Genomic DNA, 129,572 nt, shown 5'->3' on the forward strand with positions numbered 1-129,572 from the left:
AGAAGGTGGGCTTGCTCAAGGTTACTCAGCTAGCGATAGATTGGTTAAGGCATTGAGATGATAAAGTCACTTGAGATCTCATAAGAGATCCTTTCTAAAATATAAATTTTCCAGGAAAGGGATATCTTAGGCCAGTGCCACAGAACAGACCAAGTTATCTAATGAAAGGACAAGGAAAGAAAGATGGTGGAGGTGACTCTGGAAGAAGAGGTGAGATGGTAGGACAACCAGATCTCCTGATTGCATTGCCTGGTCTTCCCAGGTGAGGCAGGCCTGGTATTTGGATATCATAGCCTTTGCTCTACCTGGCTAGCCAGTATGTGACACCCACAGGGGACATAATTTGGGGCCTGATAGAATGAAGGCCTGGACTTATCTCCAGTTTTATTCAGGACTCACCTTGATTTCTCTCTAACCTGTAGCAAGGCTTTGGTGGAACCCAGACATTCCAGGTTTGAGCTCCATGGGACTTTCCCTTGGCCCTTAACTGAGGCTCTCCCAGGTCCTAGAATCTCCCTGCTCCCACCAAAGCAGCTTCCTTGGGACTAAGTCCAAGAAAAGGGGGAAAAGTGGAAAAGGAATGAAGAGAAACCCATTTCCCTGTCACTAAAAGCAAAATTCATATGGAACTCATATGGGAAAAAAAAATTGAGGGAATTTTTCCAGAATGGAGTGCATATGGATTAAAAGAGTTACTGTTGCTATCACTTGTGAGCTGGATGTGGGTCTCAAGCACCATATTGCTGATTTTTGGGCAGCGAGTGGGAGTTTTCCTGCTCAATTAGACCTTTGGGAAGGTTCTCAAAATCCTATGGAATCCTCCGACTCCCAACAGGAAAACACTGATTGGTGTTAATTTTTATCCTTTCCTGTCTGATGCTGCAGTAGACTGAGACACTTACTTCCTGCTTTTCTATTATGTTCTTTTTCTTTCCACCTTTCCCCCACCCTAGATAGAGACAGCGTTTCCAAATGCGAGGGCTAGTTTGGAAAATTAAGGAATAGAGTCTTGTTACAGACTGATGTCTAAGGATACCAATTGGGAAATGTAAATGAGCTGCCAGGGCAGATCTGGATGTGTTGATTAATAGTGGCGGCAGGATTTAAATACTCTTGGTGTAGCTTGAAACTGGAATTTTGTTGCTCTATATACAATTTTAGCTAAGCAGTAGCAAAATAAACAAGTGTTTAGGCTGAACTCAGAGTTCATTAAAGCAGCCTAATTATAGAGTATTTGAATCTATAGTTGTATTTGATTTGAAATGACATAAAATGTTTGATATGCCGGATTCAAGTTAGAGACATAGAAAAGAGTATGTAACCAATCATTTTAATTTCTTTTTTGTTAATACTATAGAGAGCTAAAAACAATATAGTTTAGTGTGTTTATGGTACTCAAATCTATGTTTTATTCTAAAGCTGAACGTTCACTTGACCTAGTTTAATGACTTTTAATTTTAGGTCTATTAACCTCCTTTCACCTCAAGTCTTTGTTATTATCAACGCAGAACTTAGGTTTGAAACAAAAGTCACCAAGTCTGAAACTCTTGGTATTTTATTTACTTGTTCAGAGATTATGAGCTCCATAAAGTTAAATCGAAACTGCTAGAACAACTGGTGGGAATGGCATTCCGTTCTCTCTGGACACTCTGCAACCTGATAGCTGCAAGAAAAGTGCAGGTCCCAGGTCCCGGGGGAGGGATGCAGGGCTGATTGTTCTTTCTCTGTCTGTGCTGTGTGCTCCTCAGCTGCTTCAGCACTTGCCAGTACTAAAACTCAACACTTTCTGTGGGTATTACCGCCTATGACAATACAGCTTCAAATCTTTGGAAATAGGATTTAACAGTGTCTGTGTTTCTCCTTTTATTAGAAAAGTGGAATCAACTTCTGCAAGTATGGTTTAAAGTAGGTGAGGTTTTGGATCTTTATCCAATTGACAGAGATCTTTGAGTTAGAGACTCAGCAAAAGAAAGACACATATCAGTTTTCCTGTGGCAGAATGACTTAATTAGGGGACCCGAATGATCAAAAGAATTCAATAAGTAAGGCAGCACTTCTTTAATGAAAAAAAGTTTGAGACTTCACTACCTGAATCGTCTGATGGAAACCTGGTATGTTCAGGGTGATAACTACATTACTGTGGTGTGAAGAAACCAGACCAAATGGACTTGAGTGGAAGACAAGATCATCAGCAGCCTGGATAATTTCGTTAACTGATGACTTTGCAGTGAGGTAATGTCATAGATAAGAATGCTAAGCTCCAACTGTAGGATATTTCCCAGGCAGCAATTTGCAGAATCTTTTGGAATCTCTCAAGTTAAAAGATAACAAATGAGACATACATGAGACAATTTATATGTGAAAAGAATCAAATGATTAAAAATGTTTTGAAAACAACAGTAACAACAAGAAGCCATATTGTGGGGGAAAAATGATCATCAAGAGAAGGACCCTAGAGAAAATGTAGGATATTGGAGTAACTTGCATTTTTTTTTTTTCTTTCATTCTGGAAAGCATTGCTTTGAACTGGGGAAGGGGCTGGGTCTTTTGCTATTCCTGTATTTATATAAAAATTTATAATAATAGTGACTAATCCAAAAATGCTTCATCTCTAGTTCTCAAATAAAATAATAAATTGTAGACTGGTTTAAAATGTTGGTATCACATCTATCCTCAAAACTTCTTGTCTGAATTTTTAGGGCACTTTCCTCTGATTGAAGAAGAAACTGCTCCCCCGCTCAGAAATTCACGTGATGACTTGATCTATGAAAGCCACTGGGCATTCCTTCTGACCCCTTTGTGCCTATTTTGGTAGATGCTTTACCGATCCTTACTATGTATTTCATCGATTGAATAAATGACCTAAATGTGCAAGGAGGCCCAAGTTCAGAAAAAACGAAGGATGAGGGAGAGAATTCTAGGACACCTGGGTCCATGCATCAGCTCTTCTATACTTATGCAGTTCCTTGTTATGTACAAGGAATTGCAGTTCAAGGTATAGAGCAGAAGAGTTCTGCTGCATAGAGGCGGTGTGGTATCATGTGCATATACAAGGTAACTTTGTAACTACGATTATAGTTAGCAGAGAGGAAAAATAGGCAAATTATAAATGATTGTTTTGGACATACTTTAATTTCTAAAGCTATTTACCTAAAACTCTGCCTTTATTATATGCCAGTAGTGATTTTCTATGTTCTCAAGTTTGCATTTCAGATATGAAGTCAGGCCTCCCTAAAAACTTTCACATGCCAACAGCTGTAATTAAGGTAGAAGGTCTTATTTAAATAATAATTAGCCTGCAGGACTTGAAGTGTAAACAGAATGCTAATTCATTTAGGTAGTTAATTGGTCTTCCTGGTTAGAGATTTTAGCATGGCCTTCCTCTTTAGCTATGCTGGATTATGTTCTGAGGGTAGACAGTGTGTCGATTTAGTGGGATAAAATCCTGAATTTTTGTTTTTAACTCTTCAGTAAAGACTAATGTAAATGAATTCAAAAACAGTTTGAAAGCATCAACACTTGGCGAAAGCATCCGACTATGGCAAAATCACCCACACTTGAGTTTTTTTTTTTTTCCCCCATAATTACAGGGATATTATGGACTAGTTCATCTTATTCCAACCTAATTATCAATAATTCATGCTCAGGAATATTTTGATTTGGAGATAAGGTATGTGGTCACCCTAATCATAATCTCAGGTGACACAGCATATAGTGGTTGCTGGAAAGAAAGGCATGGATGAGATTGGTCACATCTTCCAGTGAACAAATGTCCAGTTGCTTCTTCCTACTTAACTGCCATAAAGACAGTTAATGATGGTTTCAAAGATCATTTTTTAAGGACAACTACTCTATCAGAAAATTTATCACTGGCTTTGCCAAGTTTCCTGGTCTGTCCATCACTTTTGCACAAAAAAACCAACCCCACTGTGTTTGATAGCTGCATATTCCTCAGTCCTATAGATAACATTGCATGGGATGGAGTCTGGTGTTTTCCATCTTTAATGTGTCTTCTGCTTGATTTATCTAGCTCATCGCACTGTACAACAGATGCCTAGGTGCTAGCCATCTTTCCCCATGTGCTAAATTGTACCTATGATCCCAATTCAACAAATAGTGAATTAATGCAGTGGCTGGCACAGGCAAGCATTCAGATATTTACTGAATGAATAAATACTAGCAATTCCCTTGTACTAGATGCTAGGAACTAGTTGGTTGGAAGAGGGAGAGGAGAAAGAGCTCTCTATAATGTCAAGCAGGTGCTCCCCTTGTGAGGTTACAATTGCCAAGGCAAGATGTAAATCAATAACTGTAATTTAAAGTAAGAATCACTAAGGGCCAAAAAATCTTCTATGCATATTTGGAGGGAAAAGAAGGGAGGGCCTGAAGGAGAGATAGGAGGTGGCATTTACGATTTTCCCCTAGTTTAATGTTAACTCTGGTCCCGGATTGAGTGCGTATGAATGTGAAAGGGCTCTTCCCTCAGTCATTGAAACTATGCACACACTTTTTTTTTTCTTGGCTGACTAACAATTTTCCCCTCAAGGTTAATGACTAATCTAAATGAGCCTTAGCTCACTTTGCAAATATGAATACTATAATATGGCAAAGTACAATGCCAAGAGCTGCCAGTCTGCTGTGATTAATTTGAGAAATTGAAATATTGCCACAGCAATAGCGTTGAGTTACACTCTCATTCTGTCATGCAAAACATAAATCATTCTACTTTGAGACACTTAGTACGAGGACGGCGGAATGGCCAAGCAATATTGTGATACAAACATTTTAAACGAACAGAACTCGTAGATCCTTTTTTTTTTTTTTTTTAATGTACTGTTGTTCACCCTGAGATAGACTGCTCTGCTCCCAATAGGACCAGGGCCTCACGCGAGCCAACCGGCTCTCCAGGATGCACGCAGGAGCTACAGCCCGCCCCTTGAAAAGGAAAGTGGGGCCGGGGACGCTCAGGGTGTGCGCTTCCAGGGCTTTACGAGGGAAAGTAACCGGAGTCGGACCCTCCCCCTCCCAGGAGTGTCTCCCGGGCCTTTGGCCCCGCCCCCTCTTTTATTCGGGCAGCGACCGCGGGAGCTGAAACTTTGTAATCCGAGCGCGCACGCTCTGCGCTCCTCCCTGCCAGGGCGGCCCCCGAGCGCGGCGCAGGAGGTGGGGCCCGCGGGCGGGAAGGCTCGGGCGCCAGCGCACGCGGAGCGGGGACCCAGCGGAGCACACGGGCGCACCGGGGGAGCCGCGGGGGAACCGGGCGTGCGTTCCGGGAGCCGAGGAAGCGGTCCCAGGCGGGGAGAGTCCCGGGCCGAACTGAGGCCAGGAGTCTGGGGTCGCAGCCCTGCTCGCCGCAGCTGCCGTCGCCCAGGAGCCGCAGCTGTGTCCGGGGTCCCGGCGGCGGCCTCGGGGAAAGGAGGAAAGCTGCAGCTGGACTGTGGCAGCTGGAGGAGGAGCCGCTCAGCTGTCCCCTGTGCTGGCAACCGGACCGCTCTCCCCTGGCTGAGCCGCGCCGGGATGACCCGCTGACCGCTGCCATGCAGCCTTGACGGGGCGCTCTGGAGCGCAGGGACCGAGCCGCGGCGCAGGCAGCAGCACTTTACCGCTGACCCCCGCTAACCCGGCGGGCAGCGAATCCTGTACCATGGAGCCCGTGACCAAGTGGAGCCCCAAACAAGTGGTCGACTGGACGAGAGGTGAGCGGGCCTGGGGGACCCCGGCGTCCTGCAGCCCTGGAGCGGGGCGGCTGGAGCTGGGGAGGGGGGTGCCCAGCCCCTCCTGCAGGCGAGACACAGAGAGAGCGCAGCGCGGTGACAATGCAAACTTCTGCCGAGTGGCCTTTGCGCCCCTTCCGTGTGTGCCCGCCCTGAGCTGTTTCTTTCGGGGGTGCGGATTGTGGCAAGCCTAAGGAAGCCCCATCTTTAAACCAGGGACTAGGGGTAGCCTTTCTCCGGGGGATGGGGACTGGGGATTCGGGGCTTGGAGCGGGGGGCGCCCTCCCTGCATGCCCAAGTGTGGTGCCCGGGGACCTGGCTGCCAGTCCGCGAGCGCAGAGGCACAAGGCGCCTTTGTGTGGGTGACTCTCGCTGGACCTTGTAAATGCTGCCTGCCCAGGGCAGTCGGCAGGCACGACGGGGCGGTTGGACAGGTAAAGGGAGACCGCGGCGCTGGCCCAGCCTTTCTGTTTTGGTTGGAGAGGCCATCGAGCCGGCAGCACCGAGCCAGCACTGTGGCGTCTGCGCCGAAAGAAACCTAGAGCCAAGACTCCCTGGGAGGCGCCAGTACCCCCGGTGGCGCAGCATTTTCAGGCCACATTTCAAGCCACATTTCTCCTGGGAAGGAGAAATCTGTTTTGAACCACTGTCTCCAGTTGTGCGAGGATACGCAGTGGGTGATGGGCGGCGAAGCGGGGCTCAGGGTTTACTCCTCGCTGTCTCTACTTTTTAGCGCCTCCCAAGATTCCCAGGAAAAGGTGCTAGAGGCTTCTCAACCCTCTTTGTACTCTTCCAAGGGAACAAAGTCCACCAACGACCAGCGGATTTTCAGGGGTTCCCCCTCCCCACTTCAGCACCTCTGTTTCAAGTTACTGTCTTTTTCTTTTCTTTTTTTTCTATCTGCTCTTTCAGGTGAGGAATGGTGCCCTTTCTCAATAATAATAAGTAGAATTGTGTAGCGCTTCACAGTTTCTTAAGAGCTCTATGTTATTGCCCTTGGTCGTCCCAGTAGGCCTGTGAGGTAGGTGATGCTGGTAAGATCAGCTCATCTTCAACGTCTCACTCATGGCTGCGGCATCATGGAAACCCATCATCTCATTTCTCATGCCTGTGCCTGTCATAGACCCCTGCAATGGGCTCTCAGGTGTGTGGGATGTGCCAGGGGGGTGTCTGACCATTTCCCACTCCTCTCCGGAAAGGGAAAGAAAACACCCTCCTTGAGAAGGGTGACCAGGTTTTCCTGAACTCTTGGGTGAAACAAGGATGAAAACAACAAAAACTTGGATACTGTGACTCCATTTGCCTGGAAAAATGGTAAATAGCATTGCCAGTGCAGGATAGACTTAAAGCTATATACTTGCCCATGTCCTAGTTGGAAATGAAGTGTATTTTTCCATTCAAGATGCTACCAAATCCCTGCCTAGCAACTGCAGAGACTAAGTTGGTGATCCATTTCACCTGTATGTCCATCCTCAAGGACAGCATGAGAAACTGATGATTTCAGCAACTTACCTCTAGAACCTCTGCTCAGTGTGGTAGCCAGTAGCAAGGTTAACTTTTGGGTCCTTGAAATGTGGCTATTCTGAATTATGAAGTGCTCTAAGTAAAAAATACATGTGACTTTTGAAGACTAGGTATGTAAAAAGAATGTCAAAGATGTTAATAATTGGGGCTGTGATTGTGGCTCAGGGGTGGAGTGCTTATCTAGCATGCATGAGGCACTGGGTTTGATCTTCAGTGCCACATAAAAATGAATAAAATAAAGGCATTGTGTCCATCTACAACTAAAAAATTTAAAAAAAGATGTTAATCATTTTTATACTTATTACATGTTGGTAGTATTTACATTTATTTCATATTGATAGTAACCCAATAGATTTATATTGGGCTAAATTTATTATTAAAATTAGTATAACCTTTTTATTTTTACCTTCTTAAATGTGGCTCCTAAAAATTCACAGTTATACATGGATCATGTTCATGGCTTACATTATATTTCTATTGGGCAATAGTGCTCTAGAGGCGAGAAAAGATTACATCTTGACTTTTCTGAGTCTCTGCCAGCCTATTTGATAATGTACAACAACAAAAAATGGTAACGGGCACATAGGAAGATTATGGAGTGACATCTTCGCACCCTTAAGATTTGTCATTGGTTTTTAATTTATTTTTTTCTTTTGACCCCTCTTGGGATTGGGAGAGAAGAAGTGTAAATTCACAGGCTGTTATATTTGTTTAGCATTTAAAAGGAAGAGCTGATTAAAATGTGTTTTTGGTATCCAATTGCCTTGACGTTGTGACTGAGCTAGGGTTGCTTTCATCTAGAAAGAGTTTTCTCTTGACCTGAAAGAGCCAGTGTGGGTGACTGAATGCCTTTGATACTTACTAGGTTACATACCTGTGGCTAGCACTTGGCAACTTCATACAAAATACTTGTGCCCTTTTGGACCCGTAAGTACAACCTCATAGAAAGACCTGGATATTTTCTTTGTTCGAATCTAAAAAAAGATGAAAGGAGCCAATGTATGACTGAGGTAGATGACAAGAGGCCACATTCTTCCAGACTGCATGACATAGGAACGTTTTTCATAACAATGATGTTCAGGGATTGACTTTTTAATAAGCTGTTGACTTATGCAAACTTTGCTTGTAGGACTATTTTTAGTGGTCTCTGCTAATCTCTGTCCCCAACCCTCATTTTATAAATATATCCCCTGATAAATAGCTCTTCATGTAGACTTTGCCACTCTTGGTATTTTGTGAAGGAGCCCTGGAGAAGTCTGAGGTTTAAAACTAAACCTGGCCACATCTGCAGCTGAGCTCATGTTGATATTGCAAGCCAGATCCATGCCTTAGAAAAGAAGTTGCTGTCTGCAGAATGAATTAATTCATCTGGTTTTTATTTTCCCATAATATTAATAAATGCCCAGTAAATATTAGCAATGTCGAAGGCATTGGTCTAAAGGTTGTATGAATGTCAACTCATTTAATATGCACAACCAACCTTTGAGGTAGGAACTGTTATTTTCATCTTGGAGTTGAGAAAACCAGGACACAGAGGTTAAGTACCTCGACTCGTGTCACCCAGCTGGAAGGTAACAGAGCAGCATTTGACCCCAGGTGATTGGATTCCACCTCGTTCCGTTTCTTTCAAAGGCCATGCCTAGACACACTGAGAACCTTCAGCTTTGCCATCAGTAGGTCTTGAGGATACTCTTGATGGAAGTTAGTAAGATTATATGTTGGTGGAGGAGGATCCTCCTTCATGTGTATGTTTCTTTCTGTATATTCTGTGTATATGAATATGCCAGGAAGTAATTTATAAATCAAATTAATTCATAGCTCATGGCACCTTGCCAGCCCAATAACTCAGTAAAGACTTTTGCAAAACAAATGATCTTTTACAACATGGAGAGTCAGCTGCACGTAACAGAAGAGCCAGTGGATTAGCCAAATGAGGGCTTTGTTTTTCTCTGCTGAGAGTCTGGGATCATTGGCCAGGCAGGACTGAATGGGGGCTCCTGGTGCCGCCTGGAGCCCAGGCTCCTGTTGTCTTTGCTGCCATCCCCAGCGCATGGCACAGAGGTGGCACAGCGGGCCGTGTCCATTTTCATGCTTAGTACCTCAGTGCAAGGTGGCTGCCCTACCCCAGCACTGTGCTCCTGTTCCAGGGAGGAGCAAGGAGGACCCACAGAGGCCATGCCTGGTGGCTGCCGAGTCTTCCTCTCAAAGAGTTCTCTAAGAGTCGGTCCAGGGCCCCTGCCTCCATTTTCGTTGCAGAACTGTCCTGTGGGCACCCCATGCTGTCGGGGAGGCTGGTCACTGGAACGTTTCTTGTTGAAGTTTGGTATACTGTTGCCTTGAAAAAAAATAAGTGGAGTCGGTAGGGAAGAGGGGAGAATAGATGGTGGTGGGCAACCCTGGCCTCTGCCACACAGGAGCTCACACACACGCTAGTGGTCACAGATGAGCTTGCAGAGTCGGTGATCACCACCCGTTCCTACTTTGATCCAGCCCAGGGGCCAGCTCGGTTTTAGAAATACTGTTGAGACTTCTTCCTGGTTATTGGTCTCAGGTCAAAACCTTGACTTATCTGAGGTCTTTGTTTCCAAGCTTGATTTAAATGTTAGGAGTTTTGTAAAATGCAGATAACTGCAAGTAGTCTTTGTTTTCAGGCCATTGGGGAGTGTGCTCAGCAAGGAGGAAGGGGAACTGGTTTGTCCCTTGGCCATGATCAGTCCAGGCTGGGCAGCTCAAGTGGTGTGTTGCTGAGCTAGCACATCAGGGAAACCCAGTTCTCATTCTAGAACAGTCGTCTGCCTGGTTGAAGGGTCTGCACCTTTCCCACCTCCATCCAAGAGTGCAGGGTCTCCCCCTGGAAGACTGAGCCTGTGGGATTGCAGGTCTGCCCCGTGCACTTACCTGGCCACAGGCCCTGCTCTTTCTTTGTAATGTCTCCTAGTAGACGGCAGCCAGCACTCTTAACGTGCATCACGTAGGGGCTGGATTTCCATGTCATCTCTAGAGGGCTGGCCCACTGGGGGTCCACCTCAGTGTGCCACCTCCCCCTGTTTCACCCTTCCCGCCACCACCCATGTGGAGGCCAGCTCTGTTTGTAACCCTGGTTCCAGTTCAGGGTATAACTTCTTTCAGCTTCTGTGGTCACTGGAATGGAGAGGACTTTTCTTTTTACAGCAGCTGAAGGTCTGCCTTTTGTCCACAGGTTAAAATACTACTTTTTCTTCCACTGTGGTTCTGTTCTATCTTCTGGACTCCAATGATAGGTTTTCTTGATCATAATATTGGAAAAGTATTGATTGAAGCATTTATTACGTGGCAGTTGCTGTTCTACGAGCCTGATTTCTATTCCCTCATTTAACTCTCAGGAAACCCAATGAGATGTGGGGGCTCTGTGAGCACATGAGAAGGAAACTGAGGCAGAGAGGGTTTGCTTAGGGTCACATGTTCCTGAGCGGTGGTGCACAAGCTCTCCCCTGGGTGTCCTGCACCAGGCAGTGAGGTTTGGTGGTTGGGAGCGTGGGCTCAGGAGGCAGGCTCCATTTGCATCCCAGTTCCGCCTCTGTAAATGACTACTCCTTGTTTTTATTGTTTCCTCTTTTCTTTTATCCTGTAGCTCCAGGACATAAACTCTTCTCTCTGAGCACTCGGTCAGTCATAAGGTGAATTCTGACCATCCAGGTTCATCAGTCTGTGCTAATGAAATTTCTCTGCTGTTTGCCAACAAGTCAGAGGATCAGGGCAGTAGTTGCAGCTGATCAAGAAGGTTCTTGGATAGCTGAGTGACAGATGTCTCTTGCCCATGTCATGGTCCTTTTTGGGCCAAGCAATTCAAACCAGAGTTCAACATTTAAAGAAAATTTAAATGGCAACTGGACTTCAGTCAGGATGGCATTAGGATGGCACTCACTGTCCACTGCTGGCCCCCATCTGACATCTGGTCCGTCACCAGTGGCATCGGCCTCTCCTGGGGGCTTTTCAGAGATGCAAAACCACAGGCCTGTTAAAGCACAGTTTGTTTTAACAAGGTCCCCTGGGATCCATGAACCCATCACAGGTTGAGAAGACCAGTTCTAGCACATAGCTGCAAAATGTTTTTGAACTTTACTGATAGGACTTGCGACTATGTCGTTGGGTTATCTGATTGGATATGTGCTCAGTCTGTTTTATTTAAGTTCTGGAGTAATGACACTTAATTTGAGGATTTTTGACTTGGCCACTCATTAAATCAGAAAGGCAGTCCTAGGGCGTGTGCTTATATTTTTAAGCACCACCTAGCAACAGCATCAGGTAATTCTTAGCAAATGCAATGAGACATTTCCCCTGAGATTTCTTACCCATCCCTCAGCACTTGAAGAGTTCCCGCAAGGTCCTTTTTTATTTTTTATTCTTTACCGCAATTAGGCGGGAGGGGTTTTGGGGTAGTTGGTGGTCGCCATGGCTGCTGCTTGTTCTCAAGATCCTCAGCTGGACTTGGAGGGCAGTATGGGCTTTTGGCTTGTCACATTGTCCTGTAGCCTGTGACTGCTTGGGGTTCTTCATATTTACCTGATTTCGAGGGGAGATTTCACTGCTGACGGTAAATGATGCTGAATGTCACTTTAGGAATAAATAACCAGCACAGTTCCCAAAGTTTGGAAGGTCGCATTGTGCTGAGTGCTGAGTGTCTCAGTCCTGTGTCCATGTGGAGGGGAAGGGGACCTCTTCCTGCCTGTTCTCGCCCATCAGACTTGCTTTTTGCATCTCGCTGGGTTAACTGCGAATGCCTCTCATGTCTACCTCACCACGCCAGTGCCCCTACCTTTCCCATGGCTGTCCCTAGCCCGTTGCGTGTGGGGACATTCCTGTCCTCACCTCGCTCTCCCTTTCCACTTTCAATCCTGCTCTTCCTGGAGTGCATCCCTGGCTTGGCCACTGCCTAGGCTTTAAATGAAAGTATTGAGTCTTACTTCTGTGAGATCAGCAGGGCACCTCCATCCACAGGTTGGTTCTGTCAGCTCTTTTCTCTGGCCTGGAGATGCCCGGGGCAGGCCCATCTCCATTGCCCATGAGCAGAATTGAGGCTTTTGGAAGTTAAATGAGTTGTCCAAGGTCTAAGGTGAGGCTCCAGGACCAGATTTCACAGGCTTCTGTTCTGTGCTTCTGTCTGGTCCCTGGTTCCTTCTGTCATCAAGGTGGGCACCTCCTAGTTCCTTCCTGATCACCAGGTATGAGGAGGGGCAGCTTCAAGAACGCTTTCCTGGGCTGGGGTTGTGGCTCAGTGGTGGAGTGCTTGCCTGGCATGTGTGAGGCCCTGGGTTCCATCCTCAGCACTGCATATAGATAAATAAATAAAATAAACATCCGTCAACAACTAAAAAAAAAAAAAAAAAAAAAGTAACCTTTCCTGATTGTTTCTTTAGGATTTATAATCATGAGACTTGTTCCTTTTCTTTTCTTGTTTTTAGTATACAGCTTATGGAGGATCCCAGAGTTTTTGAACTTGACCTTTTGGCAGCTGGGACATTACTGGCAGTTACTTATGTTGTTGAAGTTTGTTGATGGTTTCAGAAGGCAGCTCAGTAAGGGAACGAATGATTCTCTTAATCCAGCTTTTATTTCTGAGTGTCACCTTGCACATTTATTATCTGTATGAACAACTGGCATGTGGTAAGAATTTCGCACGTACATTAAACTTTCTTAAATGACACTTGCAATTTTTATGGCCCCATTTTTCCTGCTCACCTTTGATTCCTCAAAACTTACTCATTTGGCTGCTTTGGGAGGGAAGGTTGGGCTGGCTCGTGAATGATACCCAGGCTTCGGAACCAGAGAGGACTGGATTCAGTTCTGTCTGACACTGCGGGGTCTGATCTTCTCTAGGCCCCCTGGCAGTTTCCTCATCTGTAGGATGGCCCTGGCGGTAGCCAACTGGCAGGGCTTCAGTTAGGGTTACCAGAGGCAGCGCAGAGAGGGCACTTGGCGAGGTGTGTGGCACATCAGCGTCCACGTGCTTTTCATTAATGATAATTCATAATCCCTCCAAGAAAGCTGGTGGCAGCATTGGATCACATTTATTTACATATTTAACCTGGTCGTGACTGATGTCACTGTTCACTTGCCTCGCTGTAATTTACTGCGGTCCTACCCTCTTTCCTTGGTGCTTGTGGTGTAAGTTAGAGCCTCTCCATTTCCTGTCTCTTGGCCACTTTCCCCTCCTTCTTTTGAGGACCTCATAGGTCCTAGAGGACTGTGGGGTCCTCTAAAGTCTAGTGGTGGCTCTGTTGGAAAAGCCTTAGCAGCAGCACTGGCCTTGGTGACAAACTCTGTCACGTGGTCAAAAGGGAGATTCATTTATTGAACAAGTCCGTCATGTTTTGGGATCTGTTGGGGTTGATTTCAGGACCCCTCTTGGGTACCCAAATCCTTAGAGACTCAGCCTCTTAGGTAAACTGACCTCGCATTTGCACATGACCTGCCCGTGTCCTACGTTTTAAGTCATTGCCAGATTCCTTCGACTGTCCTAATGCAAGGTAATGCGGTGTGCATCATATTAGTGGTTATGCCGTATCATCTAGGGCGTGATGACAGGAATAAAAAGTCTGTACACATTCACTGTGGGCATTTTTTTTCTCCCAAATATTTTCAGTCTGCAGTTTGTTGAATCTGCTGATGGGGAAACCGTAGATATGGACCCCTGACTGGGCTTCCGGAGGACCGACTCACTTCCAGGTCTCGTTGTAGGGCCAGGGCCCCGGGTGGTCCCTGCTTTAGTGTGGTAGACGTGGGAGATGACGACAAAACAGGATCGAGAAAATAGAACCGATGAGTGTAAAAGGGAAAGTGAAGCAGAGATGTGGAGGAGAGCGAAGGGGTAAAGGCTCCTTCCGGTGGAATGATCAGGGGAGCCTTTCTGAGCAGGCGACGTGTAGGTGTGAATGGCAGGGGGAACCAGCCATGAAAAAGCCAGGGAGGAGGGCATTGTAGGAGAGGGAATAAAATGGCTGTGCAAAGGCCCAGTGGTACGAATGAGCTTGGAGGGTTTGTGGAATGGAAGGTAGTGGAGTCCTGAAGAGTGAGGCTAATGGGGTGGTAGGTGGAGAGGCGGTGAGGGACACAAAGAGGCCACATCTTGTAGGGTCTTGTATGTCACAGTCAGGTGCTTGCAGTTTTTTTCTGATGGAAAGCAGAGGAATGAGGTTATCTGATCTGTGTTTGGAGAGATCCTCCTGGCTTCCTGGGACAGCAGTGAATTCAGGGAGCCCAACTGGAAGGCCTTGCACTATCGTGGAGACGATGGTGTATTGGACTCCGGTGTTGATGGTTCCAGCTTCTCTGAAGCCAAGATCGGTACAACCATAGCTTCACGCGTGGGGAATTTAAATTTTATATTTGAAATTGGGACTCTGTTTGTTGCCCTCCTCCCAGGCCTGGGTGAAATCCTGCCCTCCGCTGTCCTGATTGCTCTCTTGCGGTGAAGATGGTCATTTAAAATAGAGGCACACTCCTCTCCCTGCCTTCGCGTGCTTTTTCACATCATTGTTCTTTTCCGGCACATTTTGCTGGAGCTACAGTCTCTGAACTGCTTCTTCATCTATGAATAGGGTTTTTGTGAAAGTGGACTTAGCCTAGTTTGTTTTCTTTGACGTCGCCTGGCTAATTGAACAGTTTCTAACCTGGGACCAGAGGGGCAAACACAGTTGTGTTTATTAGGACAAAGAATCTCCTTAGGTTACAGATCAATAGGTGGTAAAAATTAGAAAGCTTTCTGCATGAAAACTTCTGGAGCTTTGTATTTGAGTAATGGAACTGGCAGATCTGACTTAAAATATTTTGCTCTGCCGATGGACTGTCCTAATTTTTACTTTAGAGAGAGGATAGCCATTCTGGTTGAATAGATGCTATTTTGGGAAATTATCAGCAAGTAAGAATTGGACACTTTTTTTCTTTTTAACACTTGATGCATCAATTCTCAATAGGGAATTGAAAGAAGTGGGACAGGGGATTGAAGACATGTAGCAGAGTAACCTGGAAGCTTTATCCGCTGCACGTACCCGCCTCCTGGGCCACCTCTAGGGAGACCATCTGTCCGAGCTCTTGGAGGAAGACCGCTATGTGTTGTCAGAAAAGGCAGGATTATCACAATCTCAACCATGCTTCCCGAGGAAAATGTTTTAGTGAAAGGAAGCATTCTATTTCCTATTTTCAGAGATAGAAAGAGAAGGGTAATTCAGTGCAGTGTGTGTGTGTGTGTGTGTGTGTGTATGTGTGCATTTCCAAATGTACTTAAATATGTGCTAATGGAACCATCTTGCATGTTCTCAGAGTAGCTTCAGATCACAATGTCTTCACGAGAATCAGGGCAACATACCAGCTGGAACGTGATCTGTGAAATAGCAGAAAGCGTAGTGTGCAGGGCGGACCCGGCTGTGTGGCACCTGTTGGAAGTGGCAGCACCATCCTAGCAGGGATCTGACTGGAGAAGTCACTAACCATGAGCAGATGACAGGTCTGTGAGCAGCGTTCTGAAGACGGCTCTGTCTACACAGAAGCTTAAAATAGGCACTAATAAGTATTTAAAAAAACCCCACAATTCTTCCTTGCTCGTGAGACATCTGAGACAGACGGAAGAAGTGGTTTGATTCTTAGCACCCCAGGCCAACGGGAAGAAATTTCTGTGGCGCTGAGCTGCAGAGTGGCTTTTCTTAGAGCTCGTCTTCGTTCTTGTTCGGAGCCTCACAGAGATCAGCTCTCCCAGTGGCAGAGGGAGATGCGATCAGCATCTGTAAATATGTGGCTGTTGTGAAGGATCCCTGAAGCTTTTTTTAAATTTCTTTTTTCTTTACTTGTTCTAATTAGTTAGCTTTCAAACTGAGCTTTTCGGGACACCTAGCCACATAAGCATGGCGCCTCCCAATGACCTCTCACCACTCTCCTTGAACTTGTTTCCTCAGCAGCAGCAGCAGCACCTGGGAACAGGGACGTTCACGTTCGCAGCCAGCCACACAGAAACTCCCGGTGGGACCCAGGCACGGCTGTGTGTCAACAGGTCCCTCAGGCGATGCTGGTGGAGGCTGAGAATTGGAGAACCTCTGGTCTCTAGCACTCATGGGGGACACAGAGAAGTAAATGGCGAGAGCCAGACTGTCCCCATAGTTCCTGCTGATGGTTGCCTTTGAGCTGTCACATGCTGTTGATCAGGAAGGAGGCCTTTCCAGTAGGAATGGTCGTGACATCTGTAAGTGGTGAGTTTAACATGCCGGGCTGGTAAGTCTCCTTTGCACAGAAGAGGCAGGGAGGAGTTAAAGCTGTGGTTCCCGGGCTCCTGGCCAGCTGCTCAGTCCCAGGCCCAGGGCATCCTATTGTGTGCCTCTGTGAGAACTCAGCCCAGTAAAACCCAGGAGGCCAGTGGTGTTTCACAGATCTGAAGGGACCCATTGAGGTTTCGTGTGAAATTTCCAGACGTTCCTAAAATCGAGGAGCAGAATGTAACACTCCCCCCATCTGTTTTTTAAAAATTGTTTGTTTTCTTTGGGTAAACATGACAGCAGGATGCAGTTTGATTCATTGTTCACAAAAGGAGTACAACTTTTCATTTCTCTGGTTGTACACAAGGTAGTCACACCGTTTGTGAAATCATGCGTGTATGTAGGGTGATGATGTTTGTCTCATTACACCATCTTTCCTTCTTCCTGCCCCCTCCCCCCCCTATTTCCCTCTATGCAATCCATCATTCCTCCATTCTTCCTTAACCCCCATGTTATCAGCATTCACTTAGCAGAGAAAACATGTGGCCTTTGGTTGTTTGGAATTGACTTATCTCACTTAGCACGATAGTCTCCAACTCCATCCGTTTACCTGCAAATGCCATAATTTCATTCTTCTTTAAGGCTGAGTACTATTCCACTGTGTATATATACCACAGTTTCTTTATCCATTCATCTCTTGAAGGGCACCTAAGTTGGTTCCACAATCTAGCTATTGTGAATTGAGCTGCTATGAACATTGATGTGGCTGCATCACTGTAGTATGCTGATTGTAAGTCTTTTCCTTAGAAAACCTGGAATGGAACCGCCATTTAACCCAGCCATCCCACTCTTTGGCTATTCCCCCATCCATTTTGAGGAGAGAATGGATAGTTGTTCCTTCCCACTTAGCTCTAAGATTTTGGCTTTTTATAAAGCATGGAGATGCAAAGAGAAGTGAGGGAAAGAAAAAAGCAGAAAAGAGAAGTACTTGGAGTGAACACTACCTTGCACTTCAAGGTCAAGAGCTCTTTTATCTTCAGTCGGTGGATGTTGAGTCAGTGCAGATGGAGTGAAAGTCCTACAGCCGTGAGCAGGGAGAGGACACTGCAGCAGTGAACGCTGGAGCCCAGGAGTGGTAGCAGCAGGATTGGCAAACGCGGACGCCTCCAGGGGTCAGTCGGGCAGTACCAGAGGTGGAAGTGTGGACGTGGGAGACGATACGACGTGGTGGAGACTGAGACCCACAGATTCAGGTATTGTTCATTTTCTGTTGATCGTGGACCTAAAGTTTCCAGACCTTTGGATCTTTTTGTTGTTCTGTTTTCAAATGATCTGGGAATTGACTTCTTTGTAACATTTCCCAGGTTTTAGAAAAGCATCTATGGCTTTTTTGACATAGACCAAATAAAAACATATCTGGGCCAGTTTGTAATTCTCTTTGTGGACAGCACACATCAGGCATTGTCTGTGTTGGCTGGGTTTTTGTCCCTGTAACCAAAATATCCGACAGGAACAACTTAAAGGAGGAAGGTTTATTTTGGCTCACCGTTTTTGGGGTTTAGTCCATGGTGGGCCAAGTCCATTGCTCTGGGCTCAAGGTGAGGCCGAATGTCATGGCGGAAAGACCTGGTGGAGGAGCACTGCTCTGTTATTCCTGGAGGCCAGGAAGCAGAGAGGGAGGAAGGGGCTGCAGGAAAGTGCCCCCCTCCAGGGCAGCGCCAGGACCCCCTCCTCCAGCCACACCCCTCCTGCCTCCAGTTACCTCTCAGTTTGTTCAAACTAGGGTTATTTCATCTCCGAATATCCCTGTATCAACCCAGCAGCTCTCGGGGGGCACCTCACATTGTCCTAAGGAGAAATATTCCTATAAGATGTGGATAAAATGGGCTACATAATAATTCACCATTTAGCAAGTGATTTCATTGTGTGTTTACCCAGTTCCATTATTTCTAAAATCACAATGCACAATTCCATGCACTTGTTGTTAAGTCAGAAATATTGATGTCCCGATGGCCCCAGACTGTTGGGTCGTTACTCTTCATTGTCAGCACTGGAATTGGCATTTCTTGGTTGAGTCCATCTCTGTTGGATTGGCTCTGTAGTACTGGCCCCTGACAAGAGCTGTTGCTGTTAGTGCAGTCAAATTTCATGTATAACTTAAAATAGAATATATGTCCAAATTTTGGTGTGGGTCTGTGGGATCCTGTTTGAGTTACTGTCTTGTCAATTGGCTTAAAGATTTTTTTTAAGTTCTTTTATCTCACAGTGCTATGAATTGGCAAACTGTTCACCAAAAATTATGGTTTATTTTAACCTTTCAGTCTGCCTTATAGGCTATGCATATATGTAAGTATATATATATACATATACACATAGACACAGACACAGACACATACATATACATGTATATTCAGAATAAATGATGTTTTGTTAAATCTTCATTAGGTTTTTATTTCAACCATTAATTCCTTTTTAAAAGCTTTTGAAAAACAGGTATAGATTTCCTTTTTTGTACCAATTCCTGGGCTTTATGCTAGGGTGGTTTAGTTGGAGCCTGTCTCTGGGAAGCCTGTGGTTTTGTAGATTTATTGAGATTCTAGCAAGCCAGGTCTTTGGTAAGGCTTTTCATGACTTAGCTCATTTAATCCTCACAATGTGTATTTGATGCTGGAACTTTTATCGTCTTTATTTTAGAGTTAAGGAAACCAAGCTTCCATGTATCTGAGGTCACATAGTAAGTGGGGTTTGCATCAAAAAATGTTAGAGTCTGGAATCAGATGTCTCCCCTTGCTGCTCTTTGATAGGGACTCATTTAAGTTTGGCCTGTTAAGAAGTTTCCAGAACAAGGGGAAACATGTACATTATTAACAGTGTGTCTGGAATTGACCTACTTCAATTTAACCATTGAATAAGTAATTTACCAGTGAATAAGAAATTCTAGAGAATACCATGTTTATTCCTTTTCTCTTAAACATTTGACCGGACTGTGATAAATGGGAAAAAAGATTTAAATATATTTATCAGGGATTGAGTAACTTCGGGTAGTCACTTAATACTTTAGGTTCTAGTGTGTGCAGAGGTCCAGATTCTGAGATTACATGACTGTATGTTTAAAAAGGACTGAAAGGGAAGACCCCGAGATGCCCACACGGGTCACCTGGAGGTGCTGGAGTCAATAGACATGTCATTCTCTTGCTTGTACATTTGGGCACTCAGGTGACTTTTCTCCTGTACTCACTCAAGAGTCCAGGCTGTTTGGAATCCGTAACAGCCTTCAGGGAAATGTGACTCACTTCATGTGGTCTCTCCAGGGTGGTGGCCCTGGCCCTGGCTGCTGTGGCAGCACCTCCTAACTGCTCACCCTTATTTTTAACCTCTTCTGTAGTTTGGCCTGGGTTGGTTTGATGCGCGTTAATCTGTCCCCGTCAGATGTGTCAATGTTGTCTGATGACAGGGTTTAGGATGTTGGTGTTCAGTTTACTGGTCAGAATCAGGTGGTTGCTGGCCTTAACTCCCAGAGATTCTGGAATCGTCCTCCTTGTGTGATGAGGCCCGGGGACTGTATGTTTTGCAGGTGACCCGGTGAGTTTTTGTAGATGATCTGTGACCCATTATGACCCACCAAGTTTTAGAAAGTGTGTCCTCAGTTCACTGGGTAGTGGGGAAATCATACAGAGATTTGAAAGGTGGTGTTTTGGCGACAGAACTTAACTGTGGGAGCGAGGAGGACTGTGGGGGTGCATGGTTAGAGGCTGCTACACAGCCCGAGGCTCCGTGGTCGTGGCAGTGGCCCGAGCTAGCGCAGTGTCTCGGTAGAGAGAGGGCCCCCCCCCCCACCCCCCCCCCCGGGATCACTCTCTAAGCCTCAGTGGGTCTGAACACGGGAGCGGTGAGTGGGAACTTTGAAGATCAGGTCCGGTGCCTCAGTGACTTGGTGTGGCCATATCATTGAATGTGTGCTGGATTCTGGGGAGGAGCTGCTTCGTTGCCCTGGGGCGGCACCTCATGGACACCCACCTCAGCAGCTGCTCTGGTGCTTAGATGGTGCGTCTTGCCGAGTTCTAACGTTTCAGGAACAAAGGGCCCTTCCTCTCTTACTGCAGCGCTCTGATCGTCTCCTGTTTTAATGAGGTGCAAATATCATGCAGCTTCTCAGACAGAATGTGTTAAAGTGGGGTAGCGTTAGTTGAAATTCAGGTCCTTGAACTTGAGTGTGAAGTGATGCAATATACATGACTGTGTCACCCTGGATTATTCCTGCACAGCACGCCCTAAGTCACAGACCATGAAATACAACAGGGCGCAGAGACCTGCGGGATGGCTGCAGTGGAGGGGTCAAGGCAGTGCTGATCGGTGTGACAGGGACCTTGGCCTGTCCCTGCAGTCCTGTACGGTGCTCAGTGACGTGACGGTCCTGGTCAACCCAGCTGGCTGCAGTTGCCGTGTGGGTGGGCCAGCCAGCTCCCTGACATCACTGGTTACTCAGGAGTTGCTAGAGCAAGTGGACCAGTAGAAGATAGGACAGGGGAGAACCAAGGGTGTGCTGGGCCCCTCAGGGCCTGCCACTGAAGGAAGGGGTGGCAGGTCCTTCCCCAGTGGGGGTACGTGGCCTGTTTCCTATTCGTCATTGGCCCAGCCAGTCCTTAGGAGCAGACGTTATTTCTTCTGTGATTTCTCTCAGGGAAAGCGAACAAACCCTTTACTTTTAGCTACAAAACGATAGCTTTTTTTTTTTATTGTGTGCTTGTCTGGTTTAATATTTCCATTAAAACTTGCTAATTTCTCATCTCTGATTTTTAAATGAAAACATACCTCAGTTACCTGAAAAAGAAACTTTGAAGGTGGATGTGTGAAGCCATCGATCCTAATCTCCTCTCCACTGTCTGTAATTAGTGTTAACCTGCACCTCCACCAAATCTCGAGATGGTTGATGTTCATTGTGGAAACATTGAGTGCCTACTGTTTGCCAGGCACTGTCCTGAGAGCTGAAAATACAGCAGTGAACAATGGTTCCTATTTCCGGGAGCTGATATTATAGCGGGGGTTGACAGAGAATCAGTGAATTCGGAGCATGCAGGGGTAATGTGTGCTATGAGGAAGGACACGGGTGGACAGGACATAGGCATTCAGTTTTAACTTGAGTACTTGGGAAAGTTGTCAGCAAGAAGTGTGGCCCCCAGGTGGAAGAATGTTCTTAGCAGAGGGAACACCCGCCATGATGAAGAGACCCGGAAACCAGGGTGGCCCAGGTAGAGGGAGTGAGGAAGGAAGGACAGCAGGAGTCGAGATGCAGGAGGAAAGGGAGGCCAGGTGGGGTGGAGGCTGGTGATGTGATAAGTGCTTTGGCTTACGGTCAGTATTTGGGAGAGCCATCGGAGGGTTTTGAGCCAAGGAGTGACATCGGATTTACATTTTAAGATAACAGTGAGGGTGGAATCAGGGAACCAGGTGAGGGACGGTGGCAGTGATCACGTGCAAGATGATGCGTGGACCAGCTGGTCGCTGTGGCCACCGTGAGAGGTGCTCATTCTCTGAGTATTCTGCAAAGCCAGTGGAATTTACCGAGGGGTGGGATGTGGATGTGAAAAGGTACTCCTCAAATGTTTGGCTTGAGGAATTGAAGACTAGAGTGACCACCTACTAAGAGAGGTGCAAGAATGTGGGAGAAGGAGGGAAGGGAAGCTCCGGGGTTGAAGGTTGCAATTCCTGTTAGCCCACCAAGAAAGCAGGCAGCCGGCTACAGAGTCTGGGTGAAAGTGGGGCGGGGAGGTGTTGATACTGGAGAGGGCGAGGTGGTGGCCGTCAGCGTATAGGTGGTATTGGAGACCGAATGAGTGGGCAGCCATGGAGGAGAGGAGGGGTGTGGCAGACGTTGTGTGGGGGCCTGTGGGAGAGTGACCAGCAGAGACTGCTGTGCACTTGTTGCCAGTAGGTGGGAGGAAAACGGGGAGCCGGTGTGTCCCCAGGCAAGGAAAGAAGATGTTCCCTGGAGGAGGGAAGTGGTAGCTGGGCAAGTATGCTGCGGGGTCAGCGAGAGCAGGACTGCGACCCAGCCATTGTGTGCGGCTGTGGCAGGTGGACAGGGTAGTGTTGGAGCACCGGTAAGGGGCAGGCGTCTGATTAGAGCAGATTCGAGAACAGGTGCGAGGAGAGGAGCCCATGTCCTGAGAAAGCACCCCCTGAACGAACTTGGCTTTGCTGTGTTCTTAGGATGATTTAAGTACTGAATGCATTTTATTTTAGTTCCTTTTAAACCCAACTTCTGTAATAGATAACTATTTGGTAACTAGATATTTGATAAAGTGGGACACGTCATGCCCTCCCTGGCCTGCAAAACAGGACACAGAAGATGATGCAGTCTCTTTAATACTCACAAAGCCATCATTTAGTGAGCGGCTCTGTACTGGTGGCTTCTACAGAGAAGTGTTATTCAGCAGAAATTCTCTCTCCATTTTTTTTTTTTTCCACATTGTTTTGGAAATGAAAATTGGGAAATGAGGTTGAACAGTCTGTATTTGGGTTCTGTATTATTTCATAGCTCACCCAGTTATGTAGAAAAGATGGACAATGGACAGATCCAAAGCCTTAGAAGAATTCCTCATGGCTGTTGAGTTACCTCCATATCTCATAGGATTTATCTAAAGCATCCAGAATGCCATGGAATCATGTAAATAATGCATGTTGTAGGCCATGGGTGGAAGCCATTTGTTAGCAGGAAAATTGGTACAACTAGAGAAAACCAATCAACTTTAGAGAGAACTCATCAAACATTTACTGAGCACCTGTCATCAGTAATGTTCTCTGCTAAGTGCAGTCAACAAGACAGGGTCCCTGTTTCTTTGATACCTTTGGCCCTGTGGGGTGGGGTACAGATAGTCAACAGGCATTTCAGCTGAGACCATCTCAGGAGCAGAGGAGGGGTGTCTCACTCAGATTTGAACTAGGGCTGTAAGAGAAGACCTCCTGGAGGAAGAGACATCCAGATTGAGACCTTACGGGTGAACACGAGCTAGCCAAGCCTCACGTAGGAGAAAGAATGGTCTTGGCTAAAAACTGTGAGGCAAGCGACAGCATGGCATTTGCTAGGGACCGAAAGAACTCTCTTGTGTGGGTCTTTTGTGTGGTGGTGAGTGGGAAGAGATGAGGCTGGAGAGGTGGGGCAGAGGGTGCTAGGTCACCAGGGCCCTGGGTATGCCTGTGCTAGCTGAAGCCAATGGTGAACTCTGTCGTCTGTAGGATTTCCAGACGCGCAGTACAACACGTCACGTGTGTATCTGTTCAGTGTTCACACATACATCTGAATGTGCATAGGTGTGCATTTGTTTACTTAAAGGCTTCTACTCTTACTGTTTGATTCAGAATGCTATCAGATAAACGCGGCTCTCTTTCTTGGAGCATGGCGCCACACTGGGCTTTTGACCTGGAGAAGACTGATCACCCTATTATGGGGAGGCCCTGGATCTTAGGGGGAAACATCACTTAAGGGCTCTGTGAAAAAAGAGCCTTGACTTTGTGGGTATTTATTTCCTTTGATCTGTGAAATGTAACACTGATCCGACTTTAAGTCAGGAACCATAAAAAGTCTTTGTTAAAAAAAAAGAAGGATCTACTAAATACTGATTTGAACTGAAAGAAAAGACAGGAGTTCTGGCTGACGGGATGAGAGAGAAAAGGAAGCCAGTGTGGAATGGAGAGGAGGAAAGGTGGGGCTGAGCAGAGGCCAGGCGCCTGGCTACCTAGGTTCTGAGGGCGTGTATCCTGGAGGTCACACCTGGGCTGTGGGTGTTTTGTGTTATCACCCATGATCTGCTGCTCCTTGCTGATTAATGATTAATAATGCTTTGTGTATAATGCAGTCTTTGTATGTTCAGAGACTTCAGTCTGGTGGAGTCAGCCAAAGCAGGGCAGTCTTGAAATTGACTCTCTAAAAGTGGACAGGCATCATCTAAGGGCTGGAGAGGACCCCCAGTACCAAGAGAGGGGTGCTTGGGCACATGTGTACTCCAGTATTTCCAGCCCTGCCTCTCTCCCCCACCGTTTCTGCTTGGTAAACCTCATGCTTAATCCCTTTACCCATGGACCTGCCAGCATAGAATGACTTTCTACCTGAGTCCTGCAGATAGCTCCTATGAACACTTCAGACCCAGCCCCGGGAGTCCTGCCCTTGGCATAGCAGATGCAGAAGCAGCCACGTGGGTCTTCATTTCTGACTTCCTGGACTCTGTAAGAACACACAGTTTATACTTAAAACTAATGGGACTTGATTATGGCAGGATGAAAGGAAAACATAAGAACCACCCCTGAAGGGCGTGTCTGCCCGCTCGCTCTCTCTGCATTGTTTTCTGGATGGTTATGGTGGTTGACATTGTCACTTCTTTCCCAGGGTTAAACATATCCTCAGTTCTGGGAAGGCTTCCATTTTCAACAGTCCAAAGTTATAATTCAGTGGAATGTGGTTTTCAAATAATTTAACCAAGTAGATTTTTAGTTTTTAATAGTCACTGTTTAAAAAAACAACCCCAATTTTTCTGCTCCTGTCTCCTTTAGACCTCCCCCTCACATGATTTCTGAACGTATGGCCCCTTGGAGGACATATATGGCTCTTATTTTATCTTTCAATCTAGCATCTTTATTTGCATGTTTTAACAATTTGAAATGGATTTGTGAGTTCTTTTTGTATCTTTAGGTTTATTTTCACATTCTGAGGTTTTTATTTTTTTTATTTTTTTGGTACTGGCTAATGACTCATCATCAAAAGATCTCAAGTTTATGGCTTAAGGTAGATCATTATCATCTTGGTGGTAACTATATAACCCAACGTTATAAGCGCATTGTAAGACTGTGGCATTTTTCTTATAAAAGCAGATGGTGTAGTAGAGCTCTTGTTGCAGATCCAAGGTTCCAGTGCCAGTGACACATCATGGCAGTGCCACGCCGTGGGTCGGTTGCATTTGTTTCCTGTTCCACACCGTGAGCATCCTTTCTTTGAACTACCTTTGTTTCCCTCTAAAATCCAAATGTTAGCGTTAGCATTCCTTCTGGAGATGGTCAAGGGTGGACTCTGTCATCTACTCAAATGAAGGCCTGGACGCCGAGGTCTTTGGTAAACACTTGATGGGGAGGAAGGAGAAACCCGAAAGTCTCCAACAAGGTTGGAATTAGCTTTAGAAATCATAGCTCTCGCCGGAAGGTGTCAGTTTGGGGTGAAGGTAAGAGCACAGGCCTCTAGTTAATTGCCTGCAATAGTGGGATGATTGTGTTACTCTCAGGGATTTTGCCTGGAGAGAGAACGCATTCCTGTACTCATTCAGCACTTCTCTCTGGTGTGGCAGCATAAATTCGTGTATTTGTGGGCCATTCCTCATTCTAAAGCCTTTGTGACTGTTGCAGTATGGCACAGTGGATATGAGCCAGCATTACGGAGTGACTGCTGAAGTTTGGGTCCTTGTCCCTTACTACGTGTGTGATGACGGGTGGGTTAGGTCCACTCCTTAGTCAACTAGCTTATCTTCAAGTTTGGGATGCTATGATAGAACTTCCAGGGCTTGTGGGGAGAGTCAAGGGAGATGAAGCAGGGGAAGCTGCTATCACGACGCCTGCCATATTGCAAGCGCTCAATGGAATGCAAACTGCTGTTTTTGGTGCACGGACTGCAGGTGTATCCTGAAAAATGCTCATCTCCAACAGGATAGTTTCAAGTTTACATTAAGCAAGGCCACTGTGCTGTTTAAAAATACTGAGTTACATATCAGCGAGAGGCATGGTAAGGAAAAAATTGGATCACATGTCCTTCCCAGGGTAAGTGGGCATAAGATGGCCCTGCTATGCCTCTTCACCATGGGGAGTGGTAACGGTGATTTTTCAAACTTCTTTCCTTGGTTATTCCCCCAGCTTAGTGTTTTGGGCCATGACAGTTGCCACTGGTGATATGTGTGAGTCACTAAATGACAGAGGGGAGCAGCCACCAAGGGCGCCTTTGAGGCCGTATTCCTTGCTGTATCATGGTCGGTTCCCAGGACTTACTGCATTTCCTGCTTTACTGTGGCTTTTGATAACCGGTGGGTGTGGCAGTAATAGATGGGTGTGTCCGCAGTGTAGTGTGTACACCACTGAGTAATTGTCCCAGCAGAGCAGCCTGTGTGGAAGGTGCTCTGTCTCACCAAGCCCAGTTAAGGAAGCCAGCCCGGTTTCTTCTTGGGAGCCAAGAAATCATTTCGTAAGATCTGCTCCTGTAAGCACTGTGGGAATAGCTGTCAGAGGGGCGATGGCCACTCTTCCTGGTCACTGAGTGACTTCTCTCAGTTTCCTAATCACAGAAAATCACTTCTCGAAGGACGTTTAGGTTGCAAGTGTGAAGAGGGAAAGAGTGATCTCCACGGGGGCTGGAGAGGCACCTTTGCTGGTTGGGACCAGAAGCGTGGAGGGTGATCTGGGCTTACGCTGAGCAAGACTCAGACCTGGTGTTTGCTGGGGAGGCCTGGGGTGTTAGAACGCTCGGGATTGGTGTGTGTTACCTATGTGGAGATGAAGTGGACTCGATGGGTAAGGCCTTTTAGAGCCAAGAAAAAGATGGCTTTTTAAAAAATTTTAGTTAGTTTGTGGCTGCTTCCAGAGCATGATTCCAGCAGAGACGAATGTAGAAAAGTCTAGAAACTGGAAAAGTCTGTGTGAGCCAAGGAAGGTCCTTTCCAACCCTTGAGAAACTGCCATATAATCTCTCTTGGATTAGTTTCCAATCGACTATATTTAGTTAATTTTTTTAGTTGTAGATGGACACAATATTTATTTATTTATTTTATTTATTTTATGTGGTGCTGAGGATCAAACCAAGTACCTCACACACATGCTAGGCAAGCACTCTGCCACTGAGCCATGACCCAGCCCATTGTTAATATTTTTATGTTAAATAATACTCTTAAAAATTTGTTGGTAAGATATCTGTACTCACCTTCCTCCCCCTATATTATAGCTGTAGAACTCCGCTGGGTAGGGAGATGTAAGCCATAATTAATAGGTTCATGAGCAGCATCTTTTAGAGATTGTCCTTTTAATTTTAAAGTTGAAAAATATTCACACAAAACACCCCAAAGAGAACTGAAACTCAAACTGATTGGTAGCTCTGCCTTCAATGGAACTGGCTCTGGGTAAGGAGCCCAAAGAAGATCCTCTATCTCCAAAGCCCTGGGACAGGGGCAGCGCTGGCCTGCATGGCTGATAGGCATCTGTGTGCTGGCCTTTGGACCTGGGCCTGGGTGTTCCTGTGCAGGTTACATGTGCCAAGAGGCCTCGCCATCAACTAAGGTGGTAGCAGCTGCTTTTTATTTTCCAATATGTATCTATTTTATTTGGGGCAGCTGGGGACCCTTACGGTGAAGGGGCATTAGCATCAGCTTTGTGAATGAGAGGATACCCTGTGTAGTAGGTGCATTTGGGAATTTCTTGACTTCTGGTAATGTAAGAGAGGGAGTTTTTCTTGGACTGTGATTTCAGCATTATGATTTTCTTGTTTTTTTTTTTTTTTTCCCCCAATCACTGACTATAATTTTGAGGGTTGACCATGACCTTAGATCCTCCAGGCCAAAGGCATGTTCTTTTGAGTGACTACATCGTTCGATGGTATACTTAAGAACTGCGGTGGCTGAGATGTAGTGGGAAACCTGGAACCTAGGTTAGAACTGATTTCTCCAATCTCCCGTTAGAGTGGTTCTGATTTTACTGTTTCCTCCAACCTTGCCCCATGACTTCCCCGGTCCATGAACCCATGGCCTTGGAGGCCCCGCCCACCAGGGGTGGTGAGGGACATCGTCTCTTCCCCTGTTCTGTAGAACAGTCTGATCCGTAACCACCTCCGATGTGCTTGGGCCAGTGTCTGGTTTGGGGATGCAGTGCTGGGGGGCGTTCAGTCCAGCAGGGAGGAGAGATGCCAGTGCAGTCTGATACGTCCAGTAATGTAATGATGTGCTTTCATGGCTACGAGCTGTTCAGAGGAGCACAAAATAGTGTGTGTGGTTTAGTACGGTTATACAAAGATGGTTTTAAAGGATAAAGGTGACTTTGCCAGCCAGATCTGGGATAGGGACAGGGGCCTTCGCAGGCAAAGCAACTTGGAACCCTGAGTCCGGTACTGGTGGTGCCCTAGGGCACAGCGTGTAGTGCATAATTACAGGTCACAGAAAGCAACAGGTTGGACTCAACCTTCTCCAGCCTGTTTCATAAGAAAAGAGGTGGCTGAAAGTTCATGGGTGAAGCTCTACTTGCTTTCGTGCTGAAGAGCAGTGACTGTCTCTGAATGTGGTGGCAGGTGTGACCGTGTAAAGGTCACTTGCATGCATGGTCAGGTGCCACGAGGCTCCGTGGCTGGGGTGTGATCCTGGAGGCAGGTTCAGGAGTAACGCTTTGCCTCAAACTCAGGAGCAGATGGCAGCCCCTGTCGGGAACCTTCCTGGGCTTCGTCCAAGATGCCATTGGGGTGAAGGTGTGGATGCTACTTTGCCTGTTCAGTTTCTGGAACCAGATAGAACTGCCTTTCAGTTTCCATGGCCTTGGAGGAAACGGAGGATGAATGATAGGAAACAGCTGCTGCTGGTGTGGCCGGCAGCAGTCGCAGCCTCCAGGAGCAGCTCAGAGATCGCAGGAATACTAATGGGAAATCCTCCCGGTGAGACGTGGCGCTGTGGAATGCGGTTTGTTTCGTAGGCTCACCCACCCCACGGCATCTTTCTGTTGCCTGAAGATTTTATTTTTACATGTTGAAAATACAGAAATACTTTCCTGTAAATAGTTGAAACAATGTAACTTCAGATCCATTGGAAAAGATGGCCCCACGCCCCTCCCTGCTAAGCCCTCCGACTCAGAGCTGGGTGTCAGCGCCTTGAAGCGCCCTCCCTGGGCGCACATGCCTATTCATACATCAGGATTCTTTCACATCATGGATTCACACAGAGCTTGAATCTGATGTGTACTTTCTATTTATGTTGAATACTATTTTACAGATCTTTCCACATTTCTGTATTTCTTTACTCATTTGTTTTTCTTTTGTGGTGTTGGGGATTAAACCCAGGGTCTCTCCCATGCAATGCAAATGCTCTACCACTGAGCTATATCTCTAAACCCTCCCCCTTTAAAAATAATACAAACTAGTGTATCAGTAGTAGTGTGAGTCAATTTCTCAAGCCCTTAAAGAACACAATTGCTTTACTATTTACTTATTTTTTGTGGCACTGGGGTTTGAACCCAGGGGTGCTCTACTACTGAGCTACATCCACATCCTTTTTTATTTTTTATTTTGAGGCAGTCTCCCTAAGTTACAGAGGCTAGCCTCGATTTTCTTGCAGAGGTGAGCCTCTTGCCTCATCCTCCTGAGTTGCTGGGATTATAGGAGTGCATCTCCTTTACTATATTTAGATGGGCCTAACACTTTTTAGAAATAATTTTTATATAAGCAAAGTTAACTTCATTCATAGTTTAGGAATGACTAGGTGCAATTTTGGGTTAGCCTCTTAGGAGGAGGAGGGTGCCATGGCCCACCCACAGGGGGCCGGACAGCAGATTTAGAATATTTTATGGCAGGCTGGCTAGCAGCTGGCTAAGTATCTTGGATCAGCCTGTCAAGGGCGAACCAGTCTCCTGCTCTGAGAGTTTATTACTGTGGCACCAGCTCTGTTTAAAACAAACTTAGTCATTTTTATGCCAGGATCATAAGAAAGTGAGATATACAATGATAGACAGTCTTTGAAATCTCTGACAAGGCAGGGAGCGAATGTGGGACTTTGTCCAAAACCTGTTTTATAATTTTTCAAAGTCCACTTTAGAGTGGATTATCCATTTTGGGTCTAAAGGGCTAGGTAATTTCTTTGAGTTTCAGTACTGAGAAGCTGACCCAGAATTGAGGAGGAAGGCTCTTTGGAAAGGGAAATGGGGTAGGGCATTGTTTCATTGTGTTCATGGGCTGCTGACATCGTGGGAAGCATTTGATGGCACCTTGCTAAAAGTGCCTGGTGCATTTGAGCTTGCCACGCCCTCGCAGACCTGGGCTTGACATTTTCGACTAATCCCTTAAGCACAACAGCAATTGTCCTGGCAGCAGCGATTGCTGTTGGAATGCTGTCATTACGACCTCAGAACATGTTGTTTAGACAAAGGGGAAGATGCCCTCTTGGCTGGACAATTTGCAAACCACCTGTTGTCTTTCTTTTTCTTCCATGCTCTGCAGAGTACAGAATCTGGCAGTCAGGTCTCCTTTAAAAATAGCAAAGCACAGATCATATGAAATATATGTATCAGTCATATAAACTCATGGACTGTGGACGGATGATACAGTTCGGAAGGCAACGTGGCAACAGGTGCTTTGAAGGCACCAGCCACTTGCATTTCATGCTGCCAGTTGCTTCCTTCAGGGGGGAAGTGCTTGAAGAGGGATGGAAGAGGGGATCAGTTACTTAGATACTTCGTGATCAGTTACTTAGCTTATTGGAATTATTTCTATGAAATAAGCACTGGGGGACCTTCCAAGTTCTTGAGGATGTGGACCATTTAGTAGCTTTATAAAGAAATCCTGATCACTAGACAGTGGCACATATACAGTTGACTTATTTTGGCCTTTAAGGAAACCGAGTGTGTGGGAAATAAAGTGGGTAAGAACGTGGTGTCTCTTCTGTTCCGCGTGAAATTGCTTTTTACAGTTGGTAGGATCTCCTCTTCACAGTGGGCAAGAAGGGACATGCTCACACAGTGACTCCGTCAGACACTGGATTTAAATTCTGCACTTATCTGTTTATTAAGCTTTGATTGATTGGATCCCCTGGGGAAAAGCTACAAAGACAGCTGTGTTTCTCTGTGTCCATCCTGTGTGTGAGACCCTGTCATACTCAGATATTTCACTTGCCTGAGGAGGACACCCTCTGGGAGCCACCCCTGTTGTGTGACTTTCCATCACTATAATGAAATAACGGAGATGATCAACTTTTAAAGAGAAAAGGTATATGGAAGTTCCAATTTGTGATCCATGGGCCCCGTTGCTTTGGGGGCAGTACGTCATGGGTGGTAGTGTGTGTCATAACCTCTCCCCTCGTGGCTGGGAAGCCAGAGGGTGAGGAGGGGGCCTGGTCATGCTCACAGTGATCCAAGGGCCTCCTGGTAGACTCCCCCTCTTTACCCGTCCACCCCTTGCTAATAGGCCAAGCCGGGAACTGAGCCTTTACACGTGGCCTTTGGGGGACATTCTAGACCTGAACTCTAACAGCTGCTTTAGGGAGAACCTGGTGTTGACTCCTCCCTCTAGCACTTCTGGTAGCGTGGCTTGGAGCCCTCATCCCTTAGGACTTGCCCTCACACCTGCTGGGGCAGTGATGCATCCTGGTCCTTACCATGTGGTACGAGCGAATCCTCAGGAGTGGGTGCCGGGCTCATGCCGTGAAATGCAGACGAGCTTGGGGCTGGGTGCCTGGTCCTGGTGTTTCCAGTTTTCCCTTGGTGTGCAAATGGATGGCCTCAGCCCTGCACATCTGCTGCTGATCCTCAGCACCGTGCACGGTGGATAACTTTCTGGTTTTGACAGCCAACAAAGAGAAAGCCTCTTACCCCCAGATTGCCCTTCTAGAATTGCAGCCCTTCTGTGATCTCTCTGCCTTTGTCCCCTACCGCCAACATGGCGGTCTAGCAAACCCAGACCCGTTCAGGGGCAGAATCCATTCTCAGGGCAGTTCGCTGGGCCTGGGTTGGGGGAAACCAATGGGATGCGGCTACAGAATGCCATCTCAGATGACTTTGCTCAAGTCTTAAATTCACAGTCCCTTCCAGGTGCTTCCTTGTGAACCAAAAAGCTCTAGTTCCACGTAAAAGGCCATTCTACTTCTTGAAAAGCCGTTTGGAAACAATACCGACACCTCCCCGCTGGGACGTGCGTCCTTGGCGTCCTGTGAGGCTCCTTCCCGGCGGCGTGGATCCAGTAGGGGCTCCGCTCCTGGTAATCGCTGTCCGCCCTCGCCTCGCTCGACTCATGCATTCCTGGCTGTCGCCGTCAGATCTGTGTTTATGTGAAATATGGAAATGATTTCCCCCTCTTTGCTTTGTGCTTGAGTTGGGATGGAGCAGCTGGGCCCTTTTCTCTGTGATTTTAAGGGGGCTTCAGTTCTGGAGCTGCACAGGGGCTTGAGGGGGGACAGCTGGCAGCGGGGCTGAGGCTGGTCTCCCTGAGGTCTGGCTAACGTTTCTGCAGCCCTAACCTCGCTCTGAACCCAGCGCCTCCCCCGGAAATGGGAGCCGCTCACTTCTAAGACTCTCATTTGCCCAACATGGAAAACTAAATGGAAACTCGGCTGATGGTGGAAGAATCCGCAGGGAGAGAAGACTTACTGTGAACTCTCCTTTACTGGGAGCCACGGGGTGTCCTGGACATTTTTTTCCTTTTTTCCCCTCTAACTGATCTTCTGTGGGGGAATCGCAAGGCTGGGGAAGGTGTGGGTCCAGTGGCTAAAGGCTTAGAGTTTAGCTCTCGAAAAAGAGAAGGCCAAAAGGGACATTTGTCCCTTCCCCGTTGAAAATTTGTCCTCCTCTGAAAGGAAAGTTTCCATCTGTAGGATTGAAGAGGTGTTTGGGGAAGACAATCCGAAGCTGTAGAGGACAGCGTGAGCTGCTTCCTCCCGGGGCCAGCCTGGCATCTGAGAGGCCCCAACAGTCCTTTGGTGCCTTGGCAGGTAGAGTTTCTTCCTTTACAACATGACGTTTTTCCAACTGCAGAGTTAGAGTTGCTTTATGTGCCATGACACCTGGCTGTGGGTCAAGATCATTTTATAGGGGAAAGATCCCAAAAGGACTTTAAACAGATGCAGCTTTCCAGGGGTTGGGGAGGTGAGTTATTTTTTACAGAAGGATTTGAAATATAGGCTCCTGAATTTGCTTTTTTCTTGGCCAGAACTTTTCAGAGATGGGACCATGAAAAGAGGATGCACATTTTATTCATTCTCTAGTCCTTGGAGGTGCCGCCGCCGTCTGCTGTCTAGGACCTGGTGCCGGGGCGGGGATGCGTCACAGCGCCAGCCCTGAGGTGGCTCTGCTTCTTGAGGAGTCAGACACACGAATACACAATGCTTGGGCCAGGGTGGCAGGAGGGAGAAGCTGCTGGCAGGGGAGGGCGCTGGGGTGTGGGTGGCATCCAGAGAGGCCCTCGCGAAGGAGGAGCGTCTTCAGGAGCCTTGCAGGATTGGGAGGTGTTCACCAGACCTGATAGGGTGGGCAGCACTGCAGACCCAGGAAGAGCTGGTGTGCATTCCTGAACGTGTGGAGCCGCAGGATGTGTTGGGGGAGGGAACCCTAACTCAGCGAGGCTGGCCTGCCGGATGCGAGGGGAGGAGGCCAGGAGAGGTGCTTGGCTGCAGTCCTAGGCCAGCTCTTGGAAGCCTGTGAGCTGTTGGCCTGTTTTCTGTCATTTTGAACGGAGCCCCATGAGAGCAAAGACAGTCTTCGGTTATAATTCCGCCAGCGTCTGGTGTTGAGTGTTAAGAGTGTGGACTTCATCCTTAGTGTGATTGGGAGAGCCTTTGAGGGGTCTAAATTGGGGAGTCACATGAGTATTTGTGTGCTGGGAAGAGCAGTGTGAGTGGCAGAGACTGATGACAGTTTCCGTGGTACATATTGAGGGAAGTGACCGTGTAATCGATCATGCTCTCGGGCTGCCTTGGGTGGTCCCAAGCTTGCCGATCTGGCCAATCATCAATAGCTTGCATCAGTGCCGTTCTGTTGGAGATATTTTGACATTGTACTGAATACTACAGAGAAGCTCAGAATTTTTTTGTTTGTTTTCATTCTGCAAAGCCAGTGACTGCCCAGGTATTCCAATAGAAGACGCCGCATTGTGGCGCTGTAATCATTGTTGATATTTCATTGATTGAAAAATCTATGGAATTGCCTTTGAAATGCACTGCATGCTTTGAAATACAGTGGGTTCTTTATGTAGAAGTAAGTTTGATTGGGCTCTTCAATTGCCATCCAAACAGCTGACCTCAACCACCTGAGTCTTGCAGTTGGGTTGTTTTCACCTTTTAAAAAAGATTAGAGAGTGGACATTCTGCACTTCGTCTGAGAGACGTGACACAGTGTGTCATTCTGTTTACTGGGCTTGATGAGGGAATGAGCTGTTCTATTCATGTTTCATATTCATGGATTTTCCTGATAACTGAACTTCATCGCTTAAGACCAGATATTTTTATTTTCCCTCCAATTTTGGATGGAATGCTTTCTCAAACAATCTTGAAAATTTTTATTGTGCTTACAAGAGTGCATCCAGAATGCTCAGTAGTTAATAATTTCTTTATTTCTCATTTAATGAGAAAATGAACTATTCACGATTATTGCACGGTATCATTACTTTAAAGATAGGGCCTGTTGATACTGTGGGACTTTCACTGAGAGACCCTGGAGTGCCATGTCTTTAGAGTTACTGTGCTTGGTCTTTAGGTAGCAGATGCTCCCAGCAGCCTTTCTATCCCTGTGTTCATGTTACTCAACTTGTCCCTCTTGAGGACTAGGAAACAGAGTGAGCAGGCTTTAGATGAGGGTCTGAGAAGTCCTTGTGTGACATCAGGTGAATGTCCCTTATTGCATAGGGCTTATCATAGCTTTAACATGTCAAAGGGGAACTTATTTTGTTTTTCAAGTGTTTCTAACAATGAACTATCCACACTTTGGAAGAAAGATTATAATATGATTACTTCTATTGGCGTGCTGTGGGATTTGCAGAGGGGAAAGAAAGTCCCCAAGCTCTCTGGTATTGTGTGCCAAGAGGCCCCTTGGCTTTCCTTCTGGTCCCAAGGTGTCTGAGGGGAGGTTGCTGAAAGTGATACTGTCCTAAAGGCTTTTCATCGTCTTTGACAAAAGTGCTTATTCATTGATCATCTTCCATGTATGAGGCACTATGAACAACACCAAGAAATGACTTCCTCTTTCTAGAAACTTAGATTCTGGTTTGGAGGAGGAAGTAGTGGAGGAGAGATAACGGGACTACTTGGAATTGGTCAAAGGATCAGCAGAGTAATTCAGTCCCAGGGATGCCCCCGGCTGACTGAGAGCCCCTTGCTCTCTAGAGGGTGGACATTTGACTGTGCAGTCTCCTGAGCTACTAGGACGAGCTGAGAGGAAGTCAGAGGCCCCAGGAAAGGCTCCCCAGCAGGATGGGCCAGTGTGTTGGAGGGGCAGAGTGGGCTGGCCAGACCCCCACTCCAGAGCTAATGTGCGTCTGTGCAGGGGGTGGGTGGGTGGGTGGCAGCAGGGGCTGCGGGAGTTGTGGGCAGGGGCGGGGCCTCTGCACTCCCTGGGTGGGGGAGGATTGGGGCTGGTCCTTGTCTGATGAATGCAGTTGCTGAGTTAGAGATGGCGAGGAGGTCAGCCAGCAGGGCTGCCCAGGAGGGTGGGGAAAGGCCAGGCGTGTGCAGAGAGAGGCCCGGGCTTTGGAGTTGGAGAACCCGGCCCTCAAGACCAGTTCTGCCACTTAGCAGTTGGGTCCGCCTCAGCAGTTTGCTTTGTCTCCTGCATCACTTCCCTCTCGGGTAAAGGGCAGTGATAAGGCCCACGTGTGGGCTCCTCAGAAGACCAGGGAAGCTTCTCGTTGGCTCCACAAACAGTGTGCGCTCAGCCTGCGGTGCTTTCCTTGGGCCAGCCCTTCCTCAGGGCTCTGCTCTGGAAGCTTCCGGAGCCCACGGGCTCTGCCCACTTTCTGACTCACTCTCGCCACTGTCGCTCGGCAGGTGCAGGAGGAAATGCATTACCTCACCCCTTCCTACGTGCCTCTCTTTCCAGTCCCCTTTCTCTGCCTGGTGTGGAGTTTGAGCCTTGGCGTGGTCGTTGGTGAAGCGTTGTCCCTGTGTGATGGTTCCAGGCTGTCATGGAACCCTTCCTTCTCTTTCCCTTGTGATCAGGACTCACACCCTGCACGTGTGGATTGCTCGGCAGCTTTTCTGAGAGCATCTCTGACATGCGCCCGTCTTTGCCACCTTGCACATTTTCCTGGTAACACTGGCCTGTCTCCTCCCATAGGCCTTCGTTTGGCCACTCTGCTCTCATTTAACCCCGTTCTCCCTTAGTTCTGAGCATCCTGCTGGTGTCGATTTGGGCTTGTTGTGTGCCAGCTCTGTCCTTTCCTTATTGGTGCATTGTAGTTGAACATGATCACGAGGTCCGTTGTTACACCTGAGTGCGTGCACACAAGGTAACAATATCATTTGGCCAGTGTCATTTTCCAGGATTTCCCCTTTCCTTCCATGTGCCCAGTATGTCCTAAGGAAGTTATGTTTAGTCCATTTTCTTTATGCCAGCCTCGTGAGGTATAGGCACTATCATTTTATAAGTGCAGGAAACTGAGACACAGAGAAATCAAGTCACTCCCTAAGGTTGCACTGCTAGTCAGTGCTTGAATCCAGATCGTGTGACCTTACACTGTTTTTTTTTTTTGGTACTGGGGATTGAACCCAGGGGTGCTTTACCACTAAGCTATACCCCCAGTCCTTTTTATTTTTTATTTGAGTCAGGGTCTTGCTGAGCTGCTGAGCGATGTGGTAAATTGCCCAGGTTGGCCTCAACCTTGCAGACCTCCCACCTCAGCCCCGGAGTCTCTAGTGTCACAGGTGTGCGTGGTCGTGACCCACAGACCCCACGCTCTCAGGACTGCTCCGTGTTCATGGTCTTCTCTCCTGCCACGTGACTTCTAGAGGGCAGAGGCTGCCATTCAGCCTGCTCACTGTGCTCTGTGCCATCTGATGCGTTCACCACGAACGTCCTTGTTCCTGCCTCTGTGCCTCTGTGCCATTCTCTCCACAGGAGGGAGGGGCACGTGCTCCAGACCCAGCTCATGTGCCCTGGCCTCAGATTTTAGGCACTTACTCAGATTTTAGGCACTTGCCCAGGTCACTTCTCTGAAACCAGTTTTACCCTATAAAGTGGTGATCACAGTAGTGCCCCCCTCCTAGTGCTTACAGGAGTAAAGGAAACAGCGTAAGTCAGATGCTTCAGTCCCATGTCCTGCGTAGAGAAAATGGCTAGTAAATATCAGCTCTGCCAGCAGCTTTGGTGTGAAGCCCTCCCTGCTCCTTCTCCTAACTTGTCCATTCTCCTAGGCCAGTTTCAGCTTGGCTCTGCTCTCTGGCACTGGTCTGACTGCTCCAACTCATAAAGAGTTAACTAGATGCTTGTTCCTGTCGGATCATTTACTAGCTGTGTGACTTTGAGCAAGTTGCTCAAGTTGACAAGTCTGGCTTGTATCTTGGTGATAGCACCGGGTTCTTGGTGGATTAAATAAGCAGTATGTGTAGTAAGCAGTGGGGAAATTTTAATTTTCTTCTCCTTCCCTCATCACCAGCTTCTCCTCCTCTGGCCAGCAGGCCCTCCTTAAAAACTTGTCACTAGAGTCAAGTCCCTAACTCAGTTGTTTGGAAGTTGCCTCAGAAGAAATGGAGGCTCCCATTGCATGGCGAAGGCTGAGTGGCAACTGTCAACGGGAACCTTTAGGAAATCATGGCGCCCTGGTCCTGCACCCTTTTGTGTTTTTCTTTTCTTTTTTTTTTTTTTTTTTGCGGTGATGGGGATTGAACCCAGGGCCTTGTTCATGCGAGACAAGTGCTCCAACAACTGAGCTATATCCCTAGCGCCCTTTTGTGTTTTTGAAATGTCCCCCTTGTCCTAGTTCTTCACATGCCCAAGCCGCACACTGGCTGTTTTAAGTCTGTTTTCTGTTGCTGGTGCAGAATATACCAGGCCGGGTGATTTATAAAGGAAAGAAGTTCTTGTTGCTCATACTCCCAGAAGCTGTAAGTCCATGACTGATGTCTGCGTCTGACAAGGTCTTTGTGCCACTTCATAACAGGGTGAAAAAGCGGAAGGGCAAATGACCTACAGAGAAGGGACAAAACAGGCATCCTCACCCTGTCACAGCCGCTCTCTTGGAAACTAGTCCAGTCCCACGAGAACTGCAGTAACCCACCGCAACTTGCTCTGAAAGCTCCCTGCCCCGCCCACTGCCACTGTGGTGACCAAATTTCAGCACATTTTTGGAGGAGGCAGAGCCTCTTCAAACCAGAGCACCGGGCAACCCTGGCTTGGAGCCTTGCACAATGTTGACACCCTTTGAATGCATAGCTACACAAATAATTCTTGAATCCCTAACCTGTCCCTAGGGCTGTCTCAGTTGTTGGGGGGTTGAGTCTGAAGAAGTCCGGTTCTTGTTTCCATGGGCTTGTTGTGTTGGGGAGACACGTTCACACCAGCCATGCAGATAGTAAAGGAGGCAGGGAGATGGGCTGGGAAGCGGGGCTTAGGTGCCCGTAGTAGCATGGCTGGCGTGGCCGGTGCCGAGGAGCAGGGAAATATTCCCGGTGGGGAGAACCGATTGAGGTCTGAAGCCTGAGTGGGAGCACCCGGTACAGAGGCAACGGGATCCCTTCGAACTTAGTAATTGCTCTTTTTCTTTTAATGTAATATACTGTTTAGTGTTTTATTGAGCTTGCACGATGACAGATGATAATTAGTCTCAAAATCTTGATGTACCCAAATGTGCTGTCACTGGCTGTTTTTGTCTCCCTGGTGTAGAGATGGTACGTGTGCCGGGCTGTCAGGGAGGCTGAGCTGGATTTAAACACAGACGTGCATTGTGTGTGTTTGTTACTCTCGGGGCCAGTTCTGTCAGTAAAGCCCATCCAGGTACTCTGTCACCTCGCGAGTGGCATTGTCTGGGCTTGCCTGCCCGGGGCAGGTGCTCTTTCTGTTAAATTGTATTACGCATATTTGCTCTTAAAATTGTTTTTGTTGAAACTTGAAAAGCCAGGTGCTTGCAGCCAGAGTTTGGGCAGATGTATTGGAAGTTTGCTGAACGAGGTTGGTTAGCACGGAGACGGCGCGTCCCTCAGCCAGTGCTGTGGGCTACAGTGGTAGGGACCACTGTAGAGAGAGCAGAGGGTGAGGGCGCCCCGTGTGACTGTCACGGTGGAACTCAGGCCTGGCCCTCTTTCAGGAATGCAGACTCCTAGTGAAGGCAGGTCTCCCAAAGCGAGGAGTTCTCGTCCAGTCTGACACGGTCAAGGGAAGAGCACGTGTCGTTGCTGTCTCTTCAGCACGTCTCACTTGCAGAGTTCTCTTTCAGTAAAAGAGAAGACCTGGGAGACCGAGTTTGCTTTATTTTCACAATATTAATATTAATGATGCTGTCTGTCCATGACAGCGGATCCATAAATAGTGATTTGAAGGGGTTTTTACATGACTTTAAAGTGAACCGATTTTAATAATCAGACGCATCATAGTAGAAATGACATTCAGATTTGGCAAAATCCCAAGGGCCGTATGTGCATGGCTCTAGTTTGGAGGTACTTCCTTGGTGTAATCTCAATTTTTTTCTCCCACTATTATGATATTTGATTTCTGTTTCTGGTGACCTATTTAAAATGCATATGTTAAGATCTGATGACACAACCATGATGCTATTTCACATCTACTAGTGTAGCGATAATGAAAAAGATGGCTAATAACAGGTGTTGGTGAAGCCATGGAGAAATGGAACCTGCCTTTGCTGGCTGGAATGTAAAATGGCACATGCAGCTCTTTTGGAAATCAGTTTGCCAGTTCCTGAAAAAGTCACACATATAGTTACTATGTGACTCAGAATAGAAAACATGTGTTCACACAAAAACCTGTACACAAATATTTATAGCAGTATTATTTATAATAGTCAAAAAGTGGAAACCACCCAAATTTCCATCTGATGAATGGATAAACTATGTGTCATATCCATACAAGGGACATTAGTCAGCCAGGGAAAAGACTGGAGTGTTGATGTGTGTTGCAATGTGTGGATAAACCCTGAAAACTCTGCGATAGAAGCCAGATTCAGAAGGCTGCAGATCGTCTGAGTCCATTTCTTCATGGATTTGTTTTGCAGGGATCGTGTACGATGCTGTTTATAAGAAGTGTTCAGAACAGGCTAATCTGTAGGGTCAGAAAGTAGACTAGTGATTTCCGGTGTTGAGGTGAAGAGGGAAAAAGGAGTGACAGTCAGTGGGTAGAGGGTTTCTTTTGGGGGTGACGGAAGTGTTCCCAAGTTAGACGGCAGTGATGGTTGCATAGCCTGTGAATGTACGAACACTGAGTTGTACACTTTTTGTGCATTTGGTGTTCTGTAAGCCTCTTGTATTTGATTTTCTATTTCATTTTTCCAGTTTAGGAAATTTTCTGATATTATTTCATTGAAGAGGTTGTTCATTCCTTTGGTTTGTATCTCTGTGCCTTCCTCAATCCCAATAATTCTTAAATTTGGTCTTTTCATGATATTCCATAGTTCTTGGAGATTCTGTTCATAATTTCTTACCATCTTCTCTGTTTGGGCAACTTTATTTTCAAGATTCAATATTTTGTCTTCATTGTCTGAGGTTCTGTCTTCCAAGTGGTCTAGTGTTTTGGTGATACTTTCCATTGAGTTTTTAATTTGGTTTATTGTTTCCTTCATTTCAAGGATTTCCGTTTTTCTTTGTTGAAATGATCTTTTGCTTCCTGCACTTGCTCTTTTCAGCTTATTGGTATTATCATTCATTGCCTGCATTTTCTCTCTTATCTCATCCTTTGCTTCACGAATCATCTTAATCATGTATAATCTGAAGTCCTTTTCTGACATTTCTTCTAATATACTGTCATTGGATTCTATTACTATAGAATCTAGATTTGTTTGGATCATTTTCTTCCCTCGTTTTTTCATGTTGATCATATATCTTCCCCTCTAGCGCTGCAGATCTGGGGTATTACAGATTTCCCCCTATAGGCTTATAGTGGCCCTATAGGTTTCCAAAATCCTTTCTTTAAGGGGAGATCAATATTAGCAGTGCCCAATTCAGACACTATGCAATCCTAGACCAAATAGCCCCTATGAGGACAATAACAGAATTGTCATAATAAACAGAATGAGTTCAAATATTATCTTCAGTAAAACAAACAAATTTGCAATAAGGTCTGCAGCTTCAAATGGAGGACAGAGAGGATGCAGAGGGATGTAGAATGTGGCTGTTAATAGAATAAGAAAAGAATATACAGAAGTTCTAGATAATAGAAAGGGTGAGAGTGTAATCAAAAGAAATTGGATGTTAGCATGCAAAAAAGGGGAGAAAGAGACTCTGAGGGAACAGGTAAACAAAAGGAAAAGAGAACAAGAAAAGTAAAGAAATAAAAACTTAAGTTTTTTCAATAAAGATAAAAAAGAAAATCTACAGTATAACAGTCATATAGTAATGAAACCTCCCAGAGTTCAGTAGCCTGATGCAGGAGAGGTACCTGACAATGAGCTTCAAGCCTCCAACAGGCATCTCAGGATGGGATTTGCCCCACCTAGAGATCGGAGCTCCGGCTTCCAGGATTATCCAAGATGGCCACTCTGGCTTCGAAATGTGTTGGCAAATGGGGAGCTGCAGCTCGGGGTGTGGGAGTGGTCAGCTGGAGGTCCTGGAGGAGGGATGCGGTTGGTCAGGCCAGGGTCCTGGAGGTCCGGTGTGTTTGGTGTGGTTGTGGGATCCTGGAGGCCGGGTGCAATCAATCAGTCTTGGGTCCCGGTGATAAGGCGCAGTCAGTTGGTCTGGGGGTCCTGGTGGCAGGGAGCAGTCAGTTGATGTGAGGGCCCCAGAGGCAGGGAGTGATCGGTCAGGCTGAGGGATCCTGGAGACCGGGCTCAGTCACTCTGGCCAGGGGTCCTACGGGGCCTGGCTGTTGTCTCAAAATGGCGGCAGCCACATGTAATCAAACCTGCAGGTACTGTGACAGTGAACTTCCAGGCAACAGCAGGCAGCTGGTGCTCCACTGGCGGTCAGTGATCCGTTTGCTGACTGTTGTCGGACGATCCGGAGATGAACCTCGTGTGTTGGGTGATGGATAGGGGTAAGGCAGGCAATGGACAGGTGAGAGGCAGGCAAATGGTGGATGATAGGCGCCTGACAATGAACAATCTGCACTCAAAAAACATGTCAGTATGCTGGCAGACTGCAGGTCACAGCAGACAAATGGGGTAAACAGCAGGGGATGGATAAGCAGCAAAAACTGCCTTACCAAGAAACAGATATCCTCTGCTTGAAACTGGAGTTATGGAGCGACAAGGAACGCAGCCTCCCTCTAGCCTGCCATCTTGGATCTTAAAAGATCTGAATTGTATACTTTTAACAGGTGAATTTTATGAGAGGGGATGATATTTTAATAAGAAATAATCTGGTAGTGAAAAAGCATGTGGCTGATTCTAGACTGCTCCTGCTGGAGGCCTTGCCTATCTTTCCAATGAAATGGGACCTGAGTCATTATCCCCGTTACCAGGATGGTTCTTTTCCTAGTGGTACCATGTGGCCTTGGGGACCAGAATCCTAACTCTGGCAAACAGGAAGCTGTCACCTGCTCTGCAAGGCACAACATTATGCTGTGATCACAGAAGAACTCTGAGCTCTGTGGATCATTCCTGTTATTATTCCTATGTAATGGGGAGGAGAAGACTTAAGGAAGTTGAGTAGCGCAGTGGGGACTCAAGTCCAGGTGTTTGCACGGTACTGTAATTGAGGAGCAAATTGTCATTCACTTGAGAAGTAGCTGGTCAGTTTTGCAAAATGCAGCCGACAGTGAGAAAGTCCACTCTTGCCAGATTAACTTGCTAATTTAAGGATTTATTTTAAAGAAACTTAATTGCTACCACAACAAATAGTGACTCAAGTTGTCTATAATAGCCATGGTAAAGTTGTTTGTAATTTGGAAAGTACTTCATGTTCTCTTAGTGGAAGCCAAGGAAACTGAGGTCTAGAGAGCAGCTTCCTAGTTACAGAGGAAATGTGTCAGCGGCCCCCTTGCCTGAGTCCACGTCTGCTCTGTTTTTGTTTCTCTCTGGTGTCCTCCTGTTGTTTGGTACACATGGCTCCAATTCAGTCCTCATCCCTTCAGTAGTTGCCTGTGGAGCACCTGCTGTGAGCAGGAATCTGCAGGTAAGGAGCTGCAAGGCCTCCCTGCTGTGCGTGCTGACCCTGTGGTTTTAGAGGGAGGGGCAGTCAGGAAGCCATTGGCCCAATAGTAATTCCAAATGTGATGGTCTGGAGAAGAAAAGTCGAAAAGGAGCCCTGGTAACAGAAGTGACTGCCATAGCACCAGGTGTCCAGCTACTCTGGAGTCTGAAGCAGAAGGATCTCAAGTTTGAGGCCAGCCTGGGCAACTTAGCCAGACCCTGTCCCAAAATAAAAGAAGACAGGGATGTAGCTCATGGTAGAGCATCCCTGGGCTCAATGCCTGGTACCAAAAGGGGAAAGGAAAAAGCCATGACTGTGATCTATGGAAGGACCTTTTAAAAAGATTGAATGGTCAGGAAGGACCTCTGTGTTTATGTGTGTATAATAGACATATGTATATTTATAACATATAGGTATGTAAGTTCTTGTGATAGACTATATATATAAATAAATAGAAATTAATTTCAAACTAAATGCATCCTTTTCAGGGGTAAATGCTCACTCTAGATGTGTGATTTTCCTGTCATGGGGTAAGCCACGTGCAAATCTCTTGAAGGGGTTTTGGTACCTGACCCGTGGTTTTTGTGTGTGGGCCTAAACAGCTGCGATGGCTGCAGGGAGGCGACATCCTCATCTTCTGGACCACCTGTCAGCGTGTCCTTTGTGAGAACCCTGGAGGGGTCCTCGAGGCCCTGTGAGTCCTGCCCGTGTTGGGGTCGAGCTGGACATCCCTCCTGATGAACTAAGTTGACTCAGAGGGAATCAACTCTTTGGGGGCAAAATGGCCTTCTTTTTGGACTCCCCAGCGGAGAGCTTTTGTTGTGTTGGTAGTGTCAACAAGAAATAGGCAAACGAAAGGACAGAGGTGGTGGAATCAGATATCTGTGGGCTCTAGGGGTGGCTAAGGAGGACGACAGGAGGTTCCTGAGAAAGGCTTCTGCGGCTGCTGTTTCACGCGCGCTGGTCTGGGGTGATTGCCAAGGCTGTCTGGGGCTCTGATGGGGTCGCCGGCTGATCTGCATTCTTCTCTTCCCCGGATTTACCTCCCTCTCTGCTGCCTCTGCATCCCTACACTCTTTGTTTTCTTTGCTTAGCTCTTTTTTTCTTCCATGCAAGAATAGCTTGATTCTCTTTCCCTCACCTTCAGGGTTGGCTCTGTTGTTTCCTTGACGTCCACACTTGGTCCAAGTGATGATCGAGTGAACCCTCAGTGACGGTGGATCCAGGTCTTTGCCAGCGTGGCTGCTCCTGCTCCTGGGTCTCTGCAGGGCAGGTGCTTCCTTACTGTTTGGGTGGTGCCGCACCAGTGGGTGCGTGAGCTGGTGCACCTGGTTGCTGTCTACTCAGGAGCAACCATGGCCAGGAATTTGGTTTCTGTAGCCCTAGGATATACAGGTAGATGTTGGCCTGCACTCACAGTTGCTGAACTTTTCCTCTTTTTGCAGTGGCTTCTCTCTCTGCCTCTTTTTTTTCAACCTGGGATGTGAATGGTACACAGAGAATGTGAAGTGCACATCCTAACAGTAACGTTATTTTTCTTTGGTCCCAGAAAGGGATAGCTTGCCTTTTTCTAAAGGAAAGTGTTTGGAACATAGGTTTCGAAATGATCGGTAGGGAGTTGATAGAAAAGAATTTTATCCAGTGTTCCTGAGAAAAGATAGAGTCCATCTCTCCTGCCTTTTAGAGTATAATTAAGAAACCTGGGGACCACCTCATGGCAGACTGTATTTTTATTCCTTTCAGTTTAAAGTCATTTCTTGTGTGGCCCATCTGGATGGGGGAGCCATTTCTATTGACCAGGCCATTAAGATTTCTGATGGCAGTCACTGACAGTAAACTAAGGCAGCTTAAATGACATGTGTAATTTCCTGTTCTGCAAAATTGTACTTTCCTTAGATCAATGACAGGGATGTCTGAGAACATTCTATGCTGTAGGCATCTGGCAATGGAGCAGCAGCCCCTGGGTTTGAGCTGTGGCTCTTAGTGGCCTTGGGCATGCCACCTCCCCTCTGGGTTCCTCAGCTCTTCATCTCCAAAGGGGGACGTTAGGATTGAGGGGCTTGTATCCATTAAGTCCTGGAAAAGCTCCTGTCATGTAGAAAGTGACATTGAACTGTTTGCTGTTACAACATAACTTTATGTATTGATTGTTTCCCCCCAAGTCTACATTATCCTTTTGATTTCATATCAGAGAAAACCTGAGTTCTTTTTAACCATAATATTTTTAAGATGTTCCCGTCCCGTTGCATTTTGCATTCATGACTTTAGGACTTGATTTGGAGACTCTTGAGTTTGTTCCACAAATGCACACTCTTTTGCACCGTGGCATTGCTAGAGAGAGGGTGCCTGTGTCCAGGTCCAGGACTTTAACTTCTTTTGTCACTCAGACTTAAATCTGCGATATGCGCTGTGTGTCAGTGTGACTGTTTCTGGTGTAGAATTTTTTTTGTTTTTTTCTGCTGAGAAGCTCAGACTGCTCCTTGGACACAGTCTTCTCTACTCTCTCCATCCCTGGGGCAGGAACAACAAAGGGACATGCTCTTGGAGGCCACTATCCGGGAAGCCTCATTGCCCTGCATCCCGACAGTCCCAACTGAGCCAATGTAGGACCTGGTTTTCTATAAATGAAATTCAGAGTACACACCACTGTGTCTTAAGTAGGATGGAAAACCCAGGTGTGTAATGGTGCTTAAGACTTTGCTCTAACTCTGGGCCTGTGCAATCTTACAGTTAAGCGACCTCAGAAGCACCGCTTCTTCACATGTCATTTAGCCGTGGACAAGTGGCGTCGGTTCCCTGCCCTGCTGCTGGCGGCTGGCTTTGACATTAGAGGACCTGAGCTTTCCGTTCAAGGGTTTGGGGATGAAGGTGTGCCTTAATTATGTGAAGACAGGAGAAAAGCAGAGTCCTAAGTAGAGATTCAGAGTCGCAGGGCTGGTGGGACCACAGGGCCACCTTCCCAGCCCCTGCATCTTAGCAGGTCAGTGAAGAGGCCGCGAGATCTGCTCCAGGTCCCACAGTTGGGAAGAGTTAGAGTCTGGGACCTTGGTGCTGTCACCTGTCAGCAAAGGTGATGGTGTGAGAGGAGAGGACAGTGAGATTAATAGCACTCAAGTAGCACAGGACCCGGGGCATGGTGTCAGTCCTGGAGTGAGGGGAAAACTGACTTTTCTGGAGAAGGAGAAGAAGCTTAAGTAGAGCTGACACCCCACCCAGCCAGAAGTACGGCCGACTGGTAGAAATGTTGTGTTGAAGAAGCTGAAAGATTGTCCCCCGCCACACCATCGCTACAGGAGTTGGGACTTTTTCTGATTTCTCATTTGGAGTAGTCACAGCTCTGGTCCCAAGGGGAGAGGGTAGGAGACATTTGGTAAGGAAGTGAATGAAAACAGGGTAAGAAGGAGAAACGGGTTCACTCGGTCGCACCCCGAGAGGTGGGAGGCTGTCTGACTTAATGATTCCTACCTGTCAAAACAGTGGCCTTCAGCCTTAGCCGGGGTTTCCCTTCTTTCACGCAGTGGGTGTTGAATCACCCCCTTTATGTCACGAGGCATCATGGGGAATGATGGGGCACACGTGGTCCCAGCCTTAGGGAGAGAGGAAAATGCAGGCTTGTGAACGGAGGGACTTGCAGGTAGATCCAGGAAGGGACCCTCAAGACAGGTGGCCATTGACGGTCCTGTGATCTGCTGAGGCCCCTTGAGGATGCGATATCTGAGTTTACACTGAGGGATAAGGAGGCAGAGATGTCCTGGGAAGGGCCTGGGGGGGACAGGTGCTGGGCCAGGGTCCAGCATAGTGGAGAGGGGAGAGCCTGGCTCACGATGAGGCCAGAGAGGCAGCCAGGCAGGTCTCCTGGACTTTGCCAGCTGTGGGTTTCATCCCCAGTGACATTTCCGTTGCGTGCTGAGAAGGCTTTGGAGGACCTCCGGCACGTTACAGTGAGCCTGAGAAGCCAATCACAGGCCCCGTGTTCCTGTGGTGGGGCCGCTCTCTGGAGGTCCTGAGACCCGTTGAGTCGGGCCCTCTGAGTAGGTGAGCTGTGTGGTGTGTGCGTTGCATCTCAATAAAGCCGTCATGAAAAGTGGGTGACTCTAACGCGCCCGACACCCCTGCTGCACTGTCCGGGGCAGCTGTGCCCCCTTAGCAGCAGTTCTGACCTGTCTCCATCCTCCTCACATCTGGCCACCCCATCTGCCTCATCCGCTGCTTCAGAAGTCGCGGGCCATTCGCTGCTGGGAACACTGGCTCTGGCCACCAAGCCTGCACGTGTCCCTGGCCCCCACCGGGTTCACGCTATCCACAGTCCTGCAGAATGGCCTTCCATCCTGATTCAGTCTGTTAGTGGTGGTGTGACTGTAGGCCAGTTACTGAAAACTTCCTTAACTCCAGTTTCTTTTCTTTTTTTAATTTTTAATTTCATAAATACTTAAATCAAGAAATCAAGCATTTACTATGTCCTGGCAATATTTCAAAGTGCTTCAAGAACATTAATTCATTTATAAATTTTGACACACTGAATCATCCAGTTAACCTCACGAGGTAGGTACTGTTAATCTCCCTATATTGTAGACAAGAAAAGGCATAGACAGATTAAGTAACTTGCACAAGGTCACACAGCTGGGAATTGGTAGAGCTGAATCCAGGCAGTCTGACTCCAGAGGACATATAGTCTCTCTGGACTAATTAAATGGGCTTAATAACTCCTTCTTGCTTTGCTGACAGTTCTTTAATCTTCAGTTACTTGACCGGTGACTTATATCTTTCTGCCATTTTCGCAACGCTCAGTACCATGCTTGGAATGTATCTGTACTTAGTGTTAGAAGGTCTGTAAATTCCTGTACTTGGTTAAGCCATTTCCTCTACATTCCTTTGTTGGCCACCTTAGGCCCTGCAAGGATTTGGGTCCTGGTTGAGGTCCAGGTTCTGTCTTAGCTTTGCCTTTTAGCTGGGACTCCTGAGTTTTGGCTTCCCTGTCAATAGTAATACCCTGACTGGCACCCTCCCTGGAGGCATGGCGAGGCTCAAGATGAACTGTGTGCAGGTGTTTTGATCTAGTGCGAGGTCTGGTCGTCTGGGTTGCACACTTTGAAATGGCTGTGGTAGAGGGTTATCCAAGGGCAGTTTTTCTATGTAAATCCCAGTGGCTCAGGTGGCACAGAGGTGATGGACACATCCCAAGTGGAACTTTCCCCCGGCGGTATTGACAGTCTGGCAATGGGGACACCCAGGCCCAGGTTCTGGGCCCGTTGCTGCATCTGCTTTGTGGTCCTTGTGCTGGGCTGATTCTCCCCAGGGCTATGAACTTCTTAGACTTGCTGGCTTGTGCAAGGAACTAGTTAATTCTTCCCTTGATTCTTTATCAGCATGCCAGTGATAATAGTTGTAGCCATTGTTTGGTTTTTAGACAAAAATCTAACTTCCAACTTTGGCAAAATAAGTTATGCTAGAGGGTCAACAAGTACAGCCTAAGGGGTGAAAGTACCTTCCTTGGTTTCACGTGTTGCATCTTGTCGCTCTCCCTTTCTGCACCAGGTTTTGCACATTGGATGCTGTGGGTTTGGTTACTAAACCATTAACCAATAACTTTGGACAGTACATATTTTTTTTTTTTTACCAGAGTCCTGTGCTATGCTATGTGTTGGTCTCCACAATTTTGTTTTGCTTTTAGACTTTGAAGCTCATTTTCCCTTTTTTGATGTGACGTGTGCTACAGGCTATACGTATGTGTAGGCAAACACATACATACCTACAGACAGATAAGTCCATGTGTTTTTCCCCTGTCCTCGGTAGTATTTTTAAAGTTCATCATACAGTTGTTGGTGGGAAGGGCAGAGGGCAGGGCTCGTGGCTGAACACTATTGGGTTCTGAATTCTGATCGTCGTTTTAGACCGCTGACCTTCAGTTGATTGATCTTCAGTGATTGAGGTTGGTATAAATTTCTCCCCCCTCAGGATGACTTCAGCAGTACTAACTTCTGTCCTTTCCTCTGTTCCCACTCTGGGCTCCCTGCCCTCCCCTGCCAGGCTTTGCCCAGAGCCGAGGGTGCTGGGAGATTGGGGGGATGGGTCCCTTTCATAGTGGTCAGGGGTTGTGCAGAGTGTGGTGGGGGTGGGGCAGGCCTACATGTTTGAAGCCAGAGTTTCCGGGTTAAGATTTTCAGCCAGGATATGTTACTTACTAATTCAGAAACCTCAGATGAGTTAACGCATCCTAATGGTTTCTGAATAACCTCAGTCCTTGGGCTAAAGTTTTCTGTTTTCCTTCCTTAAATTTTCTTGGCATGGACACGTTTCCTAGTTCCAAGTTTTGTTTAAGTGATGTACCTTTTCCTTATGCGGTGAGCCCCGAAGGGTGGTTGTTTCTGGGTTACATCTTCTGGGGTCATCAGAGTGATGTCTGCCTTAGAGGACCTTGGTTACTAGTGAGACAGGGGAGTTTGCTTGGGGACATGCAGTGGGGACATGCAAGTGCTTTAGCGCTCACTGCCTGCTCTGCCTGTCGCTTCTTGTAAGGAATGTCAGCTGTCCTTGGTTGCCACGTCTTTGATAGCTCTTCAGTGATGTGTAAGCCAGCTTTTCCCAAATGGTTTAAGACCAACCATTATCTTCAGCATTACTTTCTTTTCTTTTTTTTTTTTTTTTCCTAGCTTGATACCCTAAAAAATGGCCAGTTGGTATGTTCCTCCTCCTCAAAATCGATTTCCCATTTCTTAACCAAAGGGAAAGAGCTTTGGTGGCTCTTAATCGGGCTTTCTGGGTGCTTGCTGGCAGGACCTTCATCCAGGCCCCTCCTGGAAGGCGGCCGTGGTCCCTTCCCCAGGCTTCATTCGTGCACAGAGACGATCAGGGTAGAAAACCTGACTTAGAGTTTTTATGTGTGTTTTCTCGAAACCAAGTTCTTTCATTTTTGCTAATGACTTGTTAGCTCAGAGGACATTTGGAGTTTAGTTTCTGGGCAGTTTATTTTCTTTTTCTGCTCTGCTCTTGTAAATAAAGGTAATTTGTAAAGTTTAGACATCATGCAGAAGCAGAGGTTTCCAGTCCAGCTTTCAGACATTTGTGTTTAGTCCTGGTAGGAAATTAAATGTAACCAGAAGCCTCTCAGGGTGACTAATAAAATCAAACTGCAACTTGGAAGTTGTGTGGGTATCAGTTCTAATGCAAGCCTAATGCACAAGGGAGGAGCTTAGGACCAGCACTGGCCATTCACAGGCAGCGAGTGGAGGTCAGCCAGGGGAAGAAATAGAGTTCACTTAGACAGAAAGCAGGCAGGAGTGGGCACAGGAGAATGTTTGGGGGTAATGGAAATGCTTGCACCATGATCGTGGGGTGGTTACACAACAGTATGCATTGGCCAAAACTCGATGCATGGTACGCTAATGGTGAATTTTATTGTGTATAAGGTATACAACACTGACCAAAAGAAAATAATAATAAAGTGGGTAAGAATTTGTGAGAAGTCTCCCCAAAATATATTCAGGTTTTTTATACTGTGGAAGAAGAAGGATAACATTTTTCTCTGCTTTTAAACTCAATGTAATTATAGAAAACGATTCTTTCAAACATATAAAAAGAAAAGAAAAATTGGATTCATATAATTTCAGACTAGGCTGACTTGTCTAATTGTTTTTTCGGATTGGCAGGTTTATCGTCACCGCGACTCACCGCTGGCACAGCCACACAAGGGTCTGACACCTTTTCTGTAAAAGTCCATATTCTATGTTCTGTGGGCCAGACAGTCTGTCACAACTACTCAAAGCTCCGTGCTGCCCCAAAGCAGCCAGAGACAATACGCAAATGGGAGAATTATGCCTGTGTTCCGGTAAAACTTCACTTACAGAAACAGGTACAGGTTGGGTTTGGCCTGTGAGCTGTATTTTCCAGTCTGGAGTGACAGTTTTGCTATTTTGGAGACACGTATTAGAATGGGTTCTCTCCCATCTTCTCAGGATGTGTGATGGAAGGTGGGACTGCAGAGGACTTTGGAAGAGGGCAAGCCCTAAAGAGCTTGGGAGGCCATGCTAAGCTAATGGTTTTAGATCTGCAAAGAATGTATGACTTTGTTCAGATGGAATTATAGAGGATTAGTTAAGAGGAAGACGGGGCTGAGCATGGCAGCCCATTTCTAGATTACTGTAGAAACCTGAGTAAGGGTAAGTTCAGCTGTGAGAGTAGAGATAGAAAGGAGGAGCCACAGTTCTGCCAGTCAGCTTTCAGTTACTATAATAAAATACCAGAGGTAGTCAACTTAGAAAGAGGAAAGATTTATTTTGGCTTGCATTTTGGAGGTTTCAGTTCATGCTTGGTTGGCCCATTGCTTTTGGGCTGGTGGCAAGGCAGTATGTCATGGTGTGCAGCACATGATGGAAGAAGCTGCTCACCTCATGGTAGCCTGGAAGCAAAGAGAGAGAAAGAGAGGGGTCTGGGGTCCCAATATCACTGAGCCCCCAGTGATCCAACTTCCTCCCACTAGGCCTACCTCCAAAAGGTTCCACCACCTCCCAGTAGTGCCATGGGTTGGGGTCCAAGCCTTTAGCACATGTTCCTTTGGGGACACTTATCCCATCCACAGTGTTGTGAAGGAAGTCCAGCAGGTGCAACTGATGGAACTTGAAGGATGAAGAATGTACAAGAAGATAGTTCCAAAGTCTGTGGCTTGGAAAACTGCAAGTCCCAGGGTCAGTGTCCAAAACAAGGAAAATGGGAGAGACAGGCTTAGTAAGAGAGAGAAAGAGCTCAGGACCACGTGTTGAGCTTTAGTTTAGGGAGCAGGTGCCAGAAGTCTACGGTGTTTTGATAATGTATTCCTATAAATAAGTAAACTGCACACAGCTGCAATAAGTAGACATTTATGTATACGTATCACGGACCTTCTATGGTACCATCATGCCTATGCTAATATGTTACTTCAGGAGTAAATATCTTCAAAAGATGATTAAAGATTTAAAACTTTCTAAAATCACAAAGCAGGTGGATACTTAGAGTAGGTTTCTTCATAAGTGTTAGGAGATGTGACACCATATTTCAGTAGTTCTTGATGGATTTGATCATGGATGAGGAGTATCAGGTCTGCTATTTTTCAGTCGCTTGCCCCTGTGTCATCTTCAGCGTACAGTTCCAGCTGCAGGAATCTCTTTAAGGACTCTGCCTACATTATGAGAACTAGTTGAGCTGAGAGTAGATAAACTACATCATCATCATCATCATCACCATAGGCTGAAGGGAGTCATTTGAGGTCTAGCTGCCCTTCCCCGTTCTTTGGTCCCTGGAGCCTGTAGCAGGACATGTCACTCATAGTCCTGATGCATGTGCCAGAGTCAGGTGCCTGTTGGTAAAGCTGAGAGTCTCTCTTACATTTTTGGATGAAGTTCTTGTATTTTCTCCGCATGTCTAATGGTCCTTACCCGCTGAGGACCACCGGCATAAAGCTTGGTTAAGACCTTATGAGTTGATGAGTATTTTTTTTTTCCCCTAGAGAAAAGCACAGATGACCCAAGGATGAAGTTAGCTATCACCAAGTTTAAGGGACTGTTATAGGGAGACCAGTCAATGAAGGGACAGAGGGATACACTCTCACCGACGAGGTGAGGCAGCCGGGAGAGAGGACATGGGCAGACGAGAGGAGAAAGCCTTCTACAACTAAGAAGTTGGCTTCAGCATCACAACAGCAGAGACAGGACTGCAGATTACCCATGGCCTTGACAATAACGGGGTCCTCGCAGACCAGCACAGGGCAGCCTGTGTGCAGGGTGGGGCAGGGGCCAGAGGGCAGTGACTTCAGTAGACAGAAGGTCAGGGGTGGAGCCCAGATAGTGACCACTGACTGCTTGCTTTGCAGGAGGCGAGGGAGAGGGAGAATGCTTTTCTGTGTTTTTGTTTTTTAACGTGGGAGGTTGCGGAAGCAGTCGGAGAGGTGGAAGGTTTAAGTGCAAGAATCAGTGAGGATAAATTTAGGTCCCAGAGGAAATGGGAGGGAAAGTGTTTGAAGGTGTAAAATGAAGAATTGGGAAAAGGAAGATGTCTGACCTGAATGTGCTGCTGAAGTGGCAGGAAGAATCCCCGTCTTGAGGTGGGCGGCCTAGGCGGGCAGGTAAAGGGGACTTGAGGAAACAGCAGCAGGCTGGATCTCGCCAGGGCGGGGGGCTGGGGAGGTGGCCAGCTGGAGAGGCTCCAGGGAGTCTTGTGCCGGCTGAAATGGACAGCGTCCGTTGGACTGGGTCCACCCTGCGCTGGCCACTTAGGACGTCTCTGTCTCGGGCTCTTGGATGGAGTGTCGGAACTGCTTAGTCCCACTGGTCTTTTCTCCTCAAAGCAGCCGCTCAAACTCCAGTCTGGAAAGGAGAATGAAATAGGGAGCTTTCCCTGCCGCACCAGGATCGCCGGAGACCTGGGAGTGCAGTTGGATCCTGAGCCAAGGAAGGGAGGTCCCGGCTGTGGTTCCTGTCCTTGGAGCAGCAGGGAATATTCCAGGGGGAACTTGGGGATGGGGTTGTTCCAGTGGCCTTCAGATTTCATTCTCTCCCTGTCCCCAGGGTCTCAGCGGGCACCAGGGCCAAGTGTATCCCGTTGCCTTAGGCTGCCTCTGAGAGGCGGCTCTGGGCCTCCCCACCTGGCTTCCTCGAGGTGCTTCGAGTTTGGGAAAGGTCAGTCAATCTGGGGCAAAAGATTTCGTCCAGCCTTTGAAATGGCACGGCTGAAAGCATCCTCCTGTGCTTCCAATGCAGTGCTGTTGCCTAAACTCAGATGGCTACGTTCAAATCAGTCCCATCCGCTGGTTAAAAAGAAGGCCTCCAGACGTCCTCAGAACAGGTTATAAAAGAAAATCATCCTGATGTGACAGAACCGGAATGAGAGGGCCTCAGGAGATCCTGACCACACGTGCCCTTCCGGGCTGGGGTCTGGTGTGCTCTGAGATCAGCTTTGTCCCTTCATTATCTCATGCTTGTGCAGAAGCCAAAACGCTGGGGTCTGGTTTGCAACCTGACTTTGTTAATCTTAGCAAGTTGTCCTGTTCGGGGAAGTTGTAACGTACTGGCTGGGGACGTCGGCAAGTTGGGAACAGAAAAGCTGCCGGGGAGGACTGTGTTAGCAAATGTCTGTGGAAGCACGAGGCTGTGCGGATCTGTCGTCAGGTGCAGAGGCCCTCTCCAAGCCTTGCCTCCTTCCTTCTGGTTCAGATCATCAAATCCGACCTCTCTGGCTCCTTCACAGTGGAGGTCCATCCCCTCGCAGGTGTGCGGGTGTGTCCACCTGAGTTTTGTGGAGTGAGATCGTGTGTGAGTCTGGGATGATTGTTCCAGTTGAAGAACACCGTTGATTCACATCCCGTGGGAGCAAACTTCTGTAGCAACGGTCATCGGTGACCCTTCAAAGTCCTGAGGGAGACGGAAGTCTACAAGTGTTAGCTGATCTGATTTCTAAATCAAAACACTTCTTAAAAAAAAGAAAAACGAAAACAAAACAAAACAACAACAGCCGCAATAACAACAAAAACCAGGCTAAATCTTTTAATGGATCATGAAAATGCCACACATACAGACACACACACACACAATGGAATACTATTCAGCCCTAAAAGGACAAAATACTGTTGTTTGCAAGAACACAGAATGTTCTCGTGCAGCAGCGTAAGTGGTGGACGAGACACAGCCTCTCCTTTTCTGGTGCTCATGTGCTGATGATGTGGATTGCAAAGCACTTCTAGAAGAAACCTAGGCTACTGCGACCTGTCACGTGTGCAGACGCTTTCTGGGGAAGGCGATGGCAGAGGCTGTTGAGATTTCATCTCCAACGGACTCTGTTCGAGAGGGGGCACCTGAGCTTTTGGGAGTTTCTTTTTCTCCCTCGCAACTTTTGTTCTGAACACTTAGAAAACCGAGGGCCTGGATGCATCACATTTTTAAGCAACATATGGTGCATTTACTATGTGCTGCATCGTTGCTAGTCACTTTATAAATATTAACATTTATTTTTCATTCCACTTCTGGGGAGTGGGTAGGATTAACTTCCCCATTTTACAAATGAGGCAGCTGAGTGGCTTGCCCCCAGGTACCCAGTCTGTAGGAAGGGGCAGGGATCGGAACGCAGGCCTGTACACGCCCTTCGTGCTGTTGCTTTCTTGCGTTTGTGATGTCTTTGCCGTCTTAGGGTTGCTTGGGCCAGCTTCAGTGATAGCCGGAAGCATGGCCCCTGGAGTCCCCTGCTGACCTCCATGCTCCTCCTTGCCTTCACATTCCATGGGTGTTTAATTTAATTTGTGCAAGTGGAATGTGTTTCACATAATGTTACTTAATTACATGTTTTCTTAATCCTGCTAGACTTTCTATAAGATCCTTGAAGCAAGAAACTGGTGAAGAGGTACATTTGGCAAATAAGTAAAGAATGCAGTTTTTTGCAAATTCTATTTACCCAACAAGGGGCTTTCGTCCTCCTTTGTGGGACCACACGGGAGTTTAAGCTGGCTGTTTATAAATGTCTAATTGGATTCAAAACAGTAGGATAACTGAACAATAGGTCATAATATAGCGGGATATTAAAAGCCCAGGAGCAATTCTGTTAAAACCCAGCGTATTCATTATCTTTGTTTCTTGAGGGGCGGTGTGTAAGCCACAGATAGATTGTCTTCTTATAGGTGGCACTGTGATTTTCCTATTGGATAATTCTTCTACATCTCAGTGAACTTTCAAAAAGCAATTTAATTATTTTAGTGCTTTTATTAGTGCATGAGTGTTATGCATATCAGTTGGGTTCAGTTTGACACAGTCACACAGGCATGGAATTTAATTCTCCATTTCAGTTCCCAGTGCCCCCTCCCCCGTCTTCCTTCCCCTCTGCCATCTGCCTGTTGTCCTTCCTCTACTCTACTGGTCTTCCTTCTATTTATTTACTTGTTTCTTAATTGGCATTTTATAAATATGCATAGTACAAACCACTTTGAAAAACAGTATGGAGGTTCCTCGAAAGAATAGGAATGGAAGCACCATGTATGACCCAGCTGTTCCACTCCTCAGTATTTACTCCAAAGAACAAAAATCAGCACACTGTCATGGTAACAGTCACCAGTGTTTATACAGTGCAGTTATGGACCCAGCCCAGGGCCTGTCTCAGGGAACTTTTGGTGACTCGAGGCTACGTTGCTCATCTCCCCCAGTATCTTCAAGGAGATTCTGGTCTGCTCTGTACCCTACAGCTCTTCACCTGTGACCACTTGCAGCCCGGCTGACTAGAATCCCCACTGTACCCCATCCCCAGTCCTCCTCTCTGTTCCCCTCGTATTTCCTAAGTGCTCCATGGTTATTACTGGAATCCTGTTGCTTCCTTTTTTTTTTTTTTTTTTTTTTGGTTAATTGAAGGGGAACTCTGGCCACGTCTTTATTTCTCTCTTTATTGAATATCCATGGGATGTGGTTTCCTAACTGTCATTTCCATGGGCTAATGTATCCTGCACATGAAGACTAATACGAGTCTCTCATTTTGATGCTTGGGTTTCGAGCGTTGAGTTTTCTTTGCACAGCAAATACCAGTTTCAGTTCCACTGGTCACTGGTCCTTGTTTATTTATTAGAAGAACAGCTTATCACGTGTGGATGAATATGAAATAAAGTGGGACTAGGCTTATCTTTACTTGCTGGGGCTGCCGTAGCAGAGTGCCTTGGATAGGTGGCTGAAACAACAGAAATTTATTTTCTCACTGTTCAGGAGGCAGGGAGTCTGAGATCAAGGTCCGCAGGGCTGGTTTCTTCGGAGACCTCTCTGGCTCGTGGATGGCTATCTTTCCCCTGTGTCTTCATGGGGTCTTCCCTCTTGTGTGCATCTGGGCGTCTTCTTACAAGGACACCAGTGGTAAATCAAGACCATTCTCATGTTGTCATTTTAACTGGATATCCTCTTTAAAGATTCTCTCTCCAAACATATTCTTAAGTTCTGAGGGTTACGACTTCAACATGTGAATTTTGGGGGGATACAATTCAGCCATAACAGTGTTTAAATACCTGTAATTGCCTTCTTAACCTTTTAGAACTGATGAAGACAAAAGTTCTTTGTAAAGCTTAGAAGTGGACTAGAGAAGGCAGATCGTGAAAGGGGACCGTGTAGGCCCACCTGGGACCTGGTTTAGGGCTGGCTAAGTGATTTACGGCCGAGTTCACATTAATTTGTCTTTGGTCTGCTCTTTCCCAATTTTGGGACTCACTTAGATCCAAAGTATCTTTTAAGTGCCTCTGAGGCTTTGTGATTCTATTTTAATAACTGTTTTGTACTTAGACCTTGCTGCTTATTTAGGAAGATGCTTGAAGAGGAATTTCCGTAATCCCAGGTTATAATCCCTGTTTATCAAGTAGAATGCAGAAGAGCGAGAGGCTCGTGACAGGTAGACTTTGGCGTGAGTTTGAGCTCTTTTCTTCTATATCCAGCTGAGGAGAACAACTGACGAAATCCTTCTTCTTGTTTCTCACCAACCATGTGACTGTCCCAGCTGGCAGGTCTTCCAGGAGCCTAATTTCTTACTTATAAAGGAAGGACAGAGTAGTTAGGGGTCTGCCCTTGAACCTTGTCCCCTGCCACTGTTGCCTGCTGCAGATGGGTATGCCCTTCCCCAGTTGACAGGCTCTTGGTGGCCTGGTGCTGGGACAGCCTGTGTCCCCCAGGTAGGGTATCAGTCTCAGCCTGCAGACCTCCTGTCTCTACCGCCAGCTTGACTCACTGGCCAGAGGCCACCAGAGCTTGAGACGGTCAGAGAGGGTTTGTGTCAGTGTCTCCAAGCTCACTGGCAGTGACAGAGTCCCTCTGCTAGATAGATGTCAATTTGGGGAGGATGAGTTGGTTATTGTAAAATTAAAAATTTCCTTTCCTTTTCTTCTATTTGGTAGCAAGAAATGGTTATCACAGAACTCTTCTTCCTACATATTATCTGGAGACAAATGGTGAGAGTTTATGGGGCTGAGATGTAGTGTAGCATCACATATCACCCGATTTTAAGATTCATGGACTTTAGTGTGACCAAAAGGAAGTGCTAGACATCTTGTCTACTTTTGCTAACCCAGAGGAATACCCACACGACACTGTTTTTGAGCAGTTAAATAAAAGCATGTGTGTGTGTGTGTGTGTGTGTGTGTGTGTGTGTGAGTATGCACTGGGTGGGGGCAGCAGCATACTTTCTGCATGTTTTGTTAAAAATTGAGTCTTCATACTTTGTATTGTAATTGAATTTATCTAAATCTAGTCAAAAGCGATTTTTATCATTAGCTTTGAAAAGATTGACTGACTCAGGGTAAGATTTTATTCCATTAAAACCATTATATCAAGTTGACCAGAGAGTTCTTTGTACAGGAATAAAGAATCCCAAGTCCTATTTGGCTTATGCACTTTAGTCATTCAGTGAAAGCATTAAGACTCCAACCCATTGGCTGTACTATCTGACCTGGAAAAGCTGCCCCAAGCTAACCACTTCGTATTGCTTTCTCTGAACCACTGCTGGCTCCTCCCCGTTTAGGTTTGTGCCCATCTGAACTTCTTCAGCTGCAGGAGCCAGAAACTTATCAAAGACATGCTTCAGCTAGAAAGGGAATTCCTTTCAATTGAGGTGGAAAATCCTAGGAATAGAAGAGTCTTTAGGAAGGTTGGATTGAGGGACATGATAGGATATTATCAGAACATTTTTTTCTCTCAAATGGATTTATTCTCAGAAAACTGATCAGAAAAATGATCAGCTGTACCCTCTGACTTTCAAGGTTGTACCCTCCGACTTTCAGCTGGAAAGGAGGAAAGAGCTGCTGTCTTGTAGCCATGTGCCAGATGACAAGGAAGATTTTGACTGGTTCTGCTTGAGTCACATGGCCCTTCCTGCAGCTGTGACTGGCTGGTGCCTGGCCACATGCCAACCGCTGTGGCAAAGTATTCTTTTCCAGTGCTGGCAGTTGAACACAGGGCCTTACACATGCTAGGCTAGTGCTCTATCACTGAGCCACATCACCAGCCCAGCAAAGCATCTTGATTGGCAAGCCCACTGGGAGAGGCACAGTGTCCCCAAAGGAGAGGTTGCTTAGCAAACAGATAACCTATGTCTGGAACAGATAACCAGTGTTTCAAGTCAGCAGGGATTTAGTGTTTCCGCCTTTAGTTTATAGGGGATGGGAAGGTAGCTATCCTAAAATTGTGCTCGGTCCACTTTAGAATTTTGCACTGTGCATTTCAAACCTGTCTGAAGATGTCACGTGAAGGGTGCCCATCAGGTGGTGGCAGTGTATGTGGTGATTGCTGAGATGGATATACATATGAGCCATTTGGGGGAATGAAGAAATGGAATGATGATAATGATTTTTCTCTTTTTTTGGTAGGGTTAGATGATTGCCTGCAGCCGTATGTCCACAAGTTTGAGCGGGAGAAGATAGATGGGGAGCAGCTGCTGCGGATTTCCCATCAGGATCTTGAAGAGCTGGGGGTCACACGAATCGGACACCAGGAGCTGGTGTTGGAGGCTGTGGACCTTCTCTGTGCACTGGTTAGTTCAGGAGGAGGTGCTCTGTACTGTAATGTCTTCCTTTAGAGCTTTATTCTGCCAGGTCCTCATCATGATCTAGCACATCATTATTTTCTTAGTGATCCATCAACAGAAGCATGAGTTGAAGGTAATACCAGAGGGGAAGAAAAACATCATTTTCTAGAGTGAGGGCTGGAAAATTATGGCTTGTGAGTTAAACCTGGCCCACTGTCTGTTTTCATAAATAAAGTTTTATTGGAACACAGCTGTGTTCATTTACTCACATGTTGTCTGTGGCTGCTTTTTGCTGCAGCAACTGAGTGGAGTAGTTGCAACAGGAACTGTGTGGTCCTTCAAAGCCTCTAATATTTACTCTTTTGTCCTTTACAGAAAAAAAGTTGTCTTTTATGGTAAATCTCTGTATTAGTTTTATTTTCCTATCTTTTATAAAGACTAAAAGAATGGACCCAATCTTGACTGCAAATGTCATCTTCTAAGTTGAAATAAGAAATGTCCCGATTTTCATGACTGCTTTTGTGACTATTGAAAACATATTCAGTTACACAGATATTTGTGCTGTTTAAATGCACTGATGTGTGTGTTTGAAATAATCAACCCAGGAAATGGCAGCTAGATGGGAAAAAGGTGAACTTCACTGCTTATAACCGACGATTGAACTTGGGCTGTAATTGAGTGGGTTCAGTCTTGCCGGGCCTGGTACTTGCATGACACCGCGTAGTGACTGTGTGCTTAGCTTTTTTAGGGCCGAAAACACCTGTCAGAGCACTGTTTACAAACTGACTGGCTTGGGTGGGCTTCCAGTCCCTCTGCAGGGGTGCCACGCTAAGGATGCCGTTTACTTAACTGTTAGAATCTAGACGCGCTGGTCGACATTCAAGCTGGGTTAGTAATGCCCTGAACCCAAGCCAGAGGTATATACAATTACATCACCCAGAATGTGGGAAAGAATGTGCTCCCGATGGGTTTGCCTTTGCTGGTCTGCGTTCCGTCCATTATACACTTGCCCCATTGTGCGTATTCTTCTTAAAATGGACAGAGCCGTGTCTTCCGCGCTGAGATGAGCTGCTCTTGTTTAGGAAACTAATGGGGAAATTATTTGTGGTTGATAAATGAGCTGCCACAGGGGAGACACCGTGGCCAAGTGGCCTGAGCATTGGCTGGGGAGGCAGGATTTTTGCATTCAAATCCTGGCTGGGCTCCGGAGATTCCTCCCTCCGCGACCTCTGGGGAATCTGTTTTCCCCATCTGTACAGTAACTCACCTTAGATGGGGCCGTGTACTTACGGGTCAGGGTTTTGCACTGCGGAGGACGTGCCTAAGCATCCTGTTTGTTATTAAAGCTGTCTGTTACTCACAGTCCCGCGTGTTGGAATTTACTTTTATCATACTTTCTGGGAACATGGCTTTTTAGTCTTCTCTGCTTGATGTTCTGTGAATTTGAATGGTCTCCTTCACTTTGCAGTAATACTCGGAGGGCAAGTGACTTTGAAACCCAGGCATGGGAGGCGAGGAGAAAGATCGACGAGAGGCACATTGTGCCCATCCAGCAGGAGGATAAACAGCCGCTGCCTCTGGGCTTCTCTTTGCTTTTTCCTTTTCCCTGCCTCTTAAAACGTTAGAGTAAAATGAACAAAGCTGGACAAATGCCAGAACCAAAGCTGTGTTTTATCTCCTACAATTTCCTTCTAATTTCCTCTGTAGACCAGGCTTTGACCTCAGACTCATGCTGGACTGCTCTGTGCAGTAGAGCACCCCAGATTGCCCTGGGCAGAGGGTCCCTTGAGGGTTTGCTAGTGAGCTGTGGAGAGTTTCTTAAGATATTTTCGTGAAATATCTCTAGGCTTCAGATAATCATTTAAAATATTCTTATATTCTTACTAATATTATTAGTAACGCATATACTAATGCTGTCTGTGTAATTCAACGCCATGTAGATCTTTGGAGGCACAAATTGGTAGTAGCTTTTTGCTCTGCGTATTCGCCTCCTGGGCAGTTGATGTGTCACTGTGATTGGCCCTGATGTTATGAAAGAGGTTTCTATGTAAACTCAGTTCAGTGGATGTTGATTTTATGATAGACAGGAAATGAATAGAATTAGAAGTAAGGAAGGAGAGAGGAAATAACAAAGTCGCTGGAAAGTTCTGGAGCAAAGAAAGGAGTAGATAGAATGGATAGGGACTGAAAATAAGGAAGAGTTACTGATTAATTCTCTGAAACTGGCTCACGGTGGCTCTCAGTTGTTAGTAATGGTTAGAGAGCAAAAGGGCCTTTTGTGAGCACCGACCTGGGTGGCAGGAGTGGCTTCGGAGAGAGACTTGCACTATGAGATGGAACAGGACCACCTCCCAGGATTGAGCTCAGAATCGGGCCCAGCCTTTCTGTAGCTGTGTGGGGCAGAGGAAACTGGCAAACTCTAGAGCTGCTCTTACCACAAGTGACTAAGTGAAAATGACTTAAAGTGAACTGAAAGTCAGACCCTTGGCCACACTAGCTACACTGCAGGTGCCCAGGTGCATGTGGCTCTGGGCTACCATATTGGACAGTGCTAATGAAGGCCATTGTCATCCGTGCAGAAGGTTTGGTTGGACAGCACAGGTCAAGAATATGTGATGAATACCAAGAAGTATAATGTGTGGCTGGAGTTGTGGATCAGTGTAGCATGCGTGAGACCCTGGGTTCAATCCTCAGTACCACATAAAAATTAAAAAATAAAGGTATTGGGTCTACCTACAACTAAAAAAAAAAAAAAAAAAAAAGGAAGTACAATGGGGCCCTGTGTTCTTTGTCAAATCAATGAAGCCCTAGTTTCCTAAGGCTGGGGCAGGGGCAGCTGTCCTTTTAAGGTTGAAATAGGCTGCAGAGTCAGTGAAGTTGGAATCAGTACATGTGTTCAGTGATAGAGCCTAAAATCTGTGGTTCAGTGAAACACCTGCACTGAATCTACCTGTGTAGCCTGCTTATGTAGAGCCACATCCCTGAGATGAGTCATTATTCATCATTTACCCATGGCAAATCTTCAGGAAGTTTCTTTCTCTCTCTTCGTCTTTTAATGGGTGATATCAGGCAGAAGAAGTCTCTGCCAGCAAGTTGCATTTAACTAGATTTTTTTTTTTTTTTTGGTACTGAGTATTGAACCCAAGGGCACTTAATCACTGAGCCACATCCCCAGCCCTTTTTATAGTTTATTTAGACACAGGGTCTCACTAAGTTGTTGAGGCTAGTTTTTTTTTTTTTTTTTTTCTTTTGGTGGTGCCGAGGATTGAACCCAGGGCCTTGTGCATGCGACACAGGCACTCTACCAACTGAGCTATATCCCTAGCCCTGAGGCTAGTTTTGAACTCATGGTCCTCCTGCCTCAGCCTCCTGAGCTGCTGGGATTACAGGCATGCACCACCATGCCTGGCTTACCTAGATCTTGCTTAGGGGCTTATCATATACCCTTAGGAAAACCATGAAGTGTATTCTTAGATTGTCACTTCATTGACTCAAGTCAGTAAGATGGCTTTGACTGTGCCTCTGTCACGCCTTTAGATCATGGACAGAGGTGGCAGAAATGGAAAAGAAGACAGAGGAGTTGTGCAGTTTGCCCTGAGCTAAAGTGTGGGTCATTTTAAGGCCCCCGAAGACTGAGAATTTGGTCTTCTTTCCTTTCTTCCTGGCTGGTGTGTGGTTTCTCAGCCGGATCTGGAAATGTGTGCTGATGGCTAAACCTCAATGACATGAAGTGAGATGGCGGTGGAAGCGTTTTAGTGTGTGTGTGTGAATTTTTCGGGGACTCATTTTGTTACTTAATTGTTTCCTGTCCTCCTTCCTCCTCCTCCTCCTCCTCCTCTTCCTCTTCCTCTTCTTCGTTGCACGCCGGGCCTCTCACATGCTGAGCATGCTCTCGACCACTGAGCTCCCTTCCCAGGGTAGTTCATGTGCTCCGGGTGCCTCCCGTAAAGCCGCTTCAGGAGACAGGTGTTAGGGAAAAGACCCAATCAGATCCGGTCTGAGAAGTTCCTTGTTTTCCCTCTTTTCATTGTGGGGCACCCAGGTCCATGATCCTCCTTGCTTACATTCTCCCGCAGAGGTCCTTTCCAGCCAATGTCCTCAGTCTCTTGTTCTCTCCTAGCTGTGGCAAGAGGTCGAAGGGGAGCAAACTTTCCTCCATCCTTCCTCCTTTTAAAAATCATACTCAATTTTAGATACATCTCTCCATCTTTCCAGTTCCATGATTCCTTTTGTTAAAAAAAAAAAGAAAAAAAAATCAGAGTGAATGGAGTGGAAAATGAAAAGAACCGATTGTGAAAAGCTACCCTCCCCCTTCAATTTAGCATTAAAAGCGACAAGGTGGAGGTTTTACGAATTTCCAGCAGCAATCAATGCATCGGACCCTTTTTGAGCTCAGTAAGTAAATGTCGTGTGCAGGGATAAAAGTTCCACGTAATTCGTGGTAGCACTGGCCGTGGAAAACCAACCTCGCTGCTTTCTGTCAACACTGTTGATAGGAGGAGACTGGGAGATCGAGCCAGGGGACCTGTCCCTCTCATCACTGTTGCAGGTCCTTCAAAACAAGCTGTGTCATTCTGGCGTTCAATCTGTTCGATTGTGAGTCTGATTGAATTTTTTAGAAACCCATGATGAAAGTACATCTTTTTGTTTTTGCCTTCTCCACTGAAGAAAAGTATTCTATTTTAGTCTCTAGCGAGGGGGAAAAGCGAGTGAATCTAAGATTTCCATAGGACAGTGCTGTTAATGCAGAACACATTTATACTTTGAAATTTGCACTTAAAGTCTGTAAAAGATGGTTTGCAGGTCATTTATGCTTCCCAAATTTCTATTTCTTTAAATTTTAGTAGTAAACAACATAAATTTAAACATCCAATAAAATCTATTTAAAGTCAGACCTTTCCTCAAAGCCAGAGCTTCTTCTTGTTAACTTACCATTGTTCTTGCAGACCTCCGAATGTATTTGTTTTATGCATCTTGACGCTGAAGTATGTCTTGCCCTCTCTGGTCCTTTTGACTGTATGGCTGCAGCCAGCTGAGCGTCCCCAGCCCCTCAGAGGGGGTGGAGCGTGTCAGCAGAGAATTTAGAAGAGTTAAGCAGCGGCTTGATTGTTTGTTGTCTGGGGGTTACTGGCTAATTCTCCTTGTTCTTGTCTAATGTCGACCTACTTCTGACCTCACGTCTGGCCTTTTCTTGGGCAGATGTGTGCCACATCTGGGTGAATCCACAGTGGACAGATGGAAAGCTTGTGCCTGGATGCAGAGCGTCCGGGCAAGAATCCCAGCCCTACCACTGATCTGTTCTGTAACTCTGGAGAATTCATTGTGTTGCTGCCTCGGTTTCTTCACCTGTAAAATGAGAAAGACAGGTTGAGCATCCCTGCCCTGAAAATCTGAAGACCTGAAATGCTCCACGATGTGCAGATTTTTGAGGGTTCATGTGATGCCACAAATGAAGAATTCTACCCCGGCCCTCAAGTGCCGGGCAAGAGTCAGAAAGCAGGCACGTTGAATATGGCGTGTAAAATCACTTCTAGCAGCTTGTGTGAGCTGTCTGTGAAGCATGGATGGATTTTTCGTTTGGACTTGGATTCCTTCTCCAAGATAGCTTTACAAATATCCCAAAATTGAAAAAAATAAAGAAGATCCCAGATCCTAAACACTTCTAGTCCCCAGCATTTTGGATAAGGGATTCTCAACTTGAAATAACACTGCCACCTTCACAGGTTGTTCCTGAGATCATACAAGTCAGACATTAGCCCAGCACCTGGCATAGAGTAAACGCCCAGAATATTGTTGCCAGTTTTTAAATGGTACCAGGTTCTTGGTTTGGGGTGCTATTGAGAGAGTATAAAGTAACCCCAGAAATATCTTCTGTTTTTTTTTTTTTTTTTTTGTTAAAATGATCAAGCATCCATTTAGGATATGTATGTGCAATTGAATATAGAAATCCCTACTGGCCCCTCCAAAGTCTATACGCTGTGTCCTAGGATTGGTTCTTTATCTGAAAGGGAATCTAGGATGATATTGTCACATGAAATTGATGTTCAGATCACCCAAGAAAGTCAGACCTTGTTCAAAAAGAACACAGATGAGAAGGTCTGGAGAGGGAAGGTTCGTTCCAGTGGAGTGACACTTGATGTTGCTGTTTTGTGAGTCTCAGCTGATGGAGATCCATCCGTTCAAGGACTCTAGTATTGCTTGCTGTGCTGGAAGCAGCAATCAGCAGTGCACAGAGCCCTGCTCCGCGCCTGGTGCAGGCCTGGCACCCCACTAGAGGAGAACAGCAGCAGACACGGTGGTCTAGATAGGGACAGAAGCGGGTGACATTCCCTCTGGAACACACAGCAATGTTGGGAGGCTTTTATTTGTTGTCACAACTCGGGAGGGGATGCATCTGACATCTAATGGGGAGAGGCCAGGGGTGCTGCTGAACATCAGACAGAGCACAGGAGCCTCAACCACAACTGAGAATCGTCCAGCCCCACATCAGTAGGGCCGAGGCTGAGAAAACCTGCCTGCTCTGGATTAAGTGGTCAGGAATCCTCACAGAGGAGGGGACACGTGGACAAGCACCTGAGTGCTGAGAACGAGCTGCCACGCTGAGATCTGTGGGGAGAGACCGAGGAAGAGGAGGCTGTGGGTGGAGCAGAGGAGCCAGGGTGTGAGTGCGGTGGGGTGAGGTGGGCTGTGGGGAGATCATGAGGGATTCTGGGCTGCCTGCGGGAGGGATTCTGGTCACTCATGGGCTCTTGAGTTGTTAGGAGAGTTTGAACATTGTTGATCATTTTGTATTTTTCTCTTTGATTTTTATTTCCCATAGAATTATGGCCTTGAAACTGATAATATGAAGAACTTGGTTCTGAAACTGCGGGCATCTTCCCACAATTTACAGAATTATATAAGCAGCCGGCGAAAAAGTCCAGCTTACGACGGGAGCACTTCGCACAAGCCCCCCAACGAGTTCCTGACGTCTGTGGTGGAGCTCATTGGAGCTGCCAAGGCCCTGCTAGCCTGGCTGGACCGGTGAGCTGCGGAGGGTCCCAGGGGCACAGGAGGCTGCACTTGGTCCCCCTCAAGTCCTTTTCCCTGGAATGCAGAAGCCTTAGACCAGCGGTGATCTTAGGGTTCCTGTGGAAGTTGTTTTAAAAGGTTAAAAACAGGAACAAGTTAACCTCAGCTTAGAGGAGAGGACAGCTGTGTGCTCAGGTTGCATTTTACTGAGATTAAACATTAATGATTGTTTGGTTGGTTTGCAGGCTGTTGGTTCACTTCCGATGTGCTGTTAACCTTTGGGCCCATTTTTTGATGTTTTTTCCTAGACTTTGTTTCTTTCCCATTCCGTTTCCTCTTGGGTGTGTGACTTGAGGAAACAGGCTTGTGAAAGATGGCTTCGGCTAGTCTGTCAGGGTGGAATGCCTGTGGATTCCTCTCACCCCCGTTTTGCTTTAAGGAGAATTTTTGTTCCTTTCTAGGGCTCCATTTACAGGGATCACTGATTTCTCGGTAACAAAGAACAAAATCATTCAGCTTTGCTTGGACCTGACCACAACCGTGCAGAAGGTGGGTAGTACGACATCTTCTCCCTTTATCTTTTCTTCTTCTTCAAAGGGTGTGCGTGCAGGTATGATATATCCCTGCACCCCTTCCCCCCCAATTTTTTTCTTTTTCCATCAGAATTTGGGAGAGGTGGAAAACTAAATCAAATGCACTGGGCAGTTTCTGTGAAAAATAACCAGTGGCCTTTGAGTCTGAGATGACCTTCTTTTATTTTAAAATGGTTGAACTAATAGTCTTGTTCTTCTGTTTAAATGTCAGAGCTTTTAATTTTTTTCAATTAAACACTAGCGTGACTTCACTGCAATCTTTGTTCTGAGCACTTTGCTCTATCTGCTGATTCTAACATTCCATTCTGATCTCTGGTTGTTGGATTTACCTGTCAGGATATACTAGGTTATGAGGCTGTAACAAATAGTCCCCAAACTTTAGAAGTTTATTCCTTGATTATTTATGTCCACATGGGTCAGCTGGGAGATCTGCTGTCACTCTCCTCACTTCAGCACGTAGACTAACAAGACAACCAGTGTCTCATGTAGCTTGTCCTCAGGGCAGAGAGATAGAGAACCTTGGAGGGTCACATGTTCTGGTTTGGAAGGGACACATGTCAGTTTCACTCTTGGCTCATTGTCCAGACCTAGTAAGGGCCCAGGAAGTTTTATATCAGTCAGTCTGTAGCTTATCTAGTTTCTATGATCTTAACTTTAAAAAAAAAAGTGATTTGAAAATGAGCATTTAAGTTAGCCACTTGCTATTACATTTATTGACATACACCAGACACTTATAAATTATTTTTTAATTGAATTGAGGCTATAAGCATAAGGAGGTGCTTCCCCTTCTCCCCCACCCCATTATATCCTTCTTGGTTCTAAAATTCTGTGATTCAATGTTTCTTTTCACTACTTATTTGACAAAAACTAAAGAATATCCTCCCCTCCATTCTGACCATGCCGTCACAGGGATGCAGTTCTGAAAAGACACATGCTTTGTACATTTCTGAAACAAGAAGAGTGAAATTTGGCTTTGCCTGGGGCAGGTATTTGAGATCCCATCCTGAGTAGCCATTGAACCTTAGGTGTACGCACTTTGGAGGCCAGGATCTGGGTAAGGTGCCTGGAGCTACTAAGTGGCTCTTTGTTTGCTTGTTTTAATGATGCATAAAGTATTTTTGACAAAAAGAGCCTGGCCCCAGCTGTGGTCTATTAGTTATAGCAGCCACCAAGGCCTGGCATGGTGGTGGAAGGCATTTTCCTATCATAACTACCTTTTCCTTTTCCTTGACTACTCTTAATATTCTGCCTCCTGTTTTGATTTTTAACTGAGTTTTCTTGTATCCGATTAAGTGAAAACATAAGGGCTAAACATTGTAAATAGCAAATGGGTAACTTTTGCTCATGGGTCACGAGTGAAGGGCCCTGTCCCATGCAGCCGCCCCTGCTAGTGTGGGAGTTAGAGGGGCGTTCTGAAGTCGGTGGCAGAGGTGCTCGTACTTGCTTGTCACAGCATGAGCCTGCTCTGTCTAAGAGTGTCGATGTTGCTTTGCAGGTATGGGGACAGTTCCTTCAGTAAATACCTATTTAGTACTTATTCTGTGTCTGCCACTGGTCTGGGCACTGGGGTGCCAGAGTGAGTAAACCCATGAAGCGGAAAGAGAAAGTTAAGAGCTAAATAAGCAAAATCACACACATGCATACATACAGGCATATGTAATAATATATATATTATATGGGGGGATATGTGAAGTTCTGTGAAACTAGAGAAGAGCTAAGCAGGAAGTGCAGGACCCAGCATAGCATGTGGCCTGAGATGCTGGTCTCAGCGAGACTCCTCGTGGAGCTGAAGCCTGAGTTGGTGGACCAGGTGCGTCCTGTGCTCACTTGGAGGGTGGACTGACTGCTTCCCTCAGGTGGTGCTTTCCCTTGTGTTTGTGGGGGTGCTGGCCCTCGTGGACTGCTGCCTGAGGAAGGTCTCCCCGTGGGGGTGCAGCTTCGCACTGGTCCCCTGAGTGCCCAGCTCCTCTTCACACTGACCTCTTCTTTTGGGGGCCTCACTCTGCCTGGTATGTGACCAACGTGATTTTTAAATGTCTGTTTAAATGAGGGAGATCTTGCTTTCGACCAAGAAGCAGATAGAAATTTGTCTTTTATCAGGAGAAATTTAACCCAAACTCATGGGACACAGAGGTGTTACTTTTGTCTGTCTAGGGGCTCACTTCGTATTCTCCCCACCTGTGACCCTCAGGGTTCAGTCTAATGATGAAGAGCCAGAGGTTGGATCCCTTACCAGTAATCAGCCCTGCCTGGGATGTTGGGCAAGGCATTTAAAATAATGAGGCTGTTTTCTCATCTGTTAAATGGGAATGCTAATATTTACCTTACCAGACAACTTTCCTAAAAGTTATTGATGAGTAAGAAAAAAGGCAAGCCGGGTGCAGTGGTGCATGACTGTAATCCCAGAGACTCAGGAGGCTGAGGCAGGAAGATTGCAAATGTAAAGTCAGCCTCAGTAACGTAGTGAGGCCCTCAAGCAACTTAGTGAGACCTTGTTTCAAAATAAGAAAATAAAAAGGACTAGGATGTGACTCAGTGGTTAAGTGCCCCTGGGTTCAATCCCCAGTACCAGAAAAAAAAAGCAAAAAAGTAATAAGCTATAAAGGCAAATGGTGAAAGAAAAATTAGAGAGAGAGAGTTTATAATGTACATATATCCACACACCTGTATATATAAAGGAAGATGTGAATTCAGTGCACAGTTTAGAAGAAAAGGTGTGTTTCCCCTGGCAGGGAGAGAAGTAGTGAGAGAATGTAGGAGCCAAACAAATAATAAAAATAGAGGCAAAAATGTTTTCATTTACAATAGTTGTGTATAATGACCACATTTGCATTCATGTAAAATTAAATATACATAAATAATATAATATTTTTGGTGAGATCATTGCTGGCTATCAAGCCAGGACCTCTCACATGCTAGGTGAGCGCTCTTCCACTGAGCTGTATATCCTCAGCCCATTTATGAGTTATCTTGAAGATAATACCTACCCCAAAATAATATTTTATAATCTTCATGGAACTCATATCATGCTTTGAAGATAAAAGCACAGTGCCTGCTTAAGAAATAGTAGGAAATGGTAGGAAATGTAAAAATCTTGGCTTATGTAGTTTTTTGGAACCAAACATTTTGGCTTAAGGAAAGGAACTAAACAAATATTTCCTTATTTTCTGATATTTTTTATTGTAAACTTAAACTATATTAAGGATTTAGATTGGCAGCTATCTAGGGGGACATCCCTAGATTGAGGAAGTTTAGCCCTTGTCTGGTGCTTCCACGGGGCTTAGGCAGGTGTTATTAGTGCATAAGTGCGTGCACACACACACACACACACACACACACACACACACACACACACACACGGGAATTAGAGATGGTAACCTTGACCAGCGAGTTGGATGTCATTTCTAGTGTGTGGTATCATGGCGGCCACAGGATCCACGACCCCAGGGAGCTGCACACTCTCACCAGTCTTGACAGAAGATCAGTGGACTCTGGGAGGAGACTCGTCTTTTCCATTTGTTCCTTTCCCCCAGGGAGCGGAAGGAGTGAAGGGTGCATCTCTTTCTAGCGTTGAAGAACATGTTTCCCTAGAGCCCTTCTTTGTGTCCCCGTCTGTGAAGAGAGACATCTGCTTGTCCTTGTTCTGCTGCCGCTCACTGCCATGTCTCCCTCCTGGGTCTCCACGTTCTGTATCAGTCTGTCGATGTGGGGGATAAATGTTGCTGCTTTTCCTCCCCTGCCTGTTTCCTTTAGGACAGTCTCAACTCTGGTCCTGCCACAAGTCCTGGGATCCGTCTTCCCAGCCAGTCTTGAGGCTGTGGAAACCAGGTTGGGAAGGTGCTGCGATTCACGTGCCCTGTCTGCCCTCCACGTGTGATAACCGAACAGTGATGGTGTGGCAGTGGCAGGTGTTGCCTGCCAGTCTGGAAGGGAGAGAGGGAAAGGCGGAGGATCTGAGCCCAGAGCATGGAGAATGGAGCGAACCACAGCTGTGGAAGCCGCATAGAAGTCCAGGGTGGAGTGTGAATTGTGTGTCGGGTGTCCACTGCTGGCTTGGCACGTGTGGTCCCGTTCCGTTCTCAGCGGTCCTCTGAGGTCAGCTTTGTTATCGTCCTGTTACAGAGAAGGAAACGGAGGCACAGGGAGGTGCCATGTATTGCCCAAGGCTGATCTGTTCCTAGGAACACTGAGCAGCACAGGCAGGGGCAGGCTGCTCCTGCGGGGGATCAGCGATGTGAGAGGGACGCTTGCCCACCATCTGACTCAGGGGGGTGACTCTGCAGTCCCTCCTTCTCCCTTCATGCCAAGCAGCGGGGAGTCAGGTCTGCAGCTGTTTCCTCCCAGCAGAAATGGGTGTGGGAAGCCACTTCACCCTGGTAGGAGGTGACAGTGAGCCCTTTCTCACACTGATTTGAGTAGTTGGGGGGCAAATTCGCTCCTGTCAGCTCACACGGGGAACCTGTTTTCTTGGTGGCTTCTTGGATCCATCAAACAATGATGTAGGAGAGCCATGTGGTCACATCGCCACTTTGACTCTGGGCTCTGGTGCCCAGAGAGGCGCTCTCTGCCTCGGGGTGATGGCCTCCAAGGGTGACAGTGCCTGTATCATTTGCAATTTGGAATGAAGGATCGTAAATACAAATTGTGAGTTATATTTCTACCAAGATCCCATGAATATATGGCTCCTCTAAATCTGATGTTTATTAAATAACTCTGCCACTTCGTAATAACAGGGTGCACTACTATGGTAGTTAGTAGTTTATTCCGTCAGCTAAAAGGCAGAAAGGCACATTTTTGATCTGCATTTATTTTATTTTACCTAAGCTGCTCCTGTAGCTGGGTTTCATATCAGATTTGCACGTGCATTTTAGATCGAAAAAATAGGCACTTCAAAAATTTCTTTTTTGACTGTTTTCTCCCTGGGTTGCTCTTTCTGGAGTCTTTGTAAATTTGGGGTTCAGGAAAGTAGCTGTTATAGTATCCTACCTTTCTATCTGATAGAGAACATTTTAAAAAATTTAAGGAGAAAACAAAAGTTTGATTATTAAATTACGGGGTAGAAATTGGTAGCCATCCTCTCCACCAATAATAATAATAATAATAAAATTAAAATGACATTTTGATTTAAGTAGAAATCTTTGCCTGATGATTCCAGCAGAGTTGATGAATATTCTTCACGTACCTAAAATTATTAGCATTATCCTTACCCCCGTTTGGGATGATGCTTAACGGTGGTGCTGGCAGTTCATATTGCTTCCAATTGGCAGTTCAGTTGCTTCCACAAGCACCCTGTGGAGTAGGTTGAAATCCCCTGCTGTGGACAGTTCTAGAAGGTTAACTGTGAAAGTTGAAAGTTTCGCATTGGCAGTTTCTCTTTGGTGGCTTCTGTCCGGGACAATGGCGAGTCCCATCATCAGCTGGCCCTATTGGTGCAGCTTCCCGGAGCCTTTTGTTCTCAAGCTGGGTAAATAATGCTCTGCATTCCGGCTCTTCATTTAATGTCACCCCAATAGCATACCTCAACACCACTCTTTTGGCAGCATGTTAATGAATGTTTTGTTAAACCTTTTTCATCTACCAAGGACTGAAATATCTGATTTAATCTCAGTGGTGCTTAAAATAAACTTTTGTGGCTGAGTTTACTCAAGCCCTCATTTGAAAGCTATTCTTACAGGCAAGCTGGGAGCTACAGACTGCTGGCTTGTTGGTGTCCCCCCCCCCCCCCCCCCCACGAGCTGGGGTCACCTTGGGAGCCATTGTCAAGTTTCTTGGACTTTGACTTCTGGCTCGCTGCTCGCTCTCTGACAGGCTGCACAGGAGGTGGAGTCCAGCTTGGTGGTTTTCAAGTGAAGTACTTGGTCCTTAGATTATAAGCTTCTTGCAGCCAGGGAAGAGTGGGGTCCCGGGGAAGAGTGTCCTGTCCGGGTGAGGGATGCTCGGCTTGCGGGTTGGGGGACGGGTGTCAGGGCCCTCATGAGCTCCGTCAAGAATCTGAAGAGCTAAACTATGGTTTTTGAAGGTTTTTTACTCTTGTGCTTAGTGTTCATTTTCTTCTTCCCCTTCTTTAGGATTGCCCTGTGGCCGAGATGGAGGATAGAGTTTTAACTGTAGTAAGTATACTTTCTAAAAGTTCTTACAAAGTTCCTTTTCTGAAGGCAGTGGGAAGCACAGTAATTCAGATAAAGGCCCTGGGGCTTCTTCCCTCAGGATACACTCTGAAATACTGGCTTTGGGGTTAGGAGTCTGTTCATCTATTAATTTAGGGGAAGAGTTAAAGCTACTTAACAGAAACAATGATTGTGGAAACCCCTGTGCTTGGATTAACTATATTTGTGTGTGTGGGGGGGTCCTCTGCTTTTGTTTTATTTTACATCCCCCCCCAACAGGTCATCAGGGTACAAATGATACATACAGTGCCAGCTTAGACTTCTAGTCGTGGTTAAACTGATGTGTAGATTTCCCTTAAGGACCATTTTGATTTAAAAAAAAAAAAAATTCTTGGCAAAAACTTCATGATGGGGGTGAGGGTGTACCCTGACTGTTTAAAGAGAATTCTGAAACTATTCCTCATCGCTTCCTCCTTTTGACATAAGCCAGCCTGTGTTCTTTTGATAAGGCCTTCCTCCTCCTGATGTTGAGGAATTTAGCAATGAAACTTGCTATAAATATATTTTCCATAAATAGGGAGGCCCAACAAACTGGAGGAATGTGGAAAGTGTCACTCCTTGGATTCTCCCCCTTGGAAAGAAAAGCCTCTCTTTTGGAATTTCCTGGTTCTGTTGGTTACTTAGCTTTGGAAGGTTAGGTGAGACTGAGCGGAGGAGCTCCCATAGGTAACCACCGCGGCTTCTGCCCAGGGAGCTCTGCTCACCCTCACCTCGTCTCTTGAATTCTACCTGGTCAGTGTGTGGCATGCAGAAAAAGCCAGTGATCACTAAAGAGACCCCAGACCTAATGCAAAACACAGCACTATGACACTAATAAGAGATGTCATAGGAGAAAATCTTGGTGACCTTTGGTTTGGTGCTGAGTTTCTAGATAGAAAATCAAGCGCACAATGGATAGTGCAGACTTCATACAAATTAAAAACTCTTCTCTGTGAAATGCACTATTAAGAGAAATGTAGTGACAAGCCACAGACTGGGAGAAAATGTTTTCAAATCACATATCAGATAAAAGACTTGTATCCAAAATGTGCAAAGAAGATTTTAAACTCAATAACAAGAAAACAACCCCAAAATTAAAAAGTTAATGAAAGATTGGAATAACACCTCACCAAAGAAGAGGCTCAAGTAGCAAGTAAGCATATGAGAAGTGTTCAACATCATTTTAAATTAGGGAATTGTAAATTAAAGGAGGGGATACCCCTACACACCTACTAGAGTGACCAGAATTCAAAACACTGAGAACACCAAATGCTGGTGAGGATGGGACAGCAGGTACTCTTTTATTGCTGATGGGAATGCAAAATGGTGTAGCCAGTTTAGAGGACAACTTTATACCCGTAGTCTCTTAACAAAAACTAAACATATTCTAACTATGTAATCCACCAGTTGTGCTCATAGCTGTTTACCCAAAGGAATCGAAACTTGTGTGCACAAAATTCTACATTAAATTGCACACAATATTTATAGTGGTTTTATTTATAAATGCCCCAAATTGGAAGCAACAGAGATGTCCCTCTATAGGTAAACAGATAAACAAATATGATACGTCCATAAAATAGAATATTATTCAGCAATAACAAGAAATGAACTGTCAAGTCATGAAAAAATGTGGAGGAAATTTCAGTGTATATTGTTAATTTAAATAAGCCGATCTGAAATGGCTGTATGGTATATAATTCCAACTATCTGACAAGCTGGGAAAAGCAAAACCATTGAGACTAAAAAGATCAGGGGTTCTTGGTGAGGAAGGGGGAATGAATAATTAGATCAACCACAGGGGATATTCACAGCAGTGAAATTATTCTGCAGATACTGAGTTGATGGATACATAACATTGCCAAAACCCATAGATTGTGCAACATGAAGAATGCTAACTTTAAATATGTACTTTATAATAATGTTTCAGTATTGGTTCAGTTGTAGCAAATGTATCACACCAGCGGGAGGTATTAGTAACAGGGGAAGCTAGCGTGGGAAAGGGGAATAGATGGAGGCTTCGTGTACTTGTTCAGCTTTTCTGTAAACCTAAAACAACTTTAAAAAGTAAAGTCTATTTAAAAAAAAATGGTTCAGGCAAGAAAAGAAAAAAACAATTTTTTTTAAACCTTGTCAGTCTTCAATATTCAGAAAATGTGAGTGACCTGTGATAAGACATTCAGGTGACAGGGAGTAGATGCGTCCCCTTGAATTGCAGATAGAGGTTTCTTCCTGGTGTATACTCCCCAGTGGTTGAAAAGGTGTTAATATAAAAGCCAAACTTTTTAAACAGAGCTGAAGTAGTGGCACCATTCCCACAGATTGCAAATACGGGGTCCAAATGCTGTGTGTTCATGAGCAGAGTTATCAGAATGATTGCCGACCAGAGCCAGGGATGACAGGCAAGTGCGTTGCTTTAACAGCCAGCTTGAGATTAACATGGTTAACCTTTGAACTCTCCTGACTTTCGGCCTCTCCAATTCTAGGTCAAGGTTTTAAATGGCATCTGTGATAAGACAATCCGTTCCACCACAGATCCCGTGATGAGCCAGTGTGCGTGCCTCGAGGAAGTTCACTTACCAAACATTAAACCTGGGGAAGGCCTGGTAAGAATTCTAGTAACACTTGTTTTATTCTCAAGTAATGCACACCAACATTTATTGAATTTTTTAAAAAATTTCTTATTGCTTTCATTATCATTCTGAATAGTAGAATTAACAGTTATACAGCCAGGAATTTGGTATCTTAAACTTCGTTGACTTATTTTTTGATCTTCAAAGCGTAAAAATAAATACAATTTAAAACTGTACACGCATATCTTAACAGTTTTATTTTTAGGACTTAGCAATGCAAGGAACTATAAAACATGTATGCAAAGGAGAGATGGTCTCTGGGTACAAAAACAACATCTGTTGTGAGAGTGTCTATTAGCACTTAGAATGTGAGAACAGGCTGGTTGGAGGAAATGAATCCTGAAAAAACCTTCAGGAATGTTTCATAAGTCATGTGTGAGCTGTATAATAACAGACCCCGGGAATACCTAGAGCGGATTTCCTAGTCTGCAGCACTCATCCCGTAGGATTAAGTTGCTGAACTTTGAGGGAAGCAACTGAGGCCCATTGATTAGCTGGGGGGATTTGAGTGAGAGAGCACTCACTGGTCAGTTTCCTCACAGGCTGTTGAAAATGTGCCGTTGGGTGACGGATGCCAAGTGCCCGGTGCTGAGGGCACAGAGCATGTGCCTTCATTGATGACTGCAGCTGCCACTGCTGGTATTGGTGGTGGTGGTGCTGGTGATGCTGATGCAGAGGAGGAGGAGGAAGGGGAGAAAGAGGAGAATGAGCCCAAATTCTTAGTGGGTGGAAAAACATACACTGATACTTGTCTTCAAAGCAAATGATGGATTATAGCAGATTAAGTTTAAATAGGGAGGAATTCCTGGAGGTGAGTGTATGGGTAATGCTGAAGCAGACACAAGCCCTGCAGAAACGGGGCTGCCGTTTCCGATCATAACGTTAACACGGGCGGTGTGGCCTGGGAAGGGCAGTACCATTAGGTGAGGGAGGAAGGTCACAGACTCTGCAAAGAAACTGAGGAGTGGGAGAACCTGAGGACCTCGTATTTGATGAGGTCCTCTTTCTAGTAAGTTGCTGAGCAGAGCAAGTTCAGGGCCCAAATGATTTCTGCATTAGTACAGTATAGACACCAGGGCGAGCAACTACTTTCTACCCTTTCCCCATCTTATAACAGTTTTGATAAAAACTGTTTTGTGCTTGGCATGTCCAACTGCATGGCCTGTCCTACTGACGTGGCCTCCCCCTCTGATTGTGCCTCCAGGCTTTGGGAAGGCGCGTAGCCTATTCAGCCTTCTGCTTCCCTTCAGACGGAGCCGTGCCTGTTGCTCATTTGCTATCTATGTTGTATTATTTAACAATCTTCAGTTGTATGGCCTGGTCTGCATTACTGTGGGCTTGAATAAGTCACACTGCTGTTACCCTTGATACCAAATTGAACTGAATGTATTGTGTCCCTGGACAAAGAAGCAGCCAGGAAAGAACAGTCCTTGTTTGCAAAATGCCTCCCTGTTTGACCAGGTCTGAGAAAATTCCTACATCATAAAGAGTTGGGGCGATATTCTGCGTGCCAGGTACACAAATTGTAATATCAAAGAGATCTCACATCTGATCTCCTTCACCAGACTTTTGCTTTGTTTAGCTCTCCTTCACTGCCCTTTGGATTTTGTTACATGGTGTATCAGAGGCTTAAAAATGAGCATTGTTCGGAGGTGACTGGGCCTGATGTTTTGTGAGTTTACATCTCTCTCTGCTCTCTCTCTAAATGTTGGAATAATGAGTTAATATATTTGTGACTGTCTAGGGCATGTACATCAAGTCAACCTATGATGGATTGCATGTGATTACTGGAACCACAGAAAATGTAAGTGTGCCCCTTAAAGTTAACAGCCATCGTGTGTTTAAACCAATTTGACACAGAGCTCCGAACTTCTCATTTAAATGTTTGCATGCTGTTCTCTGCAGGGAGGGCTGGCGTGGGTGCCTGTTTTGTTTATGTCTGTAGATAGAGGACTATACTCTCATCACCAGCTGTTGTCAATTTATTATTTAAATTGTCCTTTATTGCTCCTGTTCACATGTCATGCCCAGCTTTTACCCACACTTGTGTTACATTCTGTTTGCACCATGCCAGTGCTAAGCCATATATACAAAAACAATGATCTCTTTGTTGTTATGAATCACTCTTATAAGAACTGGGTTTGGTGGCCATATGTGTAAAATATGTTTTTTTTTTTTGCTAAATGGAATTTTTATGTGTCTCCAAAGCAGCTATTTTAGGATTTTTTTGCACAACACAAATTCTTTTTATAGAGTTATATTTCATAATATTTGTCATGATTTTGAAATGTAGTCACCCCCCCTCCCAGTCCTGTGAATGGAAAAAGCAGGTCTTTTTCAACCTCGAGAGACTTTCTTCAACACCTCACTTCCTTCTGAAAATGTGGATATATGTAGGGTTGTCTTTTTTCTCTTCACTTTTCAGTTTGTAAAAAGTAGCCATTCTTGTAACTTGTGGTGTGGCTAGCTTTTTGAATGATACTGACATAAAGCTAAACACATTTGAGTAGCTTCCCTGGGTTTGTGTCAGAGAAACATGTGTCTAAGGAATTAATCTATTTAATCAACCGAGACAGGAGGAGATAATTTTAAAAAGTAATTATTTTTCTAATTTTGTTGGAAACGCATGTCTAATTTTGTGCTTTGGCCACTTGGTCTTTTGATAAAAGAAAATAGCATGATCTTTGCTGAGTGTTTGTGCCAAGCACTTGATTTTTGTGGTAAGAAAATTACATTGCTTAAGGTAGTTAATGAATTATAAATGGATTGTACAGTTCTGATCCACAACTAAGTGGAAGATAGTTGTGTCTTTATCCCCTGTTGAGGAAACACTGGGAATCCCTAGGAATTTTTATATCACCTGACCTGATAGGTAATATCAGCACAGGAAGCTCTGTTTTTAGCCTGGAGATGATGCTAAAGAAAAAGTGCTCAAAGCTTTCCATGGTTCGCCCTCATCCTTGTTTTCGAGTTGGTATATTGCGGATCGGCCGTGACAGGAAGTGATATTCAGGCATCTGTCGGTACATTGTTTTGGAGTTGGATGGATTCAGAAGATGGGGATTGGTGTTTCAGTTTTCAAAGAGCTGAAGGTTTGCAGTTGTGTGGTTTGGTGATGATATTGTTTGACTTAATCAGGACTGGGGGGGTTCCAGACTCTACCTGGCCTTCTTGAAGCAATTTCATGTGGAATATTTTCCTGTCATTACCAGCAGGCACAAATTCCTCCTTTCTGCCTTGTCCCCTTTGTTTAAAGATGAGAGTTGAAAAAAGGATTAAACAAACTGCTTTTGGAATCAAATAAATGGCCAATGTCATAAATAACATATACCCCCGAATTCTTACCCAAATCATAATTCTGGGTGGCAGATCCAGGGTTGACCTGGATGTTGTCTATTCTGGTGTACCCATGGAGAACTGTATGGAAATCATCTCAGAGAGAAGCGGTTAAATATCTAAGAAAGAAAACTGTCTTATCCCTTTGGGTGATCCATTTTAAAATGTTACTCATTGCTTTAGACATTCAGCTTACGTTTTTTGAATACCTAGAATGTGCTAAGTCTTACAGCTGAAGGTGGGAAGTAGGTAAGAGTCTGCTTTTGAAGGGCATAATGTGATGTGGATATTTCATACTTACTGGTGTGTATTTTATCCTTGAATGGCAGTAGAAAGTGCCAGCTCTGGTTCATTTCTCTGACTGTCACTTAAGGTCACCATGATTTCAAGTCAAAATGTTTTCACAGAAGCCTAGAAGGGTAAGTGGTAATGGGCAGAAATTTGCCTATTGCTTTCCCAACTGTATTGTTTTCATTTTTCTCCATCTTGGACTTCAGGCTGGATGCGATGCCAGTAGACCATTCTCAGACTGCCAGTTCACTTTTTGGAAAGTTACCTGAGAGGTCAGGATCCTTCCATATGGGGTGATTGTCTGTCAGACTTCTTTTTGATATCACAATACTATTCAAGATCTTTTGACGGGAGTCTTGACAACTCTATCCTTTCTCCTTTCCTTGACCCCTGAGGTGAGGTGGGCATTAGGTTAGTCTCTGGAGAATGGGGGCATTATTCTTCAGATCATCACCCATCTGCAGGAAACCAGAGCAAGCATCAGTTTTCAGTAGTTGGACTCATGGTGAGGATAGGCAAGAGCTCCTGCCCCAGGGAAAATTTTGGTATCAAGCTCTCTCTTTACCACTCTTTTGCCAAACACAGCTCTTAATTGCTTGGTCAGACATTTGAGAAATAACTGCACGAGGATCCTTAGGCAGGGAAGTCAATTCAGGACATTCCTGCATGTGTTTTAAGATTGTACGTCTCTGAACTGGGACTTTCTGGCCTCGGGGATTTCTCTTATAAAATGGAGCTTACCTTAAATGAAACCTTCGTGCAGGATGTAAGCATGGGTTAAACATCGGACACATGGTTATGAAAAGGAACATAGATGAGTTCATGTTTCAAAGAAAGCGACTCAAGGGAGAGACTCAATAAATTCATGTTTTAAAGAAAGTGACTCAAGGGAGAGACTCAAGTTAGACTTGGTGCTTTGGAACCCACGTTGCTGGTCGCAGGTGAGGGAGGCTCTGCTGGTTGTCATGGTGACAAGTTAAATGTTTTCAGAAATAACTGGCACTGTTACCCGTGCCTTGTGTTGGGCCCAGATAAATCGAAAGAAGTGTTTGTGTAGTTGAATTCTGCTTGTTAATTTCTTGTTGAGCCTAGCACAGTAGTTGAGTGAGAAGATTCAGCAAGTGTGTTAGGAATTTCATTGCTGCCCGCCCCCATGTCATGTTCAAAGTGCTATTTTGTTTAGGATAGCTGTAAATTGAGGATTCAGCCAGTTCCATAAGATACAAAATTAAACACTCTAGCCTAGATAATGTTTATCTTGAATCTGAAAATCAGAGACTTGACTTTTTCTCTTTTCTTGGTATCTTAAAGACTTCTAGGTTACTTATATGAACTAGAGTGTTTTGGGCAAAATATTGGACAAATGGATTATATCCCTTTCCAAATATATGTCTGTTGTTGCAAATTAATAGCAGTGCGTTATTTGGGAAAAACAAAGTCTGATCTTTTTCTTGACACTGAAGACATTTTGAATTTAACCTGAAAATGAAAAAAATAAAATTCACTGTCTTTGGGGAAATAAATTTCCTGTTGCTACCAACTTTCTATTTTGTTTTTAAAGAATTTCAGCTTTTTTTTAAAAAAACTTTATTTTATTTAACTTTGTATGTGGTGCTGGGGATCAAACCCAGTGCCTTATGCATGCTAGGTAAATACTCCACCACTGAGCCACAATCCCAGCCCCCAACTTTCTATTTTAATAACATGGTGATAATGTATAAAACAGGATTGAGAGAAAATAAGATTTACACTTAGGAAGGAAACAGGATGACAGAATTACAAAGAAGATCTTTACAGGTTAAGCAGCTGGTTGTTTTTTACAAGGCTAGTAGGGATACAGACAAGGTGTGTTTCAGATGAACCAACGGCTTTTAGCAGCTAATCATTTTGACAGTGTGTCCTGACCCTCCCTGTAGGTTGGATAAACTGGCTGTTCTGATGGAGAGATTATCAGCGACAACCATCACTAATAAAATAGATAATACAGTGTTGATACATCAGGTTCCAGGGACTGTTTCATCTTGAGATGAAAAAGCATTATTTTTCCTGAGAAAATTTTATTTCTGTTACTCACTGTCTATATAAGAATGAAAGGAAGGAAGAAAGAAGAAATAGAAACAGAAATAGAAGTAGAAAAAATTAAGACAGGTTTCTTTGTTTCCATATAGTCTCCTGCAGACAGATCGCAGAAGATACATGCTGGGGATGAAGTCATTCAGGTGAACCGGCAGACGGTGGTGAGTTTGTTTATCGAGGCCTGATTTTCCCTTTCAGAACTGGGAGTTGTATAAAAAATCATTTTGTTTGATTTTTAAAAGCTTTTCTGTTTCCATCCAGTTCTCCACTCTTTTAAGCAGTGCTAAGGTGAACACGTGTGGTGCACCTGTCTGCTCGCATGCTGACTTCCTTGCAGTCCATGCGTAGGCTTGATTTGTCATTATTCATGAGATAGTCCTCTCTCCTCTGTGCCTTTGTTTGAAGGTGGGATGGCAGCTAAAAAATCTGGTGAGGAAGCTGAGAGAGAATCCCACCGGAGTCGTGTTGCTGCTTAAGAAGAGGCCCACGGGTTGTTTTAACTTCACGCCAGCCCCCCTGAAGAACCTGCGCTGGAAGCCGCCTCTCGTGCAGGTAGCTGTTATCCTGAGCCTTCACCCAGCATCTGTGCATGAACAAGGTTGAAGGTCAAAAACAAAACAAAACAAAAAAAAGATTACATTTGAAGGTGATTGGTGAATTGGTTTGTGTATGCTTAGATAATCCAACTTATAGGCAAATGTGAATTCTAGATCTATCCTGACCAGTATAGTAGCCACTAGCCTTTTATGACTATTTCTGTCCTTTTTTTTTTTAAGTTGTCAGTGGACCTTTATTTTATTTATGTATTTTTATGTGGTGCTGAGAATCGAATCCAGTGCCTCACACAGGCTAGGCAAGTGCTTTACCACTGAGCCACAAGCCCAGCCCTTTTATGACTGTTTAAATAAATAAATTAAAGGAAAAGTTCAGTTCCTCCCATCTTCCTGGCCCTGGTCCAGGTATTGAATATATTCCCATGTGGCTCCTGCTGCCATATTGGATAGCCCGGATATTGACATTTCCATCATCGCAGAAGGTTCATTCTAGATCTTCTCCTCATGTTACAAACATGTACTACTCTGCACAATTGAACACTGAACTTGGAGAGCCCACATGGTGTTGAGTCCTCAGTGACACTCTGCACAGGCACAGTGGGCATGGGATGTGACCCAGGAGCCACACAGCATCCTGATTGCATTGTTTAGGAGTCAGTCAGAACTGGCAATCTTTGGTGATAATAAAAGACAAACTGACTTTGAGCTTTGTTATTTTAAATTCTCTTCAAACAATACAGGCCCTTGTTGTCTATACCTGTAACTAGGGGCTCACTGCTGAGCTGTCCTGATTATGTGACTGATCCTGAGTGTTTACTTCCTAAGCCAAGAATATAATGAAATGACATTTTAAAACTTTTTATAAAATTGAGATTACAATTTTATTTGTAGCTGCCTGTGATTTTTTTTTTTTTATACATATCTTCACATGGAAGGTGTGATAGTTTCAAGCCATCAATTTGAACACTTTGTGATAGAGAACACTGCAAACATATCTACAGGTCTAGCTTATGGGAGGGTGGGGAGGTTTAAAAATAAATCGTATGAAGCAGAAGGTAAGAGCAAGAGGGTACATGATTAATACTACTTTTTTGAAATGAATTGTGAAGTGACTAAATCAGACTAATGAATGGGTACATTACTGCACACACTTATTGATTTATGGTAAGAACTTAAAAATCTACCCTCTTAGCTGGTTTCAAGTGTGCTATACATCATTATTAAACATCATCACCATGTTGTATAAGAAGAACTCTTGGACTTCTTCCCCCCAGCTAACTGAAAACCTGTCTTTTAACTAGCATCTCCCCCATCCTCCTTCCCTCTGAATCCCTGGGAACCACCTGTCCACTCTTTGCTTCTAAGAGTAACTTTTTTAGATTCTACACGGAGGTGAGATGGCGCCGGCTCTGTTTTTCTGTGCGGGCTCATTTCACTTAACACCATGGTTTCTACCATGGCCCAGGCTGTCTCTTGGCTCTGCTGATGATTTCCTCTGCTGTGCCCATGTTCTTAGTTTGATGTGATTCCTTTTGTCTAGTTTTACTTTAGTTGCTTGTGCTTCGGAGACAGAGCCAAAGTATCATTTCCCATCGCTGAGAATATTGATCATACCCCAGCTACTTTTGTTGAGTTGCTCAGTATAAAAATTTAAACATGTTTAAATTTAAATTTAAAAATTGAATTCCCAGAATGTGATGCTTTGCATCTTAGAAGTGCTTAATTCGTGGCAGATATGTGATGGGGTGCCTCCCCGCTGCCAGCTCTGCCGGCTCACTGCTGCAGGGGAAACGCGGGGCTCTGAGAAGACCTGGACTGTGTAGGGAGGGCGCCTCTTCCCCACGGGCTGGAAGAGTAGGCGGGATCTGCAGAGGCAGGCGCGAGCATGTCGCGGGGATGGATGCTGTTCTTCAAACACACTCGCCCACACGACACGGATAGGCCGCCATCAGGGAAGGGCAGAGCTAGGTCAGAGTAAGGTAGGGTTTCCTAGAAGCAGAACTGCGATTCTTGTGAAGGGGATTTTGAGGATTCTGCCGCTCAAAGGATCCTGGTGTCACCAGAGAGCTTTGGGCCTTGGTGGCCCTGCATAGGAGAGGCAGGTTTGTCAGCTGATGGCCATCCTTTGGAGAAGGGACAACTGTGAGCTTTCAGTGGTGATATCCACAGCAGCCTTGGGTGGTCTAGGTTGGTACAGGGGGTCTGGGGTTGGAAAGGAGTGAGTAGCTCAGATTCCCTGGAACCAGAGATGGTAGATAAAATGACAGGTCAACTGAGACAGTGTGGTGCAGGCATGGAGGACCAGGCTGAGGGCGTGGACTTCACCCCAGGTGACAGGGTGGCACCTGCTTTACATTACTGTCTCTACTGTTGTGCTGTGGTTTTCATAACAAAGCACCCTGATTGGCCATGGAAGTTCTAGATAAGGTGCTGGCAGGGTTGGTTTCTTTTGAGATCTCACTCTTTAGCTTGGGAATAGCCATTTTCTCCCCGTGTCTTCACATGGTCTTCCCTCCGTGTCTGTGTCCTAATCGTCTCTTGTAAGGACACCAGCCATATTGCATTGAGCCCAACCCAATGCCCCATTTTAACTTAATTGCTTCTTTAAAGCTGAGATCTCCAAATACAGTTACATTCTGGGGGACAGGGCTTCAACGTAAGAACTTGAGGGGACAGCGGTTCAACCCCTTGCAATATCTTGACACAAGAAACACCAACCAGGGTGGCGTCCATTGTGTAGGGCCAGGTGTGGGGCAAGGTGGTTCTGGCAGTTCAGGTGAAAGGCGGACAGTGTAGGGACCTCTTGGGAAGTAGCCCCATGGGGCTCAAGGAGCAGCACAGCCTGGTGGCTACAAGAGTGGCTCTCATGCTGGGTCCCTTGAGTTCTCATTTCCAGCTCTGCTGCTGGTTTGCTGTGGGCCTTTGTCCAGGTGTCTAGCCTTCCTAAGCCTCGCTTCCTAAGTGTAGTGCTGGCACTTAGGGAGGCTCTGGGAATGCTGGCGAGGCAAGGAGAGGCAGGTGTCCAGGGTGATGGGGAACCTAGCAGGTGACAACAGTCAGAAAGCTGAGGAGCCATGCGGAAGGCAGAGGTGGCAGGAGTCACCTCTGAGCTGGAGGAGACCCAGGAAAGTGCACATGGATGTGTTCATACCATAATGGAAAATTACGTTTCAGTACAGACTCATGAGCCCCCTCGACTTCTGGAAACTCAGCTTGGAAGAGTCACTCTCCCACTTTCTCTGGATTTGCCCACCTTCCTGCCATGTTTGGGAAGAGCTGACGGGGAGGGAGAAAGACATCTAGTTTTGCATCTGAGCCATCATCCAAAGGCAGAGGCCACTGAGCAGCTCAGCTACTTAGCGTTCTTGCGACATGTCCAGGATATGTTCAGAACGTGAATGCTGGTAGACAAGTCATCGGTGAGCTCTTTGGCCTCTGACCTGTGGAAATAATTCCAGTTTACTTTTGCTTCTGAGGTCTTCGGGTCTGGATCCTGGCTCTGTGTCTTCAGATATGGTCCAAGATTGACCTACTGAGATGTTAATTCCATACTGAGTAGAAGAGACCAATTATGCATTGGTGGCAAAGGCCACAGTGTGGGGTTATGTGGTAGGAGACTGGAGACTGCAAACTGAGCCTGGTCTCTGTGCCTTGGTGTCTCTACTGAAAGTAGCTGCCTCTCTGTGAATCTCCTGGTGGCCACTGCCAGCTCCAGGCCACACTGGCTGTTTGGTCCTTCCAGGCTTGAAATCGGGTTCACAGTCTCACTGCAGCGAGAGCTTCTGTTACCACCTGGGCAGAGGGGGTTTAAAGGTAGCTATTTGTGCCTGGCCAGGGTGCAGCACAGTTCTCTCTGGCCTCCACCAAATGTTTGCGCACCTTGGCTGTGAGATCTTCTTGCTGTGCTTTATCAGCCAGAAAAAGTCTGTTGTTGTCATTGTTAGACTGCAGAAGGATGAGATTGGGGGACTCATGCAAGATTTAAATTGAGATCAGTAATATAATTAAAATTTAGTGGTATGCACTTTAAGTTTTTTAGTTGACTCAGGTATGTATGTACAACACGTGTAGCTAAATGTAAGTACATGAAATTGTGCTTACTTGGCGATAAGCCATGTCCTCGGCCCTTTGCACAATGTGTAGTCTCTTGCTTCTTCAGAGCTGCCCTGTTGAGTACTCCTCTTATTCCCGTTTATTGGCATTGTATGGATGAGGCAGAGATGGAGGCCTGGCTCAGTGATCCACAGAGGTCCAGGAAAGCCGGGATCACCCAGAGTTCCGGGCTCATACTCCTAATCAGCAGCAGCACTGCAGCGAATTTCATGAACTAACTAAGTCCTCACGGCCGCTCTCTGCAACGGGGTTGCCAGGGCCACTGTTTCCCACAGGAGGAAACTGAGGCATGGAAGGCCAACTGCTTTTCTCAGAGCTACACGTATGCCCTGGCACCTGCTTCTAAAACCCTGAGTTAATTCTGAGTGCCTTACAGAAGCCCAGACGCGGGGTACTGTACTTAGCTGTGACTCTGTGGGTGACCTTGGCCTCCACTCACACAGGGCCGGCCTTGGCTTGGGGAGGGAACGGTGCCCCCAGGGTAATCTCTGCACTGACCTCTGCTCTTTTGCTCTGTGTGGCTGCTGCTGCAGACCTCGCCCCCTCCCACCACGACCCAGTCCCCCGAAAGCACCATGGATGCCTCGCTGAAGAAGGAGAAGCCAGCCATCCTGGATCTGTACATTCCTCCTCCGCCTGCTGTTCCCTACTCTCCTCGGTACGTTGATCCTGTTTTCGGGGTGTGCTGGCCCCCATGGGTAGGTTAGCCACAGGGGCAGGAACATCTCCGGGATCTGGAGAGAGGAGGTCGCTGGGTTACAGAGGGGCGGGCTGAACCTGGAGCAGCGCACTGTGTGGGAGGCGGGGGGCGGGGGGAGGTCCAGGCTACCTGGGGCTTGAAGCGTGCTGTTCGGTGGGGAGGGGGTGCTGCAAGAAAAGAATACAGAAATACCTTACTTTTGAAAAGTTTACAAAGGATATACTCCTGGGGTCTGGGAAGGGGCTCTGGGAGGGGTCCCAGGGAAGAAAGGGGTGTGTGCAGGGTGCAGAAGAGAGGGAGCTGGGGCTCTTTAATCTGCCTCGGGGAGACCTGCGCACTCATGCACGTGCACACACACACTGTGAGTAGGACACGCAGGAGGTTGCAGGCTCTGTATTTTGTCCAGTGATGTTTTCACTGATTGCCTAAAGGAATTTGCTAAATTCAAATAATAATAATAATAATGATAATAGTAATAACTTATTAACCATCTGGTAACTTGCGATCAACCAAAGTTAAGTTTTATGATAAACTGACATTTAGATAGAATCAGGGTGGAGTCGGCGTTCCGGCTTTTTCCAGTTTCTTTATTCGATTCAGAAATAGTCTCCGTTGGTTACCATGAAGCGCCCTTTGTCTTTGTGGAATAATCTTCAAATCTAACCACTTCATTATACATCAGGCGGCGTCTTTGCTGAATCTGGACAAGGATAGTACTCTTGGGGCAAGAAAAATGGTTCCCTAGCTCACGCTTTAACTTCTGACTCCTGACATGAGTAGGAGATTCAACTACGGGCCAGAAGGTGTGAGCCCCAGAGCTGTCTTTGCAAAGGCATTTTTGTACCATTTAGACACATGGGCCAAAAAACTGTCCTGACTGTGACTTATTAGGGTCACGGTGTCTGTTCTTATTTGACTAGGAACTGTGTTTGCGGGGCAGCTGTGTCTGGGGAGTCAGGTAATGCTTTTCTCAACCCCAGAGGAAAGAGGAGTTAAATTTTCTCACGTGTGCGGGAGGGAGTATGATTCCTGTGATTTTTTGGCAGGAGCCGAGGTGAGCATCTTAATTGCTCATCTTAATTATTCTCTTCCAGGGATACCTATGGAGGATTCAGTAAGTGTAAACAGCCGCTGCCTGGCCCGAAGGGTTCGGAGTCCCCAAATTCCTTCTTGGACCAGGAGAGCCGGAGACGAAGATTTACCATTGCTGACTCTGATCAGTTGCCTGGGTACTCAGTGGAAACCAACGTTCTGCCCACAAAACTGAGAGAGAAAACACCATCTTATGGTGAGTCTCCCGTGTTTGTCTTGTTCTGCTGCTTTTCCTTTGACTTCTCCCCCGCCCCCTTCCTTATTTGGAACTGTTGGGTGGATTTGGCAGCCTTGAGGGGTAATCCGAGGAAAACATAAACCTCAATGAAATTCTAAGTATGAGGCCTTAATTCAGCTCTAGAGCGCGGCCTTGTTGAGTCATTGCCCTTCCTGGCACCAAGGTCCAGCTGGGTGAGCTCACATTACGGTTTTAACTTTCACTGCCTGGTTTAACTTCCGAGTTGTAGACTCAGAGACTCAAGTTTAGCCTGCCCGTGTCCTCGTTGCTTGCTGTGGAAACACAGTGCTTTAAAATACTTTCCTTATTTTAAAATTTGTATTTGCTTCTGCTTAGGGGGCTGTGCTCATGTGGGGTCTAAGTTGTGAATAAAGGGAAAGAGTCTGAAGTCCCCAAACTCTCCATCCTACTCACCTTCCTTCTTGTCCCTCTGAAGGCAAGCCCCGGCCTTTGTCCATGCCCGCGGACGGGAACTGGATGGGGATCGTGGACCCTTTTGCCAGACCTCGAGGTCATGGAAGGAAAGGTAGGTGTTATCTGAGCAGATCGAACAGCACGGGGCCCCTCCCTTCCGTTCCCGAATGTGTCCTGATAATTAGAAAGTCCCATTTTGTTATGTTAAATCAGGTGAACTTTCTGAGACTCTGCTTATTTCTGGAATGGAATACAGGGAAAGACACAGAACACATGGTGCAGATCTCCTAATTAGCATTGTGGGCTATAAAAAGGTCGAAGACCTTTAAAAAGGCTGTAGACCTTTTTAAAAGTTCTATTTAAAGTTTTTTTTTTTTCTTTTTTTAAACAAGTGAAGAAAAGTGTTCATTAAATAATCTCATCCTGAATTATTGACTAATCTTATTGGGTCCATTTGTTTTTTCTGATGAGCCAATATGGAGATTTTTTTTTTGCCCCCCAAATCCTTCTTGGGTTAGAGAGTGGTTACTATTGGAAAGAAATTTGTGTTGAATTTGCCCTGGAATCAAAGTTACTAGTTATGATGCTAGTCTTCAGGGAAGTGTTTTAAACTGTTTTGGCCTTTGCTGCATTTGGATTGCATTTGGTCATCAGCATTGGCAGGGCATGATGGTAACCTTGCTTCTCAGTGTTGGAGCAGAGAGCAGGTGAAGGGTTAACGCTCCTTGACACTTAGGTGGCAAAAGGAAGAGGGAGGCCCTTAGGCTTCCAAAGTGACCATCCCCTGACATCAGCTAGGGCCTTGGGAAAGTGTCACCTGGCTACTCGCCGGGTCACCAGGCTTGTGCTGAAGTGTGAGGGGCAGGTGCCAGCCTGTAGTTCAGGTACCCCTAGTTGACGTGTGAAGCTGTGGAGCAGTCAGCAGGTGGCAGGCTGGCCTCTGTTTAGATCCAGGGATGCTAATGTCTCCTCTGCCATTGTTCTGAGCTTCTCCTGCTCAGCCTTTTTTTTCTTTTATATGTGGAGAGATGGAGCTTGGGAGTTGGGGAGTATGAAAATGTCCCCACCACTCCTCCTTCTGCATTTCTTGTGCGATTGTTCTAGAATGACAGATGTCCATCTGCATTTAGCCACTTTAACAAACACACCAACATTACTATAGAGATATAACTCACAGAGCGTGAAGTTCGCCCTCAAAGTGGTTTCTGGGCTGTTCACATCAGTCACAGTCTTCTTTCAGAACATTTTCTTCTCCAAAAGCACCCCTGTGCCTTTTAGCTGTCTCCCTCAATTCTGGGTGTCCCGGCCCCTGACTGACACTCATCTACTTTGTGTCTACTGATTTGCCTATTCTGGACATTCCATATAAATAGACTCATACAGCGTGTAGCTTTCTGACCACAGACACTTTTTAAAAGCGACTTTTCTCTTTGGTTACAAAAGCAAAACATTGAAAAACATCTAGAAGGCATGAGAAAATAAAACTCAGCTGGAATCTGCTTCTACAACCTAGAAGCAGTTACTGTGAATGTTTTGTGTATCTTCCAATTGTTCCTATATTTACATGTTATACACTTGGAAAAATGTGGAAAATGGAAAAAAAACAGATGTTCAGGAACACTCTGTAAAGCGAATCCTATGTAGAACACGTAGTTTTCTTTTTCTTTTCTTTTTTTTTTTTTTATTGCGGCTGCATTAGTATTCTGTCTCATGGCTAAAGCACCTAATTATTCAGTTTGCTATTGTTGGATATTAAGGATTTTTCTGGGTTTTCCCCAGGTTATGAATTGTGTTTCCATAAGCATCCTTGTACACAGATCCTTGCACGCTTTGGGGAGTGGGATTTCTCAGTGTTGCCACTGAGTCCTTTCTTAACTTCCTATTTGGTTTCTTAAACACCTCCCTGGTCGCAGGAGGCCTGCTGGCTAATATTAAGGCAAGATCATTATTTGTTCAGGAATGTCCCAGTCATTGTAGAGCCTTAATCTTTGCTCATCATCAAAGGCAAACGGTGCCTGTCCTTCCTTCAGGGTGACATCCAAGGGCACCACACCTTGCTGAATGCTCATGGGGGGGGGGGTGCCTCAGCAGAAGCAGCCCTGGAGGCATGTACTTCATGTCGTAGGCACTGAGCAAGGACAGCTGGGGAAAGTGAGAGAATCTTGCTGCTTTCTGTCTTTGACTTGTGATTTTAAGTGAATTCTGAAAATTCTTCCATGGGTAAAGAAGTGCAGGCTCTCAGGCCCTGCTGGGCCCTCGTGTTAACCTGTCTGGTGCAAGAGCGTCCTACAGCCTTTGGGCCTTGGAGCCCACCCAGAGAGAAGAGCCGGATGTGGCGCCCCTTTCTGGGGTGTCATTGACGTTGGGGTAGGCAGAGGGCCCTGCAGACACACCGTGCCAGGGAGTGCTGTTTAACGGACTTGCATGCTCTCTCTGGACACAGGGGAAGACGCACTGTGCAGGTATTTCAGCAACGAGCGGATTCCCCCCATCATCGAGGAGAGCGCCCCTCCCCAGTATCGCTTCTCCAGACCCACGGCTGAGCGGCAACTGGTGCGGGGCGCAGACTACATCCGAGGGAGCAGGTGCCACATCAACTCAGATCTCCACAGCAGCGCCACCATTGCGTTCCAGGAGGGGACCAAGAAGAAATCTGCCTCTTCGGGGAAGTCCTCCTCGGCAGAGCAGTCCCTGCTGGTCAGCTGGCTCACCCGCCTGAAGCTATTGACTCCCTGAGGGCTGCCCTGGAGGGACCCCTGCCTGTCTCCTGCTACCAAGTGCCTCCTTCCTCAGTGGACAGACTCTTGGGACTTCATCCACAGTGTTATGTAGTGACCCTGCGTGATTTCACTTCCTGTTTTGGAAAGTCGGATGCTGCCTTTCTTGGAATTTTGAAGTAATTGGATGGCAGCAGATCCAGAGGACCTTAGGTGCTGCCGGTGGAGGCGGAAGGAGGGACGGGGAGGGTCTGCTTTTCCTCCAGTCCCCAGCATTGGAACCCGGAGTGGCCCTGTAAATCCACATGTGGGCCAGAAGGTTCTGGTCAAAGTCAGGAACTGGCGACGTTGTTTGTTGTTTTCTCGGGTGGGGGGGACTGAAACTGGTGGCTCTTGTCACACTGACGTGTCGGTTGCTGGTCCACCTTCTTTACCTGAAAAAGCCAGTGGAGAACACATTTTTGTTTTGATTTTTTTAAAGCTATATACCATATTTTAAGTGCAGCAGCTTCGCCGTTGGCATTGGCAAGCGTGTGTGGGGCTCTTCAGAGCAGAGTTCACACGTGGGCCTGTGACCCTCGGTTAACCCCCTTTCATAGCAACCTCAGTCTGGGTCAGTTAGTTCAGAAACACAAGCACATTTCCACAGGGCTCATTCCACACCGAGAAGGACTTGGTCATTTGTGAGAGGTGTGGTCCGTGTTGTCACGTATCGTCTTTTGGGGAAAAGAAGCTATACGATTTGCTGAAAGCCAAAGTCTCATTCAGGAAGATAAAGCAAGATTTAGGTTTATGAGAGCTGCATCAGTTTGCATTTTGACCTATTCAATATCTGTCTTTGGTTTTTGATTTTAAGTGAATTATGAAAATTCTTCTGTTGGTAAAACAACCTACAGTTCTTTCAAAACTGCATACATTTTGATAATTAGAAATATCTTGGAAAGCCTCATGGTCACTAATTTTCAACTAGCATCAGGTATTTTGAAAAGGCATCTGGGTATTAACGCTCGTTTAAACTGAATGTATGATATTTTGTTAGAATGGAAAAGTACTATCTTGTTAATTTAAGTGTTTTAAATATAGTTGTATATTTTTCTTACTCTTAGTCACCTGTAATTGAAATATTTCTGTCCTGCGTCGTACCCGAAGCTAATGAAGAAGAGCATTCAAGGTCCTCTCTGATCTCCACAGGACTGCCTTCGCTGCAACCAGCGTGGGCACTCATATTGAAAAATGCAGTAAACCCTCCTAAGCATTTGGGGGTTTTGCAAATTAGCCACGGGGCCGCAGAAGCATGCGCAGAGTGAAATCAGAACGGGAATCTTCCCAGGTGCTCTAGCAGAGCTGGTATTCCTCCTCCAGATGGCCTCCTCACAGCCCTGGAATTGTTTATTTTGCTGAACTGCCTGAAAGTCCACCCGTGAGAGACTCACTGGAGTTGGTGAACCTCTTCGCTGTAGAAGGCCTCTGGTGGGGTAAGGGAACTGGCAGCCACTGCCCAGTTAGTGTGACTGGATTCACGCAGGCTCTCCACCTCCCTGCAACCCACGGAGGGTGTCTGTGCCCTCGCAGGGATAGGAAAGAGGCTGGATAGTGTGACTGGGCGGGTGTGTGCATGGGTGTGAGGGCAGTGTGTATGGACAGGCACTGGCCAGGAGGGAGCGGCCTCAGAGGAGAGCCAGGCAGGTCTTGCCTGTCTGCTGTCCCCTGAGCTGGCCGTGTGTGTAGTACGGTGACTGTGCTTCCTTTCACTCCCTGGATTTATGGGAGGGTTCTTAGTGTTGTAGTTCTAAAGCTTTGGAGGGGCTGGGCATGGTGGTGTACACCTGTAATCCCAGCTGCTCAGGAGGCTGGGGCAAGAGGATTGTGAGTTCAAAGCCAGCCTCAGCAACTTAGTGAGGCCCTGTCTTTAAATTAAAAAAAGAAGAAGAAAGAAAGAAAGGTGGGGGTTGGTATGTGGTTGAGTGGTTTAGCACCCTTGGGTTCAATCCCAGTTGCCAAAAAATACAAAAGCCTTGGAGGTATTAACTGGCAGGGTAGCCCTTTTCTGTGGAGAAGATGCCACTTGTGCATTGGATGTCCATCCTGAGAATGACTTTTCAGAACCAGTCTTCGCTATATTCAGTGCCCGACTTAAACTACTGTACCATATTCGCACTTCTGCAGCCATGGGGGAAGGCCAAAGAAGGTTCCGGCTTCCTCTGCCTTCAGTCAGCCTCTGCAATTTTGTTTTTGTTTGTACTTTTATCTGGAGATGTCTTCTAAATTGTGTTTGAAAAATATATTGCTGCTAAAAAAAAAAAAAAATCGTAAACCTCTCCTTTTGCAATATATCAAACAGTAGTTCATATGAATTTCTTAGAACTGAATGGAAACTGCTGGCCTTAGTCCAGGTGTCACGGTGGACGTGTGTCAACATGAAGATGTAGGATGTCAGTAGTTGAAAGCAGCGCTCTGAGCCCCACCTGACACCCACACCGTTTTGTAATAAAAGTTTTATAACATCACTTTACAATCATGGCGTGAAAATCATGAGTGATGAAATACATTCAAACAAAGGCATCGCATCTCTTTCTGTTCTGAAACGAACTGATTAACAAGTTAACCAGTCTCCAAACATACCCACCGATATAGCATCCTAACTAAAATATGAACACGTGTAAGTCGAACAATGAAATGATTATTGTAAATGTTGTGGTGGGCGTCCGTTCCGAGGCAGGAGGGAGTAGTGAGACCGGGCAGCACTTGGCCCTGAGGTGGAGGGGCCGGGGCTGGAGCAGAGAGGAGGCCCTTGTAGCTCCTCTGCCCCAGACTTAGGAAGCAGAAGACGGCGCCTCAGCTGGGCCAGTAACCAAGGAGCCTCGCTGAAACATAATACTGAACTGCAGAAAGAAAATCCAGAGCGACAGAAAGTGGGTAACTTGAGCATAAGAAATAATACTCAGAGACGCACCGCTGGGCGGCCAGCAGAGCAGAGTCCAGGAGATGCGTGGCCAGTGGATAGAGAAATCGAGAAATGCAGTGGATCCAGGGAAACCTGGTTTACAGAGGAAGGCTGATTTAAATGGACAGTTTGTGGGGGTCTCAGTGGAAACACATCCAAAGTGGTCTCCGGGCATGAAGGTGGTCCTTGGGGGCAGCTCTAGGTGAGCGAGGGGCGGGAGGCGGCGCTGCAGCCGTGGACGAGACGGGCATGGAGCTCGTGAGCGAAGTTACAGGAGCCACGGGAAAACAGGGTGCCTGAACCAGAGGCTGAAAGAGGCACGGAGAACGCTCCGCCTGGACCACTCCGCCTCCAGGTGGCAGGTGAGGGCCATCCCGTAGTAGCTGGCACCCCAGAAGAGCGATTGCAGAGACGCTCGCTGTGGCCAGGCGAGCACATCTGGACTCCAGGGCGGATCCCCGGTGAGTCACATCCGAAATGGTGAACTTGAGACCTGTGGACGCTTAGTCCCTACACCCCAAAAGTGGATTTTTTCTGGAAGCCCCAGAGGCCCAGAAGCCCAGCAGAGGTAGGAAGTGCCACACCAATAGTAGGAGTGGAAAATCTCAAACACCCACCACCAGAGTTCCACAACCCACCAAGTCCAAAACCCAACAAATGGGAACTCCAGTCTGGAACCCTGCATGGCCCACTGCAGGGTCGCTCCGTCCCTCGGCACTGCCCGGTCCATCCCCGCAGCGCCGGGAGATTGGAGACCGAGAGCCACGACACCCAGCAGGCAACTGGGCGAAGGATACAGAGACGGTGGCCAAAACCACAGAACCAGAACAAACAGAGACCGAGAATCCAGGCCTGCCAACAGATCATGGCAGTGAGTCAGGTCCCCGATCTCTCATTATGATTTTTCTTTCTTTTTCTATTTTTTTCTTTCCTCTATGTTCCCTTTTTTTAACCTTTAAAACGTTTAACTTTTTTTACATCATTTTATTGTATTCCTCTTCACTTTTCCCCCCATTATTTTCTGCATGTGAGTGTGTGTGTGTGGTTGTGTATGCTCTCACTGTGCAGAGGGGTTTGAAGAAAATCTATCTACATACTCCTGTCACTTACACATGAGTAGCTCTCCCTGCATGTGTTCACTATTTAGCCTAGGTCATACTTCTGTGCAGTGCAGTCGGATCCGGGTTTGAGTCGTTTTCATCTTGTCGGTTCAGTCACTCATACCTGGCTTCTGGGCCCTCCCGGTTTCCATTCTTCACTCTCGACCCCCAGTAACAGCCCAAATCTGCTACTCCTCTCTTTTTTTTTTTTCTATTACTTTGAGAAAACTTACTCTTTTTTTTTTTTTTTAACAGCTGACGCCTGCTCCCTATTTCCTGCCTCTCCTCTGATCACTTTTTCAAACACTTCAAACTCTCTCTTGCTTTCCTATCCTATTGTCTCTTACTCAAGAAACGAATCCTATTAAATAATAGAAATTATATAGATTTTGTAGTTTCCACTTCATTTAAGTTGTGATTATTAATACAGCAGACAACATAGTAGACACCTGTGGTCAAATGCCTGATCTAGCTCCCATTAATTTAATTTAATTTTTTTATTTGTCCTTTTTATATATTGTGTGACAATAGAGTGTATTTTGACATATTCTACATATATGGAGTATGATTTCGTGGTTGTAGATGATGAGGAGTTACACTGGTTGTGTATTCATATGAACATAGGAAAGTTATGTCCAATTCATTCTACTGTCTTTCCTGTTCCCGTTGTCCCTCCCTTGCCTTCATTTCCCTTTGTCTAATCCAGTGAACTTCTATCGTCACCCCTCTGATAATGTGTTAGCATCGGCATATCAGAGAGAACCTTTGGCCTTTGGTATTTGGGGTCTGGCTTATTTTGCTTAGCATGATAATCTCCAGTTCCATCCATTTACCAGAAAATGCCATAATTTCATTCTTCTTTAAGGCTGAGTAATAGTCCACTGTGTATATGTAGCACATTTTCTTTATCCATTCATATGTTGAAGGGCACCTAGGTTGGTACCATAGCTTAGCTATTGTGAATTGAGCTGCTATAAACATTGATGTGGCTATGTCACTATAGTTGCTGATCCCATTTATTTTATAATTGGTAGTGTTATTAAATGCAAACTCCACTATTTCTGTATAGGTGGCTGTTAGTGTTATAGACAGCAGGTATTTATCTTAAGGCTGTACATCTATTGCTGACATTAGTGCCATCCCTAGATCCCTTCTCCCTCTAAGAGGCTGGAAAGAGATTGGAACACTTCAAGATCACAAGAGTTGAGATCCTGCTCCTAAGAAATAACATCTCAACCAAGTGACAGTGAATCTCACCCACATATGATATAGCCCCACCTGAGCCTTAACATTACTCCAACTAACTCAAAGAATTGAAGAGACAAAACCCACAAACCAACAAGGACCCAAGGAAAAGGAACAATTAGAGAAGGATCTCTAATTGTCCCACCCTTTGACATCTATTCATATATCAAAAATAGAGAGAAGTCCCAAAACAAATAAGATAACTACACACAAAAGGACATGGATATAAAAGAGGAAGGGGGACCCATCTCAATCGATGTGCAAGTTTAATATTGAAAACATGAGGAAACGGGCAAATAAATTAACCCCCCAAGTTCACTATCCCCCTACATGATCCCATTGATATAGAAGTGTGTGAAATCCCAGAAAAAGTTTATAAAAACTGATTATTAAAATGTTCAATGGGGCTGGGGAGATAGCTCAGTTGGTAGAGTGCTCGCCTTGCAAGCACAAGGCCCTGGGTTCCATCCCTAGCACTGCCCCCCCCCCAAAAAAAAAATGTTCAATGAACTAAAAGAAGATCTAAGTAATGGATTCACAAAGCAAATATAGGAGATAAAAGAACACCTCAATAAAGAAATAAAAAGAGGGCTGGGGATATAGCTCAGTTGGTAGAGTGTTTGCCTTGCAAGCACAAAGCCCCGGGTTCAATGCCCAGCACCACAAAAAAAAAAAAAAAAAAAAAAAAAAAAAAAAAAGAGTAAAAAGAAACCAAGTAGAACTCCTAGAAATAAAAGACTCAAACCGAAAATTCACTTGAAAGCATCACAAATGGATTAAATTGTGTAGAAAATAGGACTTCAGGCCTTGAAGACAGAACCTCAGACCTCAAAGACAGGCTGTATGAACTTTGAGTATACAGAATGCAATAAAGGGAAAAAATTATAGAGCATGATTAAAATATACAAAAACTCTTGGACAACATCAAGAGGCCAAACCTGAGAATAATTGGGATAGAAGAGAACATCGAGATACAAGCAAAAGAACATTTTCAATGAGATAGTTATAGAAAAATTTCCCATATCAGAAATGAGATAGATATCCACATACAGGAGGCCTACAGGACCCCAAATAGACCTAATCAAATAAGAAGTTCTCTAAGACATATCATAATTAAAATACCTAACATAGAAAAGTAAGGAAATAATATTAAAAACTGCAAGAGAGAAACATCAGGTCACATTTAGAGCAAAAAATTAAGGCTCACTTCTGACTTCTCAATTCAGACCCTAAAATTGAGGAAGGTCTGGAACGAGATATTCCAGACTCTAAAAGAAACAAAACAAAACAAAACAAAAAAAACCTGCTGGTCAAGGTTACTATACACGGCCAAGCTCTGTTTTAAATTTGGGACTGGGGTGCATAAAAACTTTCCATGCAAGAATAAACTAAAAGAATTCATGACCACCAAGCCAGTGCTACAAAAATACTCAATGAGAAACTGCACAGAGAGGAACTCAAAAGCAAATCCACAAACCCCCAAATAGAGGAAGATTAATAGAAGAGAAATCCACTAAGTGAGAATCAAGACAGTATTAAACATAGCAAAAAATCATAATGGTGGGAAACCACAAACATATTTATACTAAATACTGAATGTTAATGATATGAACTCCCCAGTTAAAGGGCATAGATCTGCAGAATGGACAAAAACCAAAAAACAAAAAAGAAAACCAAGATCCAACTAGATGCTATTTATAAGAAACTCATCTTAGGGACAAGACAGACACCCAAGTTGAAGGTAAAAGGATGGAAAAAAAATATTCCATGCAAATGGACCCTGAAAACAAGCAGGAGAAGCTATTCTCATATTAGACAAAATAGATTTCAAGCAAAAATTATAAGAAGAGGCAAATAAATACACACACACACATACTCAAGAACATTAAATCTCAGTCCCCAACACAATAATACTGGGTGATTTCAACATACCCTTATCACCAATACATAAGTCATCACAACAGAAAATCAATAAAGATATTTCCAACCTAAATAATACTATAAATCAAAAAGACCTAACAGACATCTACAGAATATTTCACCCCAAATAGCTGAATTTATCTTATCCTTAGCAGCTATTGAACTTTTCCCAATATTCCCATATTCTAGGTCACAAAGTAGATCTTAGCAAATACAAGGAGGAAAAAAAAAAAAAAAAAGAAAAAATGATATAATCCCATGCATTCTATCAGACCATAATGGAATGAAACTAGAAATCAAGAGCAAGAAAAATGATAGGAACCACATAAACACATGGATATTGAACAAGACTCTTATGAAGAAAGGATCAAAGAAGAAATGAGAGTAGAAATCAAGAATTCTTAGAAATGAAAATAGATGACATTGAAATCTGAAAGCAGTTAAAAAAATTTTTTTGTTCTTTTTAGTTATACATGAGAATAGAGTATATTTTGACAAATTTATACAAATGCAGAATATATCTTATTTTGATTAGGATATTAGTCATCTGGTTGTACATGATGTGGAGATTCAATGTGATGTATTCATATATGTACATAGGAAAATTATATTAAATTCATCCCCATTCCTGTCCCCCATCCCTTCCCTTCATTCCCCTTTGTCTAATTCAATGAACTTCTATTCTTCTCCTCCCTGCTTGTTGTGTGTTAGCATCCACATATCAGAGAGGACATTCAACCTTTGGTTTTTTGGGATTGGTTTATTTCGCTTAGGATGATAATCTCCAGTTCCATCCATGTGCAAGCAAATGTTATAAAATCATTATTTTTTATGATTGACTAATATTCCATTGTGTATATGTACCCCATTTTCTTTATCCATTCATCTGTCGAAGGGCACCTAAGTTCATTTCATAGCTTAGCTACTGTGAATTGAGCTGCTATAAATATTGTTGTGGCTGCATCACTATAATATGCTGATTTTAAATCCTTTAGATATATATCAATGAGTGATATAACTGGATCAAATGGTGGTTCCATTCCAATTTTTTTTTTTTACATTTTTTTTTTAATTGTAAACAAATGGGATACATGTTGTTTCTCTGTACATGGCGTAAAGGCATACCATTTGTGTAATCATAAATTTACATAGAACAATGTTGTTTGATTCATTCTGTTATTTTTTCCCTTCCCCCTACCCCTCCCACCCCTCTTTTCCCTCTATACAGTACTTCCTTCCTCCATACTTGCCCCCCTCCCTAACCCTAACTCTAACCCTAACACTAACCCTTCCCTCCCCCCCATTATGTGTCATCCTCCACTTATTAGCGATATCATTCGTCCTTTGGCTTTTTGAGATTGGCTTATCTCACTTAGCATGATATTCTCCAATTTCATCCATTTGCCTCCAAATTGCCATCATTTTATCATTCTTTATGGCTGAGTAATATTCCATTGTATATATATACCACAGTTTCTTTATCCACTCATCAATTGAAGGGCATCTAGATTGGTTCCACAGTCTGGCTATTGTGAATTGAGCAGCTATGAACATTGATGTGGCTGAATCTCTGTAGTATGCTGATTTTAAGTCCTTTGGGTATAGGCCAAGGAGTGGGATAGCTGGGTCAAATGGAGGGTCCATTCCAAGTTTTCTAAGGAATCTCCACACTGCTTTCCAGAGTGGCTGCACTAATTTGCAGCCCCACCAGCAATGTATGAGTGTACCTTTCTCCCCACATCCTCGCCAACACCTGTTGTTGCTCGTATTCTTGATAATCGCCATTCTAATTGGGGTGAGATGGAATCTTAGGGTAGTTTTGATTTGCATTTCTCTTATAACTAGAGATGTTGAACGTTTTTCCATATGTTTGTTGATTGCTTGTAGATCTTCTTCTGTGAAGTGTCTATTCATTTCCTTAGCCCATTTGTCGACTGGATTATTTGAATTCTTGGAGTAGAGTTTTTTGAGTTCTCCATTCCAAATTTTTTGAGGAATCTCCACACTGCTTCCCAGAGTGGTCGCACCATCAGCAATATGTGAGTGTCCACTTTCCCCCATATCCTTGCCAATATGTATTGTTACTTATATTCCTGATTGTTACCATTCTGACTGGCATGAGATGGAATTTCAGTGTGGTTTTAATTTGCATTAAAGAGATGTTGAACATTTTTTCTTATATCTGTTGGCCATTTGTATTTCTTCTGTGAAGTGTCTGTTCAGTTCCTTAGCCATTTATTGATTGGGTTATTTGCTTTTTTGGTGTTAAGTTTTTTGAGTTCTTTGTATATCCTGGAGATTAGTGCTCTATCAGAGGTGCCAGTGGCAAAGATTTTCTCCCATTCTATAGACTCTCTATTCATGTTCTTGATTGTTTCCTTTGTTTCCCATTTTTTGATTCTTGATTTTACTTCTTGTGCTTTAGGAGTCTTGTTGAGGAAGTCAGTTCCTAAGCTGGCATGATGGAGTGTCGGGCCTACATTTTCTTCTAGTAGGTGCAGGGTTTCTGGTCTAATTCCTAGTTCTTTGATCCACTTTGAATTGAGTTTTGGTCAGGGTGAGAGATAGGGGTTAAATTTCATTCCGCTACCTATGTATTTCCAGGTTTCAGCACCATTTGTTGAAGAGGCTATCTTTTCTCCAGTGTGTGTTTCTGGTGCCTTTGTCTTGTATGAGATAACTGTATTTACATGGGTCTTCTCTGTGTCTTCTGTTCTGTTTCATTGGTCTTCATAGCTGTTTTGGTGCCAATATGATGCTGTTTTTGTTACTATATTACTGTATTATAATCTAAGATCTGGTATTGTGATGCCTCCTGCTTCACTTTTCTCACTAAGGACTGCTTTGTCCATTTTGGGCCTCTTATTTTTCCAAATGATGCTATTCCTATAAAGAACATCACTGGAATTTTAATAGGAATTGCATTAAATCTGTATCGCACTTTTGGTTGTATGGCCATTTTGATATTAGTTCTGCCTCCAAAGAGCATGGGAGATCTGTCCATCTTCTAAGGTCGTCTTCAGTATCTTCCTTTGGTGTTCTGTAGTTTTCATTGTAGAGGTCTTTCATCTCTTTTGTTAGATTGATTCCCACTGTTTGTTTATTTATTTATTTTTGAGGCTATTGTGAATGGGATGGTTTTCCTAACCTAATTCCTCTTTCAGCTGATTCGTCATTGGTGTATAGGAATGCAGGTGGTTTATGGGTGTTAATTTTATATCCTGCTACTTTGCTGAATTTGTTTGAGTCCTAGAAATTTTCTGGTGGAGTTTTTTTTTTTTTTTTCCCTAAATATAGGATCATAACATTGGCAAATAGGGACAGTTTAAGCTCTTCCTATTTCTATCCCTTTAATTTCTTTCTTCTGACTGATTGCTCTGGCTAGCATTTCAAGGACTATGTGAAAGAGGGCATTCCTGTCTTGTCACAGTTTTTAGAGGGAATGCTTTCAATTTTTCTTAGTTTAGAATGATGTTGGCTTTGGGTTTAATGTGTATAGCTCTTATAATGTTGAAGGTATATTTGCACTATCCCTAGTTTTTTTAGTGTTTTGAACATGAAGGGGTGCTGCCTTTTGTCAAATGCTTTTAATACATGTATTGAGGTGATTATGAGATTCTTGCCTTTAAGTCTGTTGATGTGATGAATTACATTCATTGATTTCCATGTGTTGAAACAACCTTGCATCTCTGGGATGAACCCCACTTGATCATGGCATACTATCTTTTTACTATGTTTTTTGTATGTAACTTGCCAGTATTTTATTAAGAATTTTTGCATCCGTGTTCATCAGGGATATTGATCTGAAGTTTCTTTCCTTGATGTGGCTTTGTCTGGTTTTGGTATTAGGGTGATACTAGCTTCATAGAATGAGTTTGCAAGTGTTCCCTCCTTTGCTATTTCCTGGAATACTTTGAGGAGTATTGGTATTAATTCTTCTTTGAAGATCTAGTAGAACTCAGCTGAGAATTCATCCAGGCTTCTCTTTGTTGGTAGGCCTTTGATGGAATGTGAAATTCATTGCTTGGAATTTTCTGTGTCTTCCTGATTCAATTTGGGTAGGTCACATGTGTAGAAATTTGTTGACATCTTCAAGGTTTTCTATTTATTGGAGTATAAATTTTTTGAATACTTTCTGATTATCCTCTGTATTTCAGGGGTTTCCATGGTGACATTGCCTTTTTCATCACAAATTTTATTGAGTGTTTTACCTCTTTCTTGGCTAAGGGTTTATCAATTTCATTAATTTTTTCCAAAGAACTAACTTTTTGTTTCATTGATTTTGTGAATTTTTTTACTCCAGTCAGAATGGCAATGATCAAGAATACAAACAATAATAAGTGCTGGCAAGAATATGAAGGAAAAGGTACACTTGCACATTGTTGGTGGGACTGCAGCTTAGCACAACCACTCTGGAAAGCAGTATGGAGTCCTCAGTAAAGTAGGGATGGAACCATCTTGTGACCCACTCCTTGGTCTTTTCCCAAAAGAGCTAAAATCAGCATACTGTAGTGACACAGCCACCTCAGTGGTTATAGCAGCACAATCCACAATAGCTAAATTATGAATCAGACCAAGTGCCCATCAGCAGATGAATGCATTAGGAACTTGCAGTTTATAAACACAATGGAGTTCTACTCAGTCATAAAGAAGAATGAAATTACAGCATTTGCTGGTATAAATGGATGGAAATTGAGAACATTATGCTAAGGGAAACAAGCCCTACTCAGAAATTCAAACATCAATGTTTTCTCTCATATGTGGAAGTTAGAGTAAAATAAAGGAAAGGGAGAGGGAAGGATAGGATATCACATTATGATAAAGGGATAGTCAGTAGTGTTGAAGAAGGAGATCGAGCGAGAGGCAGAGTGAAGGGATGGGAAAGGAGAGGGCATTGAGAATGAATTCTTTAAAAATCATGTTATATGCATATGTAAATATACCAAAGGGAATTTCATCCTTATGTATAAGTAAAAAGAACCAATCAAATATAAACAAATAGACACATGAAGGAAAGTCTAGCAGAGTAGAGGAAGGAGAACAGGGGAGGAGAGAGAGGATGGAAAGAAAAAGGGGAGAATAGTGAACTGAAATCGAATTCCGTGAATGTGCCTGTATAATGTCGTCAGGATGAACCTGACTATCACTGTAACTGTAAAGCTCCAATGAAGACAAAATAAAATCAACTCAAGCATGGCAGATGTCAGTGCAGACCACACAGGCCCGTGATGTTGGCTATTCAATACCAGAGAGATCGGCAATGTGATTTTCTAAAATGTGGCCAATTCCTGATAAAACTCTAGATGAGACAGCGTCTATGACAGATGTCACTCAGATAGTGCTTACCGTGAGCCTGGCACTGTTCCGGACACCATCTTTCTGAGGCGACTACAGCTGTTATTCCCATTTTACATGAGGTGTCATCCAGAGGGACTCAGCCAGTCGTGGCGGAGCTGGGATGAGCTTCGAGGCAGCTGGCTCTGGCCTCCTTGCACATCATCGCTGATGCACAGCCTTCCTTCTATTTATAGAGTGCGCTAACTGCATTCCTGAAAAATCCAAAGCCTATAAAAACTAAATTTTTTTTATGCGTTTACATATAAAATGAAATTAGAGACTCAGATATTATAAACTTGATTTTCATCTACATGAATATTTAGGGAGCAAATGGAAGTTGTGCTGATGGGGCTCATTCTTTCCTGTAGTTGTCTAACCTGTGGGTCTTCTGCAGCATCCATGATCCCACCTGGTAAAACCCAAGCGGTGGCTGCCGGTTCCTGGTACTTCCAATGCCCATCTGTTTCCAAAACTGCCTCTAGGCGGCAGCACTGTCCCTTTCAGAACGAAGCATTTTGAAAGAAATTGTGTCATCATTAAGTAGCGGTTCAGTCTATGTGTTTGTTTTCTGCTGCTCCTTCTCTCTACTCACCACACCTGCAGTTTTAGAACCTGTTTCATGGGCGGGCATTCTTTGTTTTTATTCCCCAGTCCCAAAGCAAAGCGCTTCTTTTCGACTCTGGCCCAAAGACAATGGACAGACCCAAACTTCATTTTGTTAGTCTTAGGACTAACAAAAAACCCTAGGAGGTATTTACAGGTAACTCCATCTCCTGAGGAGTTCTAGTAAGTAAATCCCTTTAACACTTGAATATTACCAGGAGAGAAGACTCTCACGCTGACCTGGTCATCCTGGGCATGAATGGAGTGGAAATGGCTAGTGTGGATGCTTTTGCCTGTTGTATATGTGATTAGTTTTCACAGACCACTGTTTCCATGAGCTCCGCACCCCCACCCCAGTTAGCAGATGCACTGTCTCATTTCCTTTGGGACGAGGCTACCACAGCTCCTTCCTTGGAGATTATGTGAAAGGTGAGCATCCTAAAAGGAACTGAACTGTTTGTGGTATAGCCACTCCTGGGCTTGGCTCATGATATTTTACTTTACTTATTTTTGGAATTATTCTGTCTTAATTAGCTCAGGTTACTATAATGAAATATCACAGAGTCAGTGTCCTAAGTGACAGAGATTTATTTCTCACAGTCTGGAGCCTGGAGAGTTCAAGATCCAGGAGCTGGTAGGTACAGGTCTTAGTGGGGCTCTTATTCTGATTTGCAGATGGCTGTCTTCTCATTGGAATCTCACAAAACAGAGAAAAGCAAGCCCCCTCCTGCCCCCTCTTACAAGGGCACGAATCCCATCACGAGGGCCCCACCCTCATGACCTCACCACTCTCAAACCCCCACCTCCTGACACCCCAATATTAGAATTTCATCATATGAACTCTGAGGGGGCACAAACATTCAGCCAATCTGACTCTACTTGTGTGTTTATTATTGCATGCTAATGAACTAGAAAAGGAATAGTTTTAAACTTTTTGCTTAAAAACTACCTTAAAGAGTCCCCCGAACCTGACCTTTTCAATGTTCCTTCAAATATGTGGGAAACCTTGCATGACGCACCAACTTAGTAGGACCATGGGCGTGTTTGGTTACCTACGAGGACTTTAAAATGTATTTTGTAACTTGTAGGCTATGGAACTATAAATTTACCTTGTCATGATTTGGTAAATTCCCAATTGTTATTTCGCCCTAGGGCTTCTATTTGTTTGGGGCCAGAATGATTGAGAGAAATCTGGTGAAGACAGAGGGAGTCCCCTGTGTGGGGCTTCATGTAAGTAAAGGAAAAAGGGATCATGGCACATCCAGGCTTGTTAAGGAGCCTTGCTGTTCTCCGGGTTAGGGAGTGGCGTCTGTCCCACACTGTGGGGAGACAGAATGTTCCTACTACAAAGTCCTTCTGAAACAATGGCCTGTGACCTACTGATTTAGAGAGAGGAGAAAGAAGATTTTGGACAAAACTAACCAAGTAATGTCACATATCCAAGAGAACCTTGAGTCACACCGTCCTCTCCCTTTACCAAGAAATGCATACAGGGTCGGTCATCATGGTGTTGATCCTGGTCATATGCCGGTCATCCCTGGGCACTTTCTAGATCCTCTGGCGTACTGCAGAAGCTCATCTCTTAAGTCGAGCAACTGTTCTTATGCTGCTGATTTACAATAGACTTTGGGGATGAAGACCCAAGAGGCCACACGTGAAGAAGGGGGCCACTTCCCCTGCCTTCTCTGCCGGCCGTCACTGGCTTGGATTCAATGCTCTCCGAGGAAGACAGCTTACAGCCCAAGCTTTTTGGTCAGACTAGCAACCAGTTTGTTGCACAGTGGTCTATACCAAGTTGTACATTTCTCTGAAAAGTTGTGAAAACTGAAGTTGTAGGGGGGGAAAAAAAAGAAAGAATCCTCAAAGCTTATTCGAAATGGAAGAAAGGATGATTATTATTCTTTGCACCTAGGGATGGTGATATTCTCATCATTTTCTTTCTCTTTGCTCACATTTTTTGTGAAGGAGCAATTACAATAAGAGAAAGTATCAAGAGAAAAATGATTAAAATGAGAGAAATGTTCTTCCACTCACTAGACTCGTTAAAAGGAGTTTATAATTTAACTTTATTATTAGGCGGATGAAGATGAGGTTTTATTTTAAGATACCTCTCGATCATTTTGATGTCAAAATGATCAGAACATTTTGATAATTTTAAAGAGTCATGAAAGAGCTTTAAAAATGAAGTTTAATATAAAATAATATTGTCTCTAAAGTAAAAGGTTGTTCTTTCAGTTTAGTGAATGTCAGGTTCTGTTTCCCTACTTTTATCTCTGCTCTCCATCATCCCAACTGAGGCTGGACTGGGGTAAGGGAGGAGGGACATGGGGGATTGGAACTATCTCAGAAGTCTTGGCTTTTGGAAATTGGTAGCAATTGAAGTCAGACAATCTGGCTCTTTCCACTCATGAACTCTAGGACTTGAAGCGAGTTACTAATCTCTTTGCTCTCAGTTATCTGTGAAATGGAGATAACAATAGAATCCACTTCCCAGGCTCAGGGTGGTTAAATGGGAACGGCAGGTCCGTCCTCAGGGCCACCTGCGCTCTCAATAGGGGCTGTGGTAACGGTGTGGACTCCATGGCAACCTCTAGTGAATCAAGCATTCGGAGCCAGTCCTCAGGGAATGACTCATCCTTTTGTCCATAAATAATGCCACTGTCACACTGTAAGAAGGCGTCTGTGGTGGCTGTGGCCTGGCAATGGGCTTTTTACTGGTGCAAATCCCAGTTACTCAGACATTTTGAGTCAACTCAAGAAATGACACAAGTCTGTCTCCGATCGGACACCCTCAGAAGATGAGTTCTATCTTAATGATGGCTTGATTTATCATCAGCATGTCTTCTCTCTTTCACGCCCCGACGTTTCTTAACAGAATAGATTAAAGTGAAGGGCATGTGAGCCTGGTCCCCTTCTCCTGGTGGGCTGAATGGCTTTTGCCTCCCATGGCCATCTTAAAGTGGTACCCCCAGACTGGCCTCTGTTTTCTATGACTTAAAAACAACAACAACAACAACAAAGGAGTAACGTAGAAGAAATAAAGAAAGAGAAGCTGACCTCTCTGTCGTCCAGATGGAGAGACGATGTGGAAAGTGGTTGTCAGGCTGGGCTCTTGGTTTGGTTCTCTGAGCTGGGCATGCCGGTCAGCCGTCTGGGCACGTGCAACGTGTCAGTCACACTGGCACCCGGAGCACGCGGGTCGTTGGCTCACACGGATGCAGTGATCCTGAGTGTCCATCTGCAAGGACTCTTGTCAACAGGGGTTTTTCACGGTCACAGTTTATCCATGCCGCTGGGGTGGGCTTGTGGCTGCGCATTGTGGCTGTGGTGAATTCCCCAGCCCCTTCTGCTTGAGCTCTGGGCCCGTCTCCTCCAGCGTTAGGTGGGACCCTATGACTCTGGATATTTGGCCATAATTCACCTATACGATCATCAGTTCGTATGACTCGACTCCGCAAATGACCCAGGGACAGAAATCATATTTTGTTCTGGGCCCTGTGTCACATTTATTTTATACTAATTATCTGCCTCCTGGGTCCCTCACCCCAGTGAACAGCTCATGATGATCCCTAGTCTGACCTCACTCATCTGTTTATTTCTAGGCCTACTCTTCTTGATTACTAGGAGGAAGGAAAGATGATCGCGAAGGAATGAATACATTTGCATTTTAGGTTATTTGTGCGCATGGCAGTGTCAAGCATCAACACAGTCAGCCTTGGGCGTTGAGATCAGATGAGTAGATAAACGAATCAAAACTCCTCCGAACTAGAGCCCTGCTTTTGGACAAGAAGAGAATTAAGCCAAGACTTTTCTGGATTTTATTTCTGCTTTACTCTCAGAGCATTTAAATAAGTGGAAGAAGCTTTCACTGACCTTGCACTTTATGTGGAGGCGTGCCTGCCTTCAGCTTTTTTTTCTCAATGAAGGAATGCCACTGTAGCCTCCCTTAGAGGGGATCCCACAGGTCAGTCGAATCATACTCTTCAGACAGCGTCCAATACCAAGGCCAGGGTGTAAATCTGGTGTGTGTTTTAACTGGCAACCAGTTAATTTTAGCTGATGCATTTTCTTGGACCCTTCACATAGCTCTTAATTCTGAATTCTTAATCCTGACAATGGTCTCATCCTTCTAGACTGAGATCACCCCAAGAAGTTCACCCCAACTCTACTCTGGACAGAATTAATTGATCTCGCCTCCCTTTTCAGAGCATTGACTCATCTGTTGGTGAGATGGTTTGGTCTCCAGCTTGGATTGTGAGCCTTTCTATAGCTCACATGGTAGGCAGAATAAATATTATTAAAATAACTCGATGGTAAAAATTATTGACTATGCACTCAAAACAATAGGAAAAGTTTATTAAAGTTTCTGTGAAAAATATTTTATGTGAAGGTATTTATGTTAAGGCATTTTGCAGACTGTGATGCATAGAATTTCATTACATTGGCTTTCATTTAAAAAGAAACATACTAGCTGTCAGAACTGAATCCTATTTATAGGAAGAATAAACCTTGACCATGGAAGACAACTTCTTTGGTCCTGGAATTGCAATAACTGCTGAGAATGTGAGCACTTTCAGTACTCTAAAAAGAGCTCATTTAAGGTTTTTGCAGGCAGTTTCAAATTATCCACAGAAAGATTAATGGTGACCGTAAAGCGGAAGAATGATTGTTTAAATGTAGGCAAGGTGGAGGGCGATTCCAGTTGTGTGATGGTTGGTTGAGGACATGAATTTGGACCTGAGAAAACCCAGTGTAAAAACACCGAGGCTGTTGATTAGAGAGGGAAACGTTGCGAAGAGCTCTCATCTTGATGGGGTCGAGGGAGTGAGAGAACCGCTGAGAATATTCTCAGTGCAACAGATACCGTTGCATCTGTTCTGGATGTAACACACTCCGCTGCCGAAGTCGCCTCAGACCTGAAAGCTTTGTTTTTAAATAATGTTTTCCTTTGCTCATTGCTACCAGAGGATCGTCTGAGTCTGGGGCATACTACTTCATTGATATAAGAAAATAGGCAGAAGTTCTGCTTCCCAGGAATCCCACACTCAAAAGAAAAAAAAAAAAAAAGTGCTTAAAGCACAGGAGACATTCAACTGTGATGCAGCTCAACAAAGGAAGAAGTTAAAGGGAAGAGGTACTGGTCATTAGATGAAGAGACTCCTCTGCAAGTACTGTTCAATGATGATTACCGTTACCGGGGCTCTGTGCAATTGCTTTTCCCCAATTTGTGCTTGGGAGTACTTCTATCAAAAGCACTCTTAGCATTAACTGAAAATGCAGAATACTTCTCACTCATTACATGGGAAATGGGATTGAATTCTGTTTTGGGCAATGGAAAATACCTGGTGCATGCAAATAAGAAAGCTCTGCTTCTACCTTCTCCCCTTGCATGGGAGACACTGGTTCTAAGCTTCCCAGAAAGCCCTGCTGTCCACACCAGGTACCTTTATTTCACTTGGCCTTTTCCACCTGTTCTCTCTGACTTTAGACTTCTTGCTCTGTTTTTTTAGCCTCTGTGTGTGTGTGTGTGTGTGTGTGTGTGTGTGTGTGTTGATGAAGCTCAAAGCAGCTACCTATGTTTCCCAGATTTGCATCTATCACCTTTCCCTTAGTCTCCTGTGATGGGAGAGAATTTATTTGGCAATTGGTGGAATAAGCAGTAAGCCATTCAGCCCGTACAGCAGGCTCTCCGTGTGCTCCTTTGAACAGCATGGGGAGATGAATGTACACTTGCAAAGAGGATAAGAATACGAAACAAGGCAGTTGCCTGATGACTCTCCCAAGGTTTGGGAGGAACATTCTTCCCTCTGTAGGGCCTGTTATTTATTGACTTTCTATTACATTGATATCTGCTCTATACTACCTCCTTTCTTCTTTTTCCTTTAGATTTATTAATTAAAAAAAAAATTCTTGTATTCTGCTCTTGTTGTAACAACCAACCTCAAAATCTCAGGGGCTTTACATGCTAAAAGTTTACATCTTCCTCATGAGAAGTCTTCTTGGGATGTCCCAGCTTGGTATGACTCCATAGAGGACCTCAGCTTGGTATGACTTCATAGAGGACCTCTTCCAACTAGTGACTCTAGACCCTATCTTATGATGTCTCCAATTTTGGGTTTCAAGGTTACCCTGGCATTATCTGGTCAATTCCCCAATCCTTGATGTACCAGGAGGATGATTGGGATCTGGTAGGTGATGGTTAGAATTGAATCTAAATACCCGGCGACACAGCAATTTTACTCCTAGGTATATATGCTGGAAAATAAAATGGTAACAAGATATAAATGCTTACGTGTAAAAGAATGATCCTTATAGCTGGAGTCCCAGAAAAGGAACCAGGCTCCTGCAGAGATCTTTGGAAACCGACTATGATTCGTTACTAAGAATGATCAAATCTGATCAAATGCAAGACTTAGACCCCATTTTGCTGCTGCTGCTTCTGCAAGGACAGGGAAGGGCTGGTTGTTCCCCAACCACAGATGCTACTGAAGCAAATCCTGCAGCCAGTTCGCAGTGCCACTCAAATGCAAACTTGACCCCTGACCACGCCAGGAGAAAGGCTGGTGCTTCCTAAATCATGCAGCTTAAAATCTCCAAGAAGTTTAGGGACTTCCTGGATTCTGTGGTTAGGCTCTGTTGGACTTCGCTCTGGTGCTCCAGGTGAAATGAACAACAGGGAACCTTCACTCCCATTGCTTCTTTTCCGGGAGCATCCACAACCAAGGGTCTTCATGGGGCCTGTGAAGTGTGCTGCATGGTCATCTGCCTTTTATTTTATTTTATTTTTTGCACAATATTTATCAATAAAAGAATATTTACATCATGGTATATCCTGATGAGGGCAGATTCTGCAGCAAGTGAAAATGAACAGATCGTAGCTTTCATCAGAGATTAATTATTTTAAGATAATGTGGAGTGGAAAAAAGTGAGGGCCAGAAAATGACACATGACATTACTATATTCTTTTTAAACCTTCAAAACTGAAAAATGTATTATTTAGATACAACATATACATAAAAGGTCATGTTCAGGATGTTGGTTGACTATGGTAAGAAACCAAGGGCATGAGAAAAGAAGGAAGCCATGGGTATGTAATGTGTAGTTGTGTTAGTCCACATCTCTAAAAACAAGGTTGTATCAAGGATGCAACTATTGAAACTTATTTGGAATATAAAAACCCAGTGCAGCTAGGGTGAGAAAAAAAAGAAGTGAAACCAAAGAGGAGATGAAGCGATACAAAATATTATGGGATGAATTGTGTGCTGAAGTCTTAAACTTAGTTCATAATGTGTTTTTGGAGATTGAGTCTTTCAAGAGATAACTAAGTCATTGGAAATTGCTCAGTCCAGTATTACTATTGGTCTTACAAGAAGAGGATATTTGGACACAGAATGTATACACAGAGGAAAGATCATGTGAAGACAGAGGGGAAAATGTGGACAGCTACAAGTTAAGGAGAGAGAAGTTAGAAGAAATTAACCCTGGTAGCATCTGTCCTTCTAGCCTCCAGAACCATAGGAAAATTAATTTCTTCTGTTCAGCCACCCCATCTGTTGGTACTTTTCATTGATAGCCCTACACTCAAAGAAATGCACACCTTCAAGTGCTACCACATCAAAATTAGCCATGTAGAGACCTTGAGGATGTCTAGGCAATTATGTTCTATTTAGTGGGACTTCTCTGGAAAGATATAAGGAATGGTCCATATTGATGGAGGAAGAAGAGAGGCTTTATCCTCTTGGTGTCTCCCATTTCCTGTCTCACACTGGTGAGTGTGCTTATGGGAAGTTGATACCCTTACACTTCCGTGATATATCACATAGTCTTTGTAGTGGCTGCACAAGATCCCAGAGCATGTGTCTTGTAGTGTGACCTTTCATTCAAATCCATAAATGGCAGGAGGTGTTAGAAATACTAGATGTACAGCTGTTGCTGAGGCTACAAAGTTGACAGATGAGGGGATGCTCACCCTTGACTGTCAAGGCAGGCATGGGCAGGGGCAGAGCAAATGGCTGAGGATCTGAGATATGGGTGGTATTGAGGGAACAGGAGCAGGCACATGAGATTCATGACTAATCAATAATATTCTTGTTCTTGGATAGGCTGGGGGTAACTGGGTGTTCATTTTACCATTTTCAAAATGAATTCAAAATGAATAGTAAAAGAAATGCAAGTGTAGATGGATGACGATGATGTATAATGAATTAAAAATTAAATTGTGATTGACTAAATTCAGTTTTCATATTTTTCTATGAAAAGAATAGAAATGTTAAATCTCTGGTCCATGCACATGGGATATCTTTCCTTAATTTCTTTCAGTAGTTTTTTTGGAATTTTCCATATACATGCTATATTAGGGTTCTCTAGAAGAACAGAATCAACAGGAAGTAAGATTATAAAAAGGGGATTTATTAGATTGGCTTACACGATCAGAAGCTGGATAATCCACAATGGCTGTTTGCAGCTGGAGAACTAGAAGAACCAACAGCTGCTTAGTTCAAGACGCAGAAGCCCCAGAACAAGAAAGATCAACAGTGCTACCCTAGTCCAAGACCAGAGTTTCTGGAAACCACCTGGAGAATCACTGGCAGAGTCTACTTTGGAAGAGTGAAGAAGCAAGAGTCTGATATCCTCAGACAATGGAAGCAGCAATCAAGAAGAGCCGAGCTTGGCATCGGCATCTGCTTCCTTGTTCTTCCAGCTTCTATTCCATCCTATTGGGTGCTACTGCCCATGCTTAGGGAGGGTCTCCATTTCAGTTCACTATCCCACGTGCCAATCATTCCTAGACAGGCCCTCATGGACCCACCCAGAGGCCTCTTAATCATCGGCATCTCTTAATCCACTCAGGTTGCCAATTCAAATTAACCATTACACATGCCTTTCACCTTCTTTTTTTTTTTTTTAATTTTTATTTATTTATTTTTTTATTGTAAACAAATGGGATACATGTTGTTTCTCTGTTTGTACATGGCGTAAAGGCATACCATTTGTGTAATCATAAATTTACATACAGTAATGTTGTTTGATTCATTCTGTTATTTTTTCCCTTCCCCCCACCCCTCCCACCCCTCTTTACCCTCTATACAGTACTTCCTTCCTCCATACTTGCCCCCCTCCCTAACCCTAACTCTAACCCTAACACTAACCCTTCCCTCCTCCCCATTATGTGTCATCCTTCACTTATTAGCGATATCATTCGTCCTTTGGCTTTTTGAGATTGGCTTATCTCACTTAGCATGATATTCTCCAATTTCATCCATTTGCCTGCAAATGCCATAATTTTATCATTCTTTATGGCTGAGTAATATTCCATTGTATATATATACCACAGTTTCTTTATCCACTCATCAATTGAAGGGCATCTAGGTTGGTTCCACAGTCTGGTTATTGTGAATTGAGCAGCTATGAACATTGATGTGGCTGTATCTCTGTAGTGTGCTGATTTTAAGTCCTTTGGGTATAGGCCAAGGAGTGGGATAGCTGGGTCGAATGGTGGTTCCATTCCAAGTTTTCTAAGGAATCTCCACACTGCTTTCCAGAGTGGCTGCACTAATTTGCAGCCCCACCAGCAGTGTATGAGTGTACCTTTCTCCCCACATCCTCGCCAACACCTGTTGTTGCTCGTATTCTTGATAATCGCCATTCTAATTGGGGTGAGATGGAATCTTAGGGTAGTTTTGATTTGCATTTCTCTTATTACTAGAGATGTTGAACATTTTTCCATATGTTTGTTGATTGCTTGTAGATCTTCTTCTGTGAAGTGTCTATTCATTTCCTTAGCCCATTTGTTGACTGGGCTATTTGATTTCTTGGAGTAGAGTTTTTTGAGTTCTTTATAGATTCTGGAGATTAGTGCTCTATCTGAAGTATGATTGGCAAAGATATTCTCCCACTCTGTAGGCTCTTTCTTCGCATTGCTGATAGTTTCCTTTGCTGAGAGAAAGCTTTTTAGTTTGAATCTATCCTAGCGGTTGATTCTAGCTTTTATTTCTTGTGCTATGGGAGTCCTGTTAAGGAAGTCTGGTCCTAGACCAACAAGGTGAAGATTTGGACCTACTTTTTCTTCTATGATCTGCAGGGTCTCTGGTCTGATTCCGAGGTCCTTAATCCATTTTGAGTTTAGTTTCGTGCATGGTGAGAGATATGGGTTTAGTTTCATTCTGTTGCATATGGATTTCCAGTTTTCCCAGCACCATTTGTTGAAGAGGCTATCTTTTCTACATTGCATATTTTTGGCACCTTTGTCTAGTGTGAGAAAATTGTATTTATTTGGGTTTGTGTGTGTTCTCTATTCTGTACCATTGATCTACCTGTCTATTTTGGTACCAATACCATGCTGTTTTTGTTACTGTTGCTTTGTAGTATAGTTGAAGTTCTGGTATTGCGATACCCCCCGTTTCACACTTCCTGCTAAGGATTGCTTTAGCTATTCTGGGTTTCTTATTCTTCCAGATGAATTTCATAATTGCTTGCTCTATTTCTGTAAGGTACACAATTGGGATTTTAATTGGAATTGCATTGAATTTGTATAGCACTTTAGGTAGTATGGCCATTTTGACAATATTAATTCTTCCTATCCAAGAACATGGAAGATCTTTCCATCTTCTAAGGTGTTCTTTAATTTCTTTCTTTAGTGTTGTATAGTTCTCATTGTAGAGGTCTTTCACCTCTTTTGTGAGATTGATTCCCAAGTATTTTATTTTTTTCGATTCTATTGTGAATGGGGTAGTTTTCCTAATTTCTCTTTCTGAAGATTCATCACTTATGTATAAAAATGCGTTGGATTTATGGGCATTGATCTTGTAACCTGCTACTTTACTGAAATCACTTATGAGTTCTAAGAGTTTTCTGGTGGAATTTCCAGGTTCCTCTAAATATATATTCATGTCATCAGCGAACAGGGATAGTTTGAGTTCTTCTTTTCCAATTCGTATCCCTTTAATTTCTTTGGTTTGTCTAATTGCTCTGGCCAGAGTCTCAAGAACGATGTTGAATAGAAGTGGGGAAAGAGGGCATCCCTGCCTTGTTCCAGTTTTTAGGGGGAATGCTTTCAGTTTTTCACCATTTAGAATGATATTAGCCATGGGCTTAGCATAAATGGCCTTTACAATGTTAAGGAATGTTCCCACTATCCCTATTTTTTCTAGTGTTTTGAGCATGAAGGGGTGCTGTATTTTATCAAATGCTTTTTCTGCATCTATTGAAATAATCATGTGATTCTTGACTTTAAGTCTATTAATATGGTGAATTACGTTTATTGATTTCCTGATGTTGAACCAACCTTGCATCCCTGGGATGAAACCCACTTGATCATGGTGCACTATCTTTTTAATATGTTTTTGTATGCGATTTGCTAAAATTTTGTTGAGAATTTTTGCGTCGATGTTCATTAAGGATATTGGTCTGAAATTTTCTTTCCTTGATGAGTCTCTGTCTGGTTTAGGTATCAGGGTGATATTGGCTTCATAAAATGAGTTTGGGAGGGTTCCCTCCTCTTCTATTTTATGGAATACTTTGAGAAGTATTGGAATGAGCTCTTCCTTAAAGGTTTTGTAGAACTCGGCTGAGAACTCATCTGGTCCCGGACTTTTCTTTGTTGGTAGGCTTTTGATGACTTCTTCTATTTCAGTACTTGAAATTGGTCTATTTAAATTGTTTATGTCCTCCTCGTTCAGTTTAGGCAATTCATATGTCTCTAGAAACCTGTTGATGTCTTCGAAATTTTCTATTTTGTTGGAGTATAGATTTTCAAAATAGCTTCTAATTATGTTTTGTATTTCAATCCTGTCTGTTGTGATATTTCTTTGTTCATTCCGAATTTTAGTGATTTGGGTTTTCTCTCGTCTTCTCTTTGTTAGTGTGGCTAAAGGTTTATCAATTTTGTTTATTTTTTCGAAGAACCAACTATTTATTTTGTCAATTTTTTGTATTGTTTCTTTTGTTTCAATTTCATTGATTTCAGCTCTGAGTTTAACTATTTCCTGTCTTCTACTACTTTTGGTGCTGTTCTGTTCTTCTTTTTCTAGGGCTTTGAGCTGTAGTGTTAGGTTGTTTATTTGTTGAGTTTTACTTCTTTTATTAAATGCGCTCCATGAAATAAATTTCCCTCTAAGTACTGCTTTCATAGTGTCCCAGAGATTTTGATATGATGTTTCTTTGTTCTCATTTACCTCTAAGAAGTTTTTAATTTCCTTCCTAATATCTTCTGTTATCCATTCATCATATAATAGCATATTGTTTAATCTCCAGATGTTGGAATAGTTTCTGTGTTTTACTCTTTCATTTATTTCTAACTTCAATCCATTATGATCTGATAGAATACATGCTAGTGTCTCTATCTTCTTGTATTTGCTAACATTAGCTTTGTGGCATAATATATGGTCTATTTTAGAGAAGGATCCATGTGCTGCTGAGAAGAAAGTGTATTCGCTCTTGGTTGGATGGTATATTCTATAAATGTCCGTTAAGTCTAAATTATTAATTGTGTTATTGAGATCTATGGTTTCTTTGTTCAATTTTTGTCTGGAAGATCTGTCCAGTGGTGAGAGAGGCGTGTTAAAATCACCTAGTATTATTGTGTTGTGGTCTATTTGGTTTCTGAAATTGAGAAGGATTTGTTTGACATACATAGATGAGCCACTGTTTGGGGCATAGATGTTTATGATTGTTATATCTTGCTGATTTATGCTTCCCTTAAGCAGTATGAAATGACCTTCTTTATCCCTTCTGACTAACTTTGGCTTGAAGTCCACATTATCTGAAATGAGGATGGATACTGCAGCTTTTTTGCTGAGTCCATGTGCATGGTATGTTTTTCCCCATCCTTTCACCTTTAGTCTATGGGTATCTTTTTCTATGAGGTGAGTCTCTTGCAGGCAACATATTGTTGGATCTTTCTTTTTAATCCAGTCTGCCAGTCTATGTCTTTTGATTGATGAATTCAGGCCATTAACATTCAGGGTTATTATAGAGAAATGATTTGGTTTCCCGGTCATTTGGTTCATTTTTAAAGTTTTGTTTATTTATTTGTTTGACACAACTTGTTTCCTCCTTTATTTGACAATTCCTTTAGGATAATTCCTCCCTTTGCTGATTTGCTTCTTTGTTTTTCATCTCTTCCTCATGGAATATTTTGTTGAGAATGTTCTGTAATGCTGGCTTTCTTTTTGTAAATTCTTTTAGCTTTTGTTTATCATGGAAGGATTTTATTTCATCGTCAAATTTGAAGGTAAGTTTTGCTGGGTATAAGATTCTTGGTTGGCATCCATTTTCTTTCAGGGCTTGAAAAATGTTGTTCCAGGACCTTCTAGTTTTTAGGGTCTGGATTGAAAAATCTGCTGATATGCGTATTGGTTTCCCCCTGAATGTAATTTGGTTCTTTTCTCTCACAGCCTTTAAAATTCTGTCTTTATTTTGTATGTTAGGTATTTTCATTATAATGTGCCTTGGTGTGGGTCTGTTGTAATTTTGTGTATTTGGAGTCCTATAAGCCTCTTGAACTTGATTTTCCATTTCATTCTTCAGATTTGGGAAATTTTCTGATATTATTTCATTGAATAAATTGTTCATTCCTTTGGCTTGTTTCTCTAGGCCTTCCTCAATCCCAATAATTCTTAAATTTGGCCTTTTCATGATATCCCATAGTTCTTGTAGATTCTGTTCATGATTTCTTACCATCTTCTCTGTTTGTTCAACTTTGTTTTCAAGGTTAAATATTTTGTCTTCAATGTCTGAGGTTCTGTCTTCCAGGTGTTCTATCCTATTGGATATGCTTTCTATGGAGTTCTTAATTTGGTTTATTGTTTCCTTCATGTCAAGGATTTCTGTTTGGTTTTTTTTCAATATCTCTAACTCTTTATTGAAATGATCTTTTGCTTCCTGTATTTGCTCTTTTAACTGTCGATTGGTGCGATCATTCAATGCTTGCATTTGCTCTTTCATCTCATCATTCAGTGCATGCATTTGCTCTTTCATCTCCTCGTTTGCTTCTCTGATCATTTTAATTATGTACATTCTGAACTCCTTTTCTGTCATTTCTTCTGCCATGCTGTCATTGGGTTTTATTGATGTAACATCTAGATTTGTTTGCATCATTTTCTTTCCTTGTTTTCTCATATTGTTCAGGTATCAGTGGACCGCTGAGATATTGCAGATTTCCTCTGTTGATTTACAATGTCCCTGAAGATTTCTATATATATCCCCTCTTAGCCTTCAGTAGCCTGAAGTCTTGGAGGAAGTTGATAATGCGGTGCTCCACAAGGAAGCTGCCTCTCTAGGAGTGGTGGCCTTCAGGTGGGGTATATTCCCTGCTAGTGGGCAGAGGTGCCTCCACTTGTTGACCAATGGTCATCCAAAGGGGACCTAGGCTGTGGGCTGAGGCAAGGCCTGTTTGGGCCTGTGTCTCTGGTTTTACCGTCCTTGTGGGAAAAACTCACCAGGCAGGGAAGACTCACCCAGTGGGGAGGTCTCGCTGGTCAGTTTCCTCCTAGAGGTTCCCCTCAATTTACAGCTACTGCCTGGGCTGGGCTGCCTTCCTCTGCAAAGTTTCCAGGGGCCCGGCTCTACCTCCTGGGCCTGGGAGCCTCACCCTTCGCAGATGAATCTCCTTAGGCTGCCCCTCCTCAGAGAATTTGCCCACAGGCCTGGAACCTTCGCTCTGCCCTAAGCCTGTCTCTGTGCGGCTCTTCCACCCAGAAGCCTCCTAGATCCTGGGACCCTGCTCTGCACCTAATCGCCTGGCTGCGTGGCCCCTCCTCTGAGCAGCCACCTGTGGCCCCGAACAATCGCTCTGAGTCCCAGAGACCCGCCACAGGCCTCTTCCTCCAGACAGCCGCCCAGTATGCCGGTGCGGTCACTAGGAGTCCAAGAAACTCACTTCGTGCCTCCTCCTCCCACCAATCACCCGTAGCCCGGGGCAATCAATCACTCCGAGTCAAAGTGACCCTCCCCGTTCCTCCTCCTTCTCCAGATAACCCTCCGGGTGTTCAGGAGCAGTCCCTCTGAGTGGCTCTGAATCCACGTGACCTGCTGCACAGGTCCTCTGGGCACCGCCCGGAGCTCAGGTGCGGCCACTCAAGACCAAGCGTCCCACCACGCTTCTCCTCCAGGCAGCCCCCCTATGTTCAGGAGCTGTCACTTTAAGACCAAACAACTCACCACTCGCCTTCTCCTCTGAGCAGCCGCCTGGAGCGCTAATGCAGTCACTGCGAGTCCAAAGGACCCGCCGCGCTCCTCCTCCTCCTTCTCCTACTCCTCCTGGCAGGCCCCGGGGTTCAGAAGTGTTCAGAGTCCAAACAGCTCGCCACGCAGCCCCTTCTCTGGCAACCGCCTGTAGCTCTGGTGTAGTCACCCGAATCCAAGCGGCCGCTCCTCTTCCTCCTTGTCCTCAGGGCAGGCCCCGGTGTTCAGAAGCGTCGTTCTGATTCCAAACAGCTCGCCGCGCAGCTTCTCCTCTGGCAACCGCCTGTAGCTCTGGTGCAGTCTCTCCGAATCCAAGTGGCCACGCTCCTCTCCTCCTCCTCAGGGCAGGCCCCGGTGTCCTGAGTCCACACAGTTCTCCTCGCCACTCTTCCCCTGGGCAGCCGCCGGAGCCCCAGTGGCTGCTCCGAGTCCCAGCGCTGTGCCGAGCGGCCTCCTTTACGGCGCTCCCAGCTATCCGAGTTCACTGCTCCAGCGGGGGGAGGGGCGTCTCGCCGGCAGTTCTACTTCACAAAGTTTCCTGCGTTCCGGGACCCCCGTCCCATCCGGGATGTCCCCCCCAGGGGGTGAGAGTCACCCGGCTGCTTTGAGTTGGTCCCAAGCGTCTCAATATCTCCTCCTTTGAATCCTGAGTCCTGGAGCAACATGAAATGCAGCTACCCTCTAGGCTGCCATCTTGAAAACCGCCTTTCACCTTCTTATCTAAATTTATTCCTACATAATTTATCTTTTTGGTATTATTATGTGTGAAATTGTTTTTCAGGTTTCCCCTTTAGATAGTTCAGTTTTATATAGAAACACAATGAATTTTCGTATGTTTATTTGGTATCTTGAAACTTTACTGGAATACCCTTATTAGTTTTAACAGTTTTTAAAAATGGAATCTTAGTGTGTTCTACATATAGGATCATGTCTTCTGTAAACAGGAATAAAACAATTTTAAAATTCATATGGAATCATTAACCATATCAATATTAAAAAGAACACAGCAGATGCATCAAACTCTCTGATTCCAAAATTAAATATTATAAAGATATAGTAACCAAGGGGCTGGGGTTATGGCTCAGCCTCAGAGCATTCACCTAGCACGTATGAGGCACTGGGTTTGATCCTTAGCACCACATAACAATAAATAAAAATGAGGGTACTGTGTCCACCTACAACTTATATATATGTGCATGTGTGTGTGTGTGTGTGTGTGTGTGTGTGTGTGTGTGTGTATATGAAATATATAGGAACCAAAACAGCAGACTGCTGGCATAAAGGTGGATATATTGACCAGTACAACAGGATAGAGAGCCCAGAAATAAATTCATACCTATATGGTCAATATATCTTCAAAGAGTTACAAGAATACACAGTGTGGGGAAAGACATCCCTTCGACAAGTGATGTTGGCAAAACTGGATATCTACATGCAAAGAATGAAACTGGACTTTTCTGTATACCACACACAAAAAGCAACTCAAAACAGATTAAAGACTTAAATATAAGATCCAAACCTATAAAACTCCCAGAAGAAGACATGGAGGAAGAGCTTCCTGACAATGATCTTGGCAATGATTTCATGGATTTGAAACTGAAACAAAACAAAACAAAAACAACCAAAACCAAAACCAAACAAAACAAAAAACCAAAAATAAAACAAGTGCAACTACTCCAAACTAAAAAGCTTCTGCACAGGGGGAAAAAAAAAATCAACAAGCAACCTACTTGAATGGAAGAAAATATTTGCCAGCCATATATCTAATAAGGGGTTAATATCTAATATGAATAAGGAATTCATGCAACTCAGTAGTAAAATAAAAAAAAAAAAAAAACAAAGAACTGGTTTGAAAATGAGCCAAGAACTGGAGCAGATATTCCTCCGAAGAAGACATACGATTTGCCAATAGTTACAGAACATGTGCTCATGGTCACTAATCATCAGGGAAATGCAAATCAGAACCTCATAAGGGGGCTGGGATTGTGGCTCAGTTGGGGAGAACTTTTCTCGCACCTGTGAGGCACCGGGTTCCGTCCTCAGCACCACATAAAAATAAGTGAATAAATAAGTAAATTAATTAATTAAATAAATACATATATACATATGTTTATGTAAAAAAAAACCTTATAAGGGGTTGGGCACAGTGGCCCATGCCTGAAGTCCCAGCAGCTCAGGAGGCTGAGTCAGGAGGATCCCAAATTCAAACCCAGCCTCAGCAACAGTGAGGTGCTAAGCAACTCAGTGAGACCCTGTCTCTAAATAGAATACAAAATAGGGCTGGGGATGTAGCTCAGTGGTCACGTGAGCCTGACTTCAATCCCCGGTACCAACCAACCAACTAACAAACAAAACCCTCGTAAGACATCCACTCACACCTGTAGTGATGGCTTTTTTTTTTTCAAAGAAACCAAAGACAGCAAATATTGATGAGAATGTGGAGAAACTGGGACTGTTGCACACTCTTGGCGAGAGTGCAGCCAACTGTGCAAGACAGTATGGACGAGGATCAAAAATCAAGAAATGGAACGATCATACAAAGCCAGCAATCCCAGTTCTGGATATTTTTCCAAAAGATTTCAGAGGAGGATCCTGAAGAGCCACGAGGACTCCTGCGTTCATTGCTGCACGTTCACAATAGGTGAGACGTAGACACCACACAGATGTCCACAGAGGGACGACTGGACAGAGAAAAAGGTGCGAACACGCACAGCGGAATACCGGTCAGCCTCCAGGAAGAGGGACATCGCACTGGCCAACAGCACGGGGGACCTGGAGGGCACGTGCTGAGCCAGGCAGTAGTGGCTTCCGGAGTGGAGGGAGGGGCGTGGGCAGATCCCGTGGGGTAGGACGGTGAGTTCCAGAGATCCGCTCTACAACACCATGCCTTCAGTCAGCAGCGTGGCAGTTCACACCAGGACGTTTCAGAAGTCCACCCCGTGTCTTGCCACCTTTAACAAAATAAAACTGACAGATCAGGGCAATTGCTACAGTGTCATATGCGATTTTAAGAGTTCCTTTTCAACTAGAATGAAGTGTCTTACCCTCTTTGTTCTGATAATTACTACATTTATTTTGAGGCTCTTATTTTTTATGTTTTCCTTTCAGACATCAGGTTTTGATGGTTCCATTTCAAAAGGGACAAACTCTGGAGCGGACACTCACCTCTGGACTCTGGGGAGGTCTATTTGTCAATTGGGTTCTAAGGAGGGACAGGTGGGACCGTGGAGGGGGACAGTGTGCTCCCTGTGAGGAAAGAGGGAGGAAGGAGGGAAGATGCCAATGATCTCATGTGAACCTTTGTATTTTAATGACCCCTAAGCGCCTCTAAATTGATTCTACGTGGAAGGTTTCAGAATTATTCATTCACGATGTAGAAATGTTTCTTTAGGAAATTTAAGTGTTGCTTTCTGAAGGAGTAGACTAAATGCTGTACTTTCTAAAGCTGGCTGCTTATGGACTGTGCCTTGTTCTTTATAAAGAATCCTGTGTGATTTGGGGACAGGTTTGAGGAGAAGGAGTCGAGGCATTTAAATAGGATAAAAGTGACATAGTGACTCTTTCATTTCAGGGGGTAGGATAAGTATTTTCCTTCCCAAGTAAAGCAGAAAGGCCCTAGGATGGATAAAGAGAGGCCATTTGGAAAAAACTGTCCTGTCACTCTCCTGGGAAGGTGACTGTCTCTCGTTCCCAGGGGAATCATGCTGTTCCTGGTGCTCCAGGCCCTGTGCAGCCCTGGACATGCCCTTGCTGTGCAGATCACCAGGGGCTGAGACTTGCTCCTTGTTGCCATCTTTTACCCTGAAACTGGAATTGCCAGAGGGATGAAGATCTAGGCCTGAGCGTCGTGTCTGAGCAGGTTCGCAATTCGTGTTGACTGGATTTGGGGAAAACAGACAGAAGAGGGTTCTGAATAGGAGGGTTCGATGGGAGAAGCACTACCAGGGCAGGTGGGGTAGAGAGAAGAGGCTGAGGCAGAGGCTGATGGCAGTCACTGGACTTGGTGCCTCACCACAGGTTCACAGGGGGAGGCAGGTGACAACCCACTGCTCAGCCTGAAAGGTTTTCCACGCCGAGCCGAGATCTGCCAGCTCCTTGAGGGCAGGATCTTGGCTTTCTTGACATCTCCTGGAAGCCTAAAAAAAAAAATGTCTGGTGGTAGGTTCTCTCATAAATTTCTCTTGAATTCGATTATTCATGAGGGAGAGGAGGCTTAGGAAATATGACTTGGGGATGCTAATGCACCTTGTGGAAAATCTGCTGATTCTTTCTTTAAGGTTTGGCAACTAAACTAGGTTTGATATAAATATTTTAAAACCTCTGTTTTGTTGAGCTTTGCCAGGTTTCTGGCTTGCTGCCCTCGTAGCTACAAAGCTAACTTTGTTTCCTAATTAGACTTATGGTTTTCTATCTCCTTAGCAGATTGTAAGGAAATGCCAGAAATTCTGCATGCTATCATTTCAGGCATTCCAGAAAACAGAGTAAAACAAACAAAACAAAATATAGTCCAGCATTATTCTTTGATGATAGTTATTGTCAGAAGTAGAAGGGCAAGAAAATCTTTCAATGAATGAAGCTTATTATCCTGTGGAAAATAGCAAACCAAAGGCCTCTCCAGAGGAAAACTTGGGAACCTTTGAATATCAATTTCTGTTCACCTTGCTGCTCCTCAGCCTTCAGTCAAGAGATATGATATTATTTTTGGAATTTTAAGAAAAATCTGATGTGCCCCAAAGCAATGAGATTTCTTGCAAAAATGTGAAATCCATTTTCTGCAGAGGAAGTGTAAAAGTTTTACTTTTGCTCTTTATGGAGGGCATTAGCTTCAGTTCGGGGACTATTCCACTTCACACTCTTTGAAATGACAATATTTGCCAGGGTTGGTGATCAGCCTCTGGGAAAACCCCACCAGTACCACACATGTGCTGAGATCCCTGCTCCCTGGCATTCATTCCCCCCTGCAGTCTCCTCCCACACGGAGGGGAGATGGTCTGTGATAGCCATAGGATGCTGGAGAAGGACAGTGTGTAACTTTCAAGGTGTATCAGGACCTTGCTCTCTCAGATCACTGACTCTGGGGGAAGTGGCTGCCATGTTGCAAGGACACTCAAGCAGACCTGTGGAGGGGATCATGTGCCAAGGAGCTGTGGTGTCCTGCCACACTCAGCATTGACTTGCCAATCGTGAGAGTGAGTCAGCTTGGAAGTGGACTTTCCAGCCACGTGTTCCGTGTCTTCCCCTCAGATGCGATCCTGGGCTGCTCACCTCAGTATTCCTAGATTTCTGACTAACAGAAGTTGGGTGAGAAAGTAATTGTTTAATGCTTTTTCAGCCTGTTAAATTTTAGGGGGCTTCTTGCTTAGTAATAGACAACTAGTATCCTAGGTGATGATTACTTAGAAATCAGAATTTGTCATTGAGAACAATCAGATAGGAGCTGATTTGGGCACAAGTTCAGACAAGAAAGTTTTCCTACCTTGTGTGACTTTTGCTTGGATTTAGGAAGTCAAGGTGATTTAAGGGGGTTGAATTTGGGGAGATTGGTTTGTAAGTAGTGTGTGAGATGCATCAAGTCATGAGTTAATGAAGAAAGAGATAAGAGGTGGAAGGGGAGAGGTTAGTGACTTGGGCTCAGGAGGTAGATCCAGGTAACCAGGGCTAGTTCTTGGAGTGTGAAAATCGCAAGCCAAAGACAATCTACTGAACAATGTAGAGGTTGGATTTCAGGCTGCCACGGCCCCTGGGCATCACTCCCACATGCCCACTCATGGTGGTGAGGGTCGGTGGGTCAGAGTGCACGCTCCAGAAGAGTCATGAGGAACCATCTCCACTTCTCCAAGAGGGAACTTCAAGCAACCACTACCAACTGTTTGAAACTGTCACAGGTCACGAAATTCTTGAAGGGCAGTAGCCCTTGAAATAGGATTGTCGTAGTCCTTCCTTAGAATATGGCAAGGAGGTGTAAACTATTTCAAGACAGAGGCAAGAATTAGAGGTCCCAGGAGCCATGTGGATTCCGAGATACGGCGAAGAACGTTTTAGTTGCTACATGGCAACTAAATCATGAAGATATTTTATAAGGCATGGCCAAACGTGTTAGGAATGTGCGATTCTGGCAATGAGCTGGGATGAGTCCCCCATGGAGAGGAAAGCAGGTGTTCTCCTGGGACAGGGAGACTAAGCCTTGCTCCTACAACAGACTCCCATGGAGGCTCAAAGGAAGTGAAAGCGGCCGGTGGCACCTAACTGCCAGCACCTGCACGCACGTGTCCTCTTCGGGAGAGATGTGGGGAAGGAAGGAGGTGGGAGGAGCGTGAATGCAGAGGTTCTCGCTCTGAAGTCGCAGGGCAGATCGTGTTTGTGTCTGCATCATGGCATGTGTGTCCCGTTTTTGTTTTCATCAAATATAGAAATGTAAGTAAATAGAACAACACGATCTTCCTCCCCTGCTGGCTTCCTCACATAAAGAAACTTGAAGACGATTTAAAGGTTTGGGCAGATGAGAGCAGGTGTAGGAGATGAGTCCCTTGGTTCAAAATGCTAGGCTGAAACGTGACTTCCTGTACTTGCTACGACGACTAGTTCCCTTTCAGACCCAATTTCCTAGGGGAGGAGCCGGATTGAGGGGGACTGGACTACCCAATCGGAACTAAGGATTTTGAGCACTTCTGCTACGAAGTCGAGAGTTGTTGAGAGTGACTTCAGTGGAAAAATGGAGCTGGGAGCCGAGGCACCTCGGATGAGTAAGAACAGGTAGCGGCCTGTTCACTTCCTTCCACTTGCTGGGTGGGTGGGCTTTCACTTCCGCACAGCTGTGGGAAGCTGGGCACTAGTTTTGTTCTGTTGTATGACACAAAAATTAATGAGAAGCCTGGCTCATTTTTCTCAGTTATTCATTCAAGTTCAGCAGCCTTGACTTCAGTAGTACCTTGTGTTTTTAACTCTGTCCTTTCTCATGGATGCTGCTGGAGTCTACTTTTTCAATGTCACTTGCTTATTTATTTTTTTATTGGTGCATTATAATTATACATAATAGTGGGTACATTTTGCCACATTCTTACATGCGCCCAACATGATTTGATCTATCTCATTCCCCACGACCTTCCCTTCATTTCCCTCCTCTCTCCCCTGATTTGTTTGCTCTACACCACTGATTTCCCTTCTATTATCATTTTTATTATTTTAATTAGTGCAATACAGTTGCATGTTTACTCAGGATTCACTGCGGGATATCCATATGGTATAATTTGGAAGATTTCAGCAAGGTACGGTTTTTAAAATTATGCCTACCCTCTTCAACTTCATCTTCCTTTGGTGGGTGAATTCTGACTCATTCCTAAGCTTGAGTATGAACAGTGGCCTTTGCAAGGGAAAACTTCTTTTCCACGTGCACTCCCTCTGAAAGGCCCTCCCTTTTCTGATCAAACCACACTGTCCACACGCCTCTGGCTGCATGACTGGCATTGTGCCATATTTATCTGTCCGTGTCAGTGTCAGCTGGTCCATGTGGCTAACGCTTTGATAACAGACTTGCTTTTAATAGGGTCACTGGTAAATCCTCGTGGAATGAAGGAGTGAACAACAAAAGGTGTCAACGAAAGAATATGAACTGAGGTATATGGGGATCCAGGAGGAGATTTTGTTAGTTTTTAAAAGAGGCAGTGACAGTACTTGTTTGAATGGTTACAAGGTGTGGATCAGAGCAGAGATAGAGAGGTCCAAGCTTCCGAGAAGAGAGTTCCTGGTCCGTCTGGTGGAGGCAGGGAAGTTGTCTTCAAAGAGATGTTGCTGGAGAGAAGAGTTGAGGCTTCATCCATTCATTTATTCAAAACACAATGTGCTGCTGGCATGGTGGCACACGCCTGTAGTCGCAGGGCTCAGAAGGCTGAGGCAGGAGGACTGTGAGTTCAAGGTTAGCCTCAGAAATTTAGTGAGGCCCTAAGCAATCCTGCCTCTAGGTAAAATATAAAGAGGGCTGGGGATGTGGCTCAGAGGTTCAGCACCCCTGGGTACCAACAAAACCAAACCCAAACCAAAGAACCGGAATGTGCCGGAAACCTAGTATTTGATAGGTGTGGTGGAAACTAAGGGTCTAAAGATAAACAGGAAAGATGGGTCTCTGAGTTTGGCTGTCAGATCCTGGGCACAGGGGAACACCCATGGCGGGGGAAATGGTCAGGTTCAAACCCTGGCTGTGAGAGAGCAGGGCACCTACCTGTTCAGCTGGGAGGTGTAACAAGGCCAGGTGAAGTATGTAGACCACACTCGGGGGCGGGGAGACCCCATTTTAAAGTTGAAAATTGGCATGAAAGATCTTCTCTGTGGGTCTATTAAGCTCGCTCTGGGGAAGATGCTTGCTGTGCAAAGCACTCGGATTTTAGGGATCAGTCTTTGCATTGCAGATAATCATCGTGGAGTGGTTACAGAAGAAATTATCTTTACAGGTGAGACAATAATGATGGACTCTGGAAAAGAGGCACTCATTTTCAGTTTAAAAGTGTGAGTGGTCACCTGGGTGAAATGCATCTGGTACTTAGACTTCATTTTTTTCTTTAGGTGAGACAGACACGTGGTGGTGGGAAGGAGACCGGAGGCAGCGCTGCTGTGTGCTGGGGCTGGACGTGGTCTGAGTGTGGCCCGTGGGAAGGAAGCTTGGTCTCCAGTGGCAGGGTCAGAGGTGGAAGAGGTGGGGCCTAGTGGGAGGTGATGAGGTCACTGGGGGTCTCACCCTCCGAAGGAATTAGTGCTGGCCTCATGGAGTGTGTTAGCTCCCAAGAGCACGGGCTGTCATAAAAGAGCTAGTCTGACCCTTGAATGTCTCAGGCCTCCTCTTCTGACGATGTAATCTCTCTCTCTCACATGCTTCTGCCATGATGTCATCCACAATGTGTGACATAACCACGAGAGCCCTTGCCAGGATGTTTGTGCCTTGCTCCTGGACCTCCAGGACTGTGAGCTAAAATAAACCTTTTTTCTTTATAGGTCACCTGCCTCAGGGATTTTGTTATTGCAGCAGAAAGTGGGCTAATACACCTTGTGAATTCTAGTCAAGAGCAGACATATTGGTACCTTAGATAAAGGGAGGTTAAAACTCTGGTATTCAAGTTCCTATTAAAGCAGATAGTTTTCACTTTGGACAGCAGTACAGGACCATAAAAATGCCTGAGCAAGCTAAAAATCACACAAGTGAAGGGAAAAATTTGGAATTGCTCTTTACCTTTAAACATTTTTGTCAAAAGGTCAAAACTGTCTTGTCAATTTTAAATGTATAGGGAAATAAAAAATAGTAAAATTAATATTAATTCAGCACTGTGTCATTTAAAATGTTGAACACATTGAGAATTAAGGTGTTCGTGAAAACTTTATCAAGAATAGTTTGTCCAGTGATT

General features: G+C 44.9%; 1 protein-coding gene across 1 annotated transcript; it reads left to right on the forward strand.

Moving 5' to 3' along the window:
- The first annotated feature begins 5,206 nt into the window (after positions 1-5,206).
- Positions 5,207-92,956, forward strand: CNKSR3 (CNKSR family member 3). Its single transcript, XM_079148671.1, has 13 exons — positions 5,207-5,696; positions 59,783-59,946; positions 66,761-66,963; positions 67,413-67,500; positions 73,613-73,654; positions 76,174-76,293; positions 78,065-78,124; positions 82,116-82,184; positions 82,429-82,575; positions 87,224-87,348; positions 88,485-88,678; positions 89,157-89,246; positions 91,578-92,956. The coding sequence occupies exons 1-13, from the start codon at positions 5,645-5,647 to the stop codon at positions 91,868-91,870; spliced, it is 1,647 nt and encodes a 548-aa protein (XP_079004797.1). The 5' UTR covers positions 5,207-5,644; the 3' UTR covers positions 91,871-92,956.
- The last annotated feature ends 36,616 nt before the right edge of the window (positions 92,957-129,572 follow it).

Source organism: Sciurus vulgaris (genome assembly GCF_902686455.1).
Source record: "Sciurus vulgaris genome assembly, chromosome: 7".
Classification (NCBI taxonomy): Eukaryota; Metazoa; Chordata; class Mammalia; order Rodentia; family Sciuridae; genus Sciurus; species Sciurus vulgaris.

Bases quoted from the DNA above. Each gene is read 5' to 3' on its own strand.
- CNKSR3 (XM_079148671.1), top strand. From the start codon at position 5,645: ATGGAGCCCGTGACCAAGTGGAGCCCCAAACAAGTGGTCGACTGGACG. The intron at 5,697-59,782 runs GTGAGCGGGCCT...TTTTTTTGGTAG, and splicing joins AGTGGTCGACTGGACGAGAG to GGTTAGATGATTGCCTGCAG. The intron at 66,964-67,412 runs GTGAGCTGCGGA...GTTCCTTTCTAG, and splicing joins CTGCTAGCCTGGCTGGACCG to GGCTCCATTTACAGGGATCA.